The sequence below is a fragment of the Heptranchias perlo genome, chromosome 29, assembly GCF_035084215.1.
Source record: "Heptranchias perlo isolate sHepPer1 chromosome 29, sHepPer1.hap1, whole genome shotgun sequence".
NCBI classification, from domain to species: domain Eukaryota; kingdom Metazoa; phylum Chordata; class Chondrichthyes; order Hexanchiformes; family Hexanchidae; genus Heptranchias; species Heptranchias perlo.
This window is the reverse complement of record NC_090353.1, coordinates 7,917,250-8,061,428: the sequence shown is the minus strand read 5'-3', so window position 1 is coordinate 8,061,428 and position 144,179 is coordinate 7,917,250. Positions and strand designations below refer to the sequence as shown.

At 46.4% G+C, this 144,179-nt stretch overlaps 1 protein-coding gene across 1 annotated transcript; it reads left to right on the top strand.

Annotated features, from left to right (window-relative positions):
* The first annotated feature begins 62,663 nt into the window (after positions 1-62,663).
* Positions 62,664-117,134, top strand: plppr3a (phospholipid phosphatase related 3a). Its single transcript, XM_067968659.1, has 7 exons — positions 62,664-62,757; positions 89,560-89,745; positions 91,113-91,242; positions 97,145-97,340; positions 107,658-107,715; positions 108,871-109,044; positions 113,181-117,134. Exons 1-7 carry the CDS (start codon positions 62,677-62,679, stop codon positions 114,474-114,476), a joined length of 2,121 nt encoding a protein of 706 aa, XP_067824760.1. The 5' UTR covers positions 62,664-62,676; the 3' UTR covers positions 114,477-117,134.
* Positions 117,135-144,179: the final 27,045 nt, after the last annotated feature.

Genomic DNA, 144,179 nt, shown 5'->3' with positions numbered 1-144,179 from the left:
ACTGGTCAGGTGGGCAGGAATTCAATCCAGAGAAGTGTGAGGTAATGCATTTGGGGAGGGCAAAAAAGGCAAGGGAATACACAATAAATGGGAGGTTACTGAGAGGTGTAGAGGAACAAAGGGACCTTGGAGTGCACGTCCACTGATCCCTAAAGGTAGCAGAACAGGTAGATAATGTGGTTAAAATGGCATATGGAATACTTTCCTTTAATAGCTGAGGCATAGAATATAAGAGCAGGGAGGTTATACCAGAACTGTATAAAACATTGGTTAGGCCACAGCTTGAGTACTGCTTACAGTCCTGGTCACCACATTACAGGAAATAAATGTGATTGCACTAGAGAGGGTGCAGAAGACATTTACAAGGATGTTGCCAGGGCTGGAGAATTTTAGCCATGAGAAAAGATTGGATAGGCTGGGGTTGTTTTCTTTGGAACAAAAGAGGCTGAGGGGAGATTTAATTGAGGTGTGTAAAATTATGATGGGACTAGATAGAGTGGATAGGGAGGACCTATTTCACTTAGCAGAGAGGCCTGGATTTAAAGTAATTGGTAGAAGGATTAGAGGGGAGCTGAGGAGAATTTTTTTCACGCAGAGGGTGTTGGGGTCTGGAACTCACTGCCTGAAAGGGTGGTAGAGGCAGAAACCCTCAACTCATTTAAAAAGTACCTGGATGTGCACTTGAAGTGCCGTAACCTACAGGGCGATGCACCAAGTGCTGGAAAGCGGGATTAAGCTGGATAGCTCTTTTTTGGTCGGCAGGGACACGATGAGCTGAAAGGCCTCCTTCTGTGCCGAAACTTTCTATGATCCTATGATTACCACCTACCGCCCTCACTCAGCTGATGAATCAGTCCTCCTCCATGTTGAGCAGCACTTGGAAAAAGCACTGAGGGTAGCAAGGATACAGAATGTACTCTGGGTGGGGGACTTCAATGTCCATCACCAAGAGTCGCTCAGTAGCACCACTACTGACCGAGCTGGCCGAGTGCTGAAGGAGATAACTGACAGACTGGGCCTGCGGCAGGTGGTGAGAGAACCAACACAAGGGAAAAAACTACTTAGCCTCATCCTCACCAGTCTAAATGTCACAGATGCATCTGTCCATGACAGTATTGGTAGGAGTGATCACCGCACTGTCCTTGTGGAGACAAAGTCCCAATTTCACAGTGTCCAACGTGTTGTGAGACATATCACCATGCTAAATGGGATAGATTCAGAACAGATCGAGCAGCCCAAAACTGGGCATTCATGAGGCGCTGTGGGCCATCAGCAGCAGCAGATTTGTATTCCAGCACAATCTGTAACCTCATGGCCCGGCATATCTCTCACTCTGCCATTACCAACAAGCCAGCGGATCAACCCTGGTTCAATGAGGAGTGTAGAAGAGCATGCCAGGAGCAGCACCAGGCACACAAAAAAAGAGGTGCCAACCTGGTGAAGCTACAACACAGGGCTACATGCATGCTAAACAGCGGAAGCAACATGCTATAGACAGAGCTAAGCGATTCCATAACCAACGGATCGGATCAAAGCTCTGCAGTCCTGCCACATCTAGTCGAGAATGGTGGACAATAGAGCGGACAATTAAATAACTAATGGGAGGAGGAGGCTCTGTGAACATCCCCATCCTCAACGATGGCAGAGCCCAGCACATGAGTGCAAAAGACAAGGCTGAAACATTTGCAACCATCTTCAGCCATAAGTGCTGAGTGAATGATTCAACTCAGCCTCCTCCCGAGATACCCACCATCACAGAAAGCAGTCTTCAGATAATTCGATTCACTCCACGTGATATCAAGCAATGGCTGAGTGCACTGCATACAGCAAAGGCTACATCCCGACTGTAGTGCTGAAGACTTGTGCTCCAGAACTAGCCGTGCCTCTAGCCAAACTGTTCCAGTACAGCTACAACACTGGCATCTACCCGACAATGTGGAAAATTGCCCAGGTATGTCCTCTCCACAAAAAGCAGGACAAATCCAATCTGGCCAATTACCGCCCCATCAGTCTACTCTCAATCATCAGCAAAGCGATGGAAGGTTTCGTCGACAGTGTTATCAAGCGGCACTTACTCACCAATAACCTGCTCACCGATGCTCAGTTTGGGTTCCACCAGGACCACTCGGCTCCAGACCTCATTACAGCCTTGGTCCAAACATGGACAAAAGAGCTGAATTCCAGAGGTGAGGTGAGAGTGACTGCCCTTGACATCAAGACAGCATTTGACCAAGTGTGGCACCAAGGAGCCCCTAGTAAAATTGAAGTCAATGGGAATCAGGGGGAAATCTGTCCAGTGGCTGGAGCCATACCTAGCACAAAGCAAGTTGGTAGTGGTTGTTGGAGGCCAATCATCTCAGCCCCAGGACATTGCTGCAGGAGTTCCTCAGGGCAGTGTCCTAGGCCCAACCATCTTCAGCTGCTTAATCAATGACCTTCCCTCCCTCATAAGGTCAGAAGTGGGGATGTTCGCTGATGATTGCACAGTGTTCAGTTCCATTCACAGCCCCTCAGATAGTGAAGCAATCCGTGCCCGCAAGCAGCAAGACCTGGACAACATCCAGGCTTGGGCTCATAAGTGGCAAGTAACAATCGTGCCAACAAGTGCCAGGTAATGACCATCTCCAACAAGAGAGAGTCTAACCACCTCCCCTTGACATTCAACGGCATTACCATTGCCAAATCCCCCACCATCAACATCCTGGGGGTCACCATTCACCAGAAACTTAACTGGACCAGCCACATAAATACTGTGGCGACAAGAGCAGGTCAGAGGCTGGGTATTCTGCGGTGAGTGACTCACCTCCTGACTCCCCAAAGCCTTTCCACCACCTACAAGGCACAAGTCAGGAGTGTGATGGAATACTCTCCACTTGCCTGGATGAGTGCAGCTCCAACAACACTCAAGAAGCTCGACATCATCCAGGACAAAGTAGCCTGCTTGATTGGCACCCCATCTACCACCCTAAACATTCACTCCCTTCACCACCGGCACACCGTGGCTGCAGTGTGTACCATCCACAAGATGCACTGCAGCAACTCGCCAAGGCTTCTTCAACAGCACCTCCCAAACCCACGACCCCTGCCACCTAGAAAGACAAGGGCAGCAGGACCATGGGAACAACACCACCTGCACGTTCCCCTCCAAGTCACACACCATCCCGACTTGGAAATAAATCGCCGTTCCTTTATCGTCACTGAGTCAAAATCCTGGGACTCCCTTCCTAACAGCACTGTGGGAGAACCTTCAGCACACGGACTGCAGCGGTTCAAGAAGGCGGCTCACCACCACCTTCTCAAGGGCAATTAGGGATGGGCAATAAATGCTGGCCTTACCAGCGACCCCCACTTCCCATGAATTAATTTTTAAAAAAGTGATCTGTTGTATGTTCCTTGTAATATAAGTTAGGGTCAAAGTGGTCTCCTGGAATAATCTTGACCACTTACAAAGTTTGGAGAGGAATTTTCCCGATATTTTTTCGCCTCTCCCAGGAGGTTACATGGCTGGATAGGGAGTGTCTGGGTCAGAAGGTCGTGGGTTCAAGTCCCACCACAGAGACCTGAGCACATAATTCCAGGCTGACACTTCAGTGCAGTACTGAGGGAGTGCTGCACTGTCGGAGATGCTGTTTTTCAAGTAAGACGTTAAACCAAGGTCCCATCTGCCCTCTCAGGTGGACGTAAAATATCCATAGCACTATTCGAAGAAGAGCAGGGGAGTTCTCTCTGGTCTCCTGGTCAATATTTATCCCTCTTCGCTAAATAGAATATCTGGTCAATATCACATTGCTGTTTGTGGGATCTTGCTGTGCACAAATTGGCTGCCACGTTTCCTACATTACAACAGTAACTACACTTCAAAAGTATTTCATTGGCTGTGGAGTGCTTTGGGACGTCCTGAGGTCGTGAAAGGCAAATCTTCCTTTCTTTCTTACCCCGACCAACAGTTACATCACATAGCTTCCTGTGATCTTCCCCATCTTTGGAAGGCTCTGGAATAAGTATTTCACTGGACTGTAAATTGTTGAACAGATTAATCAACCAGTGACTGGATAAGTGAACAGCAGCAGTGACACAGTGGTTTTCTGTTCAGTCCTTGGGGCTCCCTACAGGTGACCTCGATCCTGGGCAGGTCGAGGCTTTGGGAAATGAGAATTCACCTATGGAAATTTTCTGAGATACCGAACTTGGGTAAAATAAAAAGACCTGAGAAACTCTCCAAACCGGCAATGTCCAAGTGAAAAAAGCTTGCTGATAATAAATTAACAGTTGACACTATTGGATTGGTTAATGCATTAGGCACAGCTGAATTCTAAAACTAGGTGAACACACGGACCATTATTGCTGTTAGATTATTGCTGTTAGTTTTCTTTCCTCCTTGTTTCTTAATAACATTTTGTGTTTGTTGTCTCTTTCTGTGTGTTGTTCAATTTATCTTCCAGTCTCAGCTCTGCTCCAGATTAATTGAAAGCCACGAGATGGAATGAAACTTTACATATATCAGAGACTATACAATGGGTCTCAGGCAATTACAAGTCTCTTTTATCCATTCCTATAATCTGCTCCTTGTTAACTCTTTCACTGAAAATTGCATTCTCATAGCCCTCCCTCCCTGTACCCTCTGCATTACTGTTTTAATAATCTGGCCAGCTCAGTTCTACCTGGACAGGTGCAAATCACATCCCACCATATTCCTGCTCAGGATTCTGCCCAAGTGGAAAATCTACATTTGTATCTTGTAATGTATCTCTGTAACAGTGAACCACTGAGTCATCCTATTCCCCAGCTATCATGTATCATTGTCTTATTTCATATCTGTGTATCATTTGTGTATCTCTGCATCACTTTGTGTCATTGTGTTATTGAGTATCATTGGGGTCGATTCTCCCACCCCGAACCCTCGCCCCGGTACGGACTTTGGGCGGAGCCTCCATTTTGAGGGCGGGGCCTCATTAGCATTTGGGCTGGGGGTGGGAAATGAGCGCTCCTTGGCAGCCCACCGGTGCGTGGTCACCGCAATATTGGGCGGTCCGGCAAGAGAAGATAGGTCCCTGCGACGGCAGGGGGGCAGGTGGGTACTGATCTTGGGAGTGGGTGGGGAACTCAGTCCGGTAGTCGCTCAGGTTACTTTTATGTAGCCTGGGGAAATACTCCTGCTCCTCCCTGTCCCATAAAAGTATAGTAAGACCTACCTGCTGGGCTCCTCTTTGGTTGGACCGCCAACTGATACTGGATGGAGCTTGTGCCGAGCATGATCCACCCAACACCATCCTAAAATGGCCATCAGGAGGTCCCATGTATGTCATGGGACCCTGATTTGCATATTGAAAGGGCCTGACTCAGATGGGTGCTCCGAGTGCCCAATGCTAGACCCAGGGGAAAGTTGCCGCAGCCAGGACCAGAGAGCCAAATCATTCTCTACCATTTTCGGGACACCACTGCCCCAATTTTACTGGGCGGGAGGCCTCAAAATCGCCCCCATTGTGTCTCTTTGAATCATGATGTCAGTCTGTAACTATGTATCACCGTGTATCAGTCTATCATTGTGTCACTTTGTATCACTGTGTTATTCTGTATCATTTGTGTCACTCTATAGCTATTTATTAATGTCTATCATCGTGTCACTATATATCTTCATATCATCTGTGCCACTCTATAACTGTGTTTCACTGCCTATCATCATGTCACTGTGTAGCATTGTGACATTCACAAAATCACGAGATGATTATGGTTGAGGAAGGTCATTGGCTCATTTTGGTTCATCCATAAACGGGAATATATTGAGAGGGGGGTAGAGGAAGTGAGAGACCTTGGAGTGCATGTGCACAGATCCCTGAAGGTGGCAGTACAGGTAGATAAGGTTGTGAAGAAGGCATATGGAATGGTCTCCATTATTAGCCGAGGTATAGAATACAAAAGCAGGGATGTAATGATGGAACTGTATAAAACGCTGGTAAGGCCACAACTGGAGTATTGTGAGCAGGTCTGGTCACCACATTACAGGAAGGACATAATTGCTCTGGAGAGAGTGCAGAGAAGATTTACAAGAATGTTGCCAGGGCTTGAAAATTGCAGCTACGCGGAGAGATTGGATAGGCTGAGGTTGTTTTCCTTGGAGCAGAGGAGGCTGAGGGGAGACTTGATTGAGGTGTACAAAATTATGAGGGGCCCAGATAGAGTAGAGAGGAAGTACCCGTTTCTCCTAGTGGAGAGTTCAAGAACTAGAGGACATAGATTTAAGCTGATTGGCGGAAGGATTAGAGTGGACATGAGGAAAAACTTTTTTACCCAGAGGGTGGTGGGTGGTGGGTGTATGGAATTCGCTGCCCGAATTGGTGGTAGAGGCAAGGACCCTCAACTCTTTTAAAAAGTACCTGGACCTGCACCTAAGCTGCAAGGCTATGGACCGGGTGCTGGAAGGTGGGATTAGAATGGGCACCTAGTTGTTCTTCGAGCCACCACGGACATGATGGGCCGAATGACCCCCTTCTGAGCTGTATCTTTTCTATGGTTCTATCCAGACAGATCCTCCCCTCCCCCACTGCAGCATCCAATTGGTTCTTAAATGAGTCCAGGGCTTTTACCTCTACTCCTGGATCTGGAAGTTGATTCCACACGTTGATCACTCGTTCTGTGAAGAAGAATTTCCTGATCAGTCATAAAATACCCTCCTCTAGTTTAGTCTAATTTAAAGAAATTCTCCAGATTAACTTTCTCTATACTCGTTAAAAACTTATATAACTCTCAGAGGAGTCATTTAGAGACTGAAAAACCCAAGTCTCTCCAGTTCTTTCCTCATAACTCAGACCCCTGACATTAGCTCCTCTCTGCACTGCTCCAGGTATTGGATGTCTCCCTTGTTTCTTGGTGACAATAACTGGATGCAGTGTTGAAGGTTCATATCCATCACTGTGTATGGGGGGAACCATAAACGAAGCAGGAAACTGAGGGGATCGGATCTGTGGCCCGTTTTACACCCCGCCCAGTTTTAATTTGCATTGAGGGCACAGATGACTCATGCATTGTTCAGTGAAGCCAACAACTTACCTCCTTTCCCCCCCAGAGGGCTGTGGGAGTGGCTGGGTGCTGGGCATTCCCCTCCCTCCACAGTGGCCAGGCGCCAGACTTTCTGGCAGCATGAGGCATTTTCTGGACGTAGTGTGCCAGTAGTGGTGCTTGCACCCTTCGGCCCCACGGAGGGCACCAGTGGGCACCGTCTGCCCCATGGAAGGTGCTATCGGGCACCATCTGCCCCACGGAGGGCACCAGTGGGCACCGTCTGCCCCATGGAAGGTGCTATTGGGCACCATCTTCCCCACATAGGGCACTAGTGGGCACCGTCTGCCCCATGGAAGGTGCGATCGGGCACCATCTGCCCCACAGAGGCACTAGTGGGCACCGTCTGCCCCATGGAAGGTGCTATTGGGCACCATCTGCCCCACATAGGGCACTAGTGGGCACCGTCTGCCCCATGGAAGGTGCTATCAGGCACCATCTGCCCCACGGAGGGCACCAGTGGGCACCGTCTGCCCCATGGAAGGTGCTATCGGGCACCATCTGCCCCACGGAGGGCACCAGTGGGCACCATCTGCCCCATAGAAGGTGCTATTGGGCACCATCTGCCCCACATAGGGCACTAGTGGGCACCGTCTGCCCCATGGAAGGTGCGATCGGGCACCATCTGCCCCACAGAGGCACTAGTGGGCACCGTCTGCCCCATGGAAGGTGCGATCGGGCACCATCTTCCCCACAGAGGCACTAGTGGGCACCGTCTGCCCCATGGAAGATGCTATTGGGCACCATCTGCCCCACATAGGGCACTAGTGGGCACCGTCTGCCCCATGGAAGGTGCTATCAGGCACCATCTGCCCCACGGAGGGCACCAGTGGGCACCGTCTGCCCCATGGAAGGTGCTATCGGGCACCATCTGCCCCACGGAGGGCACCAGTGGGCACCGTCTGCCCCATGGAAGGTGCTATTGGGCACCATCTGCCCCACATAGGGCACTAGTGGGCACCGTCTGCCCCATGGAAGGTGCGATCGGGCACCATCTGCCCCACAGAGGCACTAGTGGGCACCGTCTGCCCCATGGAAGGCAATAGTGGGTGTGATCTTGCCATTACTGCCAGGGTGGCGGACCACAGATTTTTGGAATCAGGCAGTCTTACTGCCCTTTGATCGATCTATTCACATAAAATGCCATATCCATCTCATTTAAAGGGCCGTCTTCTTCATGGAAAAAGTATTTGGTAAACTTTTTTTTGTTTGGCGACACACAATGATATAATTCACATCAAAATGTGTCATCGTGTGACTTGTGTGCGATGCCACCATGACACAAAAATGCAACATGGATCTCCTGTTTTTAGATCACCAAAGCGAAAATTAAAAGGTTTGCCGAACAATTTTTCACAAAACTGGCAGAGGCACATGGACAATTAAGGGTCGGAGGCCCAGTCCTGTCTCATCGCTGGCACTGGCGCCATTTTGCCCGGTGCCCTTTTCACTGGCGCTAAGAGGGGACTTCCCCCCGAGTTTTCTGCAGTCCCCACCTTTAAACATGGCTGTTGCGCTCTCAGGCACGTTGCATCGCACTCCGGGAGCACCAAGGTCGGGATTTCTTTAAGCAGGAGCAGTGATGCATTGGGGCAGCACCTTAAAGTGGCACTGCACTTCCTGTTGGCGCCCAAGATTGAAACTCATTCTCCGTTGTGTGTTAGGCTGAGACGAGGTGGGAGACTGGCAATGCTCGGTGGGGCTGGGGAAGAGGGGTGCGGGCAGAGCGCTTCGAACGGTGGGCTCCAGCCGTACAGGTGAAACCAAGCAAAAGGGAGCAAATAAACACCCAATCCAAAGAATCAAACAGTGATTCAATGCCAAGAAACCAATCAAACCTGGACTAATCTCATCGAAAGGTCAGCAGGACAGTGCGGAAGCTTCTTTAACCGACCTTTAAAGGCAGCAAAGGAAGGACAACCATTGGAATTCTTGGTGCAGCAAGGACACACCCTCAATGTGCCCCAGATGACTGCTACAATGAGACTTGCACCACAGGGCGACGTAAGCTCCCTGTGCCCGTAACACATCCCCATCGGACAATCCCAAATCAGGCTCACAGGCTCAGATCCCGGTTTCGTGCCTGTGCCCTTGGTTTGCAGGAACAGAATGTCAGCCCCATTATCCACGGGGCCCGGTATCGAACACTGAGGCCTGAGGCCTACTCCGTCACTGATGAGCACAGAACAGTACTCATGTGCTGTCAGTGTGCACAAGACTCATCAAGGCACCAGATTCTATTATGATTAGAGGAAAACCCCAATAATGTGACTGGAACTCTTGTAAATCATATCAGTAATTTAGCAAGTGCTACATCAAGGGAAGGCAGTAAGAAAGTTTGTCCTTTTCCTCCTGGGTGGCTTTCTCCTCCTTATAGGATCACCCATCATTGATAAACTTCCTTTTGCTTGGCTTCTAAAAACTGCTCCTTTATGTCCTAAGCTATTGTTATCCCCATAAGCTTTAAGAACAATCAGCAGCCCTTTAATAGCTGCTGGATGCTGAAAATTTGGCCCCCACTCTAACAAACGCTCCCAGGCTAATCATGCTATTTTCTGCTCCTCATAAACTAGCCCAGCTTTAAGGGCAGTCGGCAGCCCTTTAATGGCCACTGGCGCCTGAGAATTTGGTCCCCGAGCCACCAACTGCTAAGGGACTGAACGAATGAAAGATATTTAAATGATCTCAGGCTCGACAACTTGCTCCCAGTGTGCACACACCACCTGAGGAATGGCCGAGCCAGGCCCACTGTCCCGGGGGACCCTGATATCTGCCCCATTATGGTGTGTTTGTCAAACTGCGTAAGAAAATGAAAATTATGCGCTACAGTACACAAGCAAAGTGTCCCTGTATATAAATCCACGCGGCACAATGCATACGGACCAGTAGGCGTATAATTTGTTCGATGATCATTGTGTAAGACAGGCAGGAGAAGGTGATGATGTACAGTTGGGTCAGTAATTACTGCATGAGCCACAGTGTGAGACAGATTGTAGAGGGGACAGGTCTGGGTCATCACCTGCTACCAAACCCCAATCAAACAGGAGGTAGAATGGCAGGGGGAGGAATCATGCTTTCCGTTCCAATATTTGCTTTTGAAAAGAAAGACTTGCATTTATATAGCGCCTTTCACGACCTCAGGACGCCCCAAAGCCGTTTACAGCCAATGAAGTACTTTTGAACTTTAGTCACTGTTGTAATTTAGGAAAGGCAGCAACCAATTTGCACACAGCAAGATCCCACAAACAGTAATAAGATAATGAGCAGATAATCTGTTTTAGTTGAGGGAGGACACTGGCCCGGACACTGGGGAGAACTCCCCGGCTCTTCTTCTGAATAATGCCATGGGATCTTTTACGACCACCTGAGAGGGCAGATAGGGCCTCAGTTTAATGGCTCATTCAAAAAGACAGCACCTCCGACAGTGCAGCCCTCCCTTAGCACTACACTGAAGTCTCAGCCTAGATTATGTGCTCAAGGCTCTGGAGTGGGACTTAAACCCACAATCTTCTGAGAGGTGAGAGAACTACCAACTGAGTCACACTAATACCTCAATAATGCCTCCACATCATTAGACATAGAATTATTTGGGAGTAATAATGCTTCAAAAATCAGATTTTTAAAAATCTGACTCAACAAATGTACGATCTCCATGAGTCTGTTGTGGATGCAAACACTGTGAAGAGAATAAATGAGTGTGGAGGTGGAGAGATTTGCATTTCAGACACAAGAAACCAACAAAGAAAAAGAATGTATTCAGCTGAGAGACACGATTATTTACTCAACAGAACTAAACGCAGTCGTTACTGATAGGAAACATGTCTATTGACTTTAATTCTGATCTTCAGTGATCAGGTCCGCAGGATGGTGTGCGGTGCTCTGTCACCCTGCCGTGTCCAAAATCCCGCAGCTCAGGCCTGTAACATCATGGATTCTTCAACATCAGCGTCCTCGTTAAATCCACACACACACTTCCACAGGTCACATGACGTGTAGGGAATGGCCTGAACCAGGAACGTGCTGGTATTGAAGCTTTCACAGGGCTCCGTGCAGCTGGGTGATTTAATGGGAACTGCCCGGAGGTGGTTACATTTGCATAAACTCTCAGGAGGTGTAAAAAAATTACAACGAGATTAAAAAAAACACACCAGCGCTTGCGACTGTAACTGAGAACGTTCTCTGTGTTGAGCATGAGAAGCAATTGGAAAGAAAATTAGATTTGAATCCTCTTTACTGTAATAAAAACAAATTGACATCTGTTAAATTAAACGGATAACATTTGGGCTCTTTTTATTGGTTCTGATGGGTCCTTTTTGCCTGTGATTCATTTAACAATTCAGAGGAAAAATAAATTGCTCGCTGTTTCTGGATTGCACCGCTAAAAGTTGGCCAGGTCAAGGTTGGCGCCGGTGGGACATTGCATCAAGATACCCGACTGGCAGTGCCAAGGGATGGTAGGCAGTGGGTTTGTGCCTGTGGTTGCTCGCAGGAAGGAGGGAAGATCACAGGGTAAGGTAGCGTGCCCCTCACCCCCTGCGTTAATCGGATAATAGTGGCTAATTACAGACTGTTACAGGTGGAGGTCTGAGGCAGATTGGTCTACTGACCACAAAATCCATTTGAAGCCTAATCTTTGGGGAAAAATAAATCCCCATCTCTTACCACCAGTCAACCATGCGTAGCCCAATAAAGGGAATACTCAATCCATAAAAAGAGAAAATAATTTGGGCAATGACACAGGCAAGGTCAGTGGAGAAGGTACGGAGATAACACAAAAAGGACAAAAATGCACAGAGAAGGAAGCAGCCATCATGGAATAGGTCAAGGACTGAGGTGAGGGATGGCGGAGGAGGTAAAGAGAGCAGGGAAGGGATACTGGAAGGGATAATGGAGATGTGGGAGTACACGGAGATAGTGGAGGAGGTGGAGGGGATACTGGAGGAGGCTAAAGAGATGATAGAAGGGCTGAGGGATAGAATCTTAAAAATTGAACTAAACTGGAGAAAAGCAAATCCAGCAAAAAATTCTACACACAAAGGATTGTGAGAGAGCGGAATGCAGAGCCTCAGGGAGGTTCAAAAGAGAGGTTGCCTCAGAACTGTGGCGTTGGCATCAGCCTTATTTAATTATTTAAAATTCATTCTCAGGATGGTGTGTGTCACTAGCACGCCAGCTTTTATTGCCCATCCCAAGTTGCCCCTAGCAACTGAGTGACTGGCCAGGCCACTTGAGAGGGCAGTGAAGAGTCCACCACGTTGGTGTGGTACTGGAGTTACTTATAGGCCAGACTGGGTAAGGACGACAGATTTCCTTAGTGAACCAGTTGGATTTCTATACCAATCTAACAGCTCCATGGTCACTTTTTACCAATACCAACTTTCATTTATTTCCAGATTTATTTAAAATGAATTCAAAATCTCGAACTGCCATGGTGGGATTATAAACTCACATTCTCTGGATTACTAATCTAGTTACATAACCACTACACTGCTGGTCTCCCGGTTGTGTGCCCCCTTGTGTTTGAGAATTTGCCACAGTGAGGGTGGGGGGAGGGGGGTGGGTTGGGAATTGGCTTCTGTTGCAGGAATCAGAGACTTGGAGCAGCTTAAAGGGTCAGGACAATGTCACCGGTCCCATTCTGCAGCCAAGATCCAGCGGTAAAGAAACATCGAGGTTAAGGCCTAGAAATTGGATCATACCTGGATTGGGGCATGATCGGGGGGGGCAGCGCATGTTGCATGTGCCTAATGAGGCCACGGCAAATTGGTCCGCCATTTGTATGTTCCCGGGGAGTAACAAGTTCCGCCTGTGTTCCATATCTCATCCCCCTCTGATCCTGGTGTCAATTGGAATTGAATCCTGATATTCGTAATGCAAACCTCACATTATGGAGTCCTTCTGGGCAAATCCTGGAATTCATAACGAGTTGATGAACACATGAAGCACTCAGTTTATAACCTGCTGGGGTATCAATAATATCTACTCTGGGAAGTCCCAAATGTAGAAGAAACAATGGCTGATGTTAACCAATTAGCAGATGAGATTGAGACATGGGCAGACAGACAATGCTTTGTGATGACACAATTTAAGAATACAGTTTCATGTGGCATTCAATTAAACTCTATCTGCTTAGCCAACTCCCATTATCAAATCCAAGGGACCAATTTGGTCTATTTGGGACACAGGAAGCTCTGTTATGTACATCAATGCAGCCAATAGCAATTCAAATCAACAGCTCTCATCGGAAGATTATTTTCAAATGTCACAAGTAGATTCTACATAATACCCATCCAGGATACCTAGTCCAGGGTATGGTGGCATAGTAGTTATGTTACTGGGCGGTTAATCTTGACAATGTGAATTCATAATCCCACCATGGCAGTTTGAGAATTTGAAATTAGTTTTAAAAAATCTGGAAATATAAAGCTGGTATCAGTTAAAGTGACCATGATTGTTGTAAAAACCCAAATGGTTTACTAATGTCCTTTGAGGAAGGAAACCTGCCGTCCTTACCCAGTCCGGCCCATACATTGGTGTGGTTGACTCTTAACTGCCCTCTGAAGTGGCCTAGCAAAGCCACTCAGTTGTATCAAAACCCGTTGTTCACGAAGGCTGCCCACCACCACCTTCTCACGACAACTAGGGATGGGCAATAAATGCCGGCCTTGCCAGCGACCCCCATATCCTGAGAATACATTCTTTTTAAATCATCACACTGGGGTATATTTGTAGATTTTTTCCCCCATTAACTGTACTGTCACTGTCTCACAATGTGTGGACATTCTCAGTGACTGGTAACCGGTGCCAACTGGTGATCACCATATCATAACAAGCGACAATTTTCCCGCCTTGGTCCTAGATACTGAATCTCTCCAAATTCTTTAGAACACTTCATTTCCATTTAAAACCCTTCCATATAATTCAGTACCATCTTCAAAGGCAGCAGTTTTCAGTTCACCGGCTTATTAATGAGGAAGGAGGATAGCAGAGATCCCTGTGAGACTCCACTCATCACTGCTGCCTCGCACAAGCCAGGCTCATTTATCACTTGCTTTACACTGTCTAGCCAATTAGCAGTTTATAAGATGCCACTAATATACAGCACATTCTATTTTACATTAATACTCGCTGGCTTTTCCTTACCTTAATCTGCAGTACAATATCTTTGAAACATATGTCTTTTTTTCCCCTGCTTTTTATCCAGCCACCCCTAGGTCAAGTAAAGCACAGGTTAGACACAGAGTAAAGCTCCCTTTACTCAGAAGGGTGCTCTCCATGGTGTGAGTTTCCCACTGTAGCTTCCCCGCTTCCATTTTTCCTGAGCACAGTTGTCTGGGTAGATTTTCCTGGCCCCCTCTGCCCTGGTGCTAGACAGGGGCAGCACACCCTGAGCTGGCCCAGGAAAATGAGGCTGGACAGCAGGAATGGCCTCTACTATCTCATTAGCATTGGTGTGATGAGCATGCCCCATAATGCAGCACAGCTCCGACCCCGCTCCACCCCACCTGTAAATCCCAGGGGCAATGTGAAAGAGCCAGACGCCCTGCCGAAACGGGACTCCTCCCCGTTGTTCTTTTCCTGACCGTTTCGCCTTGGGAAAATGGGCATTCTCCGGGGGGGGGGGGGGGGGCAAAGGTCAAGAAAAGTGACCCTGTCAAATTAATGTTAATTTATGCTGAATCGAATACATTACCAATCGGTGGCCCAGTTGACACTATTCTTGCCTGTGTGCGAAAAGAATGTGACTTCAATTACTCACACCAGGACTCGAGCACGTAACAAAGGTTGACAACTCTAGTGGGTATTCTGCCTGCTGAGCTAATCAATCACTGAATTGCTTTGTCATGCACGTTAGGAACTGGCTTGCCCTTGAACTCACTTCACTTCGGAGAGAAAAACGTTCCACCCACCAGCCTGGGCAAGATCTAAACTCAAGTTCCACGGGGTAGGAGGATAAAGTTCTATCCCCTGCACCGCCCAGGCTCTGATCACCTGCCCTTCTTATACCAGTACGAGTTTCCAGAGGATAATCACGGAGCGACCATTCCAAAATCCTTTTCTCTGCCTCACGCAGTGGAAGATATTCCAGTAACAGCTGGAGATAGGACAGAGCATTAGAGATCTCCACAGGATGGATGTGTACAGCACAGGGCCTTGTCACATTCAAAATGTCGTTACTCAACTAATATTCTGATAGCCTGGGGCCTACTGGATTACTGGGCCGCAAATTCCTACCCTGTGACTGGAAATACGTACCCGAAAACAAGATTGCGTTAGGATTTCAGGCTGAATGAGCACATTGATATTCTCAAGGACTATGTAACTGCAAATGCCATTAACAGCGCAGTATAACAGATGGGCCTCGGAGATTCATCCCCGTACAAGCAACAGTAAAAATCCAACAATTAAATGAAAATTAAATACTCTATTTTATTTAAAGTGTATTGTTAACCCTTAGCAAGCCCTATGGGTCTGTTGCTTTGCCTTTTCTTTTTATTTAAATTTGCATCAGTTTATGTACTGGTGCTGTCCTTAAACATCTTTTTGCCCACACAGCATGTGGCAATAGATGGGCTGGCCTAGATACATACAAAAAGAAAAAGACAGCCTTGCATTTATATAGCACTTTATTACGTCTGTGTCGAACAGAATCATAGGCTTAGAAATTGGTTTGCCCGGCGTCCGTTTTATAGGCGTGAAACGGGTGCCCAACGGTCCAATATGGCGGGTGGCATGTGCGCTCATTCCACACTGGAAGTGCGCCGCCCGCCATATTGGTCTAGGCTCCACCCCAGCATCTAGGGTCTGCACCTGAAACTGGCGTTAATATTTGCAAATAGGGGGCCTCACACCTGTTTGAGGACCCCTTTACAAATTTGGTCGCCTACGACCGCAGCACATGCCGGGCACACTGTGGTCAGTTTCTTCAGGTGGTTGGCAGCCAAACCAGGTACCCCAGGATGGCTGAGCTGCCTTAGGGCAAATAAGGTCAGCAAAGCAGTTTGCCATAGTCCTGCTGCCTAGGCGGGGTGCTGCCTGTGCTGCACCTGCGATCCTGTAGAATTTACAGCACAGAAGGTGGCCATCGATCCTACGGTGCCAGTCCTTCAACCAGAGCACATTCCTCTAATCCTATGTCCACGCATTTTCCCTGCATCCTTATATATCATTATATATCCTCATATTATTTTCAAACAACCAATTCCCTTTTAAATGATTTTACAGTCTCTCCTGCAATCACCACTTGTGGTAAAGCATTCCATGTTACAATAACCCCTCTGTGTGAAAGGATGTTGAGGTAATAGAGAGAGTACAGTGCAGATTCACTAACACACTGCCGGGTACCAGCAAATACATGTCCCAACTGGGATTGTTTTCATTAGAACAGAGGAGATCAAGGAGCGATTTGGTAGAGGTGTTTACAATTATGAAGGAATGGGACAGAATAGAATAAAGCAGATTCTTTCCAATGAATGGGAGGTCTAGAAGGAGTGGACGTCGATATGAAGTGTCAGCCACGGCTCAGTGTTAGCACTCCTGCCTCTGAGTCAGCAGGTCATGGGTTCAGGTTGCACTCCAGAGACTTGAGCATAAAATCCAGGCTAACGTTTCAAGAGAGATCTCCCTCTGTCTTTCCCAGTGGAAATGGGTGCTGAGCGCGACTGAAGGAGGCACAGCCACTCATTTTACAGGTGCTGAAGGAAGGGGGAGGGGATGCTGTGAGGAAAATCAGGATCTATGAATCTGACCTTGATTGTAATCCAGTACCACTGTGCATCTGAGCTCTCCAGTGATCTCATGGTGTTAGAAAGAGAGGTGAGAAAAGGACCATCAGACCTATCAAAGCTCACTCCACGCATCAGATAGTGCAACCTCATGTACCAGGCTCCCGAACCGCTGGTAATGATAATTCCTGGGGGAGGCAAATATGAAACCTATGGCAAATTCCAGGAACAAAATCCTAGCACATTCCTCCTCCGACTCTCAAAGACAATTAAGCAAGCTCCAGGAGACCATGCAGACCTGTAAAGCAAAGTAGGCATAATTAAGCTAGCCCCTCCTCGTTCCTTCCCAGAAACAACCAACTCCATCCGTCAGGCTGGTTCCAAAAGTCAAACACTTCCTATCCCATTTTACCTTTGAATCTCTTTAATAGTCCTGTGTGTCAAAAATGTTTCCATCACCGTCATAATTATGTTCGGAGTTACAATCTCTGGTGGCAATAAGTATGTTTTTTCTCCTGGGCATCGTTTTCAGTTGTCATAGCCACGGGGTTGATAGGAGAAAAAGTCACAATAGGCATCAGGAGGCAGCTTCCATGTCACAGGAATACATAGACGCAGAACATACGAACTTACGAACATACGAATTAAGAGCAGGAGTAGGCCATTCGGCACCTCGAGCCTGCTCTGCCATTTGATAAGATCACGGCTGATCTGATTGTGACCTCAACTCTACTTTCCCATCTACCTACTATGACCTTTGACTCCCTTGTTAATCAGGAATCTATCTAACTCAGCCTTAAAAATATTCATTGACCCTGCCTCCACCGCTCTCTGGGGAAGGGAGTTCCACAGACTCACAACCCTCCGAGAGAAAAAATTTCTCCTCATCTCTGTCTTAAACGGGAGACCCCTTATGTTTAAACTGTGTCCCCTAGTTCTAGTCTCTCCCACAAGGGGAAACATCCCCTCAGCATCTACCCCTTCTAGTCCCCTCAGGATGTTTCAATAAAATCACCTCTCATTCTTCTAAACTCCGACGTATACAGGCCCAACTTGTCCAACCTTTCCTCATAAGATAACCCCCTCATCCCAGGAATCAGTCGAGTGAACCTTCTCTGAACCGCCTCCAAAGCAATTATGTCCTTTCTTAAATAAGGAGACCAAAACTGCACACAGTATTCTAGATGTGGTCTCACCAATGCCCTGTACAACTGTAGCAAAACATCTCTACTTTTATATTCCATTCCCCTTGCAATAAATGACAACATTCCATTTGCCTTCCTAATCACTTTCTGTACCTGTATACCAACTTTTTGTGATTCATGTACTGGGACACCCAGATCCCTCTGTACCTCAGAGTTCTGCAATCTCTCTCCATTTAAATAATAGACCATTTGGCCCAATCAGTCTGTGTTGGTGTTTACCCTCCACACAACCAAGTAGTACTGATCAGATTTACCCATCCTGGTCCCTTTATTCTCTTTTCCTTCATCGACCTACCCGATCCAATCTTGAATGTTGACACAGTTTCTGCCTCAACCACTAACCCTGGGAGTGAATTCCACAGTCTCACAACTCTCTGTGTAAAGAAGTTTCTCCTGCTCTCTGTTCTAAATCTCTTACATTTAATCTTGTATCAATGGCCCTTTGTTCTAGATCTCTCAGCTACTAGAAGCAATCTACTTCTATCTACCCCATCCCATCCTTTCATAATTTTGAACACACTAAAACCTAGCCCCATAATCTCTGTTGTTCTAATGGAAAAAAGAACAAATATTCGCTGTGGACCTTTATGATCTGCCACAGTGTGCGGCCTCCCACTCCCGATGTGGAAAGATGTCCTTCCCGGTACTTATTTAAAACAGCTGGATCTGCAAATATGGCCTGGCGAGACAAGCTCAAATTATTCCCTGTTCTTTTCTGAGTTAGGGGATCTCAGCCAGTGGGGGGCATGGGGGGTGCTGTATTTGGCCTCAGTACCTCCAGGCTAAGGAGAGGCAAAATCAACCAGGTAGTATAATTACTGTTGGATCGTGTGTGTGTGTGTGCGTGGTCTGGATTGGATTTAGCTGTAATGCCCACCCCCCCATGGTTGATTAGTCTGATTGAATTCACTGTCAGGCACACATGTGAAGAATGGCCACTGTGTCGAGATATTGGAAAACTGTCAGCAGCAACAGAGCCGTACTCCAGCAAGAGCGCCCTCATCAGTACTAGGTCCCTTGCTTTTTGTGGTATATATTAATGATTTCGACTTGAACGTAAGGGGCATGATTAAGAAGTTTGCAGTGCAAATTTATGACCTGTTGGTTGCTGGCAGAAACAGCAGCAACATGGCCTCCTCTTATCCAGTGCAGTCCTGCTGTTTTAAAGAAAGAAAGACCTGCATTTATATAGTGACTTTTACAACCTCAGGACATCCCAAAATGTTTTACAGGCAATGAAGTACTTTTAAAATGTAGTCATTGTTGTAATGTAGGAAACGTAGCAGCCAATTTGCACACAGCAAGGTCCCACAAACAGCAATGAGATAATAACCAGATAATTTTGGGTTTTTTAGTGCTGTTCAATGAGAGATAAATATTGGCCAGAGCACCAGTGGGAACTCCCCTGCTCTTCTCCGAAGACTTCTGAAAGGGCAGCCCCTCAACCTCTAATGCAAAGTTTCCACTGGCCGTTCTCTGGGTCAGATATCTGCCAGGCGGAATCCCTGGAAACGTACGTGAGAGGCGTTGCTAAATTGCTCCCATAGTCTTGAAATGCTCCCATCTGTTTCGGGCGGGAGCATCCAGTCTGTGTCAGAAAAAACCCCAGGTAATGCGCATCAAGTGCAGACAGGGAGAAGATTTAGTGTGGCCAGTCTCCACTCCAGATTCCTCTCCCTAACCCCCCAGGAACATGCAGGGCAATAGGCAGAGGGGAATTGGCTTCGATTTCTCCAACCTCCTCCTTGGTGAACTTCTGACCTCCATCCTCTGTGAACTCCAAACTGTCCAAAACTCTGCTGGCCACATCCTGATCTGCATTAACCTCTGTTCGACAATTACCCCATCCTTGCCCAACTACACTGGCTCCCAGTTTACACATCGAATTTAAAATATCTCTCCTCATTTCCACAGCCTTCTCTTCCCACCTCTACAACCTCCTGTACCCTCCAGTCCTCTGACTCTGGCACCCTCTGCGTATTCCCTTCCCTTCGATCCCCCGTTGGCGTCACAGCCTCCAGTCATCTCGCCCCTTCTCTCTTCAGAATCCATCCCCAAACCTCTCCACCTCCCCCACGCCTTAAAAAACCTTCTCAAAGCCCATCTCTGCGACCAAGCTGTCGGCCCCCTTCACCAACCCTCTCTCAAAAGACTCAGTGTCTGTTCCAATTCCTCCGCTGTGAAGCTCCTTGGGATGTTTTCCTGCATCAAAGGCAATATCTAAATGCAATAAAAACAGAAAATGCTGGAGAAGCTCAGCAAGGTCAGGCAGCATCTGTGGAGCAAGAAACAGAGTTAACGTTTCAGGTCGAAGGCCTTTCGTCAGAAATTAAAGATTTAACAGTTTTTAAGCAAGTACAGAGCCAGGGAAAGGAGGGCTTGGGAAGGGGAGGGAAGGAAAGAACAAAAGAGAAGGTTTGTGATAAGATGGAGGGCAAGGGTGATTAAATGACAAAAAGGATGATGGTGCAAGGCAAGGAGGGGGGAATGGGACAGGTTAAGAAACAAAAGATGGGTCTAGCGGAGCTGCAAACAGCAACAGCAGAACCATTACCAGCATCTGCTGTCCAAAAAATGGGAGCAGTGGTTATGATCTGAAGTTATTGAAATTAATGTTGAGTCTGGAAGGTTGTAAAGTGCCTAAACGAAAGATGAGGTGCTGTTCCTCGAGCTAACATTGAGCTTCATTGGAACAGTGTAAGAGGCCGAGGACAGAGAGGTCAGAGGGGGAGTGGGACTGGGAATTAAAATGGCGAGTGACTGGCAGGTCAGGGTCACGCTTGTGGACAGAGTGGAGGTGTTCAGCAAAGCGATCACCCAGTCTGTGTTTGGTCTCCTCAATGTAGAGGAGACCCCATTGTGAGCGGCGGATACAGTATAGTAAATTGAGAGAAGTACAAGTAAATCACTGTTTCACCTGGAAGGAGTGTTTGGGGCCATGGATTGTGGGAAGGGAGGAGGTGAAAGGGCAGGTGTTGTATCTCCTGCGCTCACACGGGAAGGTGCCGTGGGGAGGAGAGCGGGTGTTGGGGGTGATGGAAGAGTGGACCAGGGTGTCGCGGAGGGACTGGTCCCTTCGGAATGCTGAAAGGGGAGGGGAGGGGGGGGAAGATGTGATTGGTGATGGGATCACGCTGGAGGTGGTGAAAATGGCGGAGGATGATACGTTGAATGTGGAGGCTGGTGGGGTGGAAGGTGCAAGGGGGACCTGATCATGGTTCTGGCAGGGAGGGGAAAGGTTGAGGGCAAAAATGTGGGAAATAGGACGGACACGGTCGAGAGCCCTGCCAACTATAATGGAGGGGAATCCTCAGTTGAGGAGAAAGGAAGACACATCGGAAGCACTGGTGTGGATGGTGGCATCGTCAGAACAGACGCGACGGAGATGGAGAAACTGGGAGGAGAGAATACAGTCCTTACAGGAAGCGGGGTGGGAGGAAGTGTAATTAAGGTAGCTGTGGGAGTCGGTGGGCTTAAAATAGATATTGGTTGACAGCCTATCCCCAGAAATGGAGGTAGGAATGTAAATATCTAAATGCAACTGACTCACTATTCCAATCCCCCACATTATACCTTGGATACGATACATCATGCATATAACAGCTTACTCCTGATAATACAAATCTGTGGCATGAACGAGAAAAAAGATGAATTATTCAATCATTTAAATTAAGCTATGTAAACAACACAGCAAAACTGAATTATCAAATAATTTGAATGAAGTGAAATTGAATTAAAAGTAGACTGTATATCAATTGGTTTTGAGCACAGAACAACAGGATAACTGCTGCATTTTACCAGCAGTGAGTTCTGACTAATCTTGGTCAACAGCCCCAAGAAACACATATGGGAGTTGATCACACTGAGTGATATTTAATGGAGATGGCTAGTGTCACAAACAACAGGTTGAAAATTCACCTCTTGTGTCTTGAGAAAAAATAATAGAACACATCTTCCTCCCTCCATAAACTTGAGCTCATCCAAAACTCTGATGCCCGTGTTCTAACCCGCACCAAGTCCCATTCTCCCATCACCCTGATCAACATTGGCTCCCGGTCCGGGAACGCCTCGATTTTAAAATTCTCATCCTTGTTTTCAAATCCCTCTATGGCCTCGCCCCTCCCTATCTCAGTAACCTCCTCCAGCCCTGCAACCCTCCGAGATCTCTGCGTTCCTCCAATTCTGGCCTCTTGCACATTCCCAATTTTAATCGCTCCACCATTGGCGGCCATGCCTTCAGCTGCCTGGGCCCTACGCTCTGGAATTCCCTCCCTAAACCTCTCCGCCTCTCTACCTCTCACTCTTACTTTAAGACGCTCTTTAAAACCTACCTCTTTGACCAAGCTTTTGGTCACCTGTCCTAATATCTCCTTATGTGGCTCAGTATCAAATTTTGTTTGAAAATCGCTCCTGTGAAGTGCTTTGGGACGTCTTATGATGTTAAAGGCGCTATATAAATGCAAGTTGTTATTGTTGTTGAAGTAAAAACCACAGGGTGGAATTTTCCACATGATTTCTGCCCAGATTCCTCTGTTAATGAAATAACGCAAAAGACCAAGAAATTTTAAGCATTAGTGAGTTGCACCCACTTTATGCCTGGAGTGTCCATGATATTTAACACTGGTTCGAAAGTCCATTCACCCAAACCAGTCCCCGCCCACAAAACTGGCCACGCCCCCAGGTCGGCATGGCGATTTTCCGCCGATTGCGCCTGGTCAGCGGTGTTCAGCACACTGCGCCCAGAAGCTTGGGGGCACAGGCCCCTGCGATGACATGAATCCAGCATTAATCACCTGTGCCCCCAGCGAGCAGCAATCAACTGAAGCCTGACCCAGGACTGTTTCTCCTCCTGCTGCTGTAATTACCTAAAATTACTTTAAATTCAGTTAAATTTAGCCAAGTACAGTAGAGCAGGACACACCTGTATGGCTTCAATCGAGTGCTGGTCACAGCTCTTAAATACCAAGGACAGATCAAAGCTGTCAATTGAAGCCAATTACAAAGCAAGACCAAGAGCATTAAGTCAGTCAGTTGAATGGCTCATTTTCTGGCGTTCCCACTCCTCTTTGTGATGCTGGAGAATGCCCTGTTCCAGTCACCATGCGATTACAATCGATTACGCTGCTTGATTATTCTGGTTCATGGGAGATTTTACGTTCAGGCTTATGTTCATGAATTTGCACCAAAACTTGAGCGTAACTTCACCTCGACAAAACCAGAGCAGTGTCCAGCACATTCTGGGCGCATTTTGCCGATTGTGGCCCTAACGGAAACTGCATGCCTAGGGCATGTTAATAAATAACACGGGAGGGGCAAATTAATTTTGTCTTAGTGACTATTTTATTTTTCCTGCTTTGTCTATGGTCATTATCACATTGTTGTTTGTGGGATCTTGCTGTGCACAAATTGGCTGCCCCGTTTCCTACATTACAACAGTGACTACACTTCAAAAGTACTTAATTGGCTGTAAAGCTCTTTGGAACATCCTGAGATCATGAAAGGCGCTATAGAAATGCAAGTCTTTTTTTCTTTCATATACATATATATATGGGTGTGTATACATGCATATGTATACCTACATTTTATACACATTTGTATATACGCATAAATATATATATATACATGCACACATATACATAGAAACATAGAAAATAGGAGCAGGAGTTGGCCATTCGGCCTGTCAAGCCTGTTCCACCATTCAATACAATCATGGCTGATCCTCTATCTCAATACCATATTCCCGCTCTCTCCCCATACCCCTTGATGCCTTTTGTGTCTAGAAATCTATCTAGCTCCTTCTTAAATATATTCAGTGACTTGGCCTCCACAGCCTTCTGTGGTAGAGAATTCCACAGGTTCACCACCCTCTGAGTGAAGAAATTTCTCCTCATCTCAGTCCTAAATGTCCTACCCCGTATCCCGAGACTGTGACCCCTCGTTCTGGACCCCCCAGCCAGGGGAAACATCCTCCCTGCATCCAGTCTGTCTAGCCCTGTCAGAATTTTATATATGTTTCAATGAGAATATATATGCACATATATAGTCTATCAGTGTACTTGGAAACGGGCGTGAGTTTAAATGTCACTTAATTTTTGAGGTTCTCGCCTAAGGACTGACTGCCCTGAAAGAGGGAGGACAGACTGAGCCCTGTGTTGACACTCCTGCCGCAATGAAATGGTTAAAGTGATCTCATCATTGCACGGCTCGGTGTGGAGTGAGGCACAGAGGCAATGTGCAGTGGATTTAAAGCCTGATGTTCGAGAGGCTGCTGGGGATCAGTGCACCTCCCTCCTCTGTAGTGAGATGCGAGGCTGGTCTGTGGTGGATTGCTGGGGACTCACAGCTGCTGCTCAATGTGGTGACAGGCTGGCCGGACCCTGTGCTCTCCTCTCTCATTACCTCCTGTTGGATGTGATGGAAGCTCCTCTCTCTCTCTTTGCCTTCTTTTCCCTCTCTTTGTTTGGCTGCACATCTCTCCCCAGCCCCGAGGTTTCTCTATGGTAACAAGCCCAGCGAGCAGAGACCACCCCACTGCTTTGTGTTCACAGCGAGCCAGAGGCATTTGTCCTGGGTTCTTGGCGAGTGAAGAACGGGGAGGGGGACGGCGAGCTTCTCTCCTCTCTCCAGGTTGACATAGTCCCAAGTGCGGTGGACTGGTTTGGAGATGGCGAGGGGATCCTGGAGCAGCTCCGCCTTGGTTCCCGGCGAGGCATGAGGATGAGAACACCCTTTTCCTGTTGTATTTTCCTCCCAACATCTGGCTGGATTCCCCCCTCTCTCTGCAAAGGAGAGAGAAAGAAAGAAAGGCGCTGCACAGAGGCAGCCTCCCGCTCTCTGCATCTCCTCATCTAACAAAAGGTGAGCAGCTTTTTAAAATTAAATCTTTCGATCGTGTTCATAGAAATCTGGCCAAATGAATCAATGAGAAGGAATGTGACAGGGCTAGGGGCTTTGACTGGACTCCCTTTGTATTGCTGCTCATCGTTGTGTTATAAAGGATGGCCCCTTGATTCTTTATTAACAGAAAATACACTCAACAGAAAAGTGAGGGAGTCCTGTTAATAAATGGGCACAGAGTTCAGAGCACTGTGCTGCATTCTGTGCCCCTCTGTGCTTTCATGCATCCTGTCAAAGTCCCATTTTAACCTGTCTGCCGCTGTTTCTAATTTATACCATGTATTGTCTAACTTGGCTGTATTAAAGAAGAAAGTAATTGTGGTGATTGTGCCCCGATTTGCAAATCACCGTGTGGACTGTGGTTCCAGACCAACCACTGCCCTCCAGTGCCCTGGAAACGGGCACATCCCCACATCTCACCCTGATACCAGGAAGAGAAAAGGACAAACTTGCATTTGTAAAGCACCTCATAGTGGCCTTTACATCACCAATGGTGTAGATATATAGATACATAGATAGATAGATAGATATATCGATATATTTAGTATGTGTGTGCTTTGTATGTATATAAATATGAATGTATACACGTGTGTGCTTTGAATGTCAACACACATGTGTGTGCTTTGTATGTATGCACATATACATATGAATGTATACACACATGTGTGTGTGTATATATGTGTGTGTGCTGTATGTGTGTACATATACATATGAATGTGTACATGTGTATATATATGTCTGTTTGCATACATGTATGTGCATGGTATATATATATGTTTCTATGTATGTATATGTGTGTATGTATATGTATGCCTGAGCACATATGTGTGTGTATATATGTGTGTATGTACATATATGTATGTAGGTATATGTGTATGTATATGTATGTCTGTGTACATATGTGTATATGTGTGTGTATATGTACATATATGTATGTGTGCGTGCAGTGTCTGTTTGAAGTACAGTATCTGTTGTTATTTTTGCACCCCAAACAGCAGCGTGAAGAATGACAGGTTTCTGGTGCTGTTGGTTCAGCAGGGACGGTATGTTATACAAGAAACCCCCACCCCTCCCCTCAAATAGTCGCGTGGTATCTTTACCACCCACCTGAACCACCAGATGGGCCTTCGCCACAGGGTGTCATCTGTGGATCAGTTGGTAGCACTTTCACTTCTGAGAAAGAAGGTTGTAGGTTCAAACACCCACTCCAGAGACTGGAACACAAAATCCAGACTGACACTCCAGGGAAGTACTGAGGGAGTGCTGCACTGTTAGAGGTGCTGTCTTTCAGATGAGACATTAAACTGAGGCCCTGTTTGCCCTTTTCAGGTGGATGTAAAAGATCCTACGATGCTATTCAAAGAGGAGTTGGGGAGTTCTCCCTGGTGTCTTTACCAATATTTATACTTCAACCAACACCTAAAAATTGATGATCTGGTCATTATCACATTGCTGTTTGTGGGATCTTGCTGTGTGCAAATTGGCTGCTGCGTTTCCTACATTATAACAGTGACCACACTTTAAAAGTACTTCATTGGCTATAAAGTGCTTTGGGATGTCCTGAAGGTGCTACAGAAATGTAAGTTTTATCATTTACTCCTCAGTTCTCCACTGGGGCATCAGCCTAGGTTATGAGCTTAAGCCCATGGAGCGGGGCTATGAACACATGACCCTCCAACTCAGAGGTGAGAGTGCTACCAAACTGAGCCCATATATAATGCAGCTAGGTCATCGTCACAGGGTTTAGGGCACTCATTTCAACGTGGGTGGGTAACCCGTATGTGCAAAGAAAGGCCTGTCCATTGCCTGTGCAAACAAAGGGGGGGGGGGGGGGTGAAGGGGGGGAGGGGGGATTACTCTAGCATTAAGTTTGTAACTATGACTGAAGAATGAATGTGCCCGTGCAGGGTCTCAGAAACATGGCGTTCACCGTTACAAGTAAATGTTTTAATTTTTAGCGAACATAATCTGGGTGTAGTCAGTCAGCGATTACAGTAAAATCCCTTTGTATGGTTTGGTGATATACCATGACATTGATTGCAGTGTCTCTCGTCATATAGTAACCACTCTCCCTACCCGGCCTCATGGGATAGGTGGTGACTGTACCATTGTGAATGAGACTTTCAAACTCCATTAGTGGCTTTGGGCCTCTCTCTCTCTCTCGCGCGCTCTCTCTGTCACTCTGTGTATAGCCTCCGCCTTTTTTTAGCGACCCCATAATCGAAGGCTGATACTAATTGGGGACGGACAATTGCATGTGAAGTAAGCGTTTGGAAACGCAATCAGTACTCCTACTTGGCCGCTGCCCTCTGCCTTTGACTTCTTACAAAGGGGATAGTTTCACGCGCCCGGATGGCCATTATTCAGGTGTGAGCACTGACGGTGAGTTTCATGCGGCTATTCAATCATGGGTGGAATCACAGCTGGAGTTGAACATTCACAGGTGCACATGCCAGAACGAGCTGCTGGATTAGGATTGGGAGTGAAATCCTTGGCTCAGTAGCACCAAAGTCAATAGTAGTTCTCCAATTGCTGGACTGCCTGGGATCAGCTAACTTCACATTGGCTGAGGATTGAATCTGGGACATTCCCGGTTTGATACTGATGGGATAAAGTCACTGAGCCATTGCGTGGGGGGAAGTGAGAAGGAGGGATGCTTCAATCAGCTGTTTTCAATTTGGCTCGTTCAAGTCCTCGCTGTGGCTGCTTGACACTCAGCATTGACTGGGAACAGTCCTTGATCTCGGGGTCAAATGTGACTCAGTGGGTTGCACTCTCTCCTGAGTCAGAAGGTTGTGGGTTCAAGTCCAACTCCAGAGACCTGAGCACACAATCCAGGCTTACACTCCAGTGCAGTACCGAGGGAGTGCTGCACTGTTGGAGGTTTCGACTTTCGGATGAGACATTAAACCAGGTGGTTAAAAAAGATCCCATGACACTATTTTGAAGAAGAGTGGGGGAGTTCTCCCTGGTGTCCTGGCCAATATGTACCACTAAAATAGATGATCTGGTCATTATCTCATTGCTGTTTGTGGGATCTTGCTGTGCGCAAATTGGCTGCCGCGTTTCCTACATTGACCATGCTTCAAAAGTGCTTCATTGGCAGTAAAGCACTTTGGGATGTCGTGAAAGGCACTATATAAATGCAAGTCTTCTCTTTCTTCTTAACTGATTCCTCGAGAAGGCATTCCAGTAGGAGTTGTGGATTTAAATACCCTGATGTTGGATAGGCACAGCCTGTGTTTCATTTTATGCGGATTGTGGATTGTGGGACCATTATTCATGCACAGCCTTCTGTTTATTCCAGCTAATCAATGTACAAAGCCTATTTTATTGCAAGATTGAAAAATTAAATTGCACAAGGTGAGGGTCCTTGTTAGTGTTTTGGTGACGATGCTCACTTTGCAATCTATACCCTCTGGCACTGCTTGATCCTCAAATCTGCCAGTCAAACTTGTTACTTCCATTTTGCTGCAGTCTTTCACAACCGTAGGTTAAAGCTCCCTTTAGGGCTGGTGCAGTGAGTTATAGACTGGCTGTTCACTTCTAGAATCTGGGATCAAATCTAACCAAGACTGTTGATATTACATAGAATTACATAGACTGCACCACACAGAAACAGGCCATTCGACCCAACTGGACCATGCCAGTGTTTATGCTCCACGCGAGCCTGGTCCCACCCCTCTTCCTCTAACCCTGTCAGCATATCCTTCTATTCCTTTCTCCCTCATGTGTTTATCTAGCTTCCCCTCAAATGTATCTATGCTATTTGCCTCAACTACTCCTTGTGGTAACAAATTCCACATTCTAACCACTCTCTAGGTAAAGAAGTTTCTCCTGAATTCCCTATTGGATTTATTAGTGACTATCTTATATCTATGGCCCCTAGTGGAAAGATCTTCTCTACGTCTGCCCTATCAAACCCTTTCATAATCTAAAAGACCTCGAACAGGTCACCCCTCAGCCTTCTCTTTTCTTTGGCAGTCTTGGTTACCCTTGGGCATGGACCCATAACACGAAGCCGAGCGCTCGGACTTCCGGCTTCAGGTTGTTTTAATTAAGTCCAAATTGGCATGGGCCTGCGTCTGGAAACTGGGGAGCAAATCCAGCCGCGGCAGCCTGCAGCAGTGTCATTGGCCACCGGTTTGCGGCCTTCTCCCTGCTCATAAGCAGCGGCCGGGAGGGCTCCAGCTTTGACAGTCTTGCAGGTGGCCTTGAAAAGGTGGGACTTCCAAATTTGAGCCTCCACGGCCTCTCATGTCCTCTGAACTGTGGTGGAGGGGAAGGGCCGGGTGCAAGGACTGAGGCCTACTAATTATGGCTCCTGCGCTGCTCAGGACTTGGCCAAGCAAAGACCGAGGTTAGTGAGGCTGGAGATATGGAAGAGTTACTTCACCTCATTTGCACGGCCTTTAAATGCTTGCACCTACTGGACCTATGCTAGGTGGGAGGGTGCCCTGGAAGAACGAGGGCAGTGCAAAAGGCATGGGGACCCAGCCTAACAGAAAGAAAGAAGAAAGAACTTGCATTTATACAACAACAGTTTAACATAGTAAAACTTCCCAAGGTGCTTCACAAGAGCGTTATCAAACAAAATTTGACACTGAGCCACATAAGGAGATGTTAGGACAAGTGACCAAAAGTTTGGTCGAAGAGGTAAGTTTTAAGGATCATCTTAAAGGAGGAGAGAGAGGCGGACAGGTTTAGGGAGGGAATTCCAGAGCTTAGGGCCTAGGCAGCTGAAGTCACGGCCGCCAATGGTGGAGCGATTAAAATCGCGGATGTGCAAGAGTCCAGAATTGGAGGAGCGCAGAGATCTCGGAGGGTTGTAGGGCTGGAGGAGGTTACAGAGATAGGGAGGGGCAAGGCCATGGAGGGATTTACATGACTTCAGGACGTCCCATGTCCTTTTCAAAAGTACTTCATTGGCTGTAGTGTAGTTATTGTTGTAATGTAGCAGCCAATTTTCACAAGCAGCAAACAGCAATGTGATAACGACCAGATAATCCGCTTGGGTGATGTTATTTGAGGGATAAATATTGACCATGGCACCAGGGAGAACTCCCCTGCTCTTCTTCAAAATAGTGTCATGGGATCTTTTATGTCCACCTGAGAGGGTGGACAGGGTCTTGGTCTAACGTCTCATCCACAAGAGGGCACCTCCAACAGTGCAGCACTCCCTCAGTACTGCAATGGAGTGCCAGCCTGGATTTTGTGTTCAAGTCTCTGGAGTGGGGCTTAAACCCACATATCCTGACTTAGAGGCGAGAGTGCTGCCCACTGAGCCGTGGCTCAGATCTCCAACTCTCTTTCTTGTGCTTTGCCCCTGGGAAATAAATGTGTCCTGGGTGCAGAGGGAAATCAGCCCTATGGCCAGAGCATGGAGCGCAACACAAACCCTAAGCAATTAATTTGCACTAAACCGAGCAGTGGAAAATGGAGAACAATAGATATTTGGAAATGAATCTCCACCACCTAGAAGGCCAAGGGCAGCAGGTTCACTGGAACACCAAGTTCGCCTCCAAGTCACACAGCACTCTGACTTGGACATATATCGTCGTTCCTTCATCGTCGCTGGGTCAAATCCCTGAACTCCCTACGTAACAGCACTGTGGGAGCACCTTCAACACTCGGACTGCAGTGGTTAAAGGAAAAGGCCCACCACCTGCTCAATCAGCTTACCTTCTCAAAGGTAAGCTGATTGAGCAGTTGTAACTGGTGCTGTCAAAAGGTGTATAAAGTGGAAGGTTATCTGCTGAAGCACAGAGCTGAAGCATAGACGCATTGCAAGCAGAATGGATCGTGAACTGAGTGGGAACTTCAGTATTTGGAGAGAGTGGAAATTAGATGTAGAGAGGGAAGGACAGTGAACAGAAAGGAGGAGCTCTGAGAGACCCGGAATAAAAGGGTAGGTTAATTGGGGTAATTAAACAGTAAGTGAATTAATAATAATTGAGTATCTTAAATATAATGGACAGGCAGCTGAGACCCATTGCCTGCAATTCCTGTCCATGTGGGGGCCTCAGGACGCTTCATATGTCCTGGAGGGCCACATGTGCAGGAAATGCCTCCAGTTGCTCGAGCTCAAGCTGAGGGTTTCTGAGATTGAGGGGCGGCTGGAGTCACTGCAGAGCATAAGGGAGGCTGAAGGTTTCCTGGATCGTACGTTCCAGGAGGTGGTCACCCCGCAGCCAGAGATTTCAGGATAGCAAGTGGGTGGCCGTCCGAAAGGGCAGGAAGAGGCAGGAATCTTCTGGGTGTGTGGCATTCTCAAACCGGTGAATATCAGTGAGTGTGACAACACCTCGAAAGGAGTGCAGTCCTGAGCATGGCACCATGGGGCAAAGGACTGCACAGGGGGGCACAGTGAAGTGTAGAAATGCAGTAGTCGTGGGGGATTCGATTGTCAGGGGGCCAGACAAGCATTTCTGTGACCGTCGATGTGAGTCCCGCATGGTGTTGCCTCCCTGGCGTCAGGGTAAGGACATCACTGAGAGGGTGCGGAACATTTTGCGGGGGGAAGGGGAACAGCCAGAAGTTGTGGTCCACGTGGGAACCAACGACATAGGAAAGGAAAGGGATGAGGTCCTGTGGTCAGAGTTTCAGGAGCTAGGGAGGAAGTTAAAAACCAGGACCTCAAAGGTAGTAATCAAAGGGCTAGAGTGCAGAAATAGGAAGATAAGGCAGGTTAATGCATGGCCAGAGACATGGTGCAGGAGGGAGGGCTTCAGATTCTTGGAGTATTGGGACCAGTTCTGGGGAAGGAGGGACCTGTTTGAGACAAATGGGTTGCACCTCAACAGAGCTGGGACCAATGTCCTCATGGGAAGGTTTACTAGTGCTGTGGGAGAGGGCTTAAACTAATTTGGCAGGGGGGTGGGCACCAGGATGCAGCATTAGAAAGGAGAAAGAAGGTGCACAAAGGATTGGGAGAGACAGAAAGCAGTAGAATAAGAAATAGAACAGTATTAGGTGGGATCAGACTAAGAGAGAATACGAGAAGGTCTAAGATAGGGTTAGAGTGCATGTGTGTAAACGCACAAAGTATGGTAAATAAGATTGGTGAGCTGCAGGTGCAAATAGCCGCATGGGAATATGATGTAGTGGCGATAACAGAGATCTGGCTCAAAAAAGGGCAGGATTGGGTACTAAAAATTCCTGCATACAAGGTGCTTAGGAAAGATAGGGAAGGAAAAAAAGGGGGGGCGGTGGCAGTATTGATTAAGGAGAATATTGCAGTGAATATTGAAGGAGAGAGAGGATGTCCTGGAGGGGTCAAGGACAGAATCTATTTGGTTAGAGTTAAGAAACAATAGAGGTGCCATTACACTACTGGGTGTATTCTATAGGTCATCAACTGGTGGGAAGGATATAGAGGAGCAAATTTGCAGGGAAATCGCAGAGAGGTGCAAGAACCATAGAGTAGTGATAATGGGGGACTTCAACTATCCTAATATAGACTGGGATAGTAATAGTGTAAAGGGCAAAGAGGGGGAGGAATTTCTGGAGTGTGTTCAGAAGAACTTTCTTGATCAGTATGTTTCTGGCCCAATGATGAAGGAGGCGTTGCTGGATCTAGTTCTGGGGAATGAAGTGGGTGAATTGGAGTAAGTGTCAGTGGGGGAACATTTAGTGAACAGTGATAATAGTACAAAAAGGTTTAGATTTGTTATGGAAAATGACAAGGAGCAATCTAGAGTAAAAATACTTAATTGGAAGAGGGCCAATTACAGTGGGTTGAGAACGGATCTGGCCCGGGTAAATTGGAATCAAAGATGGGAAGGCAAAACTATAATCAAACAATAGCCGTCCTTTAAAGAGAAGATGGTTCGGGTACAGTCGATGTACGTTCCCACGAGGGATATAAAGTTGCCTGAAAAAGCAGTAAGCCTGAGGATTGGGAGCATTTTAGAATTCAGCAAAGGAGGACCAAGAAATTGATAAAGAGGGAAAATAGAATATGAGAGTAAACTAGCGAGAAACATAAAAATGGACTGTAAAAGCTTCTATAGGTATGTAAAAAGGAAAAGACTGGTGAAGGCAAATGTGGGTCCCTGACAGAGACGGGAGAATTTATAATGGGGAATAAGGAAATGGCAGAGAAATTAAACAAATACTTTGTTTCACGGAAGAAGACACAAAAAATTTACCAGAAATACTAGAGAACCAAGGGTCTGGCGAGAATGAGGAACTGAAATAAATTAGTATTGGTAAAAAAATAGTACAAGAGAAATTAATGGTCTGCATCCCAGGGTTTTGAAAGAGGTGGCTATAGAGATAATGGATACATTGGTTGTCATCGTCCAAAATTCTACAGATTCTGGAACGGTTCCTGCAGGTTGGAGGGTAGCAAATGTAACCCCACTATTTAAGAAAGGAGGGAGAGAGAAAACAGGGAACTACAGACCTGTTAACCTGATATCAGTAGTAGGGAAAATGCTAGAATCTATTATAAAGGATGTGATAACAGGAGACTTAGAAAATAATAATAGGATTTGGCAGAGTCAACGTGGATTTATGAAAGGGAAATCATGTTCGACAAACCTATTGGAGTTCTTTGAGGATGTAACTCGTAGAATAGATAAGGAGGAACCAGTGGATGTGGTGTATTTGGATTTTCAGAAGGCTTTCGATAAGATCCCACACAGGAGGTTGGTGAACAAAGTTAGAGCACATGGAATTGGGGGAATATACTGGCATGGATTGAGAATTGGTTAACAGACAGAAAACAGAGAGTAGGAATAAATGGGTCTTTTTCAGGTTGGCAGACTGTGACTAGTGGGGTACCACAGGGATCGGTGCTTGGGCCCCAGCTATTCACCAATCTATATCAATGATTTGGATGAGGGAACCAAATGTAATATTTCCAAGTTTGCTGATGACACAAAATTAGGTGGGAATGTGAGTCGTGATGCAAAGAAGCTTCAAGGGGATATAGACAGGCTAAGTGAGTGGGCTAGAACATGGCAGATGGAATATAATGTAGAAAAATGTGAAGTTATCCACTTTGATAGGAAAAACAGAAATGCAGAGTATTTTTTAAAAGGTGAGAGATTGGAAATGTTCAAAGGGACCTGGGTGTCCTTGTACATGAGTCACTGAAAGCTAACATGCAGGTGCAGCAAGCAATTAGGAAGGCAAATGGTATGTTGGCCTTTATTACAAGAGGATTTGAGTACAGGAGTAAAGATGTCTTACAGCAATTATATAGGGCCTTGGTGAGGCCGCACCTGGAGTATTTTGGTCTCCTTACCTAAGAAAGGATATACTTACCATAGAAGGAGTGCAACAAAGGTTCACCAGACTGATTCCTGGGATGGCAGGATTGTCGTATGAGGAGAGATTGAGTAGACTATTGTATTCTCTAGAGTTTAGAAGAATGAGAGGTGATCTCATTGAAACATACAAAATTCTTTCAGGGCTCGACAGGGTAGATGCAGGGTGGATGTTTCCCCTGGCTGGGGAATCTAGAACCAGGGGTCACAGTCTCAGAATAAGGGGTAGGCCATTTAGGACTGATATGAGGAGGAATTTCTTCACTCAGAGGGTGGTGAACCTTTGGAATTCTCTATCCCAGAGGGCTGTGGAGGCTCAGTCTGTGAGTACATTCAAAACAGAGATCTATAGATTTCTAGATATTAAAGGCATCCAGGGATATGGGGAGAGAGCAGGAAAATGGCGTTGAGGTAGAAGATCAGCCATGATCTTGTTGTATGGCGGATCAGGCTCGAGGGGCCAGATGGCCTACTCCTGCTCCTATTTCTTATGTTCTTATGAATGGCAGCTCAACGTTCCTGGTACAGGGTTTTGAGACAAGATAGAGAGGGGGATAAAAACGGAGGCGGTGGTGGCAATTTTGGTTAAAGAAACAATCACGGCTGTGAGGAGGGATGATATGTTGGAAGGATCATCAAATGAGGCCATATGGGTTGAGCTAAAGAACAAAAAAGGGGCAGTCACACTTCTGGGAGTATATTATAGATCCCCAAACAGTCAGAGGGAAATAGAAGAGTAAATATGTCAGCAAATTTCTGAGAAATACAAAAACAATAGGGCAGTAATAGTAGGGGATTTCAACTACCCTGATATTAACTGGGATACAATCAGTTCAAAAGGTTTAGAGGGTACAGAATTCTTAAATTGCATTCAGGAGAACTTTTTCAGCCACTACGTAGTAAGTCCAACAAGAGTGGGGGCAATTCTGGATTTAGTTTTAGGGAATGAAGCCGGGCAGGTGGAAGGAGTATCAGTGGGAGAGCATTTTGGTGATAGTGATCATAATTCAGTTAGATTTAGCATAGTTATGAAAAATTCCAAAAATAGAACAGGAGTAAAAGTTATAAATTGGGGAAAAGCCAATTTTACTAAGCTGAGAAGTGATTTAGCCAAAGTGGACTGGAAACAGCTACTTGAAGGTAAATCAGTGTCAGAGCAGTGGGAGGCATTCAAGGGGGAGATTTAAAGGGTTCAGAGTAAACATGTTCCCACAAAGAAAAAGGGTGAGACTGCCAAATCGAGAGCCCCCTGGATGACAAGGAGCATACAGGGTAAGATAAGGCAAAAAAGGGAAGCTTATGTCAGATACTGAGAGCTCAATACTGCAGAAAGCCGAGAGGAGTATAGAAAGTGCAGGGATGAAATTAAAAAGGAAATTAGGAAAGCAAAGAGAGGGCATGAAAAAATACTGGCAAGTAAAATTAAGGAAAACCCAAAAATGTTTTATAAATACATAAAGAGCAAGAGGATAACTAAGGAAAGAGTAGGGCCTATTAGCGACCAAAAAGGTAACCTGTGTGTGGAGGCAGAAGATGTGGGTTTGGTTCTTAATGAATACTTTGCGTCAGTAGGGGGACAATGCAGAGATTGTAGTTAATGAGGAGAAGGAGTGTGAAATATTGGATGAGATAAACATAGTGAGAGAGGAAGTATTAAGGTGTTTAGCATCTTTGAAAGTAGATAAATCACCAGGCCCGGATGAAATGTATCCCAGGCTGTTAAGAGAAGCAAGGGAGGAAATAACGGAGGCTCTGACCATCATTTTCCAATCCTCCCTGGCTACAGGCGTGGTGCCGGAGGACTGGAGGACTGCTAATGTTGTACCGTTGTTTAAAAAGGGAGAGAGAGAGTGAGTAATTATAGGCCAGTCAGTCTAACCTCGGTTTTGGGCAAATTATTGGAATCAATTCTGAGGGACAGCATAAATCGTCATTTAGAAAGGCACGAGTCAATCAAGGACAGTCAGCATGGATTTGTTAAGCGAATGTCATGTCTGACTAATTTGATTGCATTTTTTGAGCAGGTAACAAGGAGGGTGGATGAGGGTAATGCGTTTGATGTCGTATACATGGATTTTACTATGGCTTTTGACAAGGTCCCACATGGCAGACTGGTCAAAAACGTAAAAGCCCATGGGATCCAAAGGAAAGTGGCAAATTGGATCCAAAATTGGATCAGTGGCAGGAAGCAAAGGGTAATGGTTGATGGATGCTTTTGCGACCGGAAAGCTGTTTCCAGTGGGGTTCCGCAAGGCTCAGTACTAGGTCCCTTGCTTTTTGTGGTATGTATTAATGATTCGGACTTGAATGTGAGGTGCTTGATCGAGAAGTTTGCAGATGATACAAAAATTGGCCGTGTGGTTGATAGTGAGGAGGAAAGCTGTAGATTGCAGGAAGATATCAATGGACTGGTCAGGTGGGCAGAAAAGTGGCAAATGGAATTCAATCCAGAGAAGTGTGAGGTAATGCATTTGGGGAGGACAAACAAGACAATAAATGGGTGGATACTGAGAGGTGTAGAGGAACAAAGGGACCTTGGAATGCACGTTCACTGATCCCTGAAGGTAGATAAGGTGGTTAAAAAGGCATATGGGATACTTTCCTTTATTAGCCGAGGCATAGAATATAAGAGCAGGGAGGTTATACTAAAACTGTATGAAACATTGGTTAGGCCACAGCTTGAGTACTGTGTACAGTTCTGGTCACCACATTACAGGAAAGATGTGATTGCATTAGAGAGGGTACAGAGGAGATTTATGAGGATGTTACCAGGACTGGAGAATTTTAGCTATGAGAAAAGATTGGATAGGCTGAGGGGAGATTTAATTGAGGTATATAACATTATGACGGGACTAGATAGAGTGGATGGAAGGACCTATTTTCCTTAGCAGAGAGGTCAATAACCAGGGGGCATAGATTTAAAGTAATTGGTAGAAGGATTAGAGGGGAGCTGAGGAGAATTTTTTTCACCCAGAGGGTGGTGGGGTCTGGAACTCACTGCCTGAAAGGGTGGTAGAGGCAGAAACCCTCAACTCATTTAAAAATACTTGGATGTGCACTTGAAGTGCCGTAACCTACAGGACTACGGACCAAGTGCTGGAAAGTGGGATTAAGCTGGATAGCTCTTTTTCGGCCGGCATGGTCACGATGGGCTGAAAGGCCTCCTTCTGTGCCGTAACTTTCTATGATTCAATGAAGTGTTCAAAATCATGAAGGGTTTCGATAAAGTAAATGAAGAGAAAGTGTTCCCATTAGCAGAAAGGCCGAGAACCAGAGGACACAGATTGGCAAAAGAACCCATGGCGACATGAGGAAAAACTTTTTTATGCAGCGAGTAGTTATGATCTGGAATGTGCTGCCTGAAAGGGCGGTGGAAGCAGATTCAATCAGGGCTTTCAAAAAGGAATTGGATAAATACTTGAAGGGAAAAAAAATTGCAGGGCTACGGGGAAAGAGTGGGGGAATGGGACTAACTGGATTGCTCTTACAAAGAGCCGGCATGGGCTTGATGGGCCGAACGGCCTCCTTCTGTTTTGTAACCATTCTGTGATTCTAACTAGGGATGGGCAATAAAACGGCAGCCTTTCCAGTGACGCCCACATCCCGAGAATGAATTAAAAAAATACAAGATTGCAGTGTAATAGTGAGGTTCAGATGCGTTTGATATGGAATAATAATGGATCCTTTGGAGTGATTACAATTTGAAGGCAGTATATTAACTTAATTGAACGGTTCAGATGGCATTATAAACTACAAAAGTGCATCTCCTACAGTTTAAAGCATTGAAAATATACTGTCTTACACACTCTCCCTCCTCTCGCACCTCCTCTGTGTTGAAGTTAAAACTAATTTTCAGCTGTGGCTCAGTGGGGAGCACATAATCCAGGCTGACACACAGTGCATCGCTGAGGGAGTACTGCACTGTCGGAGGTGCCGTCTTTCAGATGAGATGTTAAACCGAGGTCCCGTCTGCCCTCTCAGGTGACTGTGAAAGATCCCACGGCACTGTTTTGAAGAAAGGCAGGGGAGTTCTCCCCGGTGTCCTGGCCAAAATTCATCCCTCAACAAACACCACTGAAAAACAGATTATCTCATTGCTCTTTGTGGGACCTTCCTCATTTGTAACTATCTTGCGATGTACAATGCACTTATAACTTGCACTTGCAGGCTGTGTGCACTTAACTGTGCTAGGCCAGATAAGAGTGCACTTTGCGCTGAGCTTGTGCTGAAATTGGCACTCACAAAAGAGAATTAACAATTGTAACATTGTCGATTGCAGGCTCACTGAGAAACAGACTATCTGAAGATCCTAAGTGCTGTGTATATTGTGTTTGAATAATTGAAAAATGCCTGCTTCAATCGAGTGTGAATTTAAGCATTAACACTTGAATGAAGAATTCTGAATTAATGGGAAGTGTCTCAATTAACTGACCTTCTCCGCACATGGATCAGGATCTGTTTATCTGGACTCGGCTCAACTGCCGATCCATTGATACAGAATCTCGCTTTGAATTGTCAGCTGCTTCACAAGCATTGCCAATTGACAGAGTGGCTTTTCATTAAGACTGTTATCCTTGCAGATATTAGTGGAATCTCTCCAGCTCAGCCTTGCTGCACTAAACTGGGTCCAACTGTGTGGAGTACATGTGAATTTGGAAGGGAGGGCAGGGCAGAGATGGGATTGAATTGAAAGTATCCCAGTTTGTGCCACTGCACATTCTCTCTTTATTGAGGAACATTTTAAGCCTTGTTTCTTTCCTTCTGTCACTATGGTTACATGGCAAAAGGAGGAGCCTTGAGGGGGTGTGGGTGGTTTAATGGGGTCTGCAGTGGTATCATGAAGGCCACCTGCAAAAACAGATGTGGAAGAGCAGGGAGGCAAAGATGAGGAGGGGAGGGTTAGAGAGAGAGAGAGAGAGGGAGAGGGATAAGTGAATCTGCGCTTCACTGACCTGCAACACTCAACTTCAATCTGGCCGGGTGTACGTTACAATATTACACACAGCACACTGAGAACTACTTTAATCTATGAAGGCTGAAGGATTTATTTCAGCCTTCCAGGTACGTGCAATTTTTTTGTTACGTAGAAAAGAATTTCTCCCGTGCATCTGAATCCCGGACAGTAACGAGGCAGAGCCCAGCGCCACACAGCATTCCTTCATTGAGACAGTGCTCAGGAGAAGCGAATGAGCTCAGAGCTGCTTGCAGTTATTTTTGTGCTGAATTGCTGCTGCGATACTCAAAGGATTAGGTGGAAAAGCCTTTAGGTCATGGCTGTGGAGCGGCCGTTCCCAAACGATGAGAGCTGCGTGGAATCAAGCAGTCTCACTGGCTGACTTGCCTCTGCTATTAAGTCTGAAGGTTTGACGGTTCATCACTTAAGCCCCAATTGTACTGTGAGGGGATGGGGGCAGCACAGTCATCTGGGCATCACTGATGCCAGACTGATTTTCACCTGCTTCACCTCCCGGCTATGGTCTATCTACTGAGCGCAAAGTGGAAGAAAAAGTGATTATGCGCTTCTGTGGTGTTCCTGGAACATTAAAATGACTCTGGCCTCCTGTGCATTCCCCCCATCCCTTCATCTGACCATTGATAGCTGTACCTTCAGCCGCCTAGGCCCCAACACTCTGGAATTCCCTCCCTGAACCTCTCCACCTCCCTCTCCTCCTTTAAGACCCTTCTTAAATCCCACCTCTTTCACCCTCCTAATATCTCCTTTGTCTTGATGACCGTTTTGGTCTGATTACAACTCTGTGAAGGGACTTGGAGTGGTTTTTCTACCTTAAAGACCCTATATAAATGCAAGTTGTTCTTGTAGTAATGAGGTGGGACTGACATCAAGGCACCTCCTGGGTCCCCATCAGGCAGAGACCTGAATTTTTTTTTCTTTCTTTTATTTTTTCCCTCTTTTTTAGGCCCCCCTTTTATAAGAAGGCAGGGGGGTTTAGGGTGTGTTCATGTGCAGAAAACCAAAAAACCCAAAATAAGTGTCAAATTAAAATTTTATTATCTCGGTCCCAGGATGCACTCCAGTCCCTGCAGTGCCCACCGGTCGCGGAAAGCCTCAAACGTACCGGCAGACACCGCGTGCTCCCTCTCCAGGGCCACCCGGGCGCGGAGAATTCCGCGGAAGAGAGGCAGGCAGTCGGAGCGACCGCCCCCACAGGCCACGTCTAGCCTGGACCTGTGGATAGCCATCTTGGACAGGCCCAGGAGCAGGCCCACGAGGACGTCCACCGACCTGCCCGCCCCCCACCCACCCCCCTCACCGGGCGGCCAAAGATCAGGAACGTGGGTCTGAAGGGCAGCCAGAACTTGAGGAGCAGCCCCCTTAAATAGTCAAACAGGGGCTGCAGCCTCCCACACCCTGTGAACAAATGGAACACGGACTCGTCCAGCCCGCAGAAATTGCAGGCGGCCTGGGAGTCCGTGAAATGGCGTAACCGCCTATTGGTCGCGACTGCTCCGTTCAACACTCTCCACCCCAGATCCCCAATGGCACAGGGGAGGATCCCCGAATAGAGAGCCCTCCACTGGGGACCCCCGCCTCCGCCGGAGGGCAGGATGGTACGCCAGGGCGTGTCCGGGCGAGTGATGAGGGCGAGGAAGTGGAGAGTGTGCAGGAGCAGCCAGAGACCTGAATTGAGTAGTGCCCGCTACATGCAGTTCTCCCATGTTATGTCCAGAGGAGAAGGGGCTGCCAGTAACCCCCTCCTCATTAGTAGATCATTGTTCTTAGGTTCAACAAGAAGGATGGTTAGGGCTTGAGACCTTATGGGCTAGTGCTTTTTGGACAACAATCAGAAGATTCCAAAGCCAATAGGCTTCCCTACAATACAACAGTGACTGAGCATTTGGACAAATATGAGCTGATCAGAGAGAGCGAGCATTGATTTGGAAAGGGTAAGTCATGATTAGTGAACCTAATTGAATTTTTTGAGGAGGTGACTAACGTGGTAGATAAGGGAGTGTCTATGGATGTTATTTATATGGATTTCCAGAAGGCCTTCGACAAGGTTCCATATAAGAGACTGTTAACAAGAATGAGAGTGCATGGAATTGGAGGCAACCTATTGGCTTGGATAGGGAATTGGTTAGGAGGTTGGAGACCGAGATAGGGATAACGGGCATGTACTGAAATTGGCAGGATGTGACTAGTGGTGTCCCCCAGGGATCTGTACTGGGGTCACCATATTTATAAATGACTTGGATGAATGAATAGAGAGCCGTATATCTAAGTTTGCTGATGACACTGAGTTAGGTGACACAGTAAATAGTGTAGATGGGAGGAGAAAGTTGTAAAAGGACATTGATAGATTAAGTGAGTGGGCAAAACTGTGGCAGATGGAGTTCAATGTGGGAAAGTGTGAGGTCATCCACTTTGGACCCAAGAAAGACAGAAGATTAAGGGGTGATCTAATCGAGGTGTTTAAGATGATTAAAGAATTTGATAAGATAGACAGAGAGAAACTATTTCCTCTGGTGGGAGAGTCCAAAACAAGGGGGGCATAACCTTAAAATTAGAGCTCGGCAGCTCAGGGGTGATGTCAGGAAGCAGTTCTTCACACAAAGGGTAGTGGAAATCTGGAACTCTCTCACCCAAAAAGCTGAGGCTGGGGGTCAATTGAAAATTTCAAAACTGAGATTGATGGATTTTTGTTTGATAAGGGTATTAAGGGTTACGGAACCAAAACAGGTAAATGGAGTTAAGATACAGATCAGCCATGATCTAATTGAATGGTGGAAGAGGCTCGAGGGGTTGAATGGGGCTATGTTCCTTTGTACACTTCAAAAGTACTTCATTGGGACGTCCTGAGGTTGTGAAAGAGACTAAAAAATGCAAGTTCTTTTTCTTTCTATTGGTTGGCATCGGAAGAACTCACTGCTCTTCTTTGAAAGTGCTCTGGGATCCTTTACATCCAGCCGAGCAGCCGTTCACCCAAAAGATTGTACCTTCTCCTAAGGCAGTGCTCCCTCGCTGCTGCACTGAAGTCTCAGCTTAGCTTTAATGCTCAAGAGCGTAGTAGGAATTGAACCAATGATCTTTGGACTCAGAGGGTGAGACAGCTGCCATTGAGCTAAACTGACACTTGGGGGGGGGTGAAAGAGGGCTGAGTGGCACCCGTTTTTTTAGGCACCACGCGGACAACTACGCCTCCGAGATTCGCGCGCACACTTTCGACGGGAAGTGTGCAGGACGCCATCTTGGTGAAGGGGTTTACGTGCGCGCACCTAACGACCGCCGGCAGCATGTAGGGTAGGGAGATTGACTCAAATCAGCGTGCAGCGTTGGTTTAAAGGGACTGCTGCTATTTTGAAACTCGATGCTCCAGCCAACGCACTGTCTTAACCTCTCACAGCTGAACGCAATATTAAACAATGTGAAGGACCCCACCAGCTCTATTTAAAGGGATCATGAAGTACTTACAGGTTAGTTGCTGGATTATTTGTTCTGGCTGCTGGTGTAATTGTACGTGCTTTTGGAGGTTTCCTATACTTGGCTAAAGTTTCATATTCTATAGAGAGTGGTCTGGCTGGTCTTGCAGTACTTTTAGTGTCATTTAATATATTGTGCTGAAAGAAGTTGCTTCCAGACATGGGTGGCCTGGTAAAGCTTCCTCTGAGAATTAAACCTGTCTGGGAGAATGAAGAGAGGCCACGTAGAGCAGGACAAGCTGCTGGAAGAGGGAGGAGGAGGAGGCACAGGGCACTCAGTAGGAGGCCATATCCATGGAGGGTCTTCAGCGAAGCAATTCTTTTACCTCAATTTAAGTGACGACCAGTGCATCAGAAGTCTTCGGTTCACAAACGAGGACGTTTGAAATTTGTCAATTGCTGCAGCCACAACTGCAACCTCAAAGCAGGGCAAGGACAGCATTGCCTGTGGCTGTCAAGGTGACCGTGGCTCATACTTTTAATGTCTCTAGCTCCTTTAGGGGGCCTGCTGGAGATATAAGCAACGTCTCCCAGTTTGCAGTGCACTGCAGTATAAGGGAGGTCACTGAGGCTCTCTATACAATGAAAAACATATTCATCTCATTCCCTTTTGCCAGAGACAAGCAGGAGGAGCGAGCACGAGGGTTTGCTCGCACTGCAGGCTTCCCCATGGTGCAGGGTACCAGTGACTGCATGCACATTGCCTTACGTGCTCCTCGTCTGAACTCGGACATATTCGTGAAAAGAAAGGGATTCCACTCCCTCAATGTGTAGCTGGCGTGTGACTACACGCAGCGCATCATGCAGGTCGATGCCCGCTACCCTGGCAGCAGTCATGATTCCTTCATTCTATGGCAGCCCTCTGTTCCACCTGTATTTGAAGCAGCACGGCAAGTCAAAGGTTGCCTATTGGGCAACAAAAGTTATCCCCTCATGAAATGGCTCACGACTCCAGTCAGGAATCCATGCACACGTGCACAGAAGGCCTAGAATGAGAGCCATGCTGCCACAAGGAACATTATAGAGCACATCTTAGGCGTCCTCAAGCAATGCTCCCACTGCCTGGACCGTTCTGGAGGAGCTCTGCAGTACTCAGCTGAGTGGGTATCGAGATTTGTCGTTGTATGCTGCACATCCTGGTTATCATGAGGGAACAGCCTTGGCCACTGCCTATCAGGTAAAAACCTGAGGAAGAGGCAGAGGAAGGGAGGCTACAACATAGGCAGGCCCTTTCTGCCAGGGCTCTACATGATCAGATGATTAATGATACCAGTAACCTCAACAACACCTTCCCATTCACCAACGGTCCCACCCTCCTTACCTTTCCTCTCTCACATGACCATCAAATTGTCCTCCATATGATTACACATTGCTTCCTCCCTCAGCTCATTGAAGAAATAAAAAGTCACCAAATGCTCATTTATAAATTAACTCATGAAATAAAGCAAACAACCTGAGACTATTCACCCTTGTGCATTCCCTTAGTACCTGTTGTTGGTGTGCCTTTACCTATCCTAGTGCTCCTACAAGGTGCATCCCCAGTGGCTGGAGCATGGTTGGTGGAAGGCTGCTGACCTTCAAATGAGGAGCATGCAGATGGCCTTGGAGGACGACCTCGAGCAGCTCTGGGCTGGGAGGGCCCGGCTTCAGACTGCAGCAGTCTGGCTGACAGGCAACAGCAAGGGCACTGGCAGTGTGGCAGGGGTGGGAGCAGGAATGCTGTCACCCTGAGAGGGCAGCAGGTTCGGCTCACATGGCGCCACTGCCACTGTCCCGGGACGGCGCCTCAGCAATCCTGGTGATCTGTTGGAGAACGGATTGCTGAACTGCTGTGATGCCCTGGAAGCCCCGTTCCATAGTGGCACCCAGAGCCACCATGACAGCAGTTTGAACTTCCAAGGCAGCAATCTGAGATTCTAATATAGCAGTCAGACCTTTGATGGAAGTTGTTTGTGCTGCAATGGAAGCTGTGACATCAGTCATCGGATGCTGCATCATGGTGGGTTCCACAGGTGCGCTGATGGAGGTGACCACCCGTTCCATGTGGGTAAGGATAGGCTCCAAGCTCTGTGCAAAGCCCTGTGCCGAGTTGGAGCTGGACTCCCCCATGCCCCTTCACATTGTGCGCAGGCTTTCTGATAGGCTTTCCAGTTCACCAAGCATTTGGTTGTGTACACCCATCAGCCTTCTTCTGTAGCCTGGCCCATCAAAATCCTCATCTGAATCCTCTGCAGCAGAACGAGTGTGAGACCTCACCCTCCATTGAGCTGGCACCTGCGGTATCCGTTTCCTACACACTTGTGCCCAGTGTCTCACCACGTGCAGATCCCTCCTTTACCTTAGCCTCTAAATTACACGCAGTATCAGTCTCTGAGCTGTGACTGCGAGTGTCAGATCGAGTGACGGTGTGTCTGCATCATCACTATCTTCTCCCTCTTCCTCCTCCGGGGAAAGTTGCAGTTCTTTGGGAATTTGAAATGACAAAGGGACAAGGGTTGGGTTGTGGTGAGGGGAGAGGCGAAAGTGCGTGCTTATACCATCAGCACATGAGTTGGAAAAGACTGTGGAATGAGGGAGAAGTGGGAAGCAAGATGGAGGATTAAATGTCCAGAGACCCTCATCATTGATACCTCCAGCACCAGCAGTGATCACGGCCTCAGTGATGCCCCTTGCCGTGATGGCCAGCATTGACTCCCCCATGGGGGGGTTAAAACATGCAAGCGTGCTTGTCCTCCTCCAATTCGTTGCTGTCTCCTGTTATGCAACACTGTCTCCTGCAAGAAAGAAGGATGTGTGTCAGTGAGAGTCCTGCAAGATGTTTGGGTAATGTGGCTGTCATGGTTGAATAACTGCTAGTGTGTGTGTGAGTTGTGGGTGTGAGGCTTGCGATAGTGCTAAGTGTGTGAGGGTGAGATAAACGATGTGAATTAAAGGGTTGAGTACTGATTGATAGAGATTGTAGGTAGGTGGGTAATGGGGGTGTGTGGAGCAGTGGATGAGGCTAGTGGTGCAGTTGGTACGATATGCTATTTTAAACTTGAACTGACTCACCTTGACAACTCGTGTTAAATCATTGAACTTCTTCCTACACTGCGTCCATGTTCTTGGAGCTATGTTCCTGGCATTGATCTCGCCTGCCACTTCTTCCCACTGCCTCATGAGCATATGTCTTCAGGGCCTCCTGGAGGATGTCCCTCCTTCTCTCCACCTCTTGCATCAAGGCCTCTAGTGCATATCAGAGAACATTGGTGCATGCTCTCTCGCAGGCTCAGACGTTTTTCAAAGTATTAGAGCACTGAATCGCTTCACGAAGGAGTCCCAACACTTCTTGCAGCCACAGTGTACCTCCCCTTTAAGAGGTGCAGGCTGCCTTTAAGAAGTGCAAGCCACTCGCGATATCGGGTCCCTGGCTGCACGCATCAGCAGATCAACAGCACAGGTAGCACTGGCTGCACGCAGCAATCATTCAAATCAGCAGGCAGCACAAATTTAACATGCTGCCTGCATCGCTATGAACAGGCGCAGGTTAATCACATACCGCGATCCCCATGCCTGTTTTCAGGGGTTGTACAATTTAACCCCCTTAGAGTTACTATTAGATGTACATTCCCACTGCTTATAGCGGGCGTGTTGGTGCTGATGCGATTTGCCGGCTATAAGCATTGGACGGTTTAAAGGGGCAGTGCTATTATAATTGACTGTAGCGAATCATGATTGAAGCTCTAGCCCCACACTATGTAGAGGGGATTAAGTACACAGGGTAATTGGACCGTAACAATGTGTTGTTTACTTACTGAACTTGTTTGTTATTGCAGTCAGAGCTGAGTAGTGCAAGCAGTAACCTGACACCAGTTAGAGGTGATTAAATATATAGGGAATTGCGCCTTAACAAGGTGCAAACCATTCAAGTGAACATCTGCTCCTGCTCAAAATACCTGGTACGCTTAACACACTGTAATCGTCAACTTTGTAATTGACTCAGAAATGGAAGATGGTGTGGGCTATTTGGCCAATTTAAACATAACGGTTTAAGTGGTGGGGACTGTATTTTCTATTCTCTTATTCATCCATCAAAGCCTGGTCATGAATGATACTAGGCATGTTGTCCAACTTTTATTGCTGTGAAGTGTTTTGTTGGAAGGTGGGAAAATGTGTCGACATTTTGTTTTGAGTTTGGGGATGTTTTCCTCGGGTTGATTTACAAACTGGCATTGAAGCCCCAAGTGGCATCTGGGAAACTGACATGCCCTGTCCTAACCAAATCCAGAACCTTCCGAGATTGAGTGAATAATTGGTTGTTGCTGATGATGAATCCTTGATTGGCAGGGTCAGAGATGGTGTGTTAGTTTGTGCAGGGGATGGTGTGCTAGTTTGTGCAGGGGATGGTGTGTTAGTTTGTGCAGGGGATGGTGTGCTAGTTTGTGCAGGGGATGGTGTGTTAGTTTGTGCAGGGGATGGTGTGTTAGTTTGTGCAGGGGATGGTGTGCTAGTTTGTGCAGGGGATGGTGTGTTAGTTTGTGCAGGGGATGGTGTGTTAGTTTGTGCAGGGGATGGTGTGTTAGTTTGTGCAGGGGATGGTGTGCTAGTTTGTGCAGGGGATGGTGTGCTAGTTTGTGCAGGGGATGGTGTGTTAGTTTGTGCAGGGGATGTCCACTCAGATGGCGGCCGCTAATGGTGAACATTGGACACACAGAGGAACCTTGAGACACAAGCTTTCAACGGTCATTAACCACGTGATCAATGTGAAACAGTAATCCTGTTCAAATGGACTTTGTCATCCTTTTGAGCCTCGTGATTGGTTGCTCTACACGGGAAAAGGGGTCAATTTCTCCCCCGGTGTAAAAAAAGAGAACAGAAAAAAATGCCAATGTTGAAAATATGGACGAAAAACAGAAATGTCTGGAAATACACAGCCAGCCCGTCAACATCTGTAAAGATCACAGCTACTTTTACACTGTGCAAGGCCCACACTAGCATAACTCTTAGAACACAGGCACCATTCAGCCGAATGTAAAAACTGCCAAGAATTGGTGGGATTGGCTGCCAGAAAGAATTGTTGGAAGAGGTTACTTTGGGCTAATGCATCCTTGTTTTCCAGAACTCCCTCCCGAAATCCCTCATCCTTGCCATCTCCCTCCCGCTTTTCAAAAAGCTCATAGAAATCCTTCTCTTTGACTGTTTCTTCTTCCCACCCCAGCCTTTCTGTTTTCTTGGCTTTCCCCACTCGGTGGACACTGTTTCTCTCCACTCTGAGACGTCCTCTTGTATGTGAAGAGTGCTAGCGAAAAGTACAGCAATTTACTATAGAAAAGTAAATTGTTCTGAACAGACTTGCATTCATATAGCGCCTTTCACGACCTCAGAACATCTCAGGGGCTTTACAACCAATGAAGTACTTCTGAAGTGTAGTCACTGTTATAATGTAGGCAAACACAGCGCTAATTTGTGCACAACAAGATCCCACAAACAGCAATGTGATAAATGATCAGATAATCTGTTTTAGTGATGTTGGTTGAGGGATAAATATTGGGCCAGGACACCAGGGAGAACGCCCCTGCTCTTCTCTGGAGAGTGCCGTGGAATCTTTCGCATCCATCTGAGAGGGCAGTTGGGGCTCTTCTGACATCTCATCAGGACCTGTGACAGTGCAGCACTCCCTCAGTACTGGACTAGAGTATCAGCCTAGATTTTGCCCCCAAGTCACTGAAGTGGGACTTGAACCCACAACCTTCTGATTGAGGTGGGAGTGCTACCCACTGAGCCAAGACCGACAGCCTCCAAGAGGAACGATAGGCTAGCAGATCTTTGTGTCCTGATGAAGCAGCAACAGCCAAAATATTCATCGCCTTTTCTCTTTGCTGATGCCCACAGACCTTGATGTGTATTTCCAGCACTTTCTCTTGTTAATCGGCCTGTACCATAGATGTCCTGAGATTAAGAAGGCAACCTGCTTCTGGGCATCTGACACTGCCACTCTGAGCCAGCTGCTGGTGGGCACTTAAGAGCAGCCTGGCACTTGCTGGGCACTTCTCCACAACTTCCCCACAACAACAGCAATTGAAACCAATACTTTTGGAGCAAACCAACATCCCTCATTGCCATGATAGCAACAAATTAAATTTATATAGCGCCTTTAATGCAGTAAAATGTCCCAAGGCGCGTCACTGGAGCGTAATCAGACAAAATTTAACACCAAGCCACATAACGAGATATTAGGACAGGTGACCAAAAGGTTTTAAGAAGGGTCTTTAATGAGGGTCTTTAATGAGGAGAGAGGGGTTTAGGGAGGAAATTCCAGAGCTTAGGGCCCAGGCAGCTGAAGGCACGGCCGCCCAATGGTGCAGCGGGGATGCGCAAGAGGCCAGAATTGGAGGAACGCAGTGTTCTCGGAGGGTTATAGGGCTGGAGGAGGTTACAGAGATAGGGAAGGGCGAGACCATGGAGGGATTTGAATACCAGGATTTTAAATTTGGGTTTGGCTGGACTGGGAGCCAATGCAAGTCAGCGAGCGGAACGGGACTTGGTGCGAGTTAGGATGCGGGCAGCAGAGTTTTGGATGAGCTCATGTTTAGAAGGTGGAAGATGGGAGGCCAGGTAGGTGAACATTGAAATAGTCCAATCTGGAGGCAACAAAGGTATGGATGAGGGTTTCAGCAGCACATATGCTGAGGCAGGGGCGGAGACGGGCAATGTTACGGATGTGGAAGTAGGCGGTCTTGTGATGGAGACGAAGCTCAGGCTAGAAAACCCCAGGTTCAATTCTGTGCTGAGTTGGCAAATCCCCAGTACACTTAGCTTCAGTGCCCATGGGCAGGAGGGTTCCTGTTTCCGATCACTGTCCATTGATAACATACATGGACGCTAGGTGATTACATCTTTGGACTTGGCTGTGTTGCCGGGACAGCCAAACACTTTTAGCCTTGGCCCACATATGAAGAATAGCCACTGAGGCAAAGTACTTAGGGTGGGGATTGGGGGGAGAAATAGAACCCAGTGCCTGTGGAATTATACCCAGCAAGAGTCAGTGTCTCCAAGAGAAAAGGGGAACAAAACTGAGATAGAAACCTAAGTGAAACACTTCATTTACACTACCCCCTCAGCATTAGTGTCAAGTGTTTTTTGTTGGGCACGTACAATAACAAGTTGTGGTGTAACTTTGGGCCCAGCCTGACTCTGGAGTGAAGCATAAGAAATAGGAGCAGGAGTAGGCCATACGGCCCCTCGAGACTGCTCCACCATTCAATAAGATCATGGCTGATTTTCTATCTCAACTCCACTTTCCCGCCCTATCCCCATATCCCTTGAGTCCCTTAGTGTCCAAAAATCTATCGATCTCAGTCTTGAATATACTCAGCGACTGAGCATCCACAGCCCTCTGGGCTAGAGAATTCCAAAGATTCACAACCCACTGAGTGAAGAAATTTCTCCTCATCTCAGTCCTAAATGGCCGACCCCTTATTCTGAGACTATGCCCCCTAGTTCTAGACTCTCCAGCCAGGGGAAATAACCTCTCAGCATCTATCCTGTCAAGCCCTCTCTGAATTTTATACGTTTCAATGAGATCACCTCTCATTCTTCTAAACTCCAGAGAATATAGGCCCATTCTACTCAATCTCTCCTCATAGGACAACCCTCTAATCCCAGGAATCAATCTAGTGAACCTTCGTTGCACTCCCTCTAAGGCAAGTATATCCTTCCTTAGGTAAGGAGACCAAAATTGTACACAATACTCCAGCCATGGTCTCATCAGAGCCCTATATAATTGCAGCAAGACCTCCTTACTCTTATACTCTAACCCCCTTGCAATAAAGGCTAACATATAATTTGCCTTCCTAATTGCTTGCTGTACCTGCATGTTAACTTTCTGTGATTCATGTACAAGGACACCCAAATCCCTCTGACTACCAACATTTCTCAGTGTCTCAACTTTTAAAAAATATTCTGTTTTTCTATTTTTCCTACCAATGTGGATAATTTTACATTTCCCCACATTATACTCCATCTACCACTTTCTCACCCATTCACTTAATCTGTCTATATCTCTTTGCAGCCTCTTTGCGTCTTCCTCACAGCTTATTTTCCCACCTAACTTTGTATTGTCAGCAAACTTGGATACATTACACTCGGTCCCTTCATCTAAGTCATTGATATATATTGTAAACAGCTGAGGCCCAAGCACTGATCCTTGTGGCATCCCACTAGTTGCAAACTGCCAACCGGAAAATGACCTGTTTATTCCTACTCTCTGTTTTCTGTCCTTTAACCAATTCTTAATCCATGCTGATATATTATCCCCAATCCCATGAGCCCTAATCTTATGTAACAACTTCTTGTGTGGCACCTTATCGAATGCCTTTTGAAAATTCAAATATACTACATCCACTGGTTCCCCTTTATCCTGCTAGTTACAACCTCAAAAAAACTCTAATGGATTTGTCAAACACGATTTCCCTTTCATAAAACCGTGTTGACTCTGCCTAATCATATTATGATTTTCTAAGTGCCCTGTTACTATGTCCTTAATAATAGATTTTAGCATTTTCCCTACTACTGATGTCAGGCTAACTGGCCAATAGTTCCCTGTTTCTCTCTCCCTCCTTTCTTGAATGATTTGCTACCTTCCAATCCATGGGGACCGCTCTGGAATCTAGGGAATTCTGGAAGATCATAACCAATGCATCCACTATCTCTGCAACCACCTCTTTTAAAACCCTAGGACGTAGGCCATCAGGTCCAGGGGATTTGTCGGCTTTTAGTCCCATTAATTCCTCCAGTACTTTTTCTTTACTAATCTTAATTACTTTAAGTTCCTCACTCTCATTAGAACCTTGGTTCCCCACTATTTCTGATATGTTTTTTGTGTCTTTCACAGTGAAGACAGAAGTAGAGTGTGGCTGCCTCTTACAGGGAGTCTCATTGTAATTTGTTGCAGAGTTACGTCAAGCCACAACTCCAAACTTGCACTACATCTTTTTTATCAGCACAGGCACTCGGCTTGTTGAATAATGTGGGAGTTTTTGCTGTGTCACAACCTTTGTAGGGCCATACAATCGGACTGAAATTACACACAAGCTGCTTCTTGTATTTCAGCCTGTTCCGGGATCCCAGGTGAATAGATCCTATGCCGTTTACTTTAGAATAACATGCACTTGCTGTTTGACCAATTGCAGAATGGCCAGGCTTGGTCCGTTCCATGATTGGTCGATTCCAGTTGTTTATCTCTTACCAATCCAATCAGTATGAGACTCAAAGTTCAACAGTGTCCAATAGCAAATATAAAAGGGAGTGTGTTTTTTTTGTCACTACTGGCGGATGTGAGGGAGAGATTGCCGCAGTAGTAAACTGTGTTTGGCTGTTGACTGAAATGGTAAACAGAGTTCTCCTGTGGGAGAGCAGATGTCAAGGCTCAACTCACCAGGGACAACCAAGAACAGCTTAGAACATGTCCATCTCGCTGTTGACAAATTTCCTCAGCAACCAGGTTCTGAAGGAAATATAGTGAGTAAAATATCATTGGGTCAACAAGTTATTCATTTTACGGAAAAGGGGTGCAAGGTTCAAAGTAGCTCAGTCTTTCCCAAACTAAGACAAGCCTGGATTACAGTCTAAAAGTAGTGATGATGTGGAGATGCCGGTGATGGACTGGGGTTGACAATTGTAAACAATTTTACAACACCAAGTTATAGTCCAGCAATTTTATTTTAAATTCACAAGCTTTCGGAGACTTCCTCCTTCCTCAGGTGAACGAGATGTTCACCTGAGGAAGGAGGTAACCTCCGAAAGCTTGTGAATTTAAAATAAAATTGCTGGACTATAACTTGGTGTTGTAAAATTGTTTACAATTAAAAGTAGTGAGGGGGACGAATGGTTGATGGACCTAATTTTTGATTTATATACAGCACAGCTTGCAAATCACGACTTGTAGGAATACTGGTTGAGGGGAGAACGTTGGTTAGGACAGTTCCTTTTTAAAAAGTTCCTTCTCGGAATGTGGGCAGGCATTTATTGCCCATCCCTGGTTACTATGCAATTTCAGATGGTAGTTAAGAGTTCCCCGTTATTGTGGGACTGGAATCACATTTAGCAACAACTTGTGTTTACATAGCACCTTGACCATAGCAAAACGTTCCAAGGCACTTCACAACAATGTAATCAGACAAAGATTTAAACACCAAGGGAAAGGAGGAGAAGTTGGGGTGGGTGAGCAAAAGATTGATCAATGGGATAGGTTTTGACGAGGGTCTTAAAGGAGGAGAGAGGTGGAGAGGCAGAAAGGTTTAGGGAGGGAATTCCAGTGCTTAGGGCCTAGGCAGCTGAAGGCACGGCCGCCAATGGTGGGGCGAAGGAAGTGGGGGATAGACAAGGTACCAGAGTTGGGGGAACGCAGAGATCTTGGAGGGTTGTAGGGCCGGAGGAGGTTACAGAGATAGGGAGGGGTGAGGCCATGGAGGGATTTGAACATGAGGAGGAGAATCTTAAAATCGAGGCGTTCGGGAACCGAGATGAAAGTAAGTCAGTGAGTACAGAGGTGATGGATGAACGGGACTTGGTACAACTATATAGACCAGACCGGGTAAGGATGGCAGGTTTCCTTCCCTAAAACATTAGTGAACCTGTTAGGTTTTTACAACAATCCGATAGCTTCACACTCACCGTTAATAGTACTAGTTGTTTATTTCCATATTGTTCTTTTAAACTGAATTCAAATTCTCAAACTGGCCTGGGGGGATATGGGGCATGATTTTAACCCAGAAGAATGGGTTGTGGGGGGGAGGGAGGCAGTAAGCATTTTAAAAGTTTGGAGCGGGAACGAATCCCGATTCCAACCCGCCGAAAAATAAGTTTCACCCAGACGCATCTGGATGTACTTGGGCTTCAGAATCATGGAAGTCCCGCCGGTTTTAACATTTAATGGGACAATTAAGATTCTTCAAGTACTTAAATCAATTAAATTTTTGTAGATTGAGGCAGACAAACGATTTTAACTCTGCCTGAACGTGTCTCCGATGGCCTCTGAATCACGCCAGGGAAACGGAGGCGAGTTGCAGCCAGCAGCCATTTGGACGTTTAAACCAAAGATTGACGGGTGAAGAAAAGGTGAGTTTTTGCAGCAGGGCGATCAGTTCTCTCAGACAAACCTTTGGCTGGGAGTTCTTTGTGTTTAGACTGAGATTGCTTTGTTCACACTCAGAATTCTTGTGACCCCTTCAAACTGGCACCATCAGGATGGGGGGACACAATGGATTTATTCAGCAGTACATCTGAGAAGGAGGCACATTACCATCTGCGGCAGGCCTGGCGTGCAGTTCTGGGAGTTGCAGCTCCACAAGACAGAGGTGCGCCACAGGGACCTGCAGAAGAGCAGAGAGGGGAACAACGGAGGGCCAGACGTTGCAGGAGGCACTATCCTCGTGAGAGGATCTACAGGCAGAGGCTGAGCTACCTGGACCTCTCTGAGAAGCAGTGCCCACGAAGGCTCAGTGAGTCGCCAGGTGCTCGCAGACATCTGCAGGCTCCTTCATACAAAGCTGCTCCCGACTGGGCCTGGTGGCCATGCATTGCCCGTCGCAGTTAAAGTCACCACTGCCTTCAACTTCTTCACCTCCGGATCCTTCCAGGGCACCACCGGTGACATTACCAGGATTTCTCAGTCGTCTGCCCATAAGTGGATACGAGAGGTCACGGATGGCTTGTTTGCCAGGGCATCCGATTATGTCAACTTCCCTATCGACGACCTCAGCCAGACTGAGATGGCAGTGGGTTTCGACTCTCCGGCTGGCTTCCCACGGGTATAGGACGCACCTGGTTGTGCACAAGTAACAATCCGAGCACCTCCACATGAGCCAGGAATGTTCATCAACAGAAAAGGATATCACTCTATCCAGTTTGTGACCACCGGAAGATGTTTCTGCAGGAGTGTGCCAAATTCCCAGGCAGTCGCCATGATTCCTTCATTCTGCGTGAATCCAACATCCCGGCCCTTTTCCACGCACAAGACAGACTTAAGGGACGGCTCCCTGGCAACAAAGGTTACCCCCTGGAGACGTGGCTCATGACACCTGTGAGGTACCCCACCAGCGAGGCGCAGATGCGGTATGACGACAGCCACATCACCACCAAGTCTGTCGTAGAACAAGGCATAGGAATGCTGACGATACATTTCCGGTGCTTGGATTGATCTGGGGGAGCCCTTCAGTACGCACCAGCGAGGGTGTGTAGAATTATAGTCGTGTGTTGCGTCCTGCACAACATTGCTCAACAGGGAGGGTTACCGGTGGATGAGGTCCCATGCACTCAAGAGACAGCCGCACCTGCCATCAACATTGAAGAAGACGAGGAGGAGGAGGAGGACAATGGGCGAACCATCGGCAGAGTAGCGACTCACCTGGCTGCTCGTGATGCCAGGGAGCCGCTCGTTATTGATAGATTCTCATAGGGAGACTACAGCCAAGTACTCAGATCACCTGTAAGGATCACCACAACTACCAACACCAACCTCCACCCCCCCACCCCCAACAGGTTGCACAAAACAGTCCTACAATCACACGTACACCCATTGTGAACACACCCAATGAGTGACATCAAGTCTCGCCGTTCATGACAAAGTACATGTAAGGGTGCTTTCACAAAAGGGACGCAAGAATGGGCAAGATGTGGGAGTGGTGGTGAGAATCATTACATTTAATGTGAATTTAACATGAACCAAATATAAATGAAAATTATGCCATTCTGTCAGACACCCTTGTGCATCCCCTTGGTGATCACAAAACCTTCCACTTCCTCTTCCTCCAGCTTCTACGAGGTGCATCCCCTGTGGCTGCAGCAGAGATAGTGGAAGATTGCTCAGGTTCATGCCCGGACTGCTTAGATGATTTTGGCATATGATCTCTGGGTTTTGGAGCCCGTGAGGGTCCCTCCAAAGACTGCTCCACCTGCACCTGTTCAGGGCCAGACTCGGCCATCTGGAGGGGAGGCAGCGTTGCTGGTACCAGTTGAGGAGGGGCGGGAGGCAATGGGTGAGATGTGGAAGCACTTTGAGTGGCATCCCCACTTCCATGTCCCCTTTTGCCATCATCCCTCTCCTGGGCCTCGGCCACATCACTCCTGCCACTCTGCTGGACAACAGTTTGGAGCAGATGTGTGAAGCGATGTGAGGCCACGGGTGCAATATCTGTCTGCCTGTTTAAGGCGGCAGACATGTTGGCATTCAGAGTCCGCACGGCCGTTGTCAGGGCCTGAAGGGACTCATTTATGAGCCGTGCTTGAAGCTCAATGGAGGCTAGCCTTCTCTCCATCGCAGATGTTCCCATTATTATCTGTGCCACCAGTCCCCTAATGCTGGAGGTGGATTCCTCCAGCCTCTGCGTCAATGTAGCAAGTCTTCCAGTATGTCGCAAAGATGCTGCTGTACCTCTCTCATTCTCCTTTTAAAGGATACCCCCGAGGTTCAGCATCTGTATCCAGCTGAGCAGAGCTTGGAGAGGATTGTGCCCACCGACGTGGACTCTCCACTGCTGCCCCTGCCACCAGTGTCTGCTCGTGCTCACTTGTGCATGGTGACTCACCAGGCGACAACCCAACTATCTCTCTAATTTGACCCACCGAGGTGTGAATATCTGCGCTGGTGGATGGCTCACTAACGTATTATGGTGCACTGTCAGAGGCCTGGAGCTCCTCTGAGGAATGGCCCACGTCCACTTCTTCGGTCCGTGACGCCCCTAGAAGAGAAAATACAGCAATATTAAGAATCATCGCAGAAGTAATGTTGCAATGAGCACGCTGAGGTGTGCAACAGGTCAATCATCGACAACATCCCTCCAGGTCGTGTGTGAGGGATGTTAAAGTTCTGTCACCAGACGTTTGCGGGGTGCCAGTCTCAGCATCCCGGGCGCCCAGGCACTCCATCCGGCTTATATCCAAGGCCTCCTCCTGCGCCTCTGTGAGGGCCATGATTTGTGGAGGGCCCACTCCAGTCCTCGCCCTCTCCCTTGCATTTTGCGCTATCTTCTCCTACAAGGGGAGAAAGTACTGACGTGCGAGTGAGTGAGGGTGATGTGTTCACCCGATGGATGCATTTCTTTGGGTCAGGGTGACAATAAAGCAGATGCATCAGAGAGTGACTATCAGACAGATTGATCACATTGCATCAGGATTGGGGTGAGTGGGAGAGGTGGGTGCACAAATGAGGGGGTGAAGAAGTACACAGAAAGTGAAGGTAACTTGACACTGAGACTTAAGTGGGTGTGAGGAGTGATATGGAGCAGACTTCACAAGGCGGTGTGAAGGTGGGGGGGGGGTTAATGTTCACCACAGAATGCAGATGAATCAGTAACTGTACTCACTTTTCCTGACCTGATTAGGTCATGAAATCTCTTCCCACATTGCAGCCGGGACACCATGTCCAGCTGCTCACCTGCTCTGCCACCTCCAGCCGCGCCTTCTTTGTGATAGAACCAGGTTTCTTCCTCCTGACCAGTGGATAAAGGACCCCCCTCCTGTTTCTCACAGCGCCCAGCAACGTCTCCAGGGCGACGTCGGAGAACCTGGGTGCTACTTTGGCTCTGGGCGGCTCCTTGCTCATTTTTGCTGCCTTTCTCCTTCAAAATGCATTGTTGGAGTGGCCCTTTAAATAGCGGGCTTTAATCACGTCATGCGGGTGTGCAGTCCGCCCACTGCGCGGCTTGAGGACGCGAAACCCGGAAGTTGAGTTAAGTGGCTTCAATTGAGTGGCGATCGCTCAGGAAACTGCACAATTTTTTCTTCCGGGTTTCCACCTGATTATTGACTCCTCCACAAACTGCTGAGGTCCCACCTCATTGTTAAAATTTAGGCCCGAACTCAGTTGTTAGTCTAGTAACACTGTGCTACCACACCAGTCATGCTCTTCTTCAAATAGTGCCGTGGGACCTTTTAATATCTGCCTGAATCAACAGCCTAAATCAAAATAAAGATCTCAGTACTAGAGCAGCTAGATTATGTGCTCAATATCCCAGAGTGGGATTTGGATTTGATCTTCTGCCTAAGAGGCAGGATTGTCATCAACTGGGTCAACCAAACATGATGGCATCTGAACTATTGCGGCTTTGAAAGTTTTCAGCAAAGCAAATGAGGATGTATAATGTAGAATGACTGTTGGGTTCCATAGGTTGTCTGAAGTACCGCTTCATTTAACTTTTTTAGCAAGGGGGAGGGAACAGGCGGAAACTTTGAACCTTTCCTGAGGAGATCAGTGTGTTGAGTGGATTCTATGGTTGAGTGAATTGGACAAGGGGGATGGACTAGATGGACCTTTTTTCATGCCATGCTTTCTTGTGTTGTCACAATCATAATAAGAAAATGTATCCCAATGGAGTTGTAATAAATTTGGAATATTGTTCCAATATAATTGTCAGATAGGCAGAAAAGATTCAGCATCGTTAAATAAACTAACAACCAGCCCTGGATTTGAACAAATATAATGTCTTCGGTTTTCAGCAGCCAGATCCCTTTTAATACAGGTTGCTGTGTTTTTGCTAGTTGGGTTGTCTCTTTCTAAACTGGTATGGCTGCTCCAGCATTATCATCTATCTCCCCACCACCACCCCCCCAAATCAGATAAAAGATTCATTGTATTCCACTGTTGAAACCAAGGCAAGTTCAAAAGTCAGGCACAACACAGAGCTTGTCTGGATCGCAGTTTCACTGCCTTCACACGGAGGTGAAGGAGTTAAGAGATTTTTTTGAGATTACAGAAGGAAACAGGCACTGTGGATACCCAGCACGAGGAGGATTCATACTGCCACCCTGTTCAATAGTCATTGTCCATGGGACACATTGCAGTGGCTAACCCATCGGCTCAGTGTGGCTCAGTCGTAGCACTCGTGCCTCTGAGTCAGAAGGTTTTGGGTTCAAGTCCCTCTCTAGAGACTTGTATGCAAAATCCAGACTGAAAACTCAGTACAATACCGAGGGAGTGCTGCACTGTCGGAGGTGCCAACTTTTGGATGAGACGTTAAACTGAGGCCCTGTCTGCCCTCTCACGTGGGTGATAAAGGTCCCAGGTCACTATTTCAATGACGAGCAGGAGACTTCTCCCCGGTGTCTTGGCCAATATTTATCTCTTAACCAACAGCACTAAAAAAAAATAGTGGGATCTTGCTTTGCGCAAATATGCTGCTGTGTTTCCCACATTACAGGAGTGACTACACTTCAAAAGCATTTACTGTAAAGTGTTTTGGGGTGAATTGTCTGTTTCTAATGATAACATTCTATGATTCTATACACTAAGCAGACTCCATATGGATTGAAATAAAAGATAAGAAGGACTCAATCATGCTAATAGGGGTATACTGCAGACCACCTAACATTGGGAAGGAGGTGGAGGAAGAAATATATAAGCAGATATGTGAAATGAATAAAGGACATAGAATAAAAATCATTGGAGATTTTAACTATCCCTAAATAAACTGGCAAGAAGAGGTAGGTAAAGAGGTACAGGGAATGGAGTTTCTACAATGTGTGCAGGACTCCTCTCTTACCCAGTACGTAAAAAGCCCAACAAGAGAGGAAGCAATGCTGGATCTAGTAATGGGAAATGAATCAGAACAGATGAGAAAACAGCAGTGGGAAACATTTAAAACAGTGATTAATAGAGTCCAGGAGAAATATATCCCATAAAAAGTAAGAACAAACTAGCCAATCATGACACACCAAGGATGAATAAAGAATTAAGGACAAAATTGAAATTAAAGAAAAAGGCAGACACTAAGTACATGGACAATAAAGGAGAGGATGAGGAGGGACTACAAAAAGATTAGGAAAGAAGTTTAAAAAGACAATTAGGAAAGCAAAGAGAAACTATGAAATTAAATTATCAACAAATATAAAAAGAAATAGTCAAGTATTCTACAGACACATAAATATCAAAAGAAAAATCAGGATGGGGATAGGGCCACTAAGGGATACACACGATAAACTCACAGGTAATGGCAGCGAAATAACAGAAATATTAAATAATTACTTTGCCTCAGTATATACCAGGGAGACTAACACGATGGGCAAGACATCAGAAAAAGAGATCAAAAAAGATGTAAAGACATTTACGATAGAAAGGGGGGCAGATAATTGATAAACTAATGAAAGTTAGAGAGGATAAAACCCCTGGTCCGGATTGATTGCATCCGTGCATATTAAAAAGTTAGGGAAGAGATAGTAGAGACACTTTTTTTTTATATATATATTTTTACACACACACATTAGAAAAGGGAATAATTCCAAAGGACTGGCCAACAGTTAATGTGATTCCTATATTTAAAAAGGAAGATAGAACCAGTCCAGGTAACTATAGACCAAATAACTTAACGTGGTAGGAAAGATAATGGAATCCCTACTCAAAGATGAACTTGAAAAAAAATCTAGAAAATGTGATAAAGAATGGTCAGCATGGATTTCAAAAGGGAAGGTCATGCTTGACCAACCTTATTGAATTCTTTGAAGAAGTTTCAGAAAGGGTCGATAAGGGAGATGTAGTATATTTGAATTTTCAAAATGCCTTCGATAAGATACCACATAGTAGATTCGACTAAGGTCAGAGCATGTGGAGGGGTGCAACAAAGGTTCCTGGGATGAGAGGGTTGTCCTATGAGGAGAGATTGTGTAGAATGGGCCTATATTCTCTGGATTTTAAAAGAATGAGAGGTGATCTCATTGAAACGTATAAAATTCTTAGAGGGCTTGAGAGGTTAGATGCTGAGAAGCTGTTTCTTCTGGCTGGAGAGTCTAGAACTAGTGATCATAGGCTCAAAATAAGGGGTTGGCCATTTAGGACCGAGATGAGGAAAAATTTCATCACTCGGGCTATGAATCTTTGGAATTCTCTACCCCAGTGGGCTGTGGATGCTCAGTCGGCGAGTATATTCAAGACTGAGATCGATAGATTTTTGGACTCTATAAAAGAATAAAGGGATATGGGGATAGGGCGGGAAAGTGGATTTGAGGTAGAAGATCAGCCATGATCTTATTGAATGGCAGAGCAGGCTCGAGGGGCCGTATGGCCTACTCCTGTTCCTATGTTCTTATGAGTCAGGGGACAAGTAGCAGAATGGATAGCAAGCTGGCTATAAAATAGAAAACAAAGAGTAGAGGTTAAAGGTAGTTACTCATACTGACAAAAGGTGGGAAGTGATATTCCACAAGGATTGGTGCTGGGATCACTATTGTTCACCATTTACATAAACGATTTGGACTCTGGCATCGGAAGTACAATTTCAAAATTTGCGGGGGGTATAGTTAAGACCAAGGAGGATGGCGTCAAATTACAGGAAGACATTAATAAACTTGCAGAATGGGTGTGTAATTGAGAAATAAATTTCAATATAGATAAGTGTGAGGTATTACATTTTGGTAGGAAGAGTAAGGGGCCACATAATGTTTGGATAATAAGAGTCTAAATAGGGTAGAGGAGCAGAGGGATCTGGGGGGACAGATACACAAATCACTAAAAGTAGTGACACAGGTTAATAAGGCCATAAAAATAGCAAACCAAGCACTGGGGTTCACTTCGAGAGTGATAGAATTGAAAAGCAGAGTACTTATGTTAAACTTGTGTTGAAGCTTGGTTAGACCACACTTGGAGTACTGTGCATAGTTCTGGTCTCCATATTATAAAAAGGATATGGAGGCATTGAAGGTGCAAAAATGATGTACTGCAATGATATGAGAACTTAGAGATTGAATACATCAGAAAAGATTGAACAGGCTGGGGGTCTTTTCTTTAGAAAAGACAAGACTGAGGGGTGACTTGATGGAGGTCTTTAAGATTATGAAAGGGTTTGATAGGGTTGAAGTAGAGAAGATGTTTCCACTTGTGGGGGAGACCAGAACTAGGGGCTATAAATATAAGATAGTCACTAATAAAGTCATTAGGGAATTCAGGAGAAACTTCTTTACCCAGAGAGTGGTTAGAATATCGAAGTCACTACTACAAGGGGTAATTGAGGCGAATATTGATGCATTTAAGGAGAAGCTGGATAAACACAGGAGGGAGAACGGAACAGCTGATAGAGCTGGTTAGGGGGGGAGGAGGCTCATGTGGAGCATAAACGCTGGCATGGACCTGTTGGGCCGAACGGCCTGTTTCTGTGCTGTACATTCTATGTATTGTAATTCTATGTATACTGGGGCGAATGGCCTGTTTCTAAAATGTAACATTCTATGATTCTATACTGGGCCGAACGGCCTGTTCTGTCCTGTACATTCTATGCAATTCTTGCCTCTTGCACATCCCCAAATTTAATCGCTCCACCATACACGGCCGTGCCTTTAGCTGCCCGTGCCCTCAGCTCTGGAATTCCCTCCCTAAGATTCTCCTCCTCGCGACTTCTCTCTGCTCCTTTAACACGCTTCTTAAAACTTACCTCTTTGACCAAGACTTGTCTAAATATTCTATATGTGGGTCAGAGTCACATTATGTTTGGTAACACTCCTGTGAAGCACCTTTACAGTCTATGTATTGTATTTCTATGTATACTGGGGCGAATGGCCTGTTTCTGAAATGCACGTTAAAGGCACTTTATAAATACAAGTCGTTGTTGATTCTATAATGGGGCGAATGGCCTGTAACTTTCTATGATTCTATAATGGGGTGAATGGCCTGTAACTTTCTATGATTCTATACTGGGGTGAATGGCCTGTAACTTTCTATGATTCTATACTGGGGTGAATTGTCAGTTTCTGCCTGTTTCTGTACTGTAACTTTCTATGATTCTACACTGGGGCAAATGGTCTGTTTCTGTGCTGTAACTTTCTATGATTCTATCATTCTTTTGGTTTATGTCTTCCGTAGTTCTTGGTGAGACATATGTTTTGTAATTACTTCCAGCTATCCATTATTTACATGGGGTAAGAGTTAATGAACATACTATAATGATTAGAGAATAAATTACTTGATGTATATATTCAGAAGACACTTTGCATCATACCACAAACAAGGCTACATTATCAGTGGAGTGGAATTGGAATGATATTATAGCAACTCTTCTTTCTCTATAGCAGGATATGTGACTTGTCCCTGGTCCTGTGGCAGTCACAGAAAGCGTCAGAATGATCTCTGCAAAGGAAAGGCAGAAGAGGAAACTCTCAAAGGACAGCATGACCCTACTCCCCTGCTTCTACTTTGTAGAGGTGAGTTGAATGGCTGTACAGTGTATCGCAGGGTCAGGGCACAACCTGTAGCTAAACGGTGCAGGAAAGAACAGAGTGAGATGCTGACAGCATGCTACTTACTGAACGTATGGCTTTCCCTTCATTCCCCTCTGTTTTACAATCATATCACAGCTCTGACACAGACTGGGACTTCATACACCAGCTACCTAGGCTATCATATCTGTCGTACCTATCACAAGGTATTTAGCTCAGACTAATGGTGTTTTCACTGCACTCAGAACCTAGGCTGCTTATTCGGCAATGGGCATTCAGCCTAATCATATTAAATTACCCATTCAGAAAATAAGACTTGCATTTATAAAGCGCCTTTCAAGACCTCAAGATGTCCCAAAGCTCTTTACAGCTAACGAAGTACAGTCACTGTTGTAATGTAGGAAATGAGGCAGCCAAAATGCCAATAGCATACTCCACCAAACAGCCATGACATAGTGACCAGATAATTTGTTTTTTAGTGATGTTGGTTGAGGGATAAATATTGGCCTAGACACTGGGGAGAACACCCCTACTCCTCTTCAAAGAGTGCTATTGGATGTTTTACACCCACCTGAGAGGGTGGACAGAGCCTCTATTTAACATCTCATCTGAGATGATGGCACCTCCAACAGTGCAGCACTCCATCAGTACTACACTGGAGTGTCAGTTGGGATTATGTGCTGAAATCCCTGGAGTGGGAATATGAACCATAGACCATCTGACTCAGAGGTAAGTGTGCTACTATTGAGCCACAGCTTCTACCTGACACTGGTGGGGTTGTTAGCCTAGGGTGAGTTTTCAATCTTAGTTAGCTTGTCTGGGTAGAATCAAGAGCAATTTAGTGTAAAAGTGAAGTGTCCTGGTTAAAAACATGTCTTGTCAGATGCCTTAAGGAATGTCGGTAAGTTTATTTTCAGGTTGCAGGTGTTTGCATGAGGTGTAAACAGCACAAGCCTGCCTTACCAGCATGGGCCTTATTGCAATATGAAAGCAGTTTATGTGTTACATAGAAATGGGTGCAATTTTAACCTGACCTAACCCGCCCATTGGGAAACTGACTGGGATTGGTTCCAACGCTGATTTTACACCCCACCCGATTTTACACTCCGTTGAAGTGAGTGGAGAGTAATATCAGGCGGGATTTAAAACCGGCGTTCCACCCGATACCGTGGGTTTCCCGCCCGGCAAGTTAGGTTAAAAGCACAGAAATAGGCCATTCGGCCCAACTGGTCTATGCTGGCATTTATGCTCCACACGAGCCTCCTCCCACTCCTCCTCATCTCACCCTATCAGCATATCCTCCTATTCCTTTCTCCCTCATGTGCATATCTAGCTTCCCTTTAACTCCATGTATGCTATTCGCCTCGACTATTCCTTGTGGGAGCAAGTTCCACATTCTAACCACACTTTGGGTAAAGAAGTTTCTTCTGAATTCCCCAATGGATTTATTGGCCGTGCCAATATAACATGCACTCCTCAGGTTTCAGTAGTGCTTTAGTTAGGCAACTGTCTCTTCAGACAGAAGGGGGTGGATTAGGGCAATTAGCCCAATATGGTGATGAATGAGGATCAGTTAGCCCTGGGCAATGATATTAGTAAACTACTACTTCAGTGCAAATGACTGGCAGTGAATAATGACGGTAATAACCTACTCCATCATTCAACGAAAGAGACAGATGGACCAGTCTAGGATTGTACGCAGGGTCCAGCTTCCTGATCTCTCACAAGCCAGTGCAGTGGGGGGATGAAAGAATGGCCTAGCCAACTGACACTGAGTCCTACAGACTGTTCTGAGAATGAAGGACAGGCTCAGCAGTCTGTCATTGATCCTTGCAAGCCAGCACAGATTAAGAATGAAAGGATGGGTGATGGAGGGAAGGGAGGATGTTAACTGGCACAAGTCAGTTGCTGACTTGCCCATTCTCAGAGAGAAGGAGGAGGCCAGTCCCCTGCATGGATACTTACAAAATAGGCCCATTCTGAGAATGAATGGAGAGAGCTGGTCACTTGGCACTAACACAAGAAGACAGTTATATTGATAATTCACAATATACATGGGATGGGAATATTTCCACTGGAGCCCTTCCGGTTGCCCGCGGTAACGTAGGCATAAGAGCCGCGGAAACCCCGATATCATTCTGGTGAATCTGCGCTGCACCCCCTCCAAGGCCAGTATATCCTTTGAGTGCGGTGTCCAAAACTGAATGCAGTACTCCAGATGGAGTCTGACCAAGGCTCTGTACAACTGAAGCATAACTTTCTCCCTTTATATTCCAGCCCCCTTGAGATAAAGGCCAACATTCCATTAGCCTTTTCGATTGCGTTTTGTATCTGCCGACTGGCTTTAAATGATTCGTGTACTTGAACTCCCAAATCTCTTTGCTCCTCCACAGTAGCTAGTTTCTCACCATTTAGAAAATACTCTGATTTATCTTTCTTGGGTCCAAAGTGGATGACCTCACACTTGCCCACATTGGACTCCATTTGCCATACTCACGGCAGACATTTGGGAGAGACGCCCATGGAAACTCAGCCCAAGTTCTTAGATCAGTCCGCCCAGAATCTCTCTGGGTTTTATGGCAGTCCTTATGTCATTGGCCTTATTATGGTTCCATCGGGAATGAAATCGGTCTTCGGCGTTTGTATAAAACGGGCTGCCGATTCGCTTCCGTCCGATTTCATGCGAAGGCCAAAGATCAGTTTCACCCCCATTGTGTCTTAAAGGTATGGTACAAGAATGGAGACTAATACAATGTAAAGAGCAAACAAAGCATGAGTTCCTTTTTTCATTCACCAAGAAAAGGAGATGAATAAAATAGAAAAAGAATATATACAATGAGGCAAAATTTTGCACAACGGCTACGTCCTGGAATATTCGGGCGGATTATCGGATAGTTGAATGCTAGTGCGGATAAAAAAGAAAGACTTGCATTAATATTTTGCGTCTCATGACCTCAGGATGTCCCAAAGCGCTTTACAGCCAATGGAGAACTTTTTGAAGTGTAGTCACTGTTGTGATGTAGGAAACGCAGCAGCCAATTTGCGCACAGCAAGATCCCACAAACAGCATTGTGCTAATGACCAGATAATCTGTTTTAGTGATGTTGGTTGAGGGATCACTGTTAGCCCTGGACACATTTATGGAAGTTCCGTTGTATTGTGGAAGTTACATGAGAATCTATGGGGTTTTTGTGCCCCTTGTGAATGAATCACTGTCTTCGAAGGTTTGGAAAGGGACATAAGTCCTCATTGTTAGAATTGTGTTCATGATTTGACGAGAATTACTGACTTGAGAAAACCCACATTTGTTCATGACGTTATATTAAAGTAACCAGAGGAAACCATCCCCATAGTAACCAGATAATGATGATTCTTAACCCTACTTACGAAATTAATCCTTAGCATGCGATGGAGATGTTTTCTCCCTGGAACTCCTTCCCAAAACCCCTTATTTCATTTAAAATCTTTCTTAAAACCCATCACTTTGACTAGGCTTTCCTAACTGTCCCACCAGAGACCGGCAAAATTGCAAAAATCTGAAACCCGACCCCAACCTGCCACGAACACGCCGACTTCCGGTTTAACCACGGTGGGTTTGGCTGCGGCCGAGTAACCCGCTCTGGAGAGACGGGTCAGTGATTATAATATTTAAATGAGGCTCCTTTCATGAGATTTTAGCAGCGATTTGAAATTAACGCCTCCTGCACGGGTTTCCCGGGACTCGGAAAATTCGTCAGTGAAACAGAGGCGAGATTGAGCGTCACTTCATGGGGATGGTTAAAGGTCAGATAGGAATAAAAGCTCAGTGCTCAGAGCTGCTTTCTCAGTTCCCTCTGGGAAACAGTTTGGTGAGAATACTTGTTGTGAGAGACTTATTTGTAAAGTTTGGAGGTGTTCACACAGAGAGCATCAGGATGGGTGCACCTTGGCTACGTTAGATTGGACTTATGAGGAAGACAATCAGCATCATCAGCAGCAAAGACGTGTTGTGGAGGGAGCTGCAGGTGGGCAACGGAGGGGTGGGCAACGGAGGGGTAGGCAACAGAGGGGTGTCGAGGTCGCAGGAGGCACCACCCACCTAGCAGGGTGCACAGACAGAGGCTCAGCTTCCTTGACCTCTCTGAAGAGCAGTGCTCTCAAAGGCTGAGGTTGTCACGTCTGAAACCTGCAGCCTCCTAGAAGAGCTGCTCCATGCTGGACCTGGTGTCCACACGTTACCAATGGCTGTGAAAGTCACCACCGCCTTCAGTTTCTTTGCCTCTGGTTCCTTCCAGGGCGCTACTGGAGACAGAGGTAGAGTCTCGCAGTTGGCTGCACATCAATGCATACGGCAGGGGATGGATGGATTGTTTGCCAGGGCTGAGAGGTATGTAAACTCTCCCTGTGATGACAGTAGCCAGAATGAGCGGGCACTTGGATTTGTGTCTCTGGGAGGCTTCCCAAAGGTTCAGGGTGCCGTCGATTCCACACACGTGGCAATCCGAGGAACACCAGATCAACCAGGAGCAATCATCAACCGCAAGGGATTTCACTCCATCAATGTTGAGCTGATGTGCAAACATAAGAAAAGGTTCCTGCAGGTCTGCACCAGATTCCCTGGGAGCTGCCATGATGCTTTCATACTGCGGCAGTCCAACATCCCCGACCTGTTCGTATCTGGAACCAGCCTTAAGCAGTGGGTGCTGGGCGACAAAGGATACCCCCTTCAAACCTGGCTGATGACTCCTCTGAGGAACCCCACCAATGAACCCCAAGAGCGCAGCAACGACAGCCATTTGACAACCGGATCTGTCATCGAGCAAACCATCAGCACGCTCATGATGCGCTGCAGGTGCCTGGGCAGGTCTGGAGGAGCCTTCAGTACTCGCCAGCGAGGGTCTCTGGGATCATTGTGGTGTGCTGTGTTCTGCCAATGGAGAGGAGGAAGATGAAGATGGGGCCAGACCAGCTGATCACATTGCTGCTCGGGATGTCAGGGATGTCCTGATAGCTCCAAGGTTCAGTTCATCATTCACACTGGACCAAAGTAACTACCACATCTCCGGCCCCTCCCACTCCCACTCCCACAAAGCAATCCTGTAACCAACGATCCACATTGTACATGCACCAATTGGTCTCAGTCAATTCATGTCTTCACATTCATCACCAAGCAACTGAAAACCTGAGTTGCCACTCGCTGGGCAAGAATGGTGAAGACGGGGAAGTGGTGCAAATGAATACATTTTATGTGAATAAATAAATAAAATGAAACTGACTAACAACATTTTCATAAACCTCCATGTTCAGACCCTCGGTGAACTACAATGTTTTTCTTTTCCTTTCCCTGCCGTTCCTACACAGTGCGACCCCTGCGGCTTCAGCCGAGGTACAGGCCGGCTACTCAGACCCCTGCTCCGACTGCTGAGATGCTCACGGTCTGTGAGAGGGCCCCGCCATACACTGCTCCATCTGCACCTGTGCAGGGGCAGACTCGGCCATCGGGAGAGGGAGGCAGCATGTCGGGTACTGGTGTGGGAGTGGGGGCAACGGGTGAGAGGTGGGAGCACTTTGAGTGGAGTTCCCACTTCCATGTCCCCTTTCCCCTTTCATCCCTCTTCTGGGCCAGTGACACATCACTCCTACATATCAGTAGGAGAGCAGCTTGGAGCAGATCAGTGACACCTTGTAAGGCCATGGCTAAGGTATCTGTCATTCTGTTTAAAGCGGCAGACATGTTGGAATCCAAAGTCTGCACGGCCATGGTCAGGGCCTGTATGGACCGATTACATTGCCGTGATTGCAGTCCCACAGAGGAGGCCACTCTATCTATGGAAGACATCCTCACAACGGTCTGCCACCTCAATCCACAATTGCTCCATCCTCTCTGCTATTGTGGCCGCCTGCCAGTACCTCGCACATTTGCTGCTGACCCTCTACCATTCTCCTTTTCAACAATGGCCACTGGGGTTCAGCATCTCTGCCCAGCTGAGCAGAGCCTGGAGGAGCGAGCCCTCCGACGCAGACTCTCTGTCGCTGTCCCTGCCACCACTCTCTGCTCGTGCTCACTTGTGTACTGTGACTCACCAGTCTAACTGTCTAACAGGACCCACCAAAGTGCTCGTATCTGCACTGGTGCCTGGTTCGCACGTGTCCTGTGACAGTGGACGCTTGAAAGGAATCAGCTCCTCTGAGGAGACCTCGTCCGGAAGGGCCACGGGCTGCTGTTCCTCGCGTGATGGCCCTGGAGGGGAGAAGAGACGGATATGATTTAGTCATGGGAATGTCAAAATGTTACAACTCAGCATGATTAAGGTGATCATATTTCACCCGGTGCTGGAATCAGGTCAACATGACTTAGTCTTGTATGAGACGTGGGTCGGAGATATTTAATGCTGTCACCATGCACCAGTGAAGTCCCAGTCTCTCCGTCTCCGATGCCCATGGACGCTGATATGCTGCTTATCTCCACGGCCTCTTCCTCTGCAGATGTCGGCTGTGGCGGGCCACCTCCAGTCCTCTCCCTCTCCCTTGTATTTTGTGCTCCCTTCTCCTGCAAGGTGGGGAGTGATAGACCTATGAGAGTCAGTAAGGCATCTGTTCACCCGATGGAGCAGTGCATTCGGTGAAGGTTACAATCAGGCAGAAGCATCACATGCGTTTGAGGGCGTGTGCTGACGATCGGGTGAGCTGACTGAGGTGGGATCACATTGTGTGAGGATTGTGGTGGATGGGTAAATGGGGAGGGGAGGAAGTGCATAGAAAGTGAAGGATGGATGCTGCTGAAACTTAAGTGTCTGTGAGGAGTGATGGGAATGGAGTAAGCTTGACAAGACAGAGTGAGGGGGGATGTGCTCTACAGGATGTAGGTGAATCAGCAACTGTGCTCACCTTTCCAGACCTGGTTAGGTCATTAAACCGCATCGTGCTCTGGATCCAGGTACGGTGCACAATGCTCCCGCTGCTCACCTCAGCCACCTCTGACCAGGCCGCTTTGGTCACAGCAGCAGGTTTCCTCTTGCGAACTGTGCATTGGCCCTTTAAATAGCTGAGCTGAGATCGAGTCATGTGGGTGTGTATCATGCCCACTCACGCGTGGTGGAGACACGAAACCCGGAAGTAAAATGATAATGAGGTATCCATTTTGAAATCAGATATTCCCACACGTCCTGCGATCTTCTGTGTTTCGAGCCCACTATGCACCCCCCCCAACTCAGATCCCGCCTCTGTGATGATATCGGGCTCATGGAGTAAGTCACCAGGAATTGATTTGGACATTTTAAATGGGTTTAAGAGACATTCCGCTGTTTTTCAAGAGAAAGATAAGGGATTTGGGAGATGAAGGCAAGTTCGGGTTAATTTTCAGTTTCACCATCTGGGTGATAATCTTGTGGAGCGGATCGCCCAGCCATTGTAGAACCTGCCCGATTTTCATCTCATCGATATCAAGGGAATGAAAATCAGGCGGATTCTACAATGGGTGGGCGTTTGCACTCCGCTAGATCGCTGCCCAGGCGGTGAAGGTAATAAATCCCCCCCATGGAGTCGATCTATGAAATAGGCACAAGTTTGCTGAGCCTAAAGGCCTCTTCATGTCCCAGATTGTTTGTCCCTCATCAGCCTTGGGTTCTGATCAGGCTTTTCGCCTCTCCCGGGAGATTCCATGATGGGCAGGAAGTGTCTTAATCATGAAGCAAAAGGGTATCAGGACTGTATGGGACAAGCTGGATGGACCAGCTGTCCTCATCCTGCCTGGCATTTTCCATATGTTCCCAAAAAATTCTCACATTCTTATTTATAATTGATAAGTAACGGTGCGTATTGCACAAACTGCCCAGGTCTGTTGGGAAATCCCGGGGCTTTGCTCACGACTTTCCGATATGCACTGGTTGCGTGTGCAGCCGTGCTGCAAAATTTACCCGGCAGTGTCTGATTTATCTCTGGCTCAGTTTTGACGTTTATCTGGTAGACACACTGAGCACAGTGGGAGCAGAGTGACAGGTAAAAGGGGGATTAAGGTGATAACGGAACGGTTGCTGTAGTAAATGACAGTCTGTAACTCGCGCTGTGAGTAATATCTACCTTCACTTTGCAACAGAACACACGCCAATCCACAGTACAATACATGAGTCGCTGGCAGGGAGGCAGATTGTACGATTAAACACTCCTGATGCAATGCTTTGTGTAAGAGGAGTGCATTTTGGGAATTCGTCGACAGAGTTCAACCTATGGATGGGGAGAAATAAGGGGATGAAGTTAGGAACAGGAGGAGGCCATTCAGCCCCTCGAGCCTGTTCCTCCATTTAATGAGATCATGGCTGATCTGTGACCCATCTCCATATACCCGCCTTAGCCCCATATCCCTTAATACCTTTTGGTTAACAAAAATCTATCTATCTCAGATTTGAAATTAATATTTGAGCTAGCATCAACTGCTGTTTGCGGAAGAGAGTTCCAAACATCTACCACCCTTTGCATGTAGACGTGTTTCCTAACTTCACTCCTGAAAGTCCTGGCTCTAATTTTTCGGCTATGTCCCCTAGTCCTACACTCCCCAACCAGTGGAAATAGTTTCTCTCTATCAGTTCCCCTTAATATCTTAAAAACATCAATCAATTCACCCCTTAATCTTCTAAATTCCAGGGAATACAACCCTAGTTTGTGTAATCTCTCCTTGTAATTTAACCCTTGGAGTCCAGGTATCATTCTAGTAAATCTGCACTGCACTCCCTCCAAGGCCAATATATCCTTCCTAAGGTGCGGTGCCCAGAACTGAACACAGTACTCCAGGTGTGGTCTAACCAGGGCTTTGTATAGCTGTAGCATAACTTCTACCCCTCTAGTCCTCCAGATATAAAGGCCAGCATTCCATTAGCCTTTTTGATCCAAGTTCTCAATATGTGTTCCCAGGATATAAGCTCTCTGCTGGGAGCTCAATTTCATAAACTGAAGCCTGTAGCCTTTTCTTCCCCCCCGGCCCCCCCGACTCTTTGTTTCACTGGACGTGCTGAGCTCCATTCCTGTCATATGAAACACTCCCACTTAGGAAGGAAGGCCTCGTAAAATTGAGGTCACTGGGAAACTATACAGTGGCTGGGGTCATACCTGAGACAAAGGAAGATGGTCATGGTTGTCAAAGGCCAATCGTCACAGCCCCAGGATATTGCTCGAGGAGTTCCCCAGGGAAGTACCCTTGGCCCGTTATCTTCAGCTGCTTCATAGGTGACCTTCCCTCCATCATAAGGTCAGGAGTGGGGCTGTTCACTGATGATTCCACAGTGTTCAGCTCCATTCAGGACTCCTCCGATAATGAAGCAGCCCATGCCAGCCTACAGCAGAACCTGGATAATACCTGGGTTTGGGCTGTCAAGTGGCAGGTAGGAATTGCGCCACATAAATGCCAGGTAATAAGTATCTTGACCAAGTGGAAACCCAGCCACCTCTCCTTGGCATTCTACCGCACCGCCATTGTTCAGTCCCCCATCTTGAGGGCCACCATTGATCAAAAGCTAAACTGGACCAGCCATAACAACACTGGCTACAAGACTAGGGCAGGGTCTCAGTACTCTGCAATGACAGATTCACCTCTTGACCCCTCAAATTCTCTCCAGCATCTGCAAGGTTGAAGCCGGGAATGTAAAGGAACACTCTCCACTTGCCTGGATAGGTGCAGCTGCAAAAACACTCGAAGCTCGACACCAACTGGGAGAGAGCTGTTTGCTTGATCAACACCCCTGCCACTGGACTCAATATGCCAGCCCTCCACCACTGGCCACTGTGACTGCCCTACGTACGATTAACAGGAAGCACCACAGCAACTCACCAAAGTTGCTTCAACAGCACGACCCTCCGCTGTGACATCTGCCACCGAGAAGGGCAAGTGTACCATAGTGGTGGGAACACATCTCCAAGGTCCCCCGCAAGTCAGACACCATCCTGACTTGGACACAAACTGCCGGTCCTCCTTCATCGCTGGTTCAGAATCTTGGAATTCCCAACGAAGCAGCATTGCAGGAGCACCATCACCAGCAAGAAGGCCCATCACCAGCAAGAAGGCCCATCACCACCTTTTCAGGGCAACTAGGGATTGGCGATAAATGTGACCTTGTCAGACTTGCCCAAAATCAATATTTTGTAACAAGCCTCCTCTAACATTGTCAAAAGAAAGACTTGCATTTACATTGCACCTTTCGCGAACTTAGGATGTTCCAAAGCGCTTTACAGCCAATGAAATACTTTTGAAGTGTAATCGCTGTTGTAATGTAAGAGTGCTGAGCCCTGTTTCTGCCCTCCTTGCCCATTACACAGGGCATTGCTGTAGCTTGGAATGGAATGCTCAGGTAATGGGCACGATATGCTGCAGTACCCATCAATTCAAATACACTCACTAATCGAGAGAGATATATGTGTGTCTGTCACAAAATCCAGTTAAAGCTGCCTTCTGACTGAAGTGAGCTGTGCTGACCAGGAAATCCCTGACTGTGATAAAATTTGTATTTATCCTGAGAGTCCTGGCTTGGCAGGAGCTGAGTGACCTTCGGAACATGAGCTCATTAGACACAACCAGCCCTGTCCTGTGCCTGGTCTGAGGCCCTGCTATGCATGCTGGGAGCTGTAGTCCAATAAGAACAATTGCTGCTCATCAGACTACAACTCCCAGCATGCAAACCAGACCATAGAGTAAACACAATTGCTTTGAAAGTTTTGAGGATAAATGATTATGTACTTACATATTCCAGTACGGACAGGTTCTATATTTTAGCCTTTTTTTTCCCGAGGGGGGTAAGCTCACCCCGATGAGGGATGTCAATGTTTCAGCGTTAAGATTAGTCAGGAATTTGCATATCTTATCTGTACCGTCCGGTCTGATGTCTGGAACATGAGCCTCCTTATCTACTAAAGAGAGGTACATAGGAACAGGAGGAGGCCATTCAGCCCCTCAAGCCTGCTCAGCCGTTCAGTTAGATCTGTACCTCAACTCCATTTACCCGCCTTTGCTCCATATCCCTTGTTCCCTTACCTGATAAAAAAAAATCTAGTGATCTCAGCCTTGAAAGCTCCAATTATCCCTTTTGGGGGAGAGAATTTCAGATTTCCATCATCCTTTGTGAATACATCTCTGTTTACAGGTGCAGGGCTCAGATCACCATCAAGTGGGCACAGAACACTTGTGACACAGCCCAACAGACCTGGCATTCCTCCACTGGTCCCTGCCTTCCTGCTCCAGACAGTTCAGTTATGGGTGGGATTCCCACTTTGCAGCTCTTTGGTGCTTATGAACGTGCAAAAGTGTAGGAAAGGAAAAGACCCACTGGTCCATCTAGCCCATCGTGCTGCCCAATGCATCACGATACAGACACTCTCCACTCCACTCAGCCGTGAAATCTCCTGGGAGAGATGAAAAACCAGACAGTGGGTAGCAGAAATGCTGATGGTGGCAAAGCAAAAGATGCAGAGCCATTGGCATATAGATATTCATTATCTCTTGCTTCTGTTCTCTCTCTCTCTCTCTCTCTCTCCCTCTTCCCACTTCTCTCACTCTCTCCACTTTTCTCGCCCCCTACTTCTCTCTCCCTCTCCTCACTTCTCCCTCAATGCAAGAAGTCTGATGGGCAAGGCAGATGAACTCAGGGCATGGATGGGTACATGGGACTGGGATGTTATAGCTATTACTGAAACATGGCTAAGGGAGGGGCAGGACTGGCAGCTCAATGTTCCAGGGTACAGATGCTATAGGAAAGATAGAGCAGGAGGTAAGAGAGGAGGGGGAGTTGCGTTCTTGATTAGGGAGAACATCACGGCAGTAGTGAGAGGGGATATATCCGAGGGTTCGCCCACTGAGTCTATATGGGTAGAACTGAAAAATAAGAAGGGAGAGATCACTTTGATAGGATTGTACTACAGACCCCCAAATAGTCAACGGGAAATTGAGGAGCAAATATGTAAGGAGATTACAGACAGCTGCAAGAAAAATAGGGTGGTAATAGTCGGGGACTTTAACTTTCCCAACATTGACTGGGACAGCCATAGCATTAGGGGCTTGGATGGAGAGAAATTTGTTGAGTGTATTCAGGAGGAATTTCTCATTCAGTATGTGGATGGCCCGACTAGAGAGGGGGCAAAACTTGACCTCCTCTTGGGAAATAAGGAAAGGCAGGTGACAGAAGTGTTAGTGAGGGATCACTTTGGGACAAGTGATCATAATTCCATTAGTTTTAAGATAGCTATGGAGAAGGATAGGTCTGGCCCAAAAGTTAAAATTCTAAATTGGGGAAAGGCCAATTTTGATGGTATTAGACAGGAACTTTCAGAAGTTGATTGGGAGAGTCTGTTGGCAGGCAAAGGGACGTCTGGTAAGTGGGAGGCTTTCAAAAGTGTGTTAACCAGGGTTCAGGGTAAGCACATTCCTTATAAAGTGAAGGGCAAGGCTGGTAGAAGTAGGGAACCTTGGATGACTCGGGAGATTGAGGCACTAGTCAAAAGGAAGAAGGAGGCATATGACATGCATAGGCAGCTGGGATCAAGTGGATCCCTTGAAGAGTATAGAGATTGCCGGAGTAGAGTTAAGAGAGAAATCAGGAGGGCAAAAAGGGGATATGAGATTGCTTTGGCAGATCAGGCAAAGGTGAATCCAAAGAGCTTCTACAAATACATAAAGGGCAAAAAGGTAACTAGGGAGAGAGTAGGGCCTCTTAAGGATCAACAAGGTCATCTATGTGCGGAACCACAAGAAATGGGTGAGATCCTGAATGAATATTTCACATCGGTATTTACGGTTGAGAAAGGCATGGATGTTAGGGAAATTGGGGAAATAAATAGTGATGTCTTGAGGAGTGTACATATTACAGAGAGGGAGGTGCTGGAAGTCTTAACGCGCATCAAGGTAGATAAATCTCCGGGACCTGATGAAATGTATCCCAGGACGTTATGGGAGGTTAGGGAGGAAATTGCGGGTCCCCTAGCAGAGATATTTGAATCATCCACCGCTACAGGTGAGGTGCCTGAAGATTGGAGGGTAGCAAATGTTGTGCCTTTGTTTAAGAAGGGCGGCAGGGAAAAGCCTGGGAACTACAGACCAGTGAGCCTGACATCTGTAGTGGGTAAGTTGTTAGAGGGTATTCTGAGGGACAGGATCTACAGGCATTTGGAGAGGCAGGGACTAATTAGGAACAGTCAGCATGGTTTTGTGAGAGGAAAATCATGTCTCACTAATTTGATTGAGTTTTTTGAAGGGGTAACCAAGAAGATAGATGAGGGCTGTGCAGTAGACGTGGTCTACATGGACTTCAGCAAAGCATTTGACAAGGTACCGCATGGTAGGTTGTTACATAAGGTTAAATCTCATGGGATCCAAGGTGAGGTAGCCAATTGGATACAAAATTGGCTTGACGACAGAAGACAGAGGGTGGTTGTAGAGGGTTGTTTTTCAAACTGGATGCCTGTGTCCAGCGGTGTGCCTCAGGGATCGGTGCTGGGTCCGCTGTTATTTGTTATTTATATTAATGATTTGGATGAGAATTTAGGAGGCATGGTTAGTAAGTTTGCAGATGACACCAAGATTGGTGGCATTGTGGACAGTGAAGAAGGTTATCTGGGATTGCAACGGGATCTTGATAAATTGGGCCAGTGGGCCGATGAATGGCAGATGGAGTTTAATTTAGATAAATGTGAGGTGATGCATTTTGGTAGATCGAATCGGGCCAGGACCTACTCCGTTAATGGTAGGGCGTTGGGGAGAGTTATAGAACAAAGAGATCTAGGAGTACAGATTCATAGCTCCTTGAAAGTGGAGTCACAGGTGGATAGGGTGGTGAAGAAGGCATTCGGCATGCTTGGTTTCATTGGTCAGAACATTGAATGCAGGAGTTGGGATGTCTTGTTGAAGTTGTACAGGGCATTGGTGAGGCCACACTTGGAGTACTGTGTACAGTTCTGGTCACCCTATTATAGAAAGGATATTATTAAACTAGAAAGAGTGCAGAAAAGATTTACTAGGATGCTACCGGGACTTGATGGTTTGACTTACAGGGAGAGGTTAGACAGACTGGGACTTTTTTCCCTGGAGAGTAGGAGGTTAAGGGGTGATCTTATAGAAGTCTATAAAATAATGAGGGACATAGATAAGGTCGATAGTCAAAATCTTTTCCCAAAGGTAGGGGAGTCTATAACGAGGGGGCATAGATTTAAGGTGAGAGGGGAGAGATACAAAAGGGTCCAGAGGGGCAATTTTTTCACTCAAAGGGTGGTGAGTGTCTGGAACAAGCTGCCAGAGGCAGTAGTAGAGGCGGGTACAATTTTGTCTTTTAAAAAGCATTTGGACAGTTACATGGGTAAGATGGGTATAGAGGGATATGGGCCAAGTGCAGGCAATTGGGACTAGCTTAGTGGTATAAACTGGGCGACATGAACATGTTGGGCCGAAGGGCCTGTTTCCATGTTGTAACTTCTATGATTCTATGATTCTATGATTCTCCCCTCGTCTATCTCTCCCTCTCCCCACGTCTATCTCTCCCTCTCCCCACATCTATCTCTCCCTCTCCCCACATCTATCTCTCCTTCCCTCTCCCCACATCTATCTCTCCCTCTCTCTCCCCACATCTATCTCTCCCTCTCTCTCCCCACTTCCCTCCCTCTCCCCACATCTATCTCTCCCTCTCTCTCCCCACTTCCCTCCCTCTCCCCACATCTATCTCTCCCTCTCTCTCCCCACTTCCCTCCCTCTCCCCACATCTATCTCTCCCTCTCTCTCCCCACTTCCCTCCCTCTCCCCACTTCTCTCTCTCCTTCTCTTCCAGTCCATCTTGCCAGGAAACCTACCTTCCAGTCTTTCTCTGTAACCCCTTCTAACTCTCCTCCAGTTTCTATCACCAGGACACATATCTCTCTCCCACTTTTCCCTCCAGTATTCCCTCTATTGTGGTCGCAAGACACAGCCTGAATCCAGTATCAAACCCTGACTGGACACCAGGACAAAGCGGAGTGAGGCTCCTTGAAGTTGGGAGGAACACTCCGATTCACCTCAGAGTCATTTGGTGCCGTTACACTGCATTTTCATTCTGACTCTAGTGTTGGTGTGAAGGGGTTTGACTTTGAGCCAATATTAAACTGTGGAGTGTGAGTGGACTGTCAGTGTGACAGTGACAGAGGTGAATTTTGGATCATTCTGTGTTTCAGGTCAAGGTTCTAAGTGAAACGAGTACAGAGAAAGAAAATCCTTTTGTCTGGTTTGAGAGCGGGTCTGAAAGGAAAAATAATAAGCTTCTCCCTCTCTGCACCACAGAATCCACCTTCTTGAAAAGAGAGCTTTCCCCCTATAGTTAAAGATGGATTTGAATCCAGATCACACAATAGGGTTCAAACATCTTGTATCACCTAGTCATCCAGCAGAGAGCTTCATCTCCTCTGTGTGGGCTGGAGTTAATCCTGGATAAAGAGTGCAAAGAGGAGAGGAAGTTATGTTACAGTTATGTAAAGCTCTGAAGAACTGCGTTCAGTTCTGGGCACCGCACCTCGGGAAGGAAATATTGGCCTTGGAGGGGGTCCAGCACAGATTCACCAGAATGACACCGGGGCTTAGAGAGTTAAATAATGAGGACAGATTCCATAAGATTGGCTTGTATTCCCTTGATGTGGAGATGCCGGTGATGGACTGGGGTTGACAAATGTAAGGAATCTTACAACACCAGGTTATAGTCCAACAGCTTTATTTTCAAATAAAACTGTTGGACTATAACCTGGTGTTGTAAGATTCCTTACATTTGTATTCCCATGAGCGTAGAAGATTACGGGGTGATCTAATTCAGGTGTTTAAGATGATTAAAGGATTTGATAGGGTGGATAGAGAGAAACTATTTGCTCTGGTGGGAGAGTCCAGAACAAGGGGGCATAACCTTAAAATTAGAGCCAGGCCGTTCAGGGGCGATGTCAGGAAGCACTTCTTCACACAAAGGGTAGTAGAAATTTAGACCTCTCTTCCCCAAAAAGCTGTTGAGGCTGAGGGTCAATTGAAAATTTCAAAACTGAGATTGATAGATTTTTGTTGGGAAAGAGTATTAAGGGTTATGGAGCCAAGGCGGGTAAATGGAGTTAAGATACAGATCAGCCATGATCTGATTGAATGGCAGAACAGGCTCGAAGGGCTGAATGGCCTAGTCCAGTTCCTATGAATGTAAACTGACTGAATTACCCAGCACTTCCTCGCTATTCTGTTCCACTCCCACTATTGCCCTATTGCTGCTGTACTGACCTGTGGTGATAACAGGGACATTGCAAGATGCTCAACTTAAATAGACAAATTCCTCTACATTCTGCCATACAGCCCAAGGCACAACCCCTCTCCCGGCCGTTTCCTGCCCTTTTGTAGCCCTCTTACAGCACTTTGCTGTCCGACTGTCTGTGTAGCGTCCTCTTTCCAAAAACCAGCCTGTTTTTTGTGGTGTCTCTGTTCTGCTTTTAAAAGGCTCTCGCTTTGTGTCAAAAAAGCCTCCCCCTCTTGCAGGCTGAGAGAGATCAAAAGGAGTTTCCAACACATTGCTGAGAGGTGTCTTTCCAAATACCTGAACAAGTTACTGAATCACCCATCGTTTGGTTCCTGGGAGAAACAACCTCCTATTGGCATATTTACATAGAATTTATAGCACAGAAAAAGGCCATTCAGCCCAACTGGTCTATACCTGTTTAACCGCCATGTTAACCACCATTCTGCTAGGTACCTCATCTTTTTAAACTCATAAGAATACAGTTTGCTTTTAAAAACCCAACAATAAAAGTATCTCTTTTTCAGATCTTTACTGTGGAAAAATGTCTTAAAACACTAAGATACAAGTTAAGGTAAAAAGTATTTTCCACACAATTTGCGTCTATTTCTGTCCTGGTGATTGTGTTACTGAGTTTACTGTACTTTGCAGGGACGGGAAGTCTGTAAACTTCAGCTCATCCAAAACTCTGCTGCCCCCTATCCTAACTCGCACCAAGTCCCATTCACCCATCACCCCCTGAGCTCGCTGACCTACATTGGCTCGCCGGTCCAGCAACGCCTCGTTTATAAAATTCTCATCCTAGTGTTAAAATCACTCGATGGCCTCGCCCCTCCCTAACTCTGTAACCTCCTACAACCCTCCGAGATCTCTGCGTTCCTCTAATTCTGGCCTCTTGCTGTCTAGACCCTAAGCTCTGGAATTCCCTCCCTAAACCTTTCCACCTCTCTACCTCTCTCTCTCCTCCTTTAAATCATTCCTTATAAACTACCACTTTGACCAAGCCTTTGGTCACCTGTCCCAATATCTCTTTCTGTGGCTCGATGTCAAACGTTTTTTGATAACGTTCCTGTGAAGCGCCTCAGGACGTTTTACTTTGTTAAAGGCGCTATATAAATGTTCTTGTTGAGTCTGTTGTGCTTTTGGACATGACCTTTGCAATGTTTCCCTGTGTCATTATTAACCAGTTACTGATCATAGCAGCACGGTGCCCTCTCCACACAACGCACTGACCTTCTTTAGTTTAGTAATTCCATCCTGTCCACTCTAACTATTCCACTTATACCCCGTCAATAAGGTGCTAATGCATGCAGCGCAGATCCGTGAATCTTGCTTTGTAAGCAGAAGGAGTTCAGCTGGGACACTGAGCCCTGTGCAGTGCGGTGACAAGCCGACTGACAGTAATTGAGCAGAGCTGCACAAAAGATGTGACTGATAGTTATGTATCAGCGATAAAGAAATGACACATCAGATCGGTGGGCAGTGCGGACTCTGCTGCCCCATTAGTGATGCTGGACTCCCGAGGAACTCAAACTAATATCATAACCCTCTCTCCGCAGACATTTTATAAGTGAACCACTCTGTATATGTATGTGTGTGTGTGTGTGTGCGTATGTGTGTGTATATGTATGTAAGTGTGAGTGATTACATGTGCGTGTGCGTGTGTGTGTTTCTGTGTGTGTATATGAGTGTCAGCCTATATAAATGCATGTTCTTTTGCTTCTTCTAAATGGCCAACCGATGCAGCAATGACATTGATACATTAAAGAAAAGTTATAGAGAAATCACAGCATAAGTACCAGTGTAAACACAGCAGTTTGTACAGTGCTCAGGGACAGGCACAGTGTGCATTGGCAGGTAATCCAGCTGTGCTTTATCAAATTCCCTTATCTTAAATTAAATGTCTGTGTTAGTGTGGAAGTACAGTACAGTGCTGGAAGGTAAGGACGAGGTGGCAGAGTCAGATATTCACGCCTGTGTATGATGCCTGTCCTACAATCAGTAAAACAGTAACTATAGTCTCTATATCTGATCCTTCAGGAACCAGGGCTGGGATCTATCCAATCTAATCTTGAATGTTAACATAGGGCCAGATTCTGCTGTAGCAGGGCGTCCTAAAAAAATAGAGTCCAAGGAATTTAGCAGTGGGACCAATGCCTGCGTAGATTGGGTGCAAGCCGTCCCACTGCTAAATTGGCACGCTGTATGCTCGTTTTATGTCCAAAAAATCGGGCGCGACCCGTACCAATTTCTATGTCCCTCACACTCTGGCCTTGTGTGCATCGCCCCCTCCCTTTGCCCCTCCATTGGTGACTAAGCCTTCAGCCACCTCAACCCCTGAACTGGAACTCCGTCATTAGCCTTCTCTCCAGTTCTCTCTCTACTTTTAAAGATCTGTTTGAGACGTATCTTTCTGACCAAGTCACCCTCCTAATCTCTCCCTTACTGGTTCAGCCTCGGCTTCCTCATTTATTTTTATTCCTTGGGGCATTTTTTTGTGTTACTTGGGCTAAAGGTTCTTGCTGTTGTCCTTTGATTTTATGGGCAAATTTAAAAAAAGCTCTCCAAGGGAACAGAAATCAATGGACCAAATTTTGCTGTAGCAGGGCATCTACAGTGCGTCCTCTTAATTAGACTTGTTCCTGGACCCTTCAGCTGCAAAAAATTTTGCCCACAAAGTTGCTGGAAGTGCGAGCTGATAACAAGGGAAATGGGGCATCTGGGACCTTAGTGAAAGACAGGGCCAACAGAGATTAACAACTGAGATTTAAGGATTGAGGAAGGACTGAGAAGGAGGGTGAATTAGAGTGGGTGAGTTCAATGTCAAATGAGAGAAAGAAAGAGAGTGAAAGAATGATTGGATTAAGAGACAGAGAAAAGAGACAGAAAGGAAAAATAAGAAAAAAAAGTGTAAAACATTTATAATTTGACATTTTTAAAATCTTCAATTCACAACCTGAAGGAATGAGACTCCACACTTTTAATTATTCACTTTGTGGGCCAGAGAGGGTCATTGGCAATCATTAACAATTATCACGTCGTTAAAATGGTACTTAATGCTATTAATAACTAGACTTAACTTTCTGTGGCGAATTTAATCGGTAATTAATGCGCAAATGCAGCAACTTTATGAAACTCACGGGGAGATTGAGGGTGAGATGCCGTTTACCTGAAGCTAACTGCGGAGTGGCACAAATCGTCCAGCAACTTGTGGCGATTTGCAATTCACGGGGCATCTCTTCCTCGCCATAAGTTGCTGGCTGATTTGTGCATTAATAACGGCACATGCCGTTATTTTTTTAGCAAATTCCGGCCCATAGTTTCTGCCTCACCCACTAACCCTGGAAGTCACTTCCACAGACTCACAACTCTGGGTATGAAGAAGTTTCTCCTGCCCTGTTTTCAATCTCTTACATTTAATTTTGTACCTATGGCCCCTCGCTCTGGACCCTTCTACCTACCCATCCTTTCATAATTTTAAACACGTCCATCAGTTGTGGTGTCAGCCTTTGCTCAGTCGGTAACACTCTCAGAAGCTCATGGGTTCAAGTCTCTACCCCAGAGATTTGTGCACGTAATCTAGGCTGACATTTCAGTGCAGTACTGAGGGAGTGTTACACTGTCAGAGGTGTGCCGTCTTTCGGATGAGACGTTAAACCGAGGCCTCGTCTGCCCTCTCAGGTGGATGTGAAAGATCCCATGGCATTATTTCAAAGAAGAGCAGGAGAGTTCTCCCTGGCGTCTTGGCCAATATAATCTGGCTATTATCGCATTGCTGTTTGTGGGATCTTGCTGTGTGCAAATTGACTGTCACGTTTCCTACATTACAACATTAACTACACTTCAAAAAAAAAGTACTTCTTCGGCTGTAAAGTGCTTTGGGACATCCTGAGGACGTGAAAAGTGCTATATAAATGCAAGTCTTTCTTTCTACCATATTACCCCCTAATCTGCGTCATTCTAATGAAGAAGTCTCAATTTTTCAAGTCTTTCTTTGTACCAGACAGCATCTCAGTGAATCTGTGTTGTTCCCTCTTTTTAAGGCCTCAATATCCTTCCTATAGTGTGGAGCCCAATGCTGTACACAGTACTCTAACTGAGGTCTTATTAAGATTTTAAATAGGCTTATAATTACCTGTTATGAAGTCCTAGAAGTCCATAGATATTTTATAACCTTATCAACCTTAGGTGCTGCCTTTAATGCCCTAGAAATCTGTACCCCCAAATCTCTCTGCCCTTCTACAGCCCCGAGCCGACTTCCACGTCCTTTTCTGACTGCAGACTTTGTCAAATTTTTTATGTTTTTAAAAATATACAAGGCAAACCCACGGAAAGCTCCCTCAGACACTCTCCTTCCTCCCTCAGATCAGGCTGACACCCTCCTTCCTCCCTCAGACACTCTCTTTCCTCCCTCAGATCAGGCTGACACTCCTTCCTTGCAGTATTATTCGCATCCCTCATTTTGGAGTCGTGTATTATTGACACCATTAGCTTGGTACGTACCACACCCAGAAGTCACCCAAAGATTTTTAAAAGAGAAAATTGGAACAGGTGATTATTTTAAGATTTGTTGCCTGAAGTTGACAAAATCAGGCAAATTAAACATCAGTTTTGTGCAGCCAAGCTAGAATATTCCACTGACTTAGAACCACTGAATATTGATGACAGAGAGGTGAGAGAAAGGTGGAGGAGAGAGAAAGATAGAAAGCCAACCCAACAGCTTTAGTGTACGCCGTGACTCAGGGGTAGCACTCTCGCCTCTGAGTCAGAGGTCGTGGGTCTCAAGTCCCACTCCAGAGACTTGAGTCCAAAATGTAAGCTGGCACTTCATTGGCGTGCTCCACTGGCTTTTGGATGAGATGTTAAACTGATGGCCCGTCTGTCCTCAGCACTATTTGAAGAAGAGATGGGGAGCTCTCCCTGGTGTTCTGGTTAACGTTTATCCCTCAACCAACACCTAAAAAACAGATGATCTGGTCATTTATTACATTTGTACGGAGTCGTACAACACCAGGTTATAGTCCAACAGTTTTATTTGAAATCACAAGCTTTCGGAGCTTTGCTCCTTCGTCAGGTCACCTGACGAAGGAGCAAAGCTCCGAAAGCTTGTGATTTCAAATAAAACTGTTGGACTATAACCTGGTGTTGTACGACTCCGTACATTTGCCCACCCCAGTCCATCACCGGCATCTCCACATTTATTGCATTGTTTGTGGAAGCTTGCTGTGCGCAGATTGGCTGCCGGCCCTGTATTACAGCTCTTCACTTCAAAACTGGCCGTAAGGGAAGTTTGGGACGTCCTGAGGTTATGAACAAGATTCGTTAACAGCGGAAAAATCAGCAAATCTCAGCATGCCCGTTTTGACAGAAATAAAACTCCTGAAAGAGATTTGTGCAGGAAATTGCATTTTCTGTTCAATAGCAGCTGAAGGGATGGCAAAGCGATGGAGATAGAATTAGCATACAGGCAATGAGAAGCAAAGATTGTCAGTGTGCGTCAGGGGAGAAAAAAATCTCCCAAATGTTTTCATTTAAAGGTGGGTAATGGAGTCAGATATATTCAGGCTGTCTCTCAGTGGAGCTGCACTTAAAGTGCAAAACTGCTGACAGACTTTCCATTGACTTGTCAATCTTGACATGAGAGGCAATGAAGAGGGAAAGTATCAAACAGAAGCATCCCACTGGTGCAGCTGGAGATGGTCTGTGGTTGAATTTAAAATGGCTTCACGGCGCTTTGTCAGTGTGAAGCAGTGTGTTGTGTTGGCTCCATGTGATGTGCTGTCTGGCTTAACAGAGGCTTTCTTGATGCAGTCGCTGGACACTCCTTCATTAACTCTTGATTTGTAGTGGTCAGGTACACATGTGTGTGTGTTTTTATATATATATAAAATATGTCGACATGCACGAGATACCTCCAGCAATAACAGCCTGCACTGATTGGAAAGGTTTTTAGGTCAACGATCTTGACTGACTAAGCTCAGAGGGCGCTTTTAAATGCAGCTGGGAACGGGGTCTCCGGAATCTGCCTCAGGGAGGGTCTCACCCTGAAATAATTAACGCCGGATGTTGAAACAAATGCCTGCATGAGAAGGAAACTGTTTCATGCAATGAATAAAAAGGCCGAGCCCAGTTCTAAGGCCGTCATTGACGGGAAATCATTGAAATTGACTACTCATTCCATTTTCTGCTCATTTAAAAAAAAAAATTGCCCCTAATGACAGAATCAAAAGGGTTTCTGAAAGGGTTTTTGTTTTAATGCAGACACAGAATGACCTGAATTTTCCCTCTGATAGCTCTGGGCGCTCTGAGGTACTGCCCATGGTGAGATTCTGCTTGACTTGTCACTGGTTCTTGCACAAATGGCTTGCTCTCCAGTGCCACTGGTAGGAATCTATCATGGGCTCGTGTTGAGGGGACATGTTGGTAAAGCATGAGGGAGGCTTGGGGTTTCTTGGTCTAGTAACCCACTTCAGGTATTCTACTTGAACACAGAGGGGTGGGTCGGGGGGGAACTGGACCTTGTTGCATGTGTTTTTTGGACACGTAACGGGGGCAAAAAGATCCAATTTTGCGGGGCTATGTCCTGCACCCCAAGGGCACCTGTATTACGTCTGACGCCATTTTGGCTCGGCCGATATTCAGGCATCCTTGGTGGCTACCTTACACCAGCATTAGGCCCCTTGCATATACTAATGAGGGGCCTAACGCCTGCTCATGGGCCCCTCCTGGAAATTCATCTGCACTAAACCGGGCAAGTGACGGGCTTCACTTGGGCTTCAGGGTTCTTCAGCAGCCTAACCAAAGGACCTTAACTAAATAAAAAATAGTCTGATTATCTCCTGTGAAGCACCTTGGGATCTTTTACTACATTAACGGCGCTATGTAAATGCAAGTTGTTGTTGGAAGAGATTTGTGGCTCACAGGACCTTCAAGGGGAGAAGGACCATAAGGAGAAGAACCATCATGTCCTCAGAAGATCTTAATCTAGCCTTTAACAGTAATGACCTGGGATGACATAACTGTAGACTGTAGAATGATATAGGAGGAACCATCTTCAGTGGCCTTTTATCATCTTTGTCTTTTCTTCTAATTGTCGATTTTTAAAATATTTCTTTCCCCCTTGTGAGGAAACCCCGCTCTCTGGTCTCTGTCTCCTCCACCCTGAATGGACAACTGAGATTGGGACCTCGTTTTATGGCGAAATCACAGGCACAAATTAACAATGTTGAGGTGCAGTTTATTGGGGTATCTACACATCGTCTCATCCCACTGCCCATTTCATGACCAATAAGGTTTTAGTTCCACTTATATTTCAGCACATTAAAGTTACAAGATATTTATAATGCATTTGAGAAAAAATAATTGAGAACTTGAGAAGATAAAAATATCAAAAGATACCTTTGGCTTCTAGGACTTGGGTTCAATTTGAACCCCAGCAAGATGAAATTCTCCTCTCATGGTAGGTGGTGAGGGTCCTGTGAGAAACGTATTTGAACGGTTTCAGTTGTTTTAATGATTGACATAAAGTTGGCCACAGTTCAGGACTAATTGGCACCAAACAGGCAATTTCATAGAAGCTACTGGCATGTTCAATATGAGATATGGAAATCTCACATTAGTGCAGTAGGGGGCCCTCAGGAACCCAGTGGTTAGGATAGGGAACTCTGTACCAGGCCAATTTGTGTCTGGCCTGGGGCATGCCTGATACCAGCGATTGGTAGCCAAAGTGTAAAAACATTCATTTCCCCAGCATATAAAACATTGTAATTATCTGCTCTCCTGTGTTATCAGCTGAATACCACAATGCAGTCACAGGATGTGCTGACTCGCTGTAAAACCAGCACCAAAATCCAAATGAGTGTCTTGTTTCCATTGTAGAAGGTGGTTGCCTAGGGATAGTTTACTATTTATAGCACCAGGACTTCTCTAATGTCAATGAGATTAAAAAACACATGTTAAATTACATAAAGAAAGGTTATCATCTTCAGCCCTTTGTTTGACAAAGCACTTTCTATGGTTTCTCTATCACTGAACTGAGCTTCATAGGATGTAAAAAATCAGAGTTTTCCCAGTCATTGATTAACGTGGAACTGAGCCATGCGGACCAGGGAAAGGTTTCTGTTTCGATCCTCAGTCTGTGCTGAGTTAGCAGAGCTCAGGATTAGCTGTGTTGCCCCCCAAGAGCAAACAGCTGCTATTGTCCAGGCCCACACACATACCTGCTCATCCACGCTTCGAAAAACATCTGGCTGATTCTCACCCTGTTAAAGACGGCGAGTTGCCTCCTCTGCATGTGCAAGGTTTCAGCACAAATGCAGAACTGGGGAGGTCCCTACATTTGATAATGCTGAAACCCTCATCCATGATTCTGTTACCTCCGGACTTGTCTACTCCAATGGTCTCCTGGCCAGCCTCCCATCTTCCACCCTCCATAAACCTGAGCTCGTCCAAAATTCTTCTGCCTGTATCCTAACTCAGACCAGTTCCCGTTAACCCATCACCCCTGTAGTCGCTGACCTACATTGGCTCCCGGTCTGGCAACGCCTCGATTTAAAAATTTGCATCCTTGTGTTTAAATCCCTCCATGGCCTCACTCCTCCTCTGTAACCTCCTCCAGCCCTACAACCCTCCAAGAACTTACTTTCCTCCAACTCTGGCCTCTTGTACATCCCTCGTCTCCTTCACCCCATCATTGGCAGTTGTGCCTTCAGCTCTGGAATTCCCTCCCTAAACCTCTCCACCTCTCTTTCCTCCCTTAAGACTCTGCTGAAAAGCTCCCTCTTTCACCAAGCATTTGGTCACCTGTCCTAATGTCTCCTTCTTTGGCTTGGTGTCAGTTTTTGTCTGATTATGCCCCTGTGAAGCTCCATGGGATGTTTTACCATGCTAATGGCGCTCTATGAATGCAAGTTGTTAATCATTCACTTGAAAGCGGATGGTTGGCAACTGCCTGCACAAGGAGAGCCACTGTGTGGGGCACTGCCAAGGGGCCGGTGCCAGCGGAGCTGTACCCCAGGAAGAAGAGAAAATTGGGAAGGGGGAAAGGGATGGAAAGTAAGTGCGTAAAGTTGTTCCTTCATGAAGACTGTTTGTGAAAGAGCCCTTAACAAAAAATTGGTTAACATTTACGAACATATGGAAAAGCGTATGAACAGACCAGCTGGTCCATCAAGCTTCTCCCTTCTTGACCTACACATACCATTAAACCCACTCCCACTCCTCCCTCACAACCATGCAATCTCCCGAGGGAGGCAAAAATACAAAGAAAAGAAACATCGGGCCAATTAAGGATTAAAAACTCTGGGAAATTCCTTTTGGATTCCCAAAGGCGATCAAGCAAGCTCCAGTCCAGTTAACCCACCAACCTTCTATAACACGAGATTTGAGAGATCTTCCTCTCGCAGAAACTCGCCCAGGTCCCTTGTGAAGGCCTATGGTGAATCCACACTCACCGCACGGACTGCGATCCGTTCCAGGAGTCAATCACTCATTGATTGCAAAGAAGAAACTTGCACTTACATAGCACATTATCACTTCCCTGGGCCTAGTTTGATTGGACCAATAAGGGTGACACTGAGTTGCCCCAGGGTCTCCTAACAAGAATCAGCACAAGTGCTCCTTTGAGGGCATCACTAATATAATAAACAAACATATGGTCCAATGAACATAAGAGCATAAGAAATAAGGGCAGGAGTGGGCTCTACAGCCCCTCGAGCCTGCTCCACCATTCAGTAAGATCATGGCTGATCTTCGACCAAAACTCCACTTTCCCACCCGATCCCCATATCCCTTGATTCCCCTAGAGTCCAAAAATCTATCGATATCAGAGAATATAGTCAATGTCTGAACATCTATAGCCCTCTGGGGTAGAGAATTCCAAAGACTCACAGCCCTCTGAGTGAAGAAATTCCTTCTCATCTCAATCTTAAATGGCCGACCCCTTATCCTGAGACTATGCCCCTTAGTTCTAGACTCTCCAGCCAGAGGAAACAACCTCTCAGCATCATCCCTGTCAAGCCCCCTCAGAATATTGTAAGAAATTAAAACTAAGAGATGCCAAAATAAGCAACAAAAGTCCCAATAAAACCAAAAGGAACCTTATCAACAAAATCATAATGTTGTTATCAGACACTCTATTATCGGTGCTCACTGGTCACGGAAGACTTCAAATGTACCTGGACACCTCAGTGCATTTACAACCATTTATTTTTGAGGCGCAGTCACCATTGCTGGGAGAATTTCTAGCTCCTCTTGGAATAGTGGCCGAAACATCTTTGACGTCCACCTGAGCCGGAAGACAGGGTCTCAGTTTAATGTCTCAACTGAAAGGCGGCACCTCCGACAGTGCAGCACTCACTCAGCAATGCACTGTCGGTTAGAATCTGTGCTGAAGTCCACAGTGGGGCTTGAACCCACATTTCTTGACTCAGGGTCAAGAGTGCGACTAAATGAACAAAGCTGCCTTTTGTCATATTGTTGGGGATGGGGGTGGTGGGTTGATGATATTTAAGAGAGTCCTGTGCTGAGGTACTAATGTTTAACATTCATATTGCAGCTTCCTATTGTCGCTTCATCGATCGTTACACTTTATTTCCTGGAACTGACGGATCTGTTCAGACCAGCCAAAGTGGGCTTCCAGTGCTATGACCGCACGCTGAGCATGCCCTATGTGGAACCCAGTGAGGAACTCATCCCACTACTGATGCTCCTCAGCTTGGCATTTGCTGGTCCAGCAGCCTCTGTAAGTAGCTTAGAGTTTACTCAACGGTTACTGCTTGATCATAAAACCATGGAATCATAGAACGATGCAGCCCAGAAGGAGGCATTCGGCCCATCGCGCCTGTGCCAGCTCTTTGAAAGAGCTATCCAACTACTCCCACTCCTGTGCTCTTTCCCCATGAAGGGTGCAGAGGAGATTTACTAGAATGGGACCAGGGATGAGGGACTTCAGTTATGTGGAGAGACTGGAGAAACTGGGGTTGTTCTCCTTAGAGCAGAGAAGGTTAAGAGGAGATTTGATAGAGATGTTCAAAATGATGAAGGGTTTTGATGGAGTAAATAAAGAGAAACTGTTTCCAGTGGCAGAAACGTCAGTAACCAGATTTAAGATAATTGGCAAAAGAACCAGAGGGGAAGATGAGGAGAAATTTTTTTTATACAGCGAGTTGTTGTGATCTGGAATGCACTGCCTGAAAGGGTGGAAGCAAATTCAATAATAACTTTCAAAAGGGAATTGGATAAATACTTGAAGGTGGAAAATCTACCCTATCAAATCCTTTAAATCATCTTAAATACCTCAATTAGAGACACCATGGAACTCCTGCTAACCTCATTATCTCATCTCCGTAGCACATTGGGAAACATAATTCTTTCAATCAACTGATCTGAAGATTACAGTAGATTCTACCTATTGTAATCTTCAGATCAGTTGACAGAATCTTTCACCTCTAAGGGGGGGGTGTATTATTGAGCAATTTGAGGGCATGTAAACAACATTCTGGGTGAAGAAGTTGCTCAGTTTACCATGGTTACCAATTTGTTCTTGTGGCCTATGTGGAGCCTCAGGGCTACGTTTAGAAGTAAAATTTCTGCGGGGGTTCTACCCATCTCATGCCGTAACTACGGCGGGGACCCGGGAGAAATGATGAAAACGGCCAGGGGCTTTCCGCTGATCTTCCTCCGAAGCTATGGTGGGAGATCGTGAGACCTCCCCGTAGATATTTTACCTCATAAAGTTTGAATCAGTGTCCCTATAATCTGCATATGTCTCCAGTTGCCAATACCAGCAGATCTTGCTGTTCGAATTTAAGACTTATCCACCAGAGAAGCAGGTCTCCTCGAACCTTTAGGCCCACGAAATTCAGCCAAGACAAACCATCCCCTCAGTCACCTTCCCTAACTCTGTTTTAACTTTCACTTGGTTCCCAGTTCCAGCCCTCCCCTCACAACCATGGGGCACCTTGGGACATTTTGTTATGTTAAAGGTGCCATATAAATCCAAGTAGGTGGTGATGTTCACAAGGTATTTGAATAAACACATTTAATTATATTATATGGTGCAGCCATTTTTTTCATAGTACCTTTCTTGTGTGTGGTTTTCTACCCCAGATTATGATTGGAGAAGGGATTGTCTATTGCTGCCAATCTAAACTGAAGAATAAAGAAGGTTCTGAGGGCAGCATTAACGCAGGAGGCTGCAACTTTAATTCCTTCCTCAGGCGGACTGTGAGGTTTGTTGGTAGGTTCACTATTACTGTGCACATTGCTCGTGAAGTAATTTGATGGGAACATAAAACTGTAGAAAAAAGATCAAGGTCCATCTAGTTTGCCATCGACCATCCTGGTAGTCACACGATAGAACGATAGTGGAGTTGTTGACTAATCATAGCAGTCAATCTCCATCAATTAGTCTACAACAGACCCAGACAGAAGGTGAGGAAACCCCCAATGGTGGAGAGCTGTGGGAAGCATATGTCCATGATGCCACATTAGTAAAATATCCTCCACTTTAGTTCCATGAGATCCTTGTTGAGGAACGTGTGATGGAGCAGATTGCATCAATAGCTAGCAGGGAAGTGGGGAGGTGAGTGTTGGAGAGATGGGCTTCATGGAGGCTTTTGAAGGTGAGGAACGGTGAGGCAAAGTGGAAGGGTTTTATGAAGAGAATTTCACAGTTTAGGGTTGTAATGGCCAATGGCTCTGCTGGCAGTAGTGCAGTGGCGGGAGGAAGGGATATATCAAAGTTAGAGGAGTGGGCTTCTTTGCCTTCAACTCTCAAATGTCCAGATGATGTGTATTGGGAGGGACTTTAGCCATCAGTAGCACTGGCTGCATGTCCACATATCCAATATTATCCTATTTTACTGTATTGGACCAATTCCGTGATCCCTTGTTCCCAGCAGCAAGCCATGGTCATAGGGAGCACAGGTTGGAAAATCGGGGATAGCCCTATCCACAACCAATACTTCCAACCAACACAAAGCATAGTTTCCCTACTTTGAGCACGGGATTGTGCCATTAAGGTCTAGATAGTTTCTGCTGTTGCTCGGTAATAGCACTCTTGCCTCTGAGTCATGAGGTTGTGGGTTCACGTCCCCCACCAAAGACTTGAGCACATAATCTGCGGTACTGACTGCAGTACTGAGTGAGTGCTGCACTGTCAGAGGTGCCGTCTTTTGGATGAGACGTTAAACCGAGGCTCCGTCTGCCCTCTTGGTTGGACGTAAAAGATCCAGTTGCGCTATTACTAAGAAGAGCAGGGGAGTTCTCACTGGTGTCCTGGCCAAAATTTATCCCTCAACCAACATCACTAAAACAGATGATCTGATCATTAGCTCAGTGCTGTTTGTGGGACCTTGCTGTGCACAAATTGGCTGGCATATTTCCTACATTACCACAGTGAGTACAGTTCAAAAGTACTTCATTGGCTGTAAAGAGCTTTGGGACGTCCTGAGGTTGTGAAAGGCACTATATAAATGCAAGTCTTTCTTTCTTATTCTCTAGGCTTTGTTCACTGGAGTGCTTTTGTGGCACAGTGCAGACAGAGTTCAATCAGGAATCAGATAGTGGATTGGGATAGTTAATGACCACTGTTTATTCACACACATTGGACTGATTCCAGTCAGACTGGCCTACTACACTCACAGTGTAATACCCCTCTGGCTTAAGCTACCCTTATATTAGACACTATTCAGATTAGTTGAGCTACACTATTTGCAATTCTACCAGGCTTTTAACAAATATTCCCCCCTCCCCTCGCCCCCCGGGTTAATCCTCATCACCCTAGGATTCAGTTAGATTTCCTTCTTCATCAATCCTATTCGAATGGCCACAAAAACAGGAACTGTTGGAAACACTCAGCAGGTCAGCCAGTATCTGCGGAGAGAAAGACCAAGTTGAAGGGGATTCAGACCCTTTGTCAAACGATGAAGGGTTCACATCTGAAACATTAACTCATCTGTTCTCTCCTCGGTTGTTTGACCTGCTGAGTGTTTCCAGCATTTTCTGCTTTTTCTTCCAGATTTCCAGCTTTTTCCGGGGTGGGGGTGGGGGGAGGTTTTCTTTGTATTGATTTGATTGACCAGTTGCACTAAGAGAGGACCGCAGTGCTGGGCAATGTTTCTAACCCCTTGGTGAGTTTGGGGGAAGGGTGGAGCCTGTTAGTGTGGCATCTTCTATAGTGGCCACATTTGCCAACAAGCCCACTGTGGGAATTCTATTCTATTCACTATCGAACATGGCTCCATCCTTAAGTTGACTAACTGCATTTTATCTCATTTCAAATAGCTAGCTATGTATTTATGAAGGGAGCCTGCATTCTTCTACAATACAGGGATGCAACAGAGCATCAAGTTTATACCCTTATACCCTTCCTAGTTAGCATCTGGACAGTTGAAGTTGGAGACGAATACTTTGATATTTGGACAGTTGAGCATCTCAGGGTACTTCAGTTAGTGTAGTTTCAGGCAGGAGAAGACCTTCGGCCCATCTAGCCCACCTATCTACAGCATTCGCTTGGTGCATTTCTAATAAAAATCAGTGTCAGCCTTGGCTCTGTGGGTAGCACTCTCACCTCTGAGTCGGAAGGTTTCCAGGTTTATGTCTCATTCCAGAGACTTGGGCACAGAACCTGGACTGACACTGAGAGAGTGCGGCACTGTTGGGGGTGCCGTCATTCAAATGAGCCCCTGTCTGCCCCCCTCAGGATGGATGTAAAAGATGCCATGGCACTATTTGAAGAAGAGAAAGGGAATTCTCCCCGGTGTCCTGGCAAAAATGTATCCCTCAACCAATATCACATAAAACAAATTATCTACTCATTATCTCATTGCTGTTTGTGGGAGCTTGCTCTGCATTCCCTACATTACAACAATGACTACACTTCAAAAGTACTTCACTGGCTGTAAACTACTCTGGGACGTGATGAAATTCACTATATAAATGCAAGTTCTTTCTTTCTTTCAACCCTGAATCACATTTGTTGACAATAACCTGTCTAGTTCAAATTGAACGCCAACATTAACACACTGGCACCTCCATAGTAAATTGGTTGGATTTTCATTACATAGGTCTGGCAGAAGAAAGCTCTTCAGCCCATTTGAACCCAACCCTATTGATTATCCGTTGTAGCAGTTGGCCGTTTTTCGAATGAGTCCAGTGTCCTGGCCTCGAGCACTCTTCCTGGCAACCTGTTGCATCATGGGATCAACATTTCCAGGCAGGTGAGGTCTGGGTGTATCCAGACACCTTTGCAAGTGGATGGTGCGCACAGGTGAGGTCTGTGCTGGTATAACTACACTCCCACTGGTGGGTGTTACAAGAGTCAGGATCTGGAATGGTACTCAGACATGCCTTCAGATAAATGGCCCGTTTGTACTCGGCAAACCTCTCTGGGGGGGGAGAAATAAAAAGAAATAAAGACTTACATTTATATAGCACCTTTCACAACCTCAGGATGTCCCAAAGTACTTTTGAAGTGTTGTTATGTAGGAAACCCGGCAGTCAATTTGTGCACAGCAAGATCCCACAAACAGCAATGTGATAATGATCAGATAATCAGTTTTCAGGTGTTGGTTGAGGGATAAATATTGGCCAGAACACCAGGGAGGACTTTCCTGCTCTTCTGCAAGATCATGCCATGGGGCCTTTTACATCCACCTGAGACAGGGCCTCAGTTTAATATCTCATTTGAAAGACAGCATCTCTAACAGTCCAGCACACCCTCAGAAAAGCACTGAAGTGTTAGCCTAGATTTTGTGGTCAAGTGTCTGAAGTGGGACATGAACCAACACCTTCTGACTCAGAGGCAAGAGTGCGATCCACTGAGCCACGACTGGCACCTAACATGCGCTGCCTTAGTCTCATCATTGAAGAATATTAAACTCAGGCCCCAGAAGAGCCTGCTTTAAATTGAGAAGAGAACAGATTAGAGCTTTGACATTTCCAACAATTTCTGTCATTTGGGGGGGACTTTTCAGCAGTCAGTTCTGTCTCACTGTGTCTTTGCTTCCCATTCACTAACATAAAAGGTCATTTCTGCTTTTGATTTTGCAGGGTAATGAATTTGAAAGCTAACAGCTGCTTCCTTGCACTTCAAAGAAAGTTTTTTCTTTGTTGAACTCTGGTTGCCATCTGGGCCGTTTTCTCCAGAGAGATCTCACTGCTTAGTCGGAGAGTTGCATCAATGAATAATTCTCCCTGTAGAAAGCAGATAAAGAGAGTCAAATCGGCAAAAAATAAAATAACAGTAGAAAATAATAGTAGAACATAGGCATTGTGTTCGTGCCTGCTTATTATTTAACCTCCGTTTCTACTCAGTGCTGAGAGTTTAGAGTAACATCGCCATTCTCTGGAGGTTACCAAAGCCTAAAGGGAAATAATTTCTGACCGGTTTAATTCAGATCTCATTACGATGAGCCCATGGCCCAAAACTCAGCATTAATTACCATTGATTTGGTAGCTATTGCCTAAGTAGAGTGTGACGATTGAGAATGTCACTCCAGTGTGGTCGGAGGGTATCGGTCTGGGTTTGGAGCTTAGACGGATTGGTAAAGGAACAATGTCGAGGCGCCCTGCACCAAACGCCAGCTCTGTCACAGCAACCGATGGTCAACAGGGATCCCGACCTCTTCATTTTTATTTTGGTGGATTTTTATGCAGTCATCACAAGACGGGGAGTAGATTTTCAGCATGCTGTCTGGGTATAAAACTGGCCTTGTGGATCGGCCACCTGCTATAGAAACCAGAAACCAAAGCATAAACGCATTGAAGGGGAAGCTAGATAAGTTCATCAGGGAGAAATGAATAGAAGGTTATGCTGATAGGATTAGATGAAGGAGGGTGGGAGGAGGCTCGTGTGGAGCATAAACACCGGCATAGACCTGTTGGGCCGAATGGCCTGTTTCTGAGCTGTAAATTCTATGTAAATGAAAATCGTGCGGTTTCCATAATGGGCTGAATAATGTCAGTTATGGTTGAGATTAACATCCCGGAGTCGCTTGCTTTCCTTCTGATGAAGGGATTTCACAGCATCCTCTTCTTAGTTACCTCCCTCAGGAGATTAGGTTGAGGTGAGTGGGAAGGAGTGGGTCGATGAGCCTAGTGGTCTTTTTCATTCCATTCACTTTGAACTTGTAGACCCACTTAGAGAATGAGCATGTGGTGGACTATCGCCTTTACCTCTCCACCTTCGTCCCTTCTCACCTGAAGGTGTTGACTCCCTCGCTGGGTGTGATTCCATGTGCAGCTGTCCCTCTCTGGTATCTCACCCTACTGACTCTTATTCACATGTGGGCCTTGGCGATGAGTATCAGTGGACAATTGGAAAACCTAAGAGCCAAGCCTAATCTTGTCCTGTTCCAGCATCCACATCCACATTCCAGTAGTTGTCACTGTATAGGAATCAGCCGCAGGATTTCCCCCTGTGTCACCCAGGAAGAGCCTCAACCTTTTGCACAGGCCAGGGAATTCAACCTGTGACTTTCTTGGGTCTGCGTGCTCAAAGCTGGAGACTTTTGGGTGGATCTTCCTTCACTAGCGATGGAAATGGAGGTTAAAATTGGATGGTGAGGCCTACTGCCTCCTTCACATCCTGACCTGAATTTCCCACCACTGCCGGGATCACCAATGGTCGCTCCTCCCCCACCCGCTGCATGCAGATACTGACCGGTGGGCAGAGCCCAGGTTCACGGCCCATTTCCCTCTTGCCCGTCCCTGTTCCTGCTGCTCCCCTGGTCCGCCAGGTGAAGCCTGGGTGTAGTACCTGGGCTAGAGGTGGGACTGGCCCTCCTGATGGAGAGAGAAGGCCTTGATGTGGCCTCATTTCAGTCCCCAGCATCTATCTGCTGAAGTCCTTGGTCTTGACTGAACCCTTCAGTGGGAGATTAGTTAAGGGTCTTCTGCCCTTTAATGCGGTGGCTCTCCAGTCATTCAGATGCCCTAGCAACAGTCCTGGGGGGAGGGGATAACTGGTGGCCTTCCATTTGGTGATGGGAATCCCCCCGGGAGCCCACCATAAATACCTAATGACCCTTGACCCAGGAAACTGGGCCGAGGTCATGGCGGCTTTCTGTTTATTTTTTGCTGTATGGGGAGTGGTCATACTTAGTGTCTCAGATCTCTTTTCCATTGTGGCTCTCCAGGTGTACACGTATTCGGGCTCTGTGCTACGGCCCTTGTGACCGACATCATACAGCTGGCAACCGGCTACCACGCCCCCTTCTTCCTAACAGTGTGCAAACCGAACTACACCCTCCACGGCATCTCGTGCGACAACAACCCCTACATCACGCAGGATATCTGCTCTGGCTCGGACCATCATGCCATCGTCTCCGCAAGGTAACCCGTTTATACCCACTCCCGGGATTTGGGCATCGCTATTGCCCATCCCTCATTGCCCCGAGAAGGTGGTGATGGGCCTTCTTTGGTACCGAGGGGCTTGCTAGGCCACTTCAGAGGGTGGTCAAGAGTCAACCAGGTTGATGTGGGGCTGGAGTCACATATAGGCCGGCCTGAGGAAGGACAGCAGATTTCCATTCATAAAATTGGGTTCTTATGACAATGTGGTAGCTTCATGGTCACTTACTGATAATAGGTTTTTTTTAAAACTGAATTCAAATTCTCAAGCTACCATGGTGGGATTTGAACTTGTGTTCTCTGGATTACTAGTCCAATAACATAACCAGTACACTACCGTACCCTCACCCTGCCTGCCGGAAACTGAAAGGGGTGATTAAAAGAGCACTGCCATTCATCAGCTGGTCTACCAGGTTTGAAGCAGACTCTTGAGCAGCGACACAGGAACTTAAAAATTAATATCAATTCATCGATAATTATTTCTGCTCCTGTAAGCTTAACTTTGAGTACAAACCAAAAAAAAGACCCTTTGCAAATGTTCACACCATGAAAGATGTCGGGGGTGATTTTAAGGGGGCAATTGCGGGTGTTTTGGAGGGCTCCAAAATTCATGGAAATCCCGTTCGGGTTCGGAAGCCGGCTTCAACCTGCCGACATCCGAGTTTCCCCAGGGACCCACCTGTGTGCGTGTGAGCGACCTGAAACCGGAAGTCCCGCTGACAATAAATCCGGGATGACAGTTAAAGAGCCAAATGAGGTATTTAAGGCACTTTACCTGGGACAGATGAAGGGGTTAGAAAGATTTTTAACTCACCTGGGCGGCTTGCCCACCGCTCCTGATTCAGGCCTGGTGAAACCAGACGTGAAGGGCCGTATCAGGGAAAAAGATTCTAAATAAATTAAATGAAAAAACATGCAAGGAAGTGAAAACACTAAATGAACCTACCTTTGAAACTTGCTCCGACGTCCGATGTCTCCCGCTCCGATATCCCCCTCTCTCCCCCCCCCCCCTCCGATCTTCCGTTCCAGCACCGGATGACGTCTCGCTCGCTCCCTTTCTCGTCCCCCCCCCTCCCCCACACATGTCGCAGCTCCTGACGGCCTGTCAATCAGGCTGGCTGCCGGGCGTGAGACCCGGAGAGGACGTTAATCACTATTAATCAACGTGCGATCGTGTCGGAAACGGTAAGTTTGGTTCATGCGGGTTTGCCACGCGCCCCTTCACCCCCCCACTCCCCGCCAACCTGCCACCATGGAAAAATTGAGCCCGTTGTGTTTGCCACAGTGCCGTCCCATATCTGTAGTCGAATTTTCAGACCGCAACAAAACTCCTCGATATGTCGACAGGATTCTTTGACAATGAAAAATACATTCTATTTAGGGTTGTGTTCTCTTATCAAATGCAAATGCAATGAATGGCCTGATTCTGGATACGTTTCACCTGTCCTAACTGTACACAGATTGCACTCATCCCCAAAGGTGCCTCAGGGACCCAATGTAGAGGCTCAAACTGACACCGACTGCTATCTCCCCACCCCAACCTTCATTTACCTCTCCCCGCTCAGCCTGGGACTGCCGTTAGCCACTCCTTCCACCCTCCCCTCCCCTCTGCTGCATCTAAATGCCTGCAGGGGTTCAGGGGCCTAGGGGCCTGTGCTCCTGGCCCATTTCCCTTCCAGGACCACCTGGTGTGAAAGGTGGGCCTAGTTGAGGCCTTCTCTCCCTCTGACTACTTACCTGCCAAGGCCTTTGACAGAAGACTTGTTCCAGTCTTTGGGCCTTGTGGACTTGAAAATGGGGTCCACAGTCTTCCTATATTGAATCATACATTCTATATGTGCATTGGTAAAACTCCATGGACTAGCTGACACTTGTGGGTACGATATGATATTAGTAACAAACACGTGGATGTAAACTTAACCAAGACATTAACCTGTTCAGTACTGACACCGCACAGCTCTGTATAGTCTAACAGACTGCATCAGGAGGCATCTGTAATGGGAGCAGGCCTCCAATGAATTTGGAACCTGCTGGACTCTGAAAGCACAGAATGAATTGGGGTCCCAAGCCCAAAGTCTTCACTTTCCCTAATGTGTGCTCCGAGCTCCCTGAGAGAGAGTTCAACAAACTGCAGAATTGAGGGGAGAATTTTTACTGCCTCCGTTCAGTCAAATTGGAAGCACCACATTCACCACTCGATTCCCGCCCCACAGCCATTTTCACGTCACTGTTTTTTGGACTGCAGAGGTGCCCGGTTGACCCAACCTGGAGCCTGGCACATTTACTCAAATTGAGGTCCCATCACTTAGACACGATCAATCACTGAGACAGGGCCCATCATTAAGATAATGCTCACCACTTAGACAGGTCCCATCACTTAGACAGGTCCCATCACTTAGACAGGTCCCATCATTTAGACAGGTCCCATCACTTAGACAGGTCCCATCACTTAGACAGGCCCCATCACTTAGACAGGCCCCATCACTTAGACAGGCCCCATCACTTAGACAGGCCCCATCACTTAGACAGGCCCCATCACTTAGACAGGCCCCATGACCGAGACAGGTCCCATCACTTAGACAGGCCCCATCACTTAGACAGTCCCCATGACCGAGACAGGTCCCATCACTTAGACAGGTCCCATCACTTAGACAGGCCCCATCACTTAGACAGGTCCCATCACTTAGACAGGCCCCATCACTTAGACAGGCCCCATCACTTAGACAGGTCCCATCACTTAGACAGGCCCCATCACTTAGACAGGCTCCATCACTTAGACAGGCCCCATCACTTAGACAGGCTCCATCACTTAGACAGGCCCCATCACTTAGACAGTCCCCATGACCGAGACAGGTCCCATCACTTAGACAGGCTCCATCACTTAGACAGGGCCCATCACTTAGACAGTCCCCATGACCAAGACAGGGCCCATCACTTGGACAGGCTCCATCACTTAGACAGGCTCCATCACTTAGACAGGGCCCATCACTTAGACAGGCCCCATCACTTAGACAGGCTCCATCACTTAGACAGGGCCCATCACTTAGACAGGTCCCATCACTTAGACAGGCTCCATCACTTAGACAGGGCCCATCACTTAGACAGTCCCCATGACCAAGACAGGGCCCATCACTTGGACAGGCGCGCGATGCAATTTTCATGACCTATTGAGAGGGACGTTGGCTGCAGGCACCCTGCTCAGTAAATTCTAGCGGGCAAAACGTGGAGGCCCAGTAGCGGGTCGAAAAAAACGAGTCATTAAACAAGAAAAGAATTGAAACCTGACAGTTCGGAAGTTTTCTCCTCCAGGCCTCACAAAGAAAGTTTGGGCTGCTGCCACCCGGGCTCCTCCCCGACCTGTGAAACCCTCTTGAACCCCAACTCCATGACAAGCGCTGACCGCCTGTACGGTGGGCCCCAGGCTGCCTGATCTTCAGGGGCCGATCGCCAGTGAGCTGCCTCCGGAGGCCAGCTGGCCGGCGCCATGTAAATGAGGCCCAGCTGTTAAAATGGGCCGGGCCTTCCCACTGCAGCTTTTGGGTGGGCTGCCTGGTCATCCCGCCCGAGAGTTAAAACTCCTCCTTTGTGGACGGGTCTAGAATGACGCCGTCCATCCACTAGGTCATTGGAGAGATGTTCTGGGCCATCAGCCCAGGCCAGGACTAGTTCAGCAGCAAATGCCTGTAGATGCCGGGAACACGGCGCTGCACCTCGACATTATCTGTCGGTACAAAAAAAAAATCCACATGGACCATCAGTGGCAGAGCTTAACACATCGCTTCTCCTACATGTGGACACTCCCAAGCCAGTGCAGCCACCTGGAATTCTGTCCTTCCCACAGTTCAAATGCGGAGCTGACCGTCACGTGCTGCACAAGAGTTAATCCAACCTGACAGTTGTTGGCTCTTCCAACACACTTCTTCCAGGTCTTTCACTGCAGTCAACTTCACAAGACGCCTGCCCCCCCACCCCCCAATTACAATCGCCTACAGTGCACCCTGTTGATAAGCCGCCTGATGCAAAACAGAGGTGGGAATAGGAGAGCAGGAAAATCTTAGCTGTCGACAGCTAGTGACTATCAGCAGGTCGATAAAAACGAGTCACTAAACAAGAAAAGAACTGTAACCTGACAGCTCAGGAATGTGAGTGGCCAGATTATTAGAATCTTGTGATATATCCAAACATTTGACAAGAAGGAAAGAGGTACACACACCAAATCATAGTCCTGGAGTCTCATCACAAGAGACAGCAAAAAAATACCCAAAGGCGTAAATGCTGTAATTAGATTAAACTCTGGCCTGCCAGACAGAAGAGATAGCAAGGAGAGAATGGGATATTAAGCAAGTGGAAACACAGTCACTTAAGGCTTTTAAAAATCCACTTGAATTCTTCCTGAATTGCAAATCCTTTGCCATAGGGGGAAGGTTTAAAGGAATGATTATAGCACACAACAAGGCAAAGAGCCAACGGGAACGATCGAGGTGCAGGCAATCAATGTTTGAAGATATAGCCTCAGAGATACTTCCTCCAGGGCCAAGGATGAGGAACAAAAAAATATTGTACGATTTGAATGTGCTCACTTTTAAAAAGGAGGAATCAAGAACGAGGGGACATAATCTTAAAATTAGAGCTAAGCTGTTCAGGAGTGAAATCAAGAAGCATTTTTTCACACAAAGGGTAGTGGAAATCTGGAACTCCGTCCCCAAAAGGCTGTGGATTTTTTTTTTATTTGTTCATGGGATGTGGGCGTCGCTGGCGAGGCCGGCATTTATTGCCCATCCCTAATTGCCCTTGAGAAGGTGGTGGTGAGCCGCCTGCTTCAACCGTTGGGATCAGTTGGAGCTTTCAAGACTGAAATCGATAGATTTTTTTGTTGGGTAAGGAATATGGAGCTAAGACGGGTGAATGGGATTAAGGTACAGATCAGCCATGATCGAATTGAACGGCAGAGCAGGCTCGAGGGGCTGAATGGCCTACTCCTTTTCCAATGTTCCTATTTAAATCCTTATTTTAAGTGAATTTGGAATATTGTTCATTGAGCGAGTAGCTTTCCAACATTTTTGAGATGACTTTTAAACAACCAGAAGTGATTGGGAGTGTGTAGAAATATTGGAATACACAGGGGATATTTGTTTGAAGTTTAGAAAAAATGTCCCCTGTGTATTGGTGAGATAACCTGAGCCTCTTGAGTATGTCAGCACCTCAGAAACGCCCCCGACCATCTTATTGTTTATCTTATATTCATGTTTCCAAAACGTTGGTGGACTTTTCCCACTGTTACTTTGGTGCATTCTTTCTTTCTGTCATTCCTGCTGTGCTTTCTCGCCCTTGGTACCCGTTACAATCAGCTGGCTACGAGAGCAGTCTCTGTCGATACTTCACGCAGTGATACTCCGATTAAAAGGAAAAGAACTTGCACCATATCAGAACTACTTTGATGCACAGTCACTGTTGTTATGTGAATAAATGCAGCATCCAATTTTCCCACAGCAAAATCCCCAACCGGATGAGATGAATGACTGCCAACTAATTTAATTTTTGGTGGTGTTGGTTGAGGGAGGAATGTTGGCCAAACCTCTCGGAGAACTTGAAATAGTACCTTGGGACCTTTTATGACCACCTGAACTGACAGGCAGGACCTCTGTATGTTGCTTCATTTTCAAGACAGCTCCATTAACAATGTAGTGCTCCCACACTACTGCACTGAAATATCATCTAGATTATGTATTCCAACCCTGTAGTGCAGCTTGAACCCAAAACTTTCTGGCTCAGGTATTACCCACTGAGCCAGGCTGACATTTATGAACTAGCAGGTAATCGAGATAAGAAAGTAAGATTAGAATATGGCCAGAGTTATTGTTAGCCATGACTCAGTAGTAGCACTATTGCTTCTGAGTTAGAAGGTCATGAGTTCAAGTCCCACTCCAGAGACTTAAGATCATAATCCAGGCTAATGCTTGAGGGAGTATTGCACTGTCAGAGATGTTGTCTTTTGGATGAGATGTAAAACCTCTCAAGTGCAAATAAAAGATTCCACAGCACTATTCAAAGAAGAACAGGGGAGTTTCTCCCTGGTGTTCTGGCCAATATTTATCCCTCAACCAAAAGAAACAGATTATCTGGTCAGATTATTGCTGTTTGTGGGACCTTGCTGTGTGCAAATTAACTGCTAAATTTCCTACATTACAACAGTAACAATACTTCAAAAGTACGTCATTGGTTATAAAGCACTTTGGGACATTGTGAAAGGTACTGTATGAATCCAATTCATCTTCTATTTATGTCTGAGAGTCATTGGGGAGAAGGACATGATGAACTGCTCGAGGAATATTTTGTTGACGTTGTGAGGTGTGCACAGTGACGTGTCACTAAGCTCCCGCAGTGAAGGGAGTGAGTGTGTAGGTTTGACTCAGTCCACTTTTACTGACAACACAGACAGACCGATCACCACCGCACTTCAGTGTTTGCGTTGAGAATTTCAATGAAGCTTTTTGTGTTTCGATATGGTAAAGCGATCCAGAAGGAATAGGATATCATGGGAGGTGGAAGATTGACTGTGACAACCTCATTCCTTTCAACTTGCCATATCGATCGGAATGTTTTACCTTGTGTCTTGCACAAAGTATTAGAATTTTTTTTTAAAGCAAGGATTAAAATAGAATTTTCGAAGTAGATTTACTTTTTTGAAATCAAGTGCTTTCATTGGCCTAACACCTGAGTGTGATCAACAGTGTAATTCTATACAACTACTTGAAAGAAAGAAAAGGAAGAAAAGAGGAAAAGAAGGAAGGAAGGACTAACTTGTATATCTATAGTACCTTTCATGACCTCAGAATGTCCCAAAGCACTTTACAGCCAATGAAGTACTTTTGAAGTGGAGTCACTGTTGTAATTTGCACACAGCAAGGTCCCACAAATAGCAATGAAATAAATGACCAGGTTATCTGTTTCAATGACATTGGTTGAGGGATAATTATTGACCAGGACACTGGAATGAACTCCCCCTGCCCTTCTTCGAAATAGTGCCATGGAATCTTTTACGTCTACCTGAGAGGTCAGATGGGGCCTCGGTTCAACACCTCGCCTGAAAGACGGAAAATATCTATAACCCTTCCATGTTAAGCCTTTGGCTTGAAAGGCAGAGTTACTGTAGATTCCAAAGTGCTGGAAAATGTACCAAATGAAATGACAAACATGAAAACTTTCTTGGGGGAGAGGAGGATGCCCCTGGACCCTCCTTTGAAGATATATTTAGTACTTCCAGCAAGAATTTCTAAATCAACAACTACTGCAAAATCGTTATGTATGCACTTCAGTTTTCCCTACACTGTCTAGGTTGGCCTGTATATAATCACTCACATTCTTGGACCTTGGGCCTTTACCTCAATGGACAAGGGTCCCAGTCAGTAAGCAGAGTATAGAGAAGGCGGAAGTTTGGAAAGAGCACGGCTCTTTATATGCTGAGTGGGAGACAACTCTTTCCAAGTTCACGCTGGTGTTGCCAATCATCAATCCAGGGCTGTGAAGTAAATCTATGGAATGAACTGCCAGAAGAGGTAATGAGGGATAATTGTATCATTAAATTCAGAAGCGAATTGGATAAAAGCCCGATGAAGGATTTAATAGAGGAGCAGGACAGCATCGTGGGTTTCAGAACTTCCCAGACACCAGAACTTGCAAGATGGTCCAAGATGTTTCTCGGTCCTGTGCATTCCAATATAAGGCGCTTCCACGGTAACCCTGATTGATTCCCCAAAGCATCGTTGTGACTACATGTCAGGGATTTCTTTTCCAATTCTATTTACAGATGATCATGTTTTGATTGTGTGCAAGATCCACGTTATTTCCAGCCATTCTTCTAAGTCGCCCTACCCAGGGCTGCTGTTTCCATGGGATCAATTCCATAATTGAGAGGCAGCTTTTGAGTGTACTGTTTCTTCCATCACTGCACGGGCTCTTCTATCTCTGCCCAAATGTGCGAGGTATGGTTGGAGAAAACCCATGCTGTACCACTTCATAGAAAAGCACAGAGATGGTTTTCAAATGTCTGCCAATGTCCGAACGCCATTTGAGATTTGCTAATACATTGCGAAACAGCCTTCTGCCATTTTTACATGCGAGGCCAAATTTTAATGAACAAGATGCAAATTAGTTGTGTCATAATTAGGGTTTTTAATCTGTTTTTTTGCCTCTCTGGAGATTACATGGCTTCCAGGTGGGGTGGGGAGTGTATATATTGTGATGCACAAGGCATCACTGTTGTTTGGGACAGGCTAGATGGACCAGAGGCTCTTTTCCTGTCCTTCACTGTCTGTATGTTTGTACCTCAATTGTGGACAATCCCTTACCAGAACTTTAGGCTTTTATAAGGGATTGGCCCTCATGAATATTGCTGTCAATGGGTGGATAACCTAACTATCCTAACCACCTATTTGGAAACATTTTGGACTGATCGGTAATCCCTTACATTGTGATCCATTTAGTTGGTGAGTTGCGCTGTATAATTTGGAGCACACATCTGTTTTCCTGACACTTCTGTTTCTTCTTGGCAGCGAGACCCAGCCTTGCTTCAGTGCTAACAGTAATGATTACATTTGCATACACAAGCCGGCAACTTAATTATCACGTACAATGCCAGCTATTATCCCAAACTTATTCACCACGTTGTCAGAGAATGGGATTTGTATTATTAACAGAGAATGGATTTTCATGAGAGCATTCATTCAGCCAAATGGAACCTGCAACAATGAAAACTGCTTTCTTTTTACGCGTAGGCTGAGCTGTACTCACGCCCAGTGAGATCGATGCTCCGGCACGATGGATCTGCTTCGTGCCAAACCTGAGATGCCTGTCCCAGGGTAGCACTAATTCTTCCATTAGCTTGTCAGTCCTCTGCGTAAAGTCGCCCCCTCTGCACCACATTTGTATCGAAGTTGCTTGGATAGGAAAGAGCTTGGCACTCTATTAATACTTGTCCCTGATACTGTTTTTCTCACAACATTACATATTTCACCGTAAAATCTATAAGTCGTATCCGCGCCTTACCAGTTTCATTCCTCACCGTGTCATTGCCAATCAGAGCTTGAAGCCTTATGTCTGCGAATGCTGATAAGTGAACTGAGGACCCTCAAGAGCTGAAGTTCAACACTCACAGCTGAATAAAGGGTATCGTGGATTTATCTTATTGCATCTCGAGATCCTATTTTGGGGTGTTATTAAATGACTATAGGAATGCTTTCTCCCCCTCCACTTCAACTCTGATTTTTTTATGCCTCTCCCAGGAGATTACACGGCTGCGGAGGGGGGAGGGAGAGGTGGGGGGTGGTTAGGAAGGGTTTAGTTGTGATGCTCCGGACGTCATGAGTGTGGGGCAGGCCTGATGGACAAGCTGGTCTTTTCCTGCTCGTCATTTTCGTATGTTTGTATGTTAAATTATGAGGAAAGTTTGCATTGACTAGACTTGTATTCCCTTGAATACAGAAGATTAAGGGGTGATCTAATTGAGGTGTTTAAGATGATTCATGGATTTGATAGGGTAGATAGAGGGAAACCATTTCCTCTGATGGAGGGAGTCCAGAATAAGGGGGGCATAACCTTAAAATTAGAGCTCAGGGGTGATGTCAGGAAGCAGTTCTTCAAACAAAGGTTAGTGGAAATCTGGAACTCTCTCCCCGAAAAAGCTGGGGGCCAAGTGAAAATTTCAAAACTGAGATTGATAGATTTTTGTTAAGAAAGAGTATTAAGGAATACAGAACCAAGGCGGGTAAATGGAGTTAAGATACTAATTGAATGGCAGGACAGGCTCGAGGGGCTGAATGGCCTACTCCTGTTCCTATTTTCCTAAGTTTTATGTGAACTTTTCCGATGCGGGGATGAACATTTCGGACCGGGCACCATTGTGCAGTGACCATGAGTTCCCACATTTCAAACATTCAGTTTGACTAACAATCTGCAATTGGAGAAAATCAATGTTAGTTTAAACAGCAATTTGGGCTGAGAATTCACCCTGACTTTAGCTGCTGCCAATAAAGCCTCATTGGAAAGTGCAGCTGTCCCTGGTGAAACTCAGTGATATATCGGCTCAGTATAGCAGCACTGGGATCAGGATACGGCAAGTGAAAGCTCACTGCATCGTATCCTTTTTATATTGAAAGAACACACAGTATGATGAGTAAAATTACTATATATATATATATATATATATATATATATAAAGTGTCAAGAGGAAGATGACTGGATTGTAATAAACATTGAGCTGAGTGTGTTCAGCGTAACATTTTATTATGTTCTTATCCACAGGAAGAGCTTCCCTTCCCAGCATGCCACAATCTCGGCCTTCGCTGCTGTGTATATCTCGGTGAGTCCCTAGTTTCGTTGGATGAAAGGATATTGCTCTCTTCCATGGATATTAGGAGTTAAAGCAAATTCCACTTACTTAGCTCAATTATGCTTCGCAAACACATTGCAAAAAATAATAAACCATGTGAGCGTCCCCTTTTTGTGAGCTGAATGCCTCGTTTTTTGGATTGCCTTTCTTTCCGACCACTTCCAACTGCAAAACTTGGCCACCTGTATTTTTTTTAACTTCCAGCTACTGGTCTAGGTCTGTGTGCCACAGTCTCTTGTTCCTAATCTTAAAATTAAAAGGTTTAAAGGAATTATTATTATAGCAGGCAACCAGTCAAAGAGCCAGTAGGAACGATCGAGGTGCAGTCAATCAGTGTTTGAAACTATAACCTCGGTGATACAGCCTCTGGGGCCCAGAATGAGGAAAGAAAATATCGTATGATTAGAATGTGTTTGCTTTTAAAAGGTAATGACGCCGGGGTTTAAAGGGTTAAATTACGAGGTCACGTTGACTAAACTTGGCCTGTATTGCCTTGAGTTTAGAATATTGAGGGGTGATCTGATCGAGGTGTTTAAAATGTTAAAAGGATTCGATAGGGTAGATAGAGAGAAACTATTTCCTCCAATGGGGGAATCAAGAACAAGGGGACATAATCTCAAAATTCAAGCCAGGCCGTTCAGGAGGGAAATCAGGAATCACTTTTTCACATAAAGGATAGTAGAAATCTGGAATTCTCTGCCCCAAAAGGCTGTGGATGCTGGGGGTCAATTGGAGCTTTCAGGACTGAGATCGACAGACTTTTGTTGGGTCAGGGTATCAAGGGATATGGAGCTAAGGCGGGTGAATAGGATTGAGGTACTGATCAGCCATGATGTAACTGAATGGCGGAGCAGGCTCGAGGGGCTGAATGGCCTTCTCCTGTTCCTATGTGTTCCTAATTTTAAATTGATGATCCCTTGTCATTGACTAAGCAGCTTTTCTGAGCCAGTTTCCCCAATTGTGCCGTCAGTGAACACAGTTTAAACAAAATGGAACTCTAACAACAAATGGATCCTCAATGTTTTTCTTTTGACAGAGAAGCTGATGCAGGGAGTGCCTTTTCTATCGGGACCTGCACAAAGTGATTCATGGAAAAAGATAAAATCTCTCATGCCTTTCTTTCAGATGTACTTTAACTCCACGATATCTGACTGCACCAAACTCCTGAAGCCAGTGCTGGTTTTTGCCTTTGCGATTGCCGCAGGTATCTGTGGCCTCACCCAGATAACACAGTACAGGAGCCACCCCATCGATGTATATGTGGGCTTCATCATCGGGGCCGGGATTGCTGCCTATCTGGTGAGTGACATAGAGTGAATCTCATAATCTCTTCCTCTGTTACGTGCCGGTGATGGGGCAATAAGTACTCGGGGGGTGAATTTCCTCAGAGCCTCTCCCACTCCATCGCCTCTCTTTCAAACGGGCTTGTCGCTGAAGTTTCGGAGGGAGATCTGGAGGTAACAAAGACGTGAATGAGGGATTCAGCAGCAGATGAGCTGAGGCTGGGGTGGAGATGGGCGATGTAATGGTGGTGGAAGTAGGCAACATTGGTGATGGAGCGGATATGTGGTCAGAAGCTCAGCTCAGGGTCAGATAGGACACCAAGGTTGCGAACGGTCTGGTTCAGCCTCAGACAGTGGCCAGGGAGAGGGACGGAGTCGGTGACTAGGGAACAGAGTTTGTGGCAGGGACTGAAGACAATGGCTTCGGTCTTCCCAATATTTAATTGAAGGAAATTTCTGCTCATCCAACACTGGATGTTGGACAAGCAATGTGACAAATCAGAGGCAATGGAGGGATCGAGAGAGGTGGTGGTGAGGTAGAGCTGGGTGTCGTCAGCGTACATGTGGAATCTGACGTGTTTTCGGATGATGTCGCTGAGGGGCAGCATGTAGATGAGAAATAGGAGGGGGCCAAGGATAGATCCTCGGGGGACTCCAGATGTAACGGTGCAGGACCGGGAAGAGAAGCCATTGCAGGTGATTCTTTGGCTACACCTCAGGATGTCCCAAAGTGCTTTACAACCAATGAAGTGCAGTCACTGTTACAATGCAGCCAATTTGTGCACAGCAAGATCCCACAAACAGCAATGACATAAACAACCAGATAATCAGTCTTTTTTAGTGATGTTGGTTGAGGGATAAACGTTGACCCAGGACACAGGGGAGAACTCCCCTGCTCCTCTTCGAATAATGCCATGGGATCTTTTAGGTCCACCCGAGAGGGCAGACGGTGCCTCGGTTTAACATCTCATCTGAGAGACTGCAGCTCCGACAGTGCAGCACTCCCTCGGTACTGCACTGGGGTTGTCAGTCTAGATCTTGTGCTCAAGTCTCTGGGACGGGACTTGAATCTGCGATCTTCTGACTCAGAGGATCGAGTGCTACCCACTGAGCCACAGCTGACATCTGAACTACAGGCAATAGCCCCAGTCAGGAGCAGCCCCTTTCGTAAGGCCTGCCCAACAAAACAAAGCTTGAGAGTTGGCTCGTCCTGACTTGCAAACGATGAACAGCCCAGAAGCTCTGCCATTGATAGTGTGAACAGCTGTCCCAGGGAGTCACCACAGAGTGAAATCACCTTCCCATATTGGTGCGAGCGTTTCCATTTACAGACCGATTACAATCGATCTTGTTTTCCTATCTTTAGCTCGGTCCTCGTTGGGTTATCGCTGTGCTGAAGCATTTTGATTAAATGGTAACGCATTTCCCGACTGAGTGATTGACTATTTATTAATGAGACGCTGCTGATTCTGTGGAATCAATAACAAGCACCAGAATGGGGACACGGTTTGCCCTGGGACCATAGATTCTCATTAACTGGGTGTCTAGAGACATTAATCGAAAATGGTTTTATCATCAGAGTACTTATATTCCAAATCTGAATCTTGCCCCTTGAAAACAAGGCATTCTTCCATTCTTCTTTGTTGTTTTAAAAAAATGGCAAAAAGGTTGTGTATCATTTTTGTCACGGGGACCTTATGCATAAACGATATGAGGATTAACAGGGTGGTAACGGCCTCCAAATGGAGTCGTAGCCTTCCCGCCCCTGTTAACGTGGCAATGCGGCCGGCGCCATTTTGAAAAGGGCCTACTATCGGGTGTCCAAAGTGCCCGTCAGATTCAGGCAATAGGCCCCTTTTAATATGGAAATCAGGGTCCTATGACGTAAATGGGACCCCAATTGCCATTTTAGATCAGAACTAGTCGGAGCCTGCGCTGTGCACACTGCGATCAGTTCCACGGGCGATGGAGAAGAGGAGGCCCAGCAAAGGTATGACTTGAATTATTTTTGTGGGCCTGAGTGGAGCAGGAGTGTACCTCTAGGGGGCCCACAAAAATAATCCAGGCCTTGCTGTCCTGGGAACACCACCGTCCCGATCGCGACCCCCTCTCCCCTTTTGCCCCCCTCCCCAATGGTTTACCTTCCTGGCGGCAGCTCTGGCCCGGTTTTCTGTGCCTTGGGATCTCCTGTTTGGCGCCTGCAGCTTGCCTGGCGAATGTAAAGGAGGCCGGAGCCTCACGATCACTGTGCCGAGAATGGACCTAGGGTCAGCATCAAGCACTTTCAGCCTGGTGTAGCACAGCCAGATAAAGGGTAAAACACTCTCTCCTCTGCCCCAACAGCATTATCTCAACCCCAACTTCAGAAGAGCCCCTCCTATTTTGCCAGTGTGACCTTTTCTTTCCCCCATTACCAACCCAAGCCATCCAATGAATAAGACCAATTAGTGATGGATATATGCTACCAGCCCATGCCCACACTCACTGCACATAGGGTCCTTACAGATAATGGACTGGGCTGGATTTAAATCCAGGTCCCAGAGGTGAAAGATCTAACCCACTGTACCATCCAGTTCTCCCTTCACCCCTTGATTTTGTGATCTACGACCAGAAGATATATTGGACCAAAAAAACAGGATTTGTAGAATTGTCAAGCTAAGTTAGGGAAATTCACTCTCTTGCTCATATGTTGAGCTAGCATGAAAGGGAACGATAATGATTTGCAGGTGACCTCTCTGAGCTTCATGGTCCTGTTCTGCTATGCTTTCCAGAGAGCCCCAGGTCTATCAGAGAAATCTGTGCTGCTTTGCCCATTCTCTTGACTGCAGTGCTGTTGCTGTTGTTAGGTAGGTTCCTCCTTTGGTTTCTTTCACCCATCACTGGAGCACTTCTGGCGAGAACAGATCAAATTATAACTCGAGACCAACAGAAGTCGCACCTTGCTGAGGTACACAGGATGTGCAAGGGGACATGTTGGATCGTGAAATAATTCATATCTACCCACTGCAACATGTCTGCCAACGAGGAGTTCCCATGGAGACCGCTTTACCACAGTGTTGGCTATGGGTATTAATTATACACACGGGCTTGATAAGCAATGAAGGTTCCAGGATAATTATAGCTAAGCAAATGTTGCAATAATATACCGGTTTACTGGAGCAAGTCTTAATCTGTTTTTTTAAATGAAACTAGAGAAAGGAGGAATGCTATTTACTGAGTATCTCCTGTCAGAAGTAAATATAATAATTAACTTGGACACCTGAATCATCATTCTAACTGCATTGTAAATATATCCGTGCAATCTTAGTACAATATGGAATCTTGTGAGTGAGGGCATCGCCATTTTATAAAGGAATTGCAGGCCACCATTAGAAAAGAATGTGGTACCATCCACTAGAAAGTTTAACAAACATAGGAACAGGAATAGGCCATTCAGCCCGTCAAGCCTGTTCAGCCAGTCAATTAGATCATGGCTGATCTGTATCTCAACTCCATTTAGGCAGGGGTATCTCCCTTGATACCCCTGCCTAATAAAAAATCAATCAATTTCTCAATGGCCCTAGCTCTAATTTTAAGGTTGTCCCCCTTGTTCTGGTTTCCCCCACCAGAGGAAATAGTTTCTCTCTATCTATCCTATTGAATCTCTTTACCACTTTAAAGACCCCGATCAGATCAACCCTCAACTTTCTAAACTCAAGGGAACACAAGCCAGGTTTATGCAGCCTATCCTCGTATTATAAATATTTATGCCCTTAGAGGAAGTTCTTCTCACCAGACCATTGCTGTGAGGTTCCATCCTACACTTCTGTTGAGAAATGCTAGTCGAGGGTTCAATGGACTGAAGAGAATGAGGTGAAAGGTCAGGGCGTCCACTGAAGTTAAAATGGCGCAGAGGCAGAAAGAGCGAGGAAATTCAGGGCCGAGATGATTTTGAATTGAAGTCAGATTCAGGATTCTATATAAGAGTTTCATTCCTGAGCAGTAACACATCTCGCCTTGATGAGCACAGTTTTATTTTAAATTAAAACCTGATTTGATCACTTTTTCATCTTCGATTCAGATGTTTCTTAATTTCAGAGTTTAAAATGAATTTGAGCTGTCAGACTCAATCATGAAAGCTGACTGTTACTGTTCCTCATTTTACTTTCACAGGGATTTCATGCTGTGGGCAACTTCAAGGCGTCGGAAGATGCCTCTCCCACGAGACCTGCTCCTAAGGGTGGGCTTAGGCCCCTGACTCATCTACGCCACGACTCTGTCTATCAGCAAAGTAAATCCCTTAGCACGGACGAACTGAACCCACAGCCGAGGCTTGATGGTCTGGATCACCACCTGGCGCAACGCGAGAAAAATTCCTTAAACAGCCTGAAACGAGCAAGTGTCGACGTGGAACTATTGGCACCGCGCAGCCCTATGGGCAAGGAAAATATGGTGACCTTTAGCAACACTCTGCCCCGTGTCAACACACCAAATTTGGATGAAGCCGCCCGCCGTCACATGACTATCCACGTCTCGATGGATGCCTCCCGGTCCAAGCAGCTCATTTCACAGTGGAAGCAAAAGTCAATCGACAGCATGTCTTTGGACCGCGACACGACTATCAGCCAATCGCAGCCCCAAATGAGGACGGCTTTGGAGTTACGAGGCGCTGGGTTTGACCAAGATGAGCCGACACCATCGTCCCTGTATCCCACGGTGCAAGCCAGGAACTCAGAGAGAGGCAGCGGCGCGCGAGTACTGATACAGTCGAGGCCTGGGCCCTCACAGCTGGTTCATATTCCTGAAGAGACCCAGGGAAACATCAGCACCTCCCCCAAGAGTAACTCAGCCCGGGCAAAGTGGATGCTCATGGCGGAGAAGGGAGGTGTCCCACGACCGAACAACCAACCACGCATCATGCAAGTCATCGCCATGTCAAAGCAACAAGGCATGATAACGGTAACGCCGAAACACTCCGACGGGTCCAGTAGCTCCGAGTCCTCACACTACAAATCTCCTTCTGAGCGTGATTCTTCCAGTATTGTCACGGTCGATGCCCACGGCTCCCATCCAATCGTGCATGTCTCTTCTGGAAATGGTGGCGTGGGACCCTGGGAATGGAAATCGCCTCAGGGCGGCACTGACATTCACGAAGGCTACGAGTTGAACGACCTGAACAGGGACTACAGAAGCTACAGGTCGGCCAAAAATAGCGGCATCTCTCCTGGTTCTTCTGCCAGTGACCTTGAACAGGAAGATACTCGTTTCTGCAGTGTCGCCACAATCAACGTCGCGGGGGCTGAGAGGAGTGAAACCAATTCAGACACACTGACCATTGCCTCTAGCCGGGACTCAACGCTAAGAAGAAAGTCCAACACTGTATTTCTAGGTGAGCGGGAATCCAGCACAGATAGTGATCAGGATGCTTACTTCAAGAAACTTCAAGCCAACAGGAGATTCAAAGACTGAACAGGCCCCTTAAAATGGAGTGACATCTCTTGTACATATCCTATTGAAGCACTCAGAGTACCAACTCCCTACAATGCTTAACTTTCGAGAATTGGTTATCCATGCAATGCATTTATTACCACATTGGACAAACCGGGAGCAAGGAAGCAGTTGCCAAGGAGACCTCTGTTGTCAGACTTTTCTGGTTTATAATTCATACCCTTCTTCACAACTGATTTCATTGCAGTTTGAGGCTTTCCCTTGAATCAAAAGACAAACCGAAGGCTGGCAGTAAAGATCCAGGTCGAAAGATCCAACATTATTAGAAGACCTTGCATGAAATATTGGTCAGCCACTGTTAAGAAAGAAAGACATTCACGAACTCAGGACGTCCCAAAACGCTTCACAGCCAATTAATTACTTAACAGGCCAGGATGTTTTGGGCCATTTTAACTCGCATGTTACTTGTGTTCTTATCTACTTCAGGCTTTTGGAGTTGTAGTCTTGTATTTAAGTTGTGGTTTTAAATTGGTAATGGTTAAGGAAACAAGAAATGAGACTATGTCATTTGTAGTTTACCCGATGGTGTAACCCGTTAGATTGTGGCTAGTTAAAATGCTAGTCAGCATCCTGTGCCAAGCACGGTGCTTTGTGGAAGACACGTGGACAATAATGACTAGTACACCTGTGCCAAATGATAGCCGACTTTTGCAAAATAAGTGTTGGCACGGATTGCGGACGGTCTCATTGTGTAAGAGATACTTGGGTGCTAAAATATTTTGATTGACATCGATATTGATTGTAAATTGGCAAGCAAAATGATCTCACCGCTTAACTTGCTATAACAAGGCAGCAACCTTGAACTAAGAACGACTGAACAAAAGCAAAATACTGCGGATGCTGGAAATCTGAAATAAAAGCAGAAAATGCTGGAAACGCTCAGCAGGTGAGGCAGCAGCTGTGGCGAGGGAAACAGAGTAAAAACATTTCACGTCGTTTTAAATCTGAAGAGCTCTGATGAAAGGTCATCGACCTGAAACGTTAACTCTGTTTCTCTCTCCACAGATGCTGCCTGACCTGCTGAGTGTTTCCAGCATTTTCTGTTTTTTTATTGAAGAACAATTGTGAATTAATCCCAACATATGATCACTATGGTAGAGGGGAATATGAAACACCTGAGATCGATCTAGTGCAAAACAGACTAATAGGTCTATATGTAGGCCAGGAATTGTGCAGTTTTGAAAGGCAAGCAATATATAGGAACGCAATATATTAATTAGCCATTGGAGTCCATATTGCTACTCACACCAACTGGGATGTGGATGACAAGTGCAGTTGTCTGTAGTGTATTTCCCTTTGGTAGGTTAAGTATAAAGTTTGCACATCCTAGTTCAATGGCCCTTAATTGGGTAAGGCTCTTCCCAGGACCAGCACTGTGACTTGTTATCACATGTGTGATTGAATCTAATCAGTTCTCAGCCACTTGCCGAAGATCAGGTGTCATACCTTTTGAAAGTCCGCCTCCAGTTGCCCAGATTCACACTGGTGTCGGAACTGTACGTAGGAACAGAAGTAGGCCATTCAGCCCCTCGAGCCTGTTCTGCCAACTGACAACCATTGTACTCTCCTTTTGTTGAAGATTGGAAGGGGCGGCAAACGAGGATTCATTCGCGTGGAAGACAGATGAACTAGGGAGAGGAGGAACTAGGGAGAGGAGGAACTGGCCGTTGATCTCTTCAGGACTGTAGTGGCAGTTTTGCACAGAATTAAGACAATATTTCATTTCTTCCAGCTAAAGTCTCAGTTACAATATTGTTTTGTGGTGTTACGATTTCCTGTGAACCTCCTGATGATCAGGATTAGAAATGTATAGAGAGTCATTTTTATGAATGTCACTGGCTTGTTCCAAAAGCTACACAGAATGTTTACTCGATATTTAATCTGGAAATAATAGTCGGCCTGCTTGATGTTTAGTGATGTGTGCTTATGCTGCACAGGATGACTGGTCAGTTTTTTTTAAACGTTAGTCAGTAAAGCCAGTTCGCTCGAAGGTGTAGCCAACCCTTAGACCTCCAGAAGGAGTTGTGCGACATAACAAACTGTGCCTCTCATTCTAGAGTATTCCATGGAGGGGGTGGAGTTGAGGTTCACTGCTGGGTAAGTCCAACCAAGGTGGGTGGCGGGTTCATCAGTCTGAACCAGGCTGAGTGGAGGTGGAATATTCCAATTTACTTGGAAATGACAGGCCGATGGACTGTCCATCAGTAAAGATAGTCACTGTCAATAGGCACATGACACCACCAGACGAAGAAGAGACAATAAAGGGGTGAATTGAGTTAAAGATAACTCCATGATATTGTGAATCTGAAAACCCATGGGCCAGATGAGCGCAGCTGAACACAGATACATTTATGGAAACCCAACATTTGAAAAATTGGTTGTGTAAATAGACCTTTACTAACAAAGTGAAGACTGGTTCCAAACAACACCACCTTCTACTGGTTGTCTGAATAATTACTGTTTATAGATTAACTTTGTTATTAATTGTGAGGAATTATGTGCCTGATTTAGTGAGGCTAACTGTTGTGCTATGCTAGTGATTTTAATGGTAGGTCCTGATGTACTGAAGTATTTTGTACTTGGAAGGTGTCATTTGGACAGAAACAAACTTTAGAATTAATGGTGAATTCAATAAACATTGTTTTAAAAAAAATTGTGTACATTAAATAGCTCTAATTTGCTTCTGAGGCGAACCATTGCGTTACTTCCTTTCGAGCACTGTTGTGCATCCCCGATTTTAATCGCTCCACCATTGGCGGCCGTGCCTTCAGCTGCCTAGGCCCTAAGTTCTGGAATTCCCTCCCTAAACCTCTCTACCTCTCTCTTCTCCTTTAAGACGCTTCTTAAAACCTACCTCTTGGACCAAGCTTTTGGTCACCTGTCCTAATATCTCCTTATGTGGCTCGGTGTCAAATTTTGTTTGATAATCGCTCCTGTGAAGCACCTTGGGACGTTTTGCTATGTTAAAGGCGCTATATAAATGCAAGTTGTTGTTGTTGTGCAAAGCACAGCAGAAAGGCGGATTGCTTTCAGAGGAATGTAGCTGACGAGGTGATGGATGACAGCGTTGGAGAACGGAAGCTGTTTCTACCCTGTACCCATTGACGCACGCCAAGAACTAACAAGTCACGTACAGCATATATTCTGGGCCGTACCGATTTTGCTTCTCCGCTGCTATGACAAAAAAAGGAAGCTGGCTCAGTGAACTCCCTACCCCGGGGTCTCAATGTAAACAAGATATTTTCATTATTCACATTTTTTCAGGTGTGAAAATGATTTTGAACCAAGAATCCAATCTATAGCTCAGTGCCATTCAACTTCATTGAACAGATTACATGATATAGTTCACCTTTTTAAAACAAAAGTTGCATTTATGTGGCGCCTTTCATGACCTCAGGATGTTTCAAAGCATTTCACAGCCAATGAAGTACTTTTGAAGAGTTGTTGTACTGTTGGAAACGCGGCAGCCAATTTTGAGCACAGCAAGATCCCACAAACAGCGACGTGACGATAACCAGATAATCTGTTTTGGTGATGATGTTTGAGGGATAAATATTGCCCAGGATACCAGGGAGAACTCCCCTGCTCTTCTTCATAATAGTGTCATAGGATCTTTTAGGTCCACCTGAGAGGGCAGGCAGTGCATCTGTTTAACGTCTCATCCAAAAGACTCCGCCAACGCAGCACTCCCCCAAGTGTAAGCCTACATTTCGTGCTCAAGTCCCTGGAGTGGGACTCGAACCCACAACCGAGGTGCGAGTGCTACCAACTGAGCCACGGCTGACACTGTTAGGGAGACACCATGCAAACAATCAACACATTCCAGACTTCCAGTATTACGACAAACAAGTAAATCTATAAATGCAGCTGAGACAGATCAATCTAGATTTAAAGAACAAATCAATCAGCCAGCACAGAGAAAATAGAGAGAGTCGACAAATAGAATCATAATAGATTGAGGCATGATACATCGAGATGCTCATATGCTTCAAAAATTACATGCAATAAAGTAAAGCAATAAATATTTGATTGGACAAATCTTAATATTCAAATTCATCGGGGAATACAAATTGGTATAACGAGATTTCAACAGAATGTTTAAACAGATACAACTAGATTGGTATTAGAGATGATTAAGTAGGATACTAAGACAGAGTGTCAATAGTCTGGCACTTGTTTCTAACTGATCTTAACAATTGTCTCTCTCACTATCTCCTGGTAATCCCATTGGACTTTATAAAACCTTAGGTGTTAAATGGAGAGATGGGAATGGGATCAACATGTATTCAGGGTGGCTGAGCTAACCCAACTTGCATTGCAGTCCCTTTGTAACTAGAGATTGTTGCGGTGAGGGGATGGTAATGTGTGTGGCACATATTGGAATCAGTATGTGACCACAGTGTTAGAGAGAGGTGTGAGGAATCTTCCAACACCAGGTTATAGTCCAACTGTTTTATTTGAAAATCACAAGCTTTCGGAGGCTTTCTCCTTCGTCAGGTGAGCGACTCGCTCACCTGACGAAGGAGAAAGCCTCCGAAAGCTTGTGATTTTCAAATAAAACAGTTGGACTATAACCTGGTGTTGGAAGATTCCTTACATTTGTCAACCCCAGTCCATCACCGGCATCTCCACATCTTAGAGAGAGGTGGTGGTAAATCTAGGCACTGGTAACCGGGCGGTTAGACAGGAGGCCCAGCAATAGAGCATCATTTTGTAACTATTTCACTCCCAAAGAATTGAATGATTTGGGACTTTATTTTGTGCTTGTAATTATTTTTGAATATAAAGAACAACCAGCCTAAAACAAAATGTCAAGATCTCTGGTGTAAGGTGCTCCGTTCCCTCCCGCCTTACACCGGTTCTTGGATCTCAGAATTACAAGAACAAAATTGCACGCAACAAACAGACTTTGGCTCAACCCAAACTTGATAGTTTATTAGACCAACAAAACCCCAGTACAAACCCTTCTGTGATTTGACTGAAACTTACAATCACCCACGTGGCTGGTCGTTACCAATATTGATTGTAGGCCTGGATCTGGAGGTGACTGGTCTCCATCCACCTTCACCTGACTGCAGCCTCCACGTGCTGCTGTTGTACCTTCTTATAGTGTTCCAGTCATGCAAACCCCCACCTGGGCCTCATCCGTGGTTTCAGCTCTCAATCTGTTGGATTGCTTGACAATCACACCTCTTCATCTGGGCATCTCGGTGATTCAAAACTCCTTAGTTGTGCAGAGCTGTGAGGTCGAGAGACAATTCCTTATCTCCTCCCCCGCTACCTGCATAGCATCAGGGCAGTGCGGTATTCTTCATTGTGATGGGCCCTTGGCTCACAGCATTGTTTAGGTGTGAAAGGCCTTCCGTTCTTGTCCGAGACTGAGCATGCTCAGAGGCTCAGTTTGATTGTACGTTGTCTCGATGTTAATGTGTTTTCACCAGGGCTTCATCGTTTGATGTAAATGAGTCTCCGAAACTGATCATGGGCTGGAGTCTCTGACTGGCACCTGGGGATAACTGTTTCATATCTCGCAGCCTGTTTCATGTCTTGCAGTTTTATAGTGTTTTTACAGTATTTTCCATATTTGTCGTCTTACAGTGGGCACTGGGAAAATTGTCCAACCAAAAGGTGTAGTAGAGGGGAGGGGAGAGGAGGTAACTCCTGTGTCTGAAAGTGGGCCAGAGTCTGAAAAATGGGTGAAGGGCCATAAAACATGAGGAAAAATACTTGTTCAAGTGACTAGAAATTGCTAGTGAATAAGCTGAGTGACTAGTGTCACCTGTGGCTCAGGGGGCTCTCAGAGTCAGAAGGTCATGGGTTCAAGTCCCACTCTAGAGACTTGAGCACATAATCGAGGCTGACACTTCACTACAGTACTGAGGGAGTGCTGCACTGTTGGAGATGCCATCTTTTGGATGAAATGTAAAACTGATGCCTCTCAGGTGAACGTAAAAGATCCCACGGCACTATTTGAAGAAGAGCAGGGGAGTTCTCCCTGGTGTCCTGGCCAATATTTATCCCTCAACTCACATCACTAAAACGGATTATCTGGTCGATATCACATTGCTGTTTGTGGGACCTTGCTGTGCGTAAATTGGCTGCCACGTTTCCTACATAACAACTGTGACTACACTTCAAAAGTATTTAATTGGCTGTAAAGCGCTGTGGGACGTCCTGCGGTCCTGCGCTATAGAAATGCAAGTTCTTTATTTGGTGGAATGTGTTGCTGAACTGAGACTTCTATTTGAAGCCTTCATAAATTGAAGGATAAAATGGTAATAATTGAATACCGTAAGCTAGGAATTGAAATATTTGGGAGACATGTTTACAGCAGGAAGTGCTCCAAACAAAACAAGACATCAGCAGAAAAGAAGGACCAACTGGCCATTACACCAGGTACCAATATTTTGTCACTTTTCTTTTTCACAGTTGTTTTCCCCTTGTCTCCATCGCACTGAGTCATGCTGGGACATGTGTCCATAGGTAGCAGCCCACAGGACATGCATGGGGCTAGACAGTGATTAATAACTGACCCAAAAGGGTATGGTAGCATAGTGGTTATGTTACTCGACTAATACTCCAGAGGCCTAGACTAATAACCTAGAGTTATGAGTTCAAATCCCAACCATGGTAGTTGGGGAATTTAAGTTCAATTAATTCAATAAAATTTGGAATTAAAAAAAAACTAGTACGAGTAATGGTGACCATGAAACTACCAGATTACTATAAAAACCCATCTAGTTCACTCATGCACTTCAGGGAAGGAAACCTGCTGTCCTTACTCAGTCTGGCCTATATGTGACTCCAGACCCACAGCAATGTGGTTGATTCTTAATTGCTCTCTGAAATGGCCAACCACCACCTTCTCAAAGGCAATTAGGGATGGGCAATAAATGCTGGCCTTGTCAGCGATGCCCACATCCCATGAATGAATTTAAAAAAAACCTTCAACTGTGAGGGGCCCACAGCCAGGTTAGATCCTATCATCATCTGATAGCAACACGCGAGGGCCATGAAATTCTGTGGAGGGGGTTTTTGTGGTCTTGCACTGTAACTCCGACTGAAAATCCAATTTCCCTGGATGCTCTGCCAATGGAGTTACATTGAGAGACCTGTAAGACCCACAGTGGAATTTCAGAGCTTATTTTTTATTCGTTCATGGGATGTGGACGTCGCTGGCGAGGCCGGCATTTATTGCCCATCCCTAATTGCCCTTGAGAAGGAGGTGGTGAGCCGCCTTCTTGAACCGCTGCAGTCCGCGTGGTGAAGGTTCTCCCACAGTGCTGTTAGGAAGGGAGTTCCAGGATTTTGACCCAGCGACGATGAAGGAACGGCGATATATTTCCAAGTCGGGATGGTGTGTGACTTGGAGGGGAACGTGCAGGTGGTGTTGTTCCCATGTACCTGCTGCTCTTGTCCTTCTAGGTGGTAGAGGTCGCGGGTTTGGGAGGTGCTGTCGAAGAAGCCTTGGCAAGTTGCTGCAGTGCATCCTGTGGATGGTACACACTGCAGCCACAGTGCGCCGGTGGTGGAGGGAGTGAATGTTTAAGGTGGTGGATGGGGTGCCAATCAAGCGGTTTGCTTTGTACTAGATGGTTTCGAGCTTCTTGAGTGTTGTTGGAGCTGCACTCATCCAGGCAAGTATTCCATCACACTCCTGACTTGTGCCTTGTATATGGTAGAAAGGCTTTGGGGAGTCAGAGGTAAGTCACTCGCCGCAGAATACCCAGCCACTGACCTGCTTTTGTAACCACAGTATTTATATGGCTGGTCCAGTTAAGTTTCTGGTCAATGGTGACCCCCAGGATGTTGATGGTGGGGGATTCGGCGATGTTGTCGGGGCCCATAGCCTTTGCTGTATCCAGTGCACTCAGCCGTTTCTTGATATCACGTGGAGTGAATCGAATTGGCTGAAGACTGGCTTCTGTGATGGTGGGGATATCGGGAGGAGGCCGAGATGGATCATCCACTCGGCACTTCTGGCTGAAGATGGTTGCAAACGCTTCAGCCTTGTCTTTTGCACTCACGTGCTGGACTCTGCCATCATTGAGGATGGGGATGTTTACAGAGCCTCCTCCTCCTGCTAGTTGTTTAATTGTCCACCACCATTCACGACTGGATGTGGCAGGACTGCAGAGCTTTGATCTGATCCATTGGTTGTGGAATCGCTTAGCTCTGTCTATAGCATGTTGCTTCCGCTGTTTAGCATGCATGTAGTCCTGTGTTGTAGCTTCACCAGGTTGGCACCTCATTTTTAGGTACGCCTGGTGCTGCTCCTGGCATGCTCTTCTACACTCCTCATTGAACCAGGGTTGATCCCCTGGCTTGTTGGTAATGGTAGAGTGAGGAATATGTCGGACCATGAGGTTACAGATTGTGCTGGAATACAAATCTGCTGCTGCTGGCCCACAGCGCTTCATGGATGCCCAGTTTTGAGCTGCTAGACCTGTTCTGAATCTACCCCATTTAGCACGGTGGTTGTGCCACACAACACGTTGGATGGTGTCCGAAGACAGGTCTGAAGACAGGTCTTCGTCTCCACAAGGACTGTGCGGTGGTCACTCCTACCAATACTGTCATGGACAGATGCATCTGTGACAGATAGATTGGTGAGGACGAGGTCAAGTAGGTTTTTCCCTTGTGTTGTTTGCTCACCACCTGCCGCAGACCCAGTCTGGCAGCTATGTCCTTCAGGACTCAGCCAGCTCGGTCAGTCGTGGTGCTACCGAGCCACTCTTGGTGATGGACTCACTCAGCTGGTGACGCTTGAGGAAGGGACAGCTGGATAGTAATCAGGAGCTGGCCCGGGATCACCTCTCCCCTCCCTAGCCTGGGGACACTCCACCACCATCCTGTCTGGAATCGACTAGCTCCGCACGTAACCAATGATTGAACCCAGGACCTTGCTGGGTTGCGGGGCTCAGTATCACACAGGGCTGCTTTCAAGAAAGTTGATCATTGCGCTCAGGATGGGAGCAGATACAGCACACCTTGCGATGTCGATAAATCTACACTGTAGGAGGGAATGAGATCACACCGTTAAAGGAGAGAAGGTCAAATAATAATAGAGAATGAAGGGAAAAGGGAAAAAAACGCAAATAAGTCATGTGTTAACTCTGTTTATCATTGCTTTGTATTTTCTGAGCATTATTAGCCAATTATATCACAGCAACATTAGCTCAGTTCAGATGTACATGACTATAATTCTTGTCACTTACAAATAAAGTGCAAGAGTTTGTTCTTTCATGGATCCCATAAGAGGCTCTCCACACAGTCTCGTGTTAAATAAACTTTGATTTTTCTTTACTCAGATACTCAGAGTACTGTCAGTCCTATACAAAGATACTCAGAGTACTGTCAGTCCTATACAAAGATACTCAGAGTACTGTCAGTCCTATACAAAGATACTCAGAGTACTGTCAGTCCTATACAAAGATACTCAGAGTACTGTCAGTCCTATACAAAGATACTCAGAGTACTGTCAGTCCTATACAAAGATACTCAGAGTACTGTCAGTCCTATACAAAGATACTCAGAGTACTGTCAGTCCTATACAAAGATACTCAGAGTACTGTCAGTCCTATACAAAGATACTCAGAGTACTGTCAATCCTATTCACAGATACTCAGAGTACTGTCAGTCCTATTCACAGATACTCAGAATACTGTCAGTCTTAAACACAGATACTCAGAGTACTGTCAGTCCTATACAAAGATACTCAGAGTACTGTCAGTCCTATACAAAGATACTCAGAGTACTGTCAGTCCTATTCACAGATACTCAGAATACTGTCAGTCTTAAACACAGATACTCAGAGTATTGTCAGTCCTATTACAGATACTCCGAGTACTGTCAGCCCTATACAAAGATACTCAGAGTACTGTCAGTCCTATACAAAGATACTCAGAGTACTGTCAGTCCTATACAAAGATACTCAGAGTACTGTCAGTCCTATACAAAGATAATCAGAGTACTGTCAGTCCTATACAAAGATACTCAGAGTACTGTCAGTCTTAAACACAGTTACTCAGAGTACTGTCAGTCCTATACATAAATACTCAGAGTATTGTCAGTCCTATGCACAGTTACCCAGAGTACTGTCAGTCCTATACATAAATACTCAGAGTACTGTCAGTCCTATTCACTGATACTCAGAATACTGTCAGTCTTAAACACAGATACTCAGAGTATTGTCAGTCCTATTACAGATACTCAGAGTACTGTCAGTCCAATACAAAGATACTCAGAGTACTGTCAGTCCTATTCACATATACTCAGAGTACTGTCAGTCCTATTACAGATACTCAGAGTACTGTCAGTCCAATACAAAGATACTCAGAGTACTGTCAGTCCTATACAAAGATACTCAGAGTACTGTCAGTCCTATACAAAGATACTCAGAGTACTGTCAGTCCTATACAAAGATACTCAGAGTACTGTCAGTCCTATACAAAGATACTCAGAGTACTGTCAGTCTTATTCACAGATACTCATATTACTGCCAGTCTTATTCATAGATACTCAGAGCACTTCCAGTCCTATTGACAGATACTCAGAATACAGTCATCCTCATTCACAGGTACTCAGAGTACTGCCAGATTTATTCTCTGTTACTCAGAGGACTGGCCAACCATATTCTGTTACTCAGTGAACAACACGCTTAATTCTCTGTTACTCAGAGTACTACCACCATTATTCTTTGCTGCTCAAAATACGGCCATGTTTATTCCATGTTACTCAGGATACTTCCTACCTTTATTCTCCGTCACTCAGAGTAGTGCTGGCTTTATTCTCTAATCTTTCTTTATCGTTTATTCCCTTCACACTTGGAATCATCTTGTTGATCTTCTCTAGATCGTTTCCAATGGATGTGTATTCTTTACGTAGCATGGCTGCCAAAATCGAATACTGCACAGCAAGTGAGATGTAGTCAGGTCATTATGAAGATGTAGCATAACCTCTGTAGATATATATTCGACTGTCCTGGCTATACATTCTTACATTATGTTATTTTGTTACTTGCTTCACTCTAATAGTCTCGACACTGAATGTGATGACTCCACTATTAAGTCTGCCTTTGCCAATTATATTCCCCTCATTGTATATTTATATCATACATTCTTTGCCCATTTTATATGTGTACTAAGCATGTCTACCCTAATTGATCTGTAAAATGTTATCTGTCCCTATTGCACTCCATAGTTCAGTGTTATCTGCAAATTTGACTAGATTATAATTACACTGAAACTGCAATATGGAAACAGGCTGTCCAGTCCGTGTTGGTGTTTATTCTCCACATGAGCTGTGGTCCTAACCCCTTGTGCCCACCCTGTCCCCATATCCCTTTATCCCCCCTTTCTTTCAAACACCTCTCTAACCTATTCTTAAATGGTCTCTGTTTCAATCACTAACTCTGGTTGTGCATTCCACAACCTCTCAGCCCTCTGTGTAAAAAAGGTATTCATGCTCTCTGTCCTAAATCTCTTACATTTAATCTTTTACTCAGGTCCCTCTTTCATATGGGATTTCCCCACAAACTTGTTGAAAGTCCAAATAAACTATACAGTTGGGAGTAGATTGATCGCCATTGTTTGTAGCATCTTCAAAGAAATTGAGGAGATTTGTCAGGAATTATCTTCACTGTCTAAATCCATGTTGCCTTATTCTTATTGAGTAATACTGCATAAATAGTCTTTTACCCTGCTCCTTATTATACTTGATCACCCTCGTTAACTTACAAAAATAAAAAATTAATCAATCCGTTCCTTATTATGGAGGGATTGAGATAGACCAACGCACAATTCCTGGAATGCTCGGCCTATCTTGGTGTGTTTTTCTCCTGGACGGTCCTGCCCAGTGCCAGTTATGAAAACGCAGTTATGTTTTGCAGATAAATGTTCAACGCCAGGAAGCATACAGCACCACATCGTCAAGTGGAGCACGGAAAATTGAACTGATTTCAAAACCACAATGAGCTTCATAAGGATTTTGTTGAGCCAGCCAGCGTTAACTTTAGGCCTGAGGAGAGGTTTCACGAATTTGCCCTCTTTTGCGCCTGGGAGCGCATGTTGAGGACTTGGTCAGAGAGGTCAGTGGGATCGTCCCTGGTATCCTGTGAAGCCCACTGACCTCCTCGCCCGAGCACCCAAAATGCGCTTCCAGTGCACCCAACTGACCGCTGGCACTGCGGAGTCCACATAATCTACCCTGTGGTCAGAGGGTGGCAGAAAATCCAGGTAGGCCTGCCTTGGAACAATTCTAGAACCGCTGCCTGGCTCAATATAAGGAAGGGAGAACTTGCCTTTATATAGGGCCTTTCACAACCTCAGGACATCCCAAAGCGCTTTACAGCCAATGTATTTTTGAAGTCTAGTCACTGTTGTAATGTAGGAAACGTGACAGCCAATTTGCGCACAGCAAGATCCCACAAACAGCAACGTGATAATGACTAGATCATCTGTTTTTTAGTGGTGTTAGTTGAGGGATAAATATTGGCCAGGACACCAGAAGAACTCGCCTACTCTTCTTCGAATAGTTGGATCTTTTACCTGAGAGGGCAGACGGGGCCTCGTTTTAACATCTCATCCGAAAGACAGCACCTCCCTCAATACTGCACTGATGTGTCAGCCTAGATTATGTGCTTAAGTCTCTGGAGTGGGACTTAAACCCACAGCCTTCTGACTACAAGGTGAGAGTGTTACCATTGAGCCAAGGCTAACACCTAAAGTCAATACACCTGCTGACATCAAACTGACTGAGCTGAATTCAGTCATACCGTTGAAGATCCTTTGAAGATATACTGAAAGAAGGAATGTGGCAACTGCATTAGTCTCAGAAGCATGAGATGGGCAGGGAGCCAATTACACAGGAAGCTTGAATTGATTAGAATGATATGATCCATTGATCGGGGAGAAATGTTTTTAATGATCAGTTGGATGAAATCCCATCCAAATACATCGACAGCAATCAAACGGTGCCCATGTAATCCTTCCAGATCTGCACACATCTCCGCCTTGTCATGAGGCGTGGATATTAGAAGGTTGCGATATGTATTCTGGACAATCTTCAGAAGCAAGTAAAAGTAACCGATCTTAACCCTGCGTGAGCAGTAACCAGGAAGAAATAATCCCCCCAAATATCTAACAAAGACAAAATGCTAAACCTTTCCCACTATGTACTGCTCGATTTTACTCTCAAGAGTGAACTTTGGAACGAGAATATCTGCTGTTTATGTGATGCATCAAATTACACGTGAATGTACAGTTAGTGGGTCTATCAGATCTTTACACGCAAATTTACACTCAAATACCTTTAACCAAATAAATCAATTCCAATTTCAAACCAGTTAGAATGACAAGCTAGAAAACTAACAAAAGCTGACAGCCGAAAATCAGCTCTACATTTAAGCCTAGAACTTATAAAAACACATAAATACACTGCAAGTGAAGTGGGAGACATGCTTGTAACTTAAGCCATATTTATACCCACATTCAAAACCCTTCACATTCCTTCACTTGTATTGGAGGAAATAAGCAATGAACCTGAGGAGAGCACAGGGCCAATTTATATTTGTTCTCGGGATATAGGCACCGTTGGCAAGGCCGGCATTTATTGCCCAACTCTCGAGCCCATGAGAAGGTGGTGGTGAGCCTTCGTCTTGAACCTCTGCAGTCCGTGTGGTGAAGATGCTCCCACAATGCCGTTATGTAAGGGAGTTCCAGGATTTTGACCCAGCGACGATGAAGGAACGGACGATATATGTCCAAGTCGGGATGGTGTGTGACTTGGAGGGGAACTTGGAAGTGATGGTGTTCCCACAACATTGCTGCTCTTGCTCATTCATTTGAAGCTAGGAGGATCAGGAGTGCTCCTCCGACTCCACAGTACTCCTGAGGGCCGCGATCAGCCCCCTCCCACTATCCTCCACCCCCCCCCCTCCCTCACTGCCCCTGGCTCTTGCCTGAGGGCCGTTTTCGGTGAGGCAAGCAAGCGCCCCAAGTCTCATGTGCTGCAATGGGCTCTAACGATTGAAATGTGGTCCGAAGCCCAATTTCAGGCCTCCTGGTTTGGACGTGCCTCCGCAGTACCAATTCTGAGCTCAAAAAAAAGCCAAGTCGAATTTCAACCATGCAGTGTGCAATTCCACAATCGGCTAGTTTGTATTTAAAACTATATATCTCGTGGAATGACACTTTTATTTTTGTCACGTCATTTTCCTCTTATAAGTTGTTCCCATCTTGTTCATTTTAAGGTGGCCCCAGTTTCAGAGTAGTCTATATAAGAATGCTTTGAACGCATAAAGTGGACAACTAAGGTTAATCACTGAATAAGACATTGAATGAGGTCTACTCTCGATCAATTAGGTGAGCACTGTTCATCAGTTTGAACGCTGCTGAACAAATCTTGACGTTTCAGAAAATCCTTGAGAATAACGACCCTGTGGCCCTTTAATTCTGCCTCTAAATCACAGCTTGTTTGTGTATAAACTTCCTCAGTGGCATCCAGAGCTGTGCATTGTCACGTTTGCAAGGCAGTTCTTCCAGGTTCACACGGTGAGAGGGCACATCTATGGTTGTGCAGGGAGAGGACAGCTGGCAGACAAAGGAGGTTGATTGCCATTGATGGAAAGAATGGCAAGCATGTAATGCCTTAACCAAGAGACTGTGGTCAGGCTGGTGGAAGCAGGTGGCTGATTGATACGGAGGGGAAGCAAAGCCAACAGCAGCCCCTCAGCCAGGAAGGCCACTTGCAGAGCAGTTGTTTGTGAATGTGGCAGGGCAGCAGTCCAACAGCTGTCTGTCAGATGAATTCCCGACCTCTATTGTGATGAGTTTTGTCAGTTTATAATTGGTCCCCTGAAGAGATCAGTAGAAATCAATGGCAGAGAGTTAAGGCAATCCTAACAGAATCACTTCCGTTGTCTGGGCCAAACATGAGCTTTGCTTCCACTGCCTCCAATTGATTAGTTTCAAACTGCAAGTTCAATAGGATTGAGCAGGATCAATTCTAACTCATTCAGATTCAGACCTGCATTCTGGCTTCAACCCCATAATGTTCTTCATTTACAATCCAGGCCATGTAGATGGTAACTTTGGGATGGGTGGTGGGCCTCCAGCGTCTGGTCCAAGGCACCTTTCTTCATGTGACAGGTTGTCATATTCGGAAATCTTGAGGATTAAGGGTCAGTGCGTCACTTTAATCATAATATCATAGAATGGTGCAGCACCAAAGGAGGCCATTCAGCCCATCGTGCTGGCTCGTTGCAAGAGCTATCCAATTAGTCCCACTCCCCTACTCGTTCCTCAAGCCCTGTACATTTTTTCTCTTCAAGTATTTAACCAATTCCCTTCTGAAAGTTATTATTGAATCTGCTTCCACCACCCTTTCAGGCAATACATTCCAGATCATTACAACTCGCTATATAAAAAAATTGTTTTCTCATGTCACCTCTGGTTCTTTTGCCAATCTCCTTATTTACTCAATCATGATTTTGAATACCTCTATCAAATCTGCTCTAAACCTTCTCTGCTCTGAGGAGAACAAATCCAGTTTCTCCAGTCTCTCCACATAACTGAAGTCTTTCATCCCTGGTACCATTCTAGTAAATCTCTTTTGCACCCTCTCTAAGGATTTGACATCCTTCCTAAAGTGTGGTGCCCAGAATTGGACACAATTCTCCAACTGGGGTGTAACCAGTGTTTTATAAAGGTTTAGCATAACTTCCTTGCTTTTGTATTCTATGCCTCTATTTATAAAGCTAAGGATCATATTTGCTTTTTTCATGGCCTTCTCAATTGGACCTGCCACCTTCAAAGATTTGTGCACATGCACCCTCAGGTCCCTTTGTTCCTGTACCCCCTTTTAAAATTGCACCATTTAGTTTATATTGACTCTCCTCGTTCTTCCGACCAAAATGTATCACTTCATATTTCTCTGCATTAAATTTCATCTGCCATGTGTCTGCCCATTTCACCAGTCCATGCCCTCCTGAAATCTGTTACTATCCTATTTAATATATTCCTGAGTTTCATGTCACCTGCAAACTTTGAAATTGAACCCTGTATACTCAAGTCCAGGTCATTAATATATGTATAAAAATACTCACCCCTGGGGAAAACCACTGTATACTCCCCCCCAGTCTGAAAAACAGCCATTAACTGCCAAAGGGGTACGGCAGCATAGTGGTTATGTTACTGGACAGCGGTCCAGAGGCCATGGACTAATAATCCAGAGTTATGAGTTCAAATCCTGCCATGGCAGCTGGGGAATTTAAATTCAATTAATTAAATAAAATCTGGAATTTAAAAAAAACCAGCATCATAATGGTGGCCATGAAACTGCCAGATTGTCGTAAAAACCCATCTGGTTCACTAATGTCCTTTAACAAAGGAAACCTGCTGTCCTCACCTGGTCTGGCCAAGATGTGCTGCCAAACCCACAGCAATGTGGTTGAAGAGCATGCCAGGAGCAGCACCAAGCATACCTAAAAATGAGGTGCCAGCCTGGTGAAGCTACAACTCAGGACTACATGCATACTAAACAGCGGAAACAACATGCTATAGACAGAGCTAAGCGATTCCACAACCAATGGATCAGATCAAAGCTCTGCAGTCCTGCCACATCCAGTCGTGAATGGTGGTGGACAATTAAACAACTAACGGGAGGAGGAGGCTCTGTAAACATCCCCATCCTCAATGATGGCGGAGTCCAGCACATGAGTGCAAAAGACGAGGCTGAAGCGTTTGCAACCATCTTCAGCCAGAAGTGCCGAGTGGATGATCCATCTCGGCCTCCTCCCGATGTCCCCACCATCACAGAAGCCAGTCTTCAGCCAATTCGATTCACTCCACGTGATATCAAGAAACGGCTGAGTGCACTGGATACAGCAAAGGCTATGGGCCCTGACAACATCCCGGCTGTAGTGCTGAAGACTTGTGCTCCAGAACTAGCTGCGCCTCTAGCCAAGCTGTTCCAGTACAGCTACAACACTGGCATCTACCCGACAGTGTGGAAAATTGCCCAGGTATGTCCTGTCCACAAAAAGCAGGACAAGACCAATTACCACCCCATCAGCCTACTCTCAATCATCAGCAAAGTGATGAAAGTTGTCGTCAACAGTACTATCAAGCGGCATTTACTCACCAATAACCTGCTCACCGATGCTCAGTTTGGGTTCTGCCAGGACCACTTGGCTCCAGACCTCATTACAGCCTTTGTCCAAACATGGATAAAAGAGCTGAATTCCAGAGGTGAGGTGAGAGTGACTGCCCTTGACATCAAGGCAGCATTTGACCATGTGTGGCACCAAGGAGCCCGAGTAAAATTGAAGTCAATGGGAATTAGGGGGAAAACTCCCCAGTGGCTGGAGTCATACCTAGCGCAAAGGAAGATGGTAGTGGTTGTTGGAGGCCAATCATCTCAGCTCCAGGGCATTGCTGCAGGAGTTCTTCAGGGCAGTGCCTGGGCCCAACCATCTTCAGCCGCTTCATCAATGACCTTCCCTCCATCATAAGGTCAGAAATGGGGATGTTCGCTGATGATTGCACAGTGTTCAGTTCCATTCGCAACCCCTCAGATAATGAAGCAGTCCGAGCCTGCATGCAGCAAGACCTGGACAACATCCAGGCTTGGGCTGATACGTGGCAAGTAACATTCGCGCCAGACAATGACCATCTTTAACAAGAGAGAGTCCAACCACCTCCCCTTGACATTACAACAGCATTACCATCGTCAAATCCCCTACCATCAACATCCTGGGGGTCACCATTGTCCAGAAACTTAACTGGACCAGCCATATAAATATTGTGGTTACGAGAGCAGGTCAGAGGCTGGGTATTCTGCAGCGAGTGATTCACCTCCTGACTCCCCAAAGCCTTTCCACCATCTACAAGGCACAAGTCAGGAGTGTGATGGAATACTCTCCACTTGCCTGGATGAGTGCAGCTCCAACAACACTCAAGAAGCTCGACACCATCCAGGACAAAGCAGCACAATTGATTGGCCCATCCACCCTAAACATTCACTCCCTCCACCACCAGCGCACTGTGGCTGCAGTGTGTACCATCTACAGGATGCACTGCAACAACTCGCCAAGGCTTCTTCGACAGCACCTCCCAAACCTGCAACCTCTACCACCTAGAAAGACAAGGGCAGTAGGCACATGGGAATAACACTGCCTGCACGTTCCCCTCCAAGTCACACACCATTCTGACTCGGAAATATATCGCCGTTCCTTCATCGTCACGAGGTCAAATTCCTGGAACTCCCTACCTCACAGCAGTGTGGGAGAAGCTTCACCACACGGACTGCAGTGGTTCGAGAAGGCGGCTCACCACCACCTTCTCAAGGGCAATTAGGGATGGACAATAGATGCTGGCTTTGCCAGCGACGCCCACATCCCATGACTGAATAATAAAAAATTAGATCGGGAGAGAACTTTGAGCGAAAGGAGAGGGAGAGAGCACTGAGGTTATGGATGGAGGGAGAGAAGACTGAGGGAACAGAGAGAGAGAGAAGACTGAGGGAGCAGAGAGGGAGAGAAGACTAAGGTAATGGTGAGTGAGAACAGTTGGGTATGTAGAGCGAGAAAGCACTTTGGGAATCCAAGATTTTAACAGGCAGGAATGTATTTGTTTTGGTTAAATTATTCAGAGATTAGCTGATTTAATTTCAGTGCCTAACCTACCTCAGGGGTTGTTATGACAGAAATCGGAGTTTCTCCAGGTATTGTACTTCTATTCTAGAGTGGCCGAGAAGACCAATGTTGTTTAAACCTTCCCTGAAAACAATCTTATTCTGATTGCACAGATCCCATTTTCACAATGAGTGTGATTAAATCGTTTATTACTGAATTACTGTTCTCATTATCCCAAGGCAACAGAATGTGACGGCAAAATATAATCGTTTTCTCCCTGACAATCCAACATTCATTAGAGATTACAGATTTGGGCACATGAATCAATCTGGCAATTCTGTGAGGGAATGGCAGAATGTATTAATTCAGAGACTAAGAGGCTTGCAGCAAAAGCAGATTTGTTTTAATTTTCATATAGTTTGGGAAGAGCAGAGTAGCTCAAGTCAGAAAGTGCATTCAAGATAGTTTTTGGGAGCAATGTGTTCTAGAATCAACTAGAGGGCAGGGTGTACTAGATTTAGTAATGAGTAATGAGCCAGATTTAGTTAATAATCTAACAGTTAGAGAACATTTAACTAAGAGTGATCATAATATTCAATGTTAAGTTTGAAAAGGACAAACGTAACACAGTTACTATGATTCTAGATTTTGGTAATTCTAACAGCAAACTGGTCAAAACTGTTATTGGGTAAATTTACAGATGAACTTTGGGAGGTGTTCAAAAAAGAATTTAGCTTAATACAGGACAGTATATACCCCTAAGCGGCAAGAGCTCTACTGACCAAATAAAACAACCATGGTCGACAAGAGGTGAGAGATAACATAAAACTAAAGGAAAGAGCATACAAAAGTGCATAGAATAGTGAAGATCGAGGGGACTGGGAGAGATATAAAGAACAGCAAAGGAAGACAAAAAAGATAGTAAGACCTGCAAAAAGGAATAGGAAAAGAAACTAGTGAGGGATATCACGATTAACACAAAAAGTTTTTACAATTATATTAGAAGAAAAGGGTAGTCAAGGGAAATGTGGGCCCTTTAAAAACAGATGCAGGTAATATTGCACATGAAAATAAGGAAATGGCAGACTTGTTCAACAATTACTCTGTGTCAGTCGTCACAGTAGAGGAATAGGATAATATCATAGTATCGTAGCATGTTACAGCACAGGAGGCCATTTGGCCCATTGTGCCTGTGCTGGCTCTTTAGTAGGGCTATCCAATTAGTCACACTCACCATTCTAATTTTTTCCCTTCAAGTATTTATCCAGTTCCCTTTTGAAAATGATTTTTGAATCGACTTCCACCACCCTTTCTGGCAGTGCGTTCCAGATCAGAACAAATCTCTGTGTAAATTCTTTTTCCTCATGTCACCTCTGATTCGTTTGCCAACTACCTTAAATCTGTGTCCTCTGGTTACCGACCCTTCTGCCACTGGAAACAGTTTCTCCTTATTTACTCTATCAAAATTGTTCGTGATTTTGAACACCTCTATCAAATCTCATCTTAACCTTCTCTGCTCTAAGGAGAACAACCCCAGCTTCTCCAGTTTCTCCACATAACTGATGTTTCTCATCCCTGGCACCATAGTAAATCTCCTCTGCACCCTCTCTAAGGCCTTGACGTCCTTCCTAAAGTGTGGTGCCCAGAATTGAACACAATACTCCAGCTGGAGCCTAACCAGTGTTTTATAAAGGCTTAGCATAACCTCCTTGTTTTTCTACTCTATGCCTCTATTTAATAAAGCCCATATGCTGTTTTAACAGCCTTCTCAACTTCTCCTGTCACCTTCAAAGATTTGTGTACATACAGCCCCAGGTCTCTCTGTTCCTGCACCTCCTTTAAAATTGTACCATTTGGTTTATAATGCCTCTCCTCATTCTTCCTACCAAAATGGTGATTCACTACTCACAAGTGAGCATGAGCAGACACTGGTGGCAGGGACAGCGTTGAGAGTCGGAGGGCGCACTCCTCTCCAAGCTCTGCTCAGCTGGACACAGATGCTGAACCCCTGGGGCCATCATTGAGAAGAGAATGATTGAGGTACAACTGCACCTTTGGGCAGGTACTTTAAAAGGTGCTCCGCACACTCTCCACGATAGCAGAGAGGATGCAGGAGTCCAACTCCAACAATAATGGATTGTTGTCCCAGGTAATTGTGAGAGTGTTTGCCATGGAGAGAGCGGCCGCCTCCGTGGAGCTTCAAACACGGCTCTCAAATGAATCCATGCAGGCCATGACCACGGCCGTGCAGGAGATGTCAGCAGGATGACAGATACCTTATCCATGGCCTTACAAGCGTCACATACGTTCACCATGCTGCTCTGCAGCAGAGTGGTAGGAGTGACGTGGCACTGGCCTGGGAGAGGGACGAAGGCAAAAGGGGACATGGAAGTGGGAACTCCACTCAAAGCGCTCCCACATCTCACCCGTTGCCCCCCTCTCCAACCAGTACCCGCAATGCTGCCTCCTCTCCCGATGGCCAAGTCTGCCCCAGTACAGGTGCTGGTGAAGCAGTCTTTGGAGGGGCCCTCACGGGCTCCGAAACCCAGAGGTTGTAGTCCGCGAGCATCACAGCAGTCAGGGCAGGGATCTGAGCAGCCAGCTGAAGCCACAGGGGATGCACCAGGTAGAAGCAGCAGGAAGCTTAAGTTCAAGTAATTGTAATTCACCAAGGGTATGTACAAGAGGGTTTAAAGAAATGTGATGTTGTGAAGTTTCCTTTTTTTGATATTGGCACAATATGATGAATGCCAATGTAGGAGGGCACCCATTGGGTGGATGTGCAATGGTTGAAGGACTGTTCTGTGGGTGGGGGAGGGGGGTTGTTGGTGGTGGTGGTGCCAGGCGATCTGAGTATCTAGATGTCATCATTTTGAAACTTTTACTATGAGAACCTGTGAGAGAGGAAGGCACCCATTGCATCCCGAGCAGCGATTTGGGCGGATTGTCTGGCGATTGCTGCTGCATCTTCACCTTCCTCCTCCTCCTCCTCCTCATCCTCCTCCTCTTTTTCAATGTTGTCGCCGACAGAAGATGATTGATGAGCGCCTTCATCCTCCTCCACCTCTAAATCTCTCTGCTGCGTTGTGTTGTGTAGGACGCAGCACATCACGATTATCCTGGAGACCCTCGCCAGCGAGTACTGAAGGCCACTTGCAGTCGTATCCAGGTACCTAAAACGCATCTTCAACATGCCGATGGCTTGCTCAATGACACACCTGGTGGTCAAGTGGCTCTGTTTGTATCGCTCTTGTGCCTCGTTGGTGGGGTTCCTCACAGGGGTCACGAGCCAAGTTTGCAGGGGGGTTATCCCTTGTCTCCGACGAGTCAGCCCTTAAGTCTATCTCCTGTTTGGAAGAGGTCTAGAATGTTGGAGTGGCGCAGAATGAACGCATCATGACAGCTGGCAGGGAAGCTGACGCACACTTGCAGAAATCTCTTCCTGTAGTCGCACACCAGCTGCGCATTGATGGAGTGATAGCCCTTTCAGTTGAAGAAGACTCCAGGCTCATGTGGAGGTCCTCGTTTTGCCACGTGTGTGCAATTGATTGCACCCTGCACCCGTGGGAAGCCAGTCAGAGTGGCAAAACCCACTTCTCGCTCATCCTGGCTATTGTCGTCACGGGAGAAGTTCACGTAACCAGACGCCCTGGCAAACAACCCATCCGTCACCTGCTTTTTGTACATTTATGTGCGGATGATTGAGACACCCTGGAGATGTCACCGGCCGCTCCCTGGAAGGATCCAGAGGCAAAGAAATTGAGGGCCGTCCTTACTCTAACTGCGACGGGCACTGCGTGGTCATCAGGCCCAGCAGGGAGCAACTCTTCCTCAAGGAGGCTGCAGATGTCTGCGACCACCTGCCAACTCAATCTGCGCTGCATAGACACTGCTCCTCAGGGAGGTCCAGGAAGCTCAGCCTCTGCCTGTCGACCCTCTCAGGTGGGTAGTGCCTCCTGCCACCTTGTCCTCTCTGTTGGTCCTCTCTCTGCTGTTCTCCAGGTCTCTGTTGCACACCTCTCTCTTGTGCAGATCCCAACCTGCAGATCCCACCACAGCATGACGTCGGTGCCATGGATGGTCATTTTCCTCCTCCTTAGATGTCGTCTGGAATACATCCATTACACCCCCCACCCCCCATCCTGCTCTTGTCAGTTTGAGAGGCTCCAAAGTTTTCCTAAAGCTATTTCAACACAAAGAACTTTGAGTCTCAACTCAAGAACTCAGACAAAAGTTGCCTGAGAGAACTGAGAGACCAGTTGCAATACCTGAGCTTTTATTGAGATGTGTCAATCACAGGTTCAAAAACCCAAATCAGCTTCTCGCCTCCGTTTCAATGGCGAGATTCAGAAGCCCCGGGAATTCCGTGCAGGTGAAGTAAAATTCTTTCTCAGGTTCAGAATCAACAAAAAATAGCCCACTTCAAGTAGGAAAATTGCCCCTTAGTCGATCTGCCCGCTGGCATTAACTGGGGATGCGACTTCCGGGTTTTGGCTGAAGGCGCATCCAAACCTGTCCACGTGAAACCCGGAAGTGGCCGCGTTGGAGTGGGATTGTGTTCCCGCTTCAAAAGGCTGTTATTTTAACCTCCCACTGCCCCCAACCCACCCATTCTTTGGGGGTTGAAATTACCCCCATGGTTCCCGAAGCTCGCCACCATAGAATCATAGAATCATAGAAGTTTACAACATGGAAACAGGCCCTTCGGCCCAACATGTCCATGTCGCCCAGTTTATACCACTAAGCTAGTCCCAATTGCCTGCACTTGGCCCATATCCCTCTATACCCATCTTACCCATGTAACTGTCCAAATGCTTTTTAAAAGACAAAATTGTACCCGCCTCTACTACTGCCTCTGGCAGCTTGTTCCAGACACTCACCACCCTTTGTGTGAAAAAATTGCCCCTCTGGACCCTTTTGTATCTCTCCCCTCTCACCTTAAATCTATGCCCCCTCATTATAGACTCCCCTACCTTTGGGAAAAGATTTTGACTATCTACCTTATCTATGCCCCTCATTATTTTATAGACTTCTATAAGATCACCCCTAAACCTCCTACTCTCCAGGGAAAAAAGTCTCAGTCTATCCAACCTCTCCCTATAAGTCAAACCATCAAGTCCTGGCAGCATCCTAGTAAATCTTTTCTGCACTCTTTCTAGTTTAATAATATCCTTTCTATAATAGGGTGACCAGAACTGTACACTGTATTCCAAGTGTGGCCTAACTAATGTCTTGTACAACTTCAACAAGACATCCCAACTCCTGTATTCAATGTTCTGACCAATGAAACCAAGCATGCTGAATGCCTTCTTCACCACCCTATCCACCTGTGACTCCACTTTCAAGGAGCTATGAACCTGTACTCCGAGATCTCTTTGTTCACTGGGGGCTTTCCTCACATTGTGCTTGGGTCTGTTCTAGACACCAGTAGGGGGTCAGCTGTGCCTCAGTGGGTCGTACTCTCCCCTCTGAGTCAGGAGGTCGTGGGTTCAAGACCCACTACAGAAACTTGAGTGTAAAAACTTGGCTGACACTCCAGTTTAGTATTGAGGGAATGCTACACTGTTGGAGGTGCTGTCTTTTGGATGAGATGTGAAACTGAGGCCCAATCTGCCCTCTCAGGTGGGCATAAAAGATCCCATGGCACTATTTTGAAGAAGAGCAGGGGGAGTTCTCCCGGGTGTCCTGGCCGATATTAATCCCTCAACCAACATCACTAAAACAGCTGACCTAGTCATTATCTCATTGCTGTTTGTGGGATCTTGCTGTGCACTAATTGTCTGTTGCGTTTCCTACATTACAACAGTGACTATACTTTAAAAATACTTCATTGGCTGTAAAGCGCTTTGGGACATCCTGAGGTCATGAAAGGTGCTATGAAAATGCAATTTCTTTCTTAATTGATAGCGATTGATTGCCAAGATTGGTCAACAACTCCATTATCATTGTATCGTGCGACCACAGAAGGCCAACTGGATAGACATTGAATTATTTTTTGTCTCGCAATTCCTATGTTCCTTGTTCCACAGTTTCTAAGTGAAGCAAAGCTCCTCCCCCTCATAATGAAAGCCCCATTGCTGCAGATCACACAATCCTGTGACAGCTCATTTCAGTTGGAGGTGAGAATGCACAGTCCCGCAGCTGTGAGGAAGCTGACTTTCATTAAGTATTTAATAAGAGCAGATTGCTGCTGGTGCGGGGAAGTATTGAGCAGAACAGGTCAATTAACGTTCACTCTCATCCACCAGACCGACCAGACAGCGAGACTGCATTCAGGATTGCAATTTAGTTTTGAATCATATTCCCGTACCTCTTGTTCGACACTGCACCCATTTAGTCTTCGTTCAGTTGCCACATCTCGAATTAAAACACAAAATCCTTTCATCGTAAGTAGAAATATAATTTATAACAATCCAATGTGCAATTCTGAAAACATATTTTTCCAGGCCTGGTACAATTTCCCTTCAGGCATTGAGACATGTCATTCCTTTACGGAGCTACATGTGGTAATAGCAGAGCAACAAAACCCAGCATTACTGACTAACAGCCCCGGAGGGAGCAGCAAAACACCACGTTAAGAATTGATGGCGCTGAGATTGTGAGATAAAATATAAAAAAGCAGGATGCCATTGATTATTTCGGGTTTAATGAAGTCTCCAGTGTGTTTTATGCTGAGACAGAGGACAGAGAAATGTCTGAAGTACAATGGAATCTGGTCACACCGACACTCGCAAAAAAGGGAATCGCACACAAAACGGACTCTCACACACGACAGACTCTCTCACACGACGGACTCTCACACAAAACGGACTCTCTCACACAAAACGGACTCTCTCACACACGACAGACTCTCACACACGACAGACTCTCACACAAAACGGACTCTCTCACACACGACAGACTCTCACACAAAACGGACTCTCTCACACACGACAGACTCTCACACACGGCAATCTCTCACACACGACAATCTCTCACACAAAACGGACTCTCTCACACACGACAGACTCTCACACACGACGGACTCTCACACACGACAGACTCTCTCACACGATGGACTCTCACACACGACAGACTCTCTCACACGATGGACTCTCACACACGACAGACTCTCACACACGATGGACTCTCACACACGACAGACTCTCACACACGACAGACTCTCACACACGATGGACTCTCACACACGACAGACTCTCACACACGATGGACTCTCACACACGACAGACTCTCACACACGACAGACTCTCTCACACGATGGACTCTCACACACGACAGACTCTCACACACGATGGACTCTCACACACGACAGACTCTCACACACGACAGACTCTCACACACGATGGACTCTCACACACGACAGACTCGCACACACGATGGACTCTCACACACGACGGACTCTCACACACGACGGACTCTCACACACGACAGACTCTCACACACGACAGATTCTCACACACGACGGACTCTCACACACGACGGACTCTCTCACACACGACGGACTCTCACACACGACAGACTCTCACACACGACAGACTCTCACACACGACGGACTCTCACACACGACGGACTCTCACACACGACAGACTCTCTCACACACGACGGACTCTCACACACGACAGACTCTCACACACGACAGACTCTCACACACGACAGACTCTCACACACGACGGACTCTCACACACGACAGACTCTCACACACGACAGACTCTCACACACGACGGACTCTCACACACGACGGACTCTCACACACGACAGACTCTCACACACGACAGACTCTCTCACACACGACGGACTCTCACACACGACAGACTCTCACACACGACAGACTCTCTCACACACGACGGACTCTCACACACGACAGACTCTCTCACACGACGGACTCTCACACACGACAGACTCTCACACACGACAGACTCTCACACACGACGGACTCTCACACACGACAGACTCTCACACACGACAGACTCTCTCACACACGACGGACTCTCACACACGACAGACTCTCACACACGACAGACTCTCTCACACACGACGGACTCTCACACACGACAGACTCTCACACACGACAGACTCTCACACACACGACGGACTCTCACACACGACAGACTCTCTCACACGACAGACTCTCACACACGACAGACTCTCACACACGACGGACTCTCACACACGACGGACTCTCACACACGACGGACTCTCACACACGACGGACTCTCTCACACGACGGACTCTCACACACGACAGACTCTCACACACGATGGACTCTCACACACGACAGACTCTCTCACACGACGGACTCTCTCACACGATGGACTCTCACACACGACGGACTCTCACACACGACAGACTCTCTCACACGACGGACTTTCTCACACGACAGACTCTCACACACGACAGACTCTCTCACACGACGGACTCTCACACACGACGGACTCTCACACACGACAGACTCTCACACACGACAGACTCTCACACACGACGGACTCTCTCACACGACGGACTCTCACACACGACAGACTCTCACACACGACGGACTCTCACACACGACGGACTCTCACACACGACAGACTCTCACACACGACGGACTCTCACACACGACAGACTCTCACACACGACGGACTCTCACACACGACAGACTCTCACACACGACAGACTCTCACACACGACAGACTCTCTCACACGACAGATTCTCACACACGACAGACTCTCACACACGACAGACTCTCTCACACGACGGACTCTCTCACACGACGGACTCTCTCACACGACGGACTCTCACACACGACAGACTCTCACACACGACGGACTCTCACACACACGACGGACTCTCACACGACAGACTCTCTCACACGACAGATTCTCACACACGACAGACTCTCACACACGACAGACTCTCTCACACGACAGACTCTCACACACGACGGACTCTCACACACGACAGACTCTCTCACACGACAGACTCTCACACACGACGGACTCTCACACACGACGGACTCTCACACACGACGGACTCTCACACACGACAGACTCTCTCACACGACAGACTCTCTCACACGACAGATTCTCACACACGATGGACTCTCTCACACGACAGACTCTCACACACGATGGACTCTCTCACACGACAGACTCTCACACACGACGGACTCTCACACACGACAGACTCTCACACACGACGGACTCTCACACACGACGGACTCTCACACACGACAGACTCTCACACACGACAGACTCTCTCACACACGACGGACTCTCACACACGACGGACTCTCACACACGACGGACTCTCACACACGACGGACTCTCACACACGACGGACTCTCACACACGACGGACTCTCACACACGACAGACTCTCACACACGACGGACTCTCACACACGACAGACTCTCTCACACGACAGATTCTCACACACGACAGACACTCTCACACGACAGACTCTCACACACGACGGACTCTCACACGACAGACTCTCTCACACGACAGACTCTCTCACACGACGGACTCTCACACACGACGGACTCTCACACACGACGGACTCTCACACACGACGGACTCTCACACACGACAGACTCTCACACACGACGGACTCTCACACACGACAGACTCTCTCACACGACAGATTCTCACACACGACAGACTCTCTCACACGACAGACTCTCACACACGACGGACTCTCACACGACAGACTCTCTCACACGACAGACTCTCTCACACGACAGACTCTCACACACGACGGACTCTCTCACACGACAGACTCTCACACACGACGGACTCTCACACACGACGGACTCTCACACACGACGGACTCTCACACACGACGGACTCTCTCACACGACAGATTCTCTCACACACGACAGACTCTCACACACGACGGACTCTCTCACACGACAGATTCTCTCACACACGACAGACTCTCACACACGACGGACTCTCTCACACGACAGATTCTCTCACACACGACGGACTCTCACACACGACGGACTCTCACACACGACGGACTCTCACACACGACGGACTCTCACACGACGGACTCTCACACACGACGGACTCTCAGACACGACGGACTCTCACACACGACGGACTCTCACACACGACAGACTCTCACACACGACAGACTCTCTCACACGACGGACTCTCACACACGACAGACTCTCACACACGACAGACTCACACACGACGGACTCTCACACACGACAGACTCTCACACACGACGGACTCTCACACACGACAGACTCTCACACACGACGGACTCTCACACGACGGACTCTCTCACACGACGGACTCTCACACACGACAGACTCTCACACACGACAGACTCTCACACACGACAGACTCTCTCACACGACGGACTCTCACACACGACAGACTCTCACACACGACAGACTCTCACACACGACAGACTCTCTCACACGACAGACTCTCACACACGACAGACTCTCTCACACGACGGACTCTCTCACACGACGGACTCTCACACACGACAGACTCTCACACACGACAGACTCTCTCACACGACAGACTCTCACACACGACAGACTCTCACACGACAGATTCTCACACACGACAGACTCTCACACACGACAGACTCTCACACACGACAGACTCTCTCACACGACAGACTCTCACACACGACAGACTCTCACACACGACAGACTCTCACACACGACAGACTCTCTCACACGACAGACTCTCACACACGACAGACTCTCACACACGACAGACTCTCACACACGACAGACTCTCTCACACGACAGACTCTCACACACGACAGACTCTCACACGACAGATTCTCACACACGACAGACTCTCACACACGACGGACTCTCACACACGACAGACTCTCACACACGACGGACTCTCACACACGACAGACTCTCACACACGACGGACTCTCACACGACGGACTCTCACACACGACAGACTCTCACACACGACGGACTCTCACACACGACGGACTCTCTCACACGACAGACTCTCACACACGACAGACTCTCACACACGACAGACTCTCACACACGACGGACTCTC

What these genes read in the sequence shown, in the direction of transcription:
- plppr3a (XM_067968659.1), top strand. Translation starts at nt 62,677, where the DNA reads ATGATCTCTGCAAAGGAAAGGCAGAAGAGGAAACTCTCAAAGGACAGC. An exon ending in GCGGACTGTGAGGTTTGTTG is followed by an intron (nt 91,243 to 97,144) that starts GTAGGTTCACTA and finishes GTGGCTCTCCAG; the next exon opens with GTGTACACGTATTCGGGCTC. An exon ending in CATGCCATCGTCTCCGCAAG is followed by an intron (nt 97,341 to 107,657) that starts GTAACCCGTTTA and finishes TCTTATCCACAG; the next exon opens with GAAGAGCTTCCCTTCCCAGC.